Source organism: Rhinichthys klamathensis, unplaced genomic scaffold, assembly GCF_029890125.1.
Source record: "Rhinichthys klamathensis goyatoka isolate OS25496 unplaced genomic scaffold, OSU_Roscu_1.1 h1tg000306l_1, whole genome shotgun sequence".
Classification (NCBI taxonomy): domain Eukaryota; kingdom Metazoa; phylum Chordata; class Actinopteri; order Cypriniformes; family Leuciscidae; genus Rhinichthys; species Rhinichthys klamathensis.
This window is the reverse complement of record NW_026606825.1, coordinates 464708-595899: the sequence shown is the minus strand read 5'-3', so window position 1 is coordinate 595899 and position 131192 is coordinate 464708. Positions and strand designations below refer to the sequence as shown.

The window sequence follows — 131192 nt, the reverse complement described above, 5'->3', positions numbered from 1 at the left end:
GTTCCTACACCCTTCCCTTTGAGACAAACACTTGTATCAGTAGTTAGTAGTATCTCATATGGTCCTTCCCATCTAGGCTCTAAACCTTTCCTAGCAATTCGTTTGATCATAACAAAACTGCCTAACTCGGGAATGTGTGGAATGTCAGTAGTGGTGTGTTTTTCATCCCATTGCTGTTGAGCTTCTTGCACTTTCTTATTATTGTCTTTAGTAGCTTTGTCCAGCATTGCGAGATAGCGTCGTAACTTTTCTTGAAACAAAGTAGAGTCTCCTCCTGTTCCCGCAGGTGGCGGAGCATCAGGAGGTAGAACCATTGCTCTTCCAGTCATTAGTTCAAAAGGGGTTAGTCCTGTAACTCGGTTTGGAGTTGCTCTCAAGTTCCACAGAATAGCAGGTAATAACTTATGCCAACCTTGGCCAGTTTGCAGAATGGCTTTGGTCAAAGATGTTTTCAACGATCTGTTCATCCTCTCTACCATCCCTGATGCTTCCAGATGGTACGGAATGTGGAATTTTTGTTTAATCCCCATCAATTTCATTGCTTCCTTCATCAATTTTCCAGTGAAATGAGTTCCATTGTCAGAATCAAGTTCATATGGAAGACCCCAGCGAGGAAAAACTTCTTCCACCATTACTCGTGCTGCAGCTTCAGCAGTACAAGTTTTTGTAGGGAATGCTTCCACCCATCTAGTAAATCTGTCCATGATTACAAGTATGTATTGATACCCTCCACTGGGTGATAAAGGTCCTGTGAAATCAATTTGGAGGTGTGTCCATGGACCTGTTGGTCTGGGTGCATGTGACATTCGCACCTTTACAGATTTTCCCACATTTGCTTTGAGGCATATCAAGCATCTCCTACAGTAATCATCAATGTCTCTCATCATTCTTGGCCACCACCAAGTCTCACTGATTTGAGATTTCATTGCTTTTGCTCCAGCATGTACCTTTCCATGATACAGCTGCATTAGTTCTCTTCTTGTTCCGATAGGCATCACCACTTGTCCTGTTGGAATTCTCCAGATACCTTGATCATCCTCTTTCGCTCCCGCTTTTATCCATTGTTCTTTCTCTTCATCTGTCTCCAGTTGATATGACAGAAGATGGAGCTCAGGATTATCCTTGCTGTTTTCCTTTACCAAGGTAACAGGAGTAAGAGGAAGTAGAGCTGCTTCTCTAGCTGCTGCATCTGCTGCCGTGTTTCCTTGACTTTCTTTGGACTTGTCAGATTGATGTGATTTTACTTTGATCACGGCTGCTTCTCGGGGTAAGTAACATGCTGTAATCAAACGACGAATTATGGAAGCATGTTGTATTTCGCTCCCACTGCTAGTGATAAGTCCACGTCTTTTCCACAGAGCAAGGTAGTCATGGACCACGCCAAAAGCATAACGACTATCTGTATAGATGTTGACTCGATCTCCTTCTGATAGTTCAAAGGCTTCTGTAAGTGCTATAAGTTCAGCTACTTGTGCTGAAAATTTCCCAGAAAGGGCTCCTTTCTTTACAACAGTTCCCTCTCCTTTCACTACAGCCCATCCAGTATGTCGCTTTCCATCAACATAATAACTGTTTTGTTACTTTGTCTGGGTTTTCAAGAGGGATTGGATTAACTGGACCAAGACTATCTTCTTCTACTTGTTTTTCACACTCATGTGGTATTCCCTCATGTGGTTCCAGCATCATTGTTGCAGGGTTAAGAGACGTGTCCCTGATGATTTCCACTCTTAAATCCTTGTTCAACAAAGTTGCTTCCCATTTTGCTCTTCTTGCATCAGTTATGTGTTGATGTTCGTGTTATTCAACAGTGTCACTATACTGTGTGGAGTGTGCAATATGATAGTTTGTGCTCCTATCAGATTCTCAACAGCATCCACTGCCCATGTGGCACCATCGAGGGCTTGTATACATTGTGGTTGCCCAATCATAGTGACAGGAATCTTTGTGGAAAAGTATCCAACTGGTCTGTATCGATCACCTGGTTTTTGACACAGTACTGCTGAATACGTCTCATCTCCTACCCTGGTCCACAAATGAAAATGCAACCGTCCGTCAGGAAGTCCCAAAGCTGGGGCTGAAGTCAGTTTTTCTTTCATAGAAGTAAACGCTTCCTCAGCTTCCGGTGTCCAATTTATCTGTTCGACTCCAGGCTTTCCTCCCTTGTACAGGTCGATGAGGGGGCTGGTGATGCTAGCAAAATCAGGTATATACTGACGACAATAGTTAAAAAGTCCCATTACCTTCCGCATTCCTGTAACTGTTAGAGGTTTTGGAAGTTGTCGTAATGCCTCTACACGCTCTGTTGTCATTCTCCTTCCCTCCACAGATATTTCTTGGCCCAAATAGATAACCTTGGATTTGGCCAGCTGTGCTTTGTCGGGGTTAACTTTGAATCCCCCTTTCCTAAGGGCTTGTAGGACAACATTCAGAGCAAATACATGGCTGTTTTCATCTGGGCTTGCAATTAACAAGTCATCAACATATTGGAGGCAAACACTTCCTGATTTCTCAATTTCAGCTTTTTGCTCCGTTAAGAACTGGTCCAAAGCTCTATGAAATACAACAGGAGAAAGATTAAGACCTTGTGGGAGTCTGTTCCAAACATACTGTTTTGCGCCCACTGTGAAGGCTAATTTCTCTTGAGATCTTTTGTCTATAGGTATAGACCAGAAAGCCGACAGTACATCCAGTACCGTAAAAATTTTAGCATTTCCTGGAATATCATTCAGAATGGTGGCAGGATTGGCCACAATAGGATGCGGTTTTGGTGTTACACTGTTAAGTCTTGTGTAATCAATGGTTAATCGCCATGAGTTATCAGATTTCTTGACAGGCCAGACAGGACTATTAGTGGTAGATGAAGTTTGTCTGATGATTCCTTCAGCTTCCAAGTCTGCCACTATCTCCTCCACGGCTCGTCTTGCTTCAGGTCGGATGGGGTATTGTTTATGAGGGGAATGTATCGGTCCCTCAATAACAGCTGTCTGGAAGTCTGTCAAGAGTCTCAAATTCTTTAAAAACTGTAAGTAAGTCGTGTGCTAAAATATCCCAGAAAGTCAGATAAAACTCAAAGGGGAGTCCGTCCATGCCCGGGGACTTCCCCTTCTTAAAACCCTTTAAAGCTTTTTCCATTTCTAAAAGAGTAAAATCCTGGGATAAAAGCACATCTGGACTCTTAACTTTTTTATCTAAAAACCCTAAAACTTCCTCTAAGATGCCATTGTGTACCTCTTTAGTGCTGTATAAATTACTGTAAAAACTTCCAATTTCCCCTAAAATCAGATCAGTTGTATTTACTTCCCCCCCTCTAAAAGTTTTTAAAGTATTGATCGACCCTCCCCGAGCTATTGTCTTTTTTTAAAAATACCTGGTACACTTCTCTCCTTCTTCTAACTCCCTTTCTCTACATCTTAAAATAACACCTTTGCTCTTTGTTTCAGACAGGTCTGACATTTCTTTCTTTACTTCTTTTATTTCATTTGTAAAATCCAATCCATTGTTTAAAAGGTTAAAATATCTCTGCAGTCTTTTTTGCAACCCCATCATGCTACTTTTTTCTTTATTCTTTTTTTCCTTTCCAATTTGTTTAAAAAACCGTCCTGTCCTTTGTTTCACCATCTCCCACCACTGTGCTCGTGAGTCGTAAAAGTCCTGGAGGGTCTGCCATTGGCTGAACTGCTCCCTATACTCGATAACCACTTCCTCGTCCTCTAATAGGGAACAGTTCAGCTTCCACAGCCCTCCCCCTGCAGTCACACCCGTGGGAAGTGAAAGAGTGCAAGACAGCATCATGTGGTCGGAAAAAAAGAGGGGGGTCAATGTAGCATCGGTCGGCGGGAGGTCCCTTGTAAAAACATAGTCAATTCGAGAGGCTCTGGCACCGTCACCACTGAACCAGGTGAAGCCCTCCTCTCTTTGATGCATTATTTTAAAACAGTCAACTAACTTAAAATCTTTGACTATATTTTGTAATAAAACCGATGTCTTGTCGACCTTAAAATCCTCTCCTACCCTCCTTCTGTCCTTTTTTGATAATACACAATTAAAATCCCCTGCTACCACTAGGGGAGCCCTGCCTAGCATGTTGGGTTGCAGGTCTTCTAAAAGCTCATACCTGTTATTTTTTTCAGTAAAACCATACATATTTAAAATGTTAAGATCCTTACCTAAAAAAGTCAGATTTGCTAAAATTGCCCGCCCGTCCCTCACCACAGTGATGCCCTTCACCAAAAGGTTGGGATTTTTGATTAAAATAGCAACACCGTCATTTTTGTTAAAATTGGACCCACTCCAAACGGAAACTCCTGGGGTCCAAATCTCCTCCCACTTCCTGTAATTTGTTAAAAAAGGCAGACCACATTCTTGTAATGAAAACACATCTGACTTAAAAGTTTTTAAAAAGGATAGGACGCTCTGTGCTCGTATTTTGCTCCTCACACTTCTCACATTGATTGTGGAGATAGTGAGAGCCATGAGCAGTATGGTTAAAAGGGTATGAGACATTTAAAAGCAACAAAAGGACTACAGAGACATAATTAAAATCAGGTTATTTCTTGTTGCACTTGCCTTTCCTTTTCCCCAGAAAACCTGGGATCAAGGGGGCAAGTGCTCGACGCCTCAGGGCTCACAGAGAGAAACTCTTGCGAATCCTTTGGCGACGATGTTCTTAGCTTAAAATGCAGAAAGGATACTTCATTAGGAGATTCTGCGGGCCACATACGGTCTAGATCTTCCATGGGGGAACTATCTAGCCGATGCGCTACTCGCAGCTTTTTCTCCTCTGTTTGAACCAGAGGAGATCTCGCAGTTCTTTTCTGCACTTGAGCATTGGGAAGAGGAGAATCTGTCTCACTCCCACTAGTTGACCCACTAGCCTCAGACACGGTTACGAGGGAGGAAGCCGTTTCCTCCTCTTTATCTTCCACCTCTTCTTTTCCATTATCATTTTGAGGATTGGCTTCCTCCCCCTGACCAACTGCTCGAGTTGACTCCGCCCCTGTGGCCGCCCCACTTCCTTCTTCCTGTCCAATCCCTGAGGCTGGCTGGGGATTTGAATTTCCCGCCCAAATCTCAGGGCCCGCCTCCTTTGTCGTTTGTTCTTTGGGTGGGGCGGCCATTTTGTTGCTTTTTAGCTTGTTGGCAAAACTTTGGGGGCAGTCTCTGTAGAGATGGGATGATTCTCCACAGAGGTTGCACTTTCTGCCATTTTTGCACTCTTCAAAAGTGTGCCCAATTTCTCTGCACTTCCTACACACTACTTCTTGGCATGCCTCGGCGAGATGCCCAAGTTGACCACACTTGCGGCATAGCTTGGGCATCCCTTGATAATGGATGTAGCCTCTATTCTCTCCCAACACAATCATTGAAGGTATTTGACTCAGGCCATGGTAGCTGTTGGGATCTGCCCATTGTTTAATGGGCACTCTCCACGCACAGCTCCAGATACCGTCTTCATCTAAAACCTTGACTGGTTGTCCACGAATAGAGCAATATCTTGCCAACCATACAGAAATATCTTCTCCACTAACTGTTTCATTAAACATCCTGACAATCACAACTTTCAGTGAATTATCAGTCAGTTTTTCCACAGTGAACATGGAGAAATTGGCTTTACACATTTCAAACCGAGTCCAAAAAGTACTTAGCAAGGAAGCAGAAGCAAAACTCACATCAAAGCCATGATTCAGGGGCAGAGTCAACAGGCAGTTTATGTCCGCAACCTTAAAACCAAGAATCTGTTGGATGCACTTCCTAGAAAAGTCCAGCCTGGACATGACCTGGAGAGTGCCATCCTCTTTTGTTTTAAATTTAAAACGCACGCTGTGGTGCCTCCTCATGCCGGCACGAGCAGCCGACATGTTGGAGGCACCACTAGCCTGCTGCGGCTAAAACCCAACAATAAATATACAATAAATAAATTAAAACCTGCTTACCTTAAAACCAGAAGATTCCTCGTAGAACGAGTCGTCAATTAAAAGCAGCTTGTCAATGTACCTCCTGAAGGGTGTGCGTCCCGTGTGACAAGCAACACACGAGACCAAGTCCAACAAGAGGCGATCGCTGTCTCTACCTTAGGACCAGACACTTGATCTTAGCCAAAAGGCCGAGAAGCGATGACACAATGACGCAGAGGCGGGGGAGCGGGCAAAAGCCACGCCCACCTGGGCCGCGGCGAGAGGGTCTAAGGTCGCCAACAAACAAGCTCAGCTAAGATTGGTTGTCACACCGAAAATGGATCACAACAGAGTGCACAACACGACACTCTGGAGTGCAACCTGGGATTTTGGATCATCAACATTCTGCCCTAAAAGTGAGCGGGCAGACCAAAGCGTACGTCGTAGAGACTTGAAACTCTGACGGATGCTAGTACCCGCCCGGTCTACAACATCACCAAGGCTCGCCCCGATCGGCCCCAGGGTGGCGCTGCAGCGATCAAAAGTACGAAATGGCTCGTAACTCCTCGACCGTCCGTCGCAGACCCAAGTGTCTTACATGACCGGAATCCTTGGCTCGGGCCGAACAAGACGCACGCCTCGGATTGGATGGTCGCGCTGGCGAGATTTTCGGGTATTTTGGATTTTCTGGAAAACCTACTTTTGCACACTAGTCCTAGGTTTTTTGCCCGATCTGACCCAAACCGGTGCAGAAAGATTCTCTGGAGTCTGACTGCCAACAGTGATCGTGAAAAAAGTCGGAATTTCCATTCGCGTTGGCGACCGGACGCCAAAACGTTGGGAGTTGGCGAGGCGGGCTTTACTTAAATGGCTATAACTCGCCAACGGAATGAGACAATTACACCCAACTCGGTACACCTGTGTACGGGCTCAGCCTGTGGTCACGTGAAAAGGGATGCGGCGACTGGCCACTTGGTGGCGCTGTAAACAGAAAAAACAACAACATGAATACGGCCATAGACGGCTGTATATCACATGATGTTTCACACATGCACAAGGTATTCATACCACATGATAGACCTCCTCATTACGAACAACTTTGCCTCCAGGACAACTGCTGTGAATCAAATCGTTTGTTAAATATTGGAGATTATTTGAAGAAGAATAAAACAAATCCATTTAAACAAAAAACAAAAAACCTCCTTTCACAGACGTTGTTTTATATCTCCCGATCAACCACTGCAGTTAAAATTATCTGGACTTCCTAGGTCATCAACTATCAGAAGAAGAAGAAAAACATAAGTGGAACTTTAACAATCTCCTCTTTTAACCAGTGTGTCCAGGGGAGAGCGCGTACGCAGTCCCCCACTACCATAAATTATGCAGTCGAGATTCCCACATTTGGGGAATTCGCAGGGGTCAGCACAACCGGAGTGCAATGGCCGAGCCTCGCCCTGGGTGAACCACCTTCCTGATCATGGTGTCTCCCCTGCCAGGTAAGTATGAATTCCCAGGCCTTCAGTCAGAAGCACCCTGTCCCTCTTCGCAATCCTCACCAACGGTTTGACAATCAAACACACACACACCCCTGATTCAACTCATCAGCTCGTTAGTAAAGACTCCAAGAGATAAGAGAGACATCAAAAATGTGCAGTGGCGGGCTTTTTTGTTGTTTTTTCATGCTCCGGCTCCGTGAGCCAAAAATCTATTTAATACGCAGTCCCCGGATAGTGGACGAATCAGATATTAAACGGATAGGAACAGAGTTTTTTTTTTTTACACCACGATTCTACCTTTACTAGTATAGTATATGATCACCTACAACACGACAATACACACTACTTCCATTAACACCTGCTGCCACATAACACCAAAACATTTCTTTCATTGAACACTTTAGGGGGGTGCACCGTTCCCAGAAGTACTGCAATACCGGGTCGATGCGTGGAGTGGACAGAGCAAGCCCCTATTCCATCTCCCAGCTCCAAAAAGCAATTTAATATATGGTGCCCGGGTAGGGCACGTATCAGATATTAAACTGATAAGAACAGATTTTTTTATTTTTTTTAATTTTTAATTTTTATTAAACCGTATTCCTTTTTACACAGAAACCAGTCAAAAAATTAAATAAAAATAAAAATCAAATTTTACAAAAAAATTCCAGACAGAATCATTGAGCATTTGCTTGCATAAGGCCAAACCCTCCAACACATTCAAAAGAAACACAACAATCACAAACCCACGATTTCCTACCCCACTCCCACTCTTGGTAACCCTCCCCAAACCCTTCTGACTTCATCTTCTCCATAACATTCTTTATAAACACTAACCTCTTTTACAATTTTTCCCAGTAAATGACAAAATAGCCTTTCTGGTAATATACGAGGCAATTGCTTTTTCAAACATGCTGTTCTCCACTCCCAGAAAATGTATTTTCCTTCTGAGATTACCCCCCACACTACTCTCCTACGATCTTTTTCCAAAGCTTTCAATCCCTCCCCCCTCAGTACTAATTCCCTCTTAATGGATGGACCCCTCCATTCTTTCCACCACTTCGCTACTAATTGCCAGAACACTACTGCTCCAGGACAGGACCACAGGGCATGCTCAATAGTTTCCTCCTGCCCACAGCCCAATGGACACAAAGGTGACCTTCCCTGTCCGTGCCTGTACAACCGCTCTCTAACAGGCAGTCGGCCTAAAATTGCCAACCAGTTCAGGTCCTTGCAGGACCCCACCAAATATGAGGGTTGCAAGATAGACCATTCCACTCGACAGGGCAGTGTCGCCTTCTCTGTCCCTTCCACCAACTCATCCCTTAGTCTGCAGTACAGTTTCCTATGATCAAGAATCAGTGATTGATCTAAGCACCAGGGTTTTCTTGCCAGCAAATATGCTACCTTTTGGTAGTGTTCTGGCCTGTCCATTGACCAAGGCATTGTTCCTTTCCATTGGATCATGGACCTCATCGGAAAAGCCAACCAGAACTGGGCAAGAACCCTCGCCTTGTGTTCAAAAGTTAGGGCCACCAAACCTGCTGAAAAAGAGGAGAACAGAGCCTCCATTTTTAGGGGGATGCAAGGCACCCCTCTTCCCCCTTCCTTCAAATGGCGGTACATCTGTGCCCTGGCTACCATCTCAACACCATTCCTCCAGAGGAAAGAAAAAAACAACTTCTCCAGTTTCCTACCATACCAGAAAGGAACTGGAAAGATGTATGCAAGGTAGTTCAGACTTGGGAGGAGGTCCGCTCTCACCAGCTCCAACCTACCCCAAAGTGAGAGCCCCCTTGAATTCCATCTGGCTACCTTTGCCTGCACTACTTTCAGCCTTACCCCCCAATTCTCATGTGCACTATTTCTCCTGAAAAAACGAATGCCCAGAATCTTCATCCCATCCACACACAGACTATATCCACCTGGCACTGTTGTTCTCCCTGCCCACTGCCCTACAAACATTGTGGAAGATTTCCCCACATTAACCCTTGCTCCCGAGGCTTCACAAAATCCCTGAATGATCCTGTCTGCCACGACAAAATCTTGTTCAGAGGTCAGGAATAGTGTCATGTCGTCAGCGTACGCTGCCACCTTTGCACTTATTCCCCTACCACCAGGCAAATGCACTCCTGTCAAGGACGGGGCAGATCGTAACGCAGCCACCAGGGGCTCTAAAGACAAAATGTAGAGCAAGGGCGACAAGGGACATCCCTGCCTTACCCCTCTCTGCTGCTCTACCAGTTCTGAATAAAACCCATTCACCCCGATTCTACTCATCACTCTGGAGTATAATAATCTTACCCAGGCCCTAAAAACTGGGCCAAACCTAAGCTTCTCTAGTACTGACATTAAAAAGGCATGACTTACCCTATCAAATGCCTTCTCCTGATCTAAACTTAAAATCGCCAAAGGCAGTTGCCGTTGTTCAGCCCAGCTGATAATATCCCTAACCAAGGCCAGGTTCAAGCTACCTGACCTACCTGGCACCCCACAAGTCTGATCGGGTTGAACAACTGTACCCACCACACTTTTAAGCCTCTCTGTTACTACCTTTGCTAGAACTTTGTAGTCAGTCGTGAGCAGGGTTATTGGTCTCCAATTTGCTAGGTCCTCCTTCTTCCCTTTCTTATACAAGAGGGTCACAAGACCTGTTTTCATAGAAAAAGGCAATTCTCCTTTCTTCAGACTCTCTTGGTATACCTCTACCAGCTCTCTCCCTACCAATGGCCAAAATGCTCTATAAAACTCTGTTGGAAGACCATCATTTCCAGGGGCCGTACCCTTTTTGAGTTAGTATAAAGCTGACTCTACCTCCTGAAAAGTCAGTGCTTTCTCCAATTCTTCACTCTTCTCATTGTCTAAAACATCTGTCAGCCCCTCCAGGAAACTCCCCGCAGCTGGATTTAAAGGACCCCCACTGCTGAAAAGCTTCCTGTAAAAACCAGCCGCCACTTGCAACATTCCCTCCACTGAGGAAACCACTCCCTCCCCCTCCTGCAGACCCTCAATGCAATTACGCTGCTGATGTCTCCGTACAGTGGAAAAAAAATAACTAGTTGGTTTCTCATCCAACAGACGTTTCTGAGTCCCGGACCACAACAGAAAAGCTTTGGCCTCCCCCCAGTAAAAATCCTTCATTACTCCTTGAAGGAAACTGGCTCTGTTCCACCCCTGTGCCGTATTTAATGCTCCCTCGGACCACAAGGTCTGTAACTCCTCTGACCACTTGCGGATCTGAGCACATTTACGTTCTGCTTTTGCGATCCCCCAGCACCGGCAAAAGAAAGATACTCTCTCCTTTACCCCCTCCCACCAAGCCCCGTGTGAGTCAAACAGACCCCGCAAATTTTTCCAGCCAACCAACAATCTCTGAAGAGCAGTATAAAAGGTTTTATCTTTTAGGTAGGAGGTGTTGAATCTCCACACTCCCTTCCCTCTCTTCAAACTCTTTACCTCTACCCCCACTCCTACCAAACAGTGGTCTGTGCACCACATAGCCTGCTGAGTGTAGTTGCTCGCCTTCACCTGGTCTGATAAAAATAAATAATCCAGGCGTGACGCCTCCTGCCTATTATTTCGCCAAGTGTAGGCAGGTTCTGAACCACCTGCTAACGTGAACGAATCCCGGAGGGAAAAACCTGTCACCAGCTTTGCTAATTCATTTCCAGAAGCATTGTCAAGTGACACATTAAAATCCCCCCCCAACACTATCAATCGGTTAGTGTAAAGGACAGGGGCAAGATTCTCCAAAAACCTTTCCTTTTGCCCTAACTTGCTAGGTGCATACACATTCACAAATCGAAAAGCCACCCCCCTCCATCTGACATCTGCCATTATCACCCTCCCTGGCACGATCACATTAGTACTCTCAATCATAAATTCCCCAGAGTAAAACAAGATTCCCACCCCATCCGCCCTCACATTTCCAACTCCCCAAACCGAAGGCCCCCGCCCCCATCCAGCAGAAAAAAGTTGTACATCGTTGTACCCTTGTAAATGACATTCTTGCAAAAATAACACATCAAAAGGCAACTTTTTTAAAGAAATAAAAACTGCAGTCCTTCGCTGTAACATTTTGATTCCTCTTACGTTTAAAGTAGCCACTCTTATATACCCCATTAAATTGATCCCTAACTATTACAACACACAAAAAAAAAACTATCTTTTCCAATTCCTTCAAACCCCTAAATACTCCCTTTCCTCCCCGATAATCCCTTTCCCCTCCCCTTTCCCTTCCTTGTGAATACTTCAACCCAATCCCCCCCTCTTTTATCCTCCTGCCCTCCCTCCTCCTCCCTCCCTTCTATTCCACCCTTGCCCAGTTTTTCCTCAAACTCAACATTATCCGTGTCACCACTTGCCCCTTCTTTCACCCTTTCCCCTTCCATCTCGACCCCTTCCCCCCCAATGATTTTTTCTTCTCTGTCTACCTTCCCCCAGTCCTGTACAGGAGCTTGCCCCTGCGAAAAGTTTGAGAGTCCTACCCTACTGCACTTTCGCTCCCTTTCCTGGCCCTCAATGTCCTCAGTGAACCGTCGCCTTCGTTGTCCTTGTCCCACCTCCATTGCTTCGCTCGTCGGAACATCTTGCTGCAACTGATTTTCTCCCCCCTCGGAAAGGGACGGACTCCCCCTTGTGTCCAGGGGCCTAGTTGCTGGTTCTACAGACTCCTCGAAAATCCCAGAAAACACCTCCGCCACATCTATCTCCGACCATTCCTGAGATGGAGCCAGCTGTTGCCCACCGTCCTCACCTCTCACTTGCTCCTTGGAACTAACCAATCCCTTATCCATACAGCCTTTTGGTTCTCTCGCTCCTGGATCAACATTAGAAGGTCCTGCTTCTTGGCTCTCCATCTCTGCAGGTAAAATTGTGAGCAGGGCTTCGAGATCTGCCTGCAAATCCTGTCCTTCCTTAAAAAGGCTGGCAAAAGATTTTTTCCTAGTTGGGCAAGCTCGGAACAGATGGTCATCTCCACCACATAAGCTGCATCTTTTGGGTTCTGGACAGGCTGAGGCCATATGGTCTGCTGACTCACAAAAGCGACACCGCTGGCCAGTACAATCCGCCTTAACGTGACCACGAACTCCACACCGTCGGCAATACAACGGCTGCCCCGGATAGTGGAGAAACCCTCGGTTAGACCCGATGAAAAAAGATCCTGGGGGATGGATAAGACCCGCCGGAGACGCAGGATCAGCCCTCAGCTTTACCAGGTATCTCCTCTTGCCCGTCCAGATGCCATAATGATCCTTCAGCCGCTCCCCTCCTTTCACTGCCTCACAATATCTTGCCAGAAAAGTGAGGACATCTCCATCTTCCACAAAGGGGTTGTAGAGATGGATCACCAATGGCAAATAATCCTGTGCAAAGGCTGGATAAAGTTGAAGGCCTCTAAGTAATTGGTGATCTTTTTTCTTTTCCCACTCCTCAAAAAAGGCAACGCAATCTTTCAGTTGAAAAAAAGTCAAGTCCATAAATCCAGAGGATGAAAAATCCTGAAGACAAAAGATCAAGGAAGCAGAAACTCCAAAAATTCCTCTTAACAGTTCAACAACAACGAAGTCCCGTCCAAATCTCTTCTTAGTCTCAATCTCAGCTTCTTTCTTCACTTGAAGTCTGACGGTATTTTTCAGCCGCACCATCGTGGTCGGCAACGGTATCTCTTCTCTTGGTGTGCCCATCTGATAAGAACAGATTTTTCTTTCGAAAAAAGTTTATTGTCACAGTTTTTCCAATATTTCCATTTCCACATTTTTTTTTTCCTTTCTTAAAAATCACATATTTTAAAACAAAAAATTACACATTTAACATTTAAAAATCAGTTTTGTGTGGTGTGTAGTGTAAAAGTCCATGTATGTTGATGTTTGTTGTTTAAAAGAAAGTTAAATGGATGAAAATAAATGCAATTAAAACTGTAAAACAAATGAAACATGCCAAATAAAACATCTCTTGTACAGGATCGAGGGTGAGTCCCTATCAAGATTTTCCATTCACTCCAGGTCTCCAGAACAGGCTCCAGACTCCCCGCTTCCGGTGCCCAGCGGAGATCCCCTCTCCTCCGGCCCGCTGGCCCGCTGTTCCCGTAGCCGGTGTGGTGAGGGTGCATCTACGGGCGGCCAGGGTCGGTGGCGGCCGGGACCTTCCCCGTGTGGCCCGGCCCCCCTCATCCGAATGACGACGTCCGGCGCCTCCTGCAGCGTTGATTTTACCAGTTGCTCGCACGCGTGGAGGGGCACCGTAACGCGTTTCCCCACCAGCAGGTTTCTGGTGACCCAGATGGCATCCTTGATCACGTTTAGGGTGAGCCAGAGCGAGGAGAATTGGGGTGATGTAAGCTCCTTCAAGCCCTGACCCACCCCCAGGATGGCGAGCTTGTAGTCCACCTGGGCCCCACCCGCTGGCAGGCACGGGAAAAACAGGGGGCCGGTCTTGGCCCACAGGTCCCGCGCAGCGCCGCACTCCCAGAGCAGATGGTAGACGGTCTCCGGGGAACCACACCCGGACCGTGGGCAGATGGAATTTTTGGCCATGCCTCTGGAGTGCATAACCGCCCTGACCGGGAGGATCTCATGAGCCACCATCCACGACAAGTCCTTAAGCCTGTTCTGGAGAGCTGGGTGGGCTGCGTTCCTCCAAACGTCTTTGGCCTCACCTAGTGTGAGGCCTGGAACCGGACTCACCGATTCTCGATCCTGCACAAGAGAGATAAGGGACTTGTGGTTAGTTAAAATGGTGGCATCATTTGTCTCTAAAAGGTATTTCTTTAAAAATGTCTTGATAAAATGATGTTCTTTTGACAGGTTAAAAGACACTGGACATTTAAGATCAACCGGTAAAATTTTCAAAGTTCTCAGGTATGACCCCATCCAGAATCGAGTCATGGCTGCTGTCTTGTTTTCTCTGGATGGGGTCAGAGCATATTTGATGTGGAGGGCGGTGAAGCGGCTGCCTAAAAACAGGTGGGGGTCTGGGAGGCCTTTCCCGCCATTCTCTCTTTTTTTCTTCAAAACGTCTCTTTTGAGTCGCTCCCACTTGGACCCCCACAGGAAATAAAACACTGCCCTCTCAAGGTTGATCAGGAAACTTCGTGGGGGACTAAAAACAGAACAGACAAGTAAAATCAGCGGTAAAATCACGGATTTAAAAATTAAAATCTTGCCTTCATACGTCAGTTGTCTTAGTCCCCAAAAGCCAAGTCTTTGCCTAACTTTCCCTAACATGTCAGTCCAGTTTCCCTGTCCTCCCCCCTCTCTGTCAAATTTTACACCTAAAATTTTCAAATCATTGTCTTTAAAATCCAAATCTAGTCCACCTGTGTCAACGTTCCCCCACGGCCCGAAGAGCTGGGCCTCAGACTTGCTCCTATTGAGCTTGGCGCCCGAGGCCCGACCGTACCAGTCAGTCAAGTCCATTGCTCTTCGTACCGATAAAATGTCAGTAGCTAAAAGGGTCACGTCATCCATATATAAAACGCAGGTTGCCGTCAGTCCACCAGTCCCTGGAATGTTTAGTCCTTTAATCCATTTGTCCCTTCTCAAGATTTGTGCCAGTGGCTCAATGCAGGCCACATACAAGAGGGGAGATAAAGGACACCCCTGACGGACGCCGCTGTGGATATTTACAGCTTTGGTAAGATGCCCGTTAACTACAATTCTGCTGACCAGACTGTTGTACAGCAGTCCCACCCAGGCTATAAATCTCCCTGGAAACCCCATTTTTTCCAGTACCTTAAAAAGGAACTGGTGCGAGATGCGGTCGAATGCCTTTTCAAAGTCTAAATTTAGGACTACTAGCTGAATGTTTCTGTCTCTCGCGTAACAGATGGCATCTCGGATCAGCACCAGGCTGTCCGTGATCTTCCTTCCGGGCACGGCGCATGCTTGATCCGGGTGGATTACGTCCGCTAAAACTGTCGACATACGTGTGGCTAAAATTTTGCTAAAAAGTTTACAATCAACGTTTAAAAGAGTAATGGGTCGCCAATTCTTTAAGTCAGTCTTGTCGCCCTTCTTGTGTAGTAGTGTCACTATCCCTATTCTAAAGCTGTCTGGAAGTCTGTTCAGGGTGTCAAATTCTTTAAAAACGGTCAGTAAGTCATGTGCTAAAACGTCCCAAAAGGTCAAGTAAAATTCAATTGGTAGTCCGTCTAGTCCTGGGGACTTTCCCCGCTTAAAACCTTTGAGAGCTTTTTGTATTTCTAAAATTGTAAAATCCTGTCTTAAAAGTGCACATTGGCTCTGGAGTTTTTTGTCTAAAAAGTTTAAAACTTCCATCAAGCTGTCTTCGTGTACTTCTTTTTGGTCATATAAATCCCTGTAAAATTTTTACACCCCTCTTAAAATATCTACCGTTTCATTTACTACCTTACTATCTGATTTCAAATTTGTCATAGCCCCTCCCCTCGTTATGATCTTCTTAAAAAAATATCTTGTACACTTTTCACCTTCTTCAATCTCTTGTTCTCTACTCCTTAAAATGACACCTTTACTTTGAATTTGGGCTAAAACTGACATTTCTTGTTTTACTGCTTTTATTTCTTCACTAAAATCAAACCCAATATTTAAAAGATTAAAATACCTCTGCAGTCGTTTTTGCAACCCCATCATGCATCTATTTTCTTTTTTCTTTTTTTCTTTTCCAATTTTCTTAAAAAACAGTCTCGTCCTCTCCTTCACCATTTCCCACCACTGTGCCCGTGAGTCATATAAGTCTTGGAGGGTCTGCCATCGGTTGAACTGCTCTCTGTATTCTCTAACAACCTCCTCATCCTCCAACAGAGAGCAGTTCAACTTCCACAGCCCTCCTCCTACTGTCACACCCGAGGGCAGTGAAAGGGTGCAGGATAGCATCATGTGGTCAGAAAAGAAGAGGGGGGATAATGTAGCATCGGTTGGCGAGCAGTCCCTTGTAAAAATGTAGTCGATTCGAGAGGCCCTGGTGCCGTCACCACTGAACCAGGTGAAGCCCTCCTCTCTTTGATGCAATGTTTTAAAACAGTCGACTAAGTTAACCTCTTAACCTTCTCCAGAGCGTCGGCGCACTGAAGCGTTTTTTTATTTATTTAGTTCAAATATACTATCAGATTTAATGTTATACCTTGACAAACTATACATCATTAAAAAGATATAAGACTCAAGATTCAGTATTTGACCACTATTGTATTCTGAGAAACTTATAGTGACAGTTATGTCTTAATTTGTGTCAGGAGTTATGAAATTAAAAAAATGAGTCGATACCTTTAATATGAATTATGAGCGTCAGCCGGTCCATTCATAAAAAACACTCCGTGCTGTCGTCATGACAGCGATTCACAAAACAACGTCCCTGAGGGCTTTTAGCTCAACAATGTGCAGATGTGGAGAAATATTGATATATTCTCATAGATTCACATCATATTTCTATAGACAGGAATAATATTTATTGAATTTATACCCAAATGCGTCGATGTAATCATAATGATCGCTTCTTACTGAGATGTGCTGTGTTTTCCATTCATACCAATAGCATGGGGGCGCTATATGTGTCCAATAAAAGTCCATATATGGATCATGAAGAAGACCCATAGTCATGTGACATTCCAGGACGTCACTGAGTGATGCAGAAAGTACAGAGATCGCTGTAACATGCAGATAAAGATGTTTTGAAGACAATAAACATGATTGCAATGATATTTGAGTTACCTGTGTTCTTCAAGCCATGCCAGGTATTTCATAATAATAGATTATATTTATAATGTAATGCTAATCGATATAGATTTCATCATCGTTCAGAACACTAAATAATACATTTTCTGTCTGATTTTTTTTTATCTGAAGCCAAGTTAGATCACAGAAGATTATTTAAAACACTAGACTTGCGTTATATAGTGAGTTTGGAGCGCAAACATAGTTTTAATCTCATAAATGGTCGTGTATTGATGGTGTGCTAAGCTTACATGCTAGCGAGCCCAGGCGCACCTGCCACGAGCAGTTATTTGTTTTATGATTTTTTTTCTAAATAGGAATGCTTACTGAAATGTTTCAGTGCATTTGATACCAGTTTCAAATATTTAGTGAGAACTTTGATAAAAGAAATTAGGGTTTGAAACCCTATGAATAGCTTGTGAATAGCCAGTCGTTAGTAGCTATAATGCAGACAAAAGAAATGCATATTTAGAGCCATAATAACCAGTCTGGAGAGGTGTAAATGTGTGCAGGGGAGACTGAGACTGAATGGGGCACCACAAAACAATAGAGACAATAGACTGAATAGATGACTCAGAAGATGACTAAACATCAGTTTGCTAATAGAGTCTAATCAAAATAAAGTAATTTGACATGATCTTGAAAAACATTTAACTAAATACAGAGCTTTATACTTATCATTTTCAGATTTTAAATATAAAATGGTCAGACATGTGGCTTTAGCTGCTGTGCATTTCTAGATTGCTCCAGGGCCAACTTCAATTTTATTTTCATGAAGATGTTTCATAAAAATAAATTTCTAATAACTTTACAAAACTTTGAAGCTATTTAAAATTGTTTTTTTCATTATGACAATAATTAATTCTACATTTACAATAAACAACCAGGTGTCAGCTTTCAAATGAGATCATACTTGTTTAGTGCAAAGGGTTCATGAACTGTATCTGTTTCAGTTTGTGTATGTCATTTCTGGGGATTTTTCAAAAGTGGGCTTGAAGCTTAACAGGTTAAAATCTCTGACTAAATTTTGCAATAAAACCGATGTTTTGTCAATTTTAAAATCTTCTACCCTCTTCCTATCTCTCTGAGTTAAGACACAGTTAAAATCCCCTGCAACCACGAGGGGAACCCTACCCAGCATGTGGGGTTGCAAATCTTCTAAAAGCTCATATCTTTCATGTTTTTCCGTAAAACCATAAACATTAAGAACGTTAAAATCCTTATCTAAGAAAGTCAAGTTTGCTAAAATTGCCCGCCCGTCCCTCACCACAGTGCTGCCCTTCACCAAAACATGGGGATTTTTTATTAAAATAGCAACACCGTCGTTTTTGTTAAAATTGGACCCACTCCAGATGGAAAGTCCTGGGGTCCAAATCTCCTCCCACTTCCTGTAATTTGTTAAAAAAGGCAGACCACATTCTTGCAATAAAAACACATCTGACTTAAAAGATTTTAAAAGGGATAAAACGCTCTGTGCTCGTATATTGCTCTTCACACTTCTCACATTGATAGTGGAGATAGTGAGAGCCATGAGCAGTATGGTTAAAAGGGTATGAGACATTTAAAATCAACAAGGTGACTACAGAGATATAGTTAAAATCATGTTATTTCTTGTTGCACTTGCCTTTCCTTTTCCCCAGAAAACCTGGAATCAAGGGGGCAAGTGCTTGACGCTTCAGGGCTCGCAGAGAGAGCCTCTTGCGATTCCTTTGGCGACGATGTTCTTAGCTTAAAATGCAGAAAGGAGACTTCATTAGGAGATTCTGCGGGCCACATACGGTCTAGATCTTCCATGGGGGAACTATCTAGCCGATGCGCTACCCGCAGCTTTTTCTCCTCTGTTGGAACCAGAGGAGATCTCGCAGTTCTTTTCTGCACTTGAGCATTAGGGAGAGAACAAATTATTTCACTCCCACTAGTTGACACACTAGCCTCCGACACGGTTTCTAGGGAGGAAACCGTTTCCTCCACCCCATCCTCCATTTTGTTTTCACTTGTGTCTTGCTGGGGAGTGGTTTCCTCCCTCTGTTCTGTTATAATTGATGGCTCAAAAAATGAGGCCGCCCCACTTCCTCCTCCTTGTCCAATCCCTGAGGCTGGCTGGGAATTTGAAATTCCCGCCAAAACCTCAGGGCCCACCTCCTCCTCTCTTTGTTCTTTTGTGTGTTCCATATGTGGGGCGGCCATTTTGTTGCCTTTCAATTTGTTGGCAAAACTTTTAGGGCAATCTCTGTAGAGATGGTTGGTTTCACCACAAAGATTACACCTTCTGCCAGTGGTACATTCTTCAAAAATGTGACCAATTCCTCTGCACTTCCCACATGTTAATTCCTTGCATGCATCGGCTAAATGCCCCATTCTCCCACACTTCCTACACAGTTTAGGCATTCCTTGATAGTGAATGTAGCCTCTGTTCTCTCCCAACACAATCATTGAAGGCAGATGCTTCAGGCCCTGGTAGCCCCCGGCGTCTTCCCATTGTTTAATGGGAATACGCCAGGAGCAATTCCAGATACCATCTTCATCTAACACTTTGACTGGTTGCCCCCGAACAGTGCAAAATCTGCCCAACCAGACACAAATGTCCTCCCCATTCACAGTTTCATTAAACATCCTGACAATCACAGTTTTTAGTGAATTGTCAGAAAGTTTCTCCACAGTAAACATAGAGAATTGGGCCTTGCATGCATCAAGCCTTTGCCAGAATTCAATTAACAGGGAAGCGCTTTTGAAACTTAAATCAAAACCTTTGTTCAGGGGGAGAGTTACTAGGCAGTTCAAGTCGTCAGGTTTAAAATTGAGGGCTTTCTGGATCAGCTTCCTGGAGAAGTCAAGACGTGACAACCCCAGGAGCTTACCATCCACCTCTTTAAATAAAAAACGCACGCTGTGGTGCCTCCGCATGCCGGCACGAGCAGCCGACATGGTGGAGACACCAACAGCTATTTAAAATACAACCTTAAAACCAGTAATAAATAAATAAATAAATAACTTACCTTGGAACACCAAGTCGTCCGGATAAAACGCACTGTCAATGTACCTCTCAAAAGTTTGAGGCTCAAGCCACTGAACGACCCAAGCCGGTAAAACCTCCAAGAGGTGATCGCTGTCTCTACCCTCAGACCAGATACTTGATCTTAGCCAAAAGGCCGAGAAGCGATGACACAATGACGCAGAGGCGGGGGAGCCGGCAAAAGCCACGCCCACCTGGGCCGCGGCGAGAGGGTCTAAGGTCGCCAACAAACAAGCTCAGCTCAGATTGGTTGTCACACCGAAAATGGATCACAACAGAGTGCACAACACGACACTCTGGAGTGCAACCTGGGATTTTGGATCATCAACATTCTGCCCTAAAAGTGAGCGGGCAGACCAAAGCGTACGTCGTAGAGACTTGAAACTCTGACGGATGCTAGTACCCGCCCGGTCTACAACATCACCAAGGCTCGCCCCGATCGGCCCCAGGGTGGCGCTGCAGCGATCAAAAGTACGAAATGGCTCGTAACTCCTCGACCGTCCGTCGCAGACCCAAGTGTCTTACATGACCGGAATCCTTGGCTCGGGCCGAACAAGACGCACGCCTCGGATTGGATGGTCGCGCTGGCGAGATTTTGGGGTATTTTGGATTTTCTGAAAAACCTACTTTTGCACACTAGTCCTAGGTTTTTTGCCCGATCTGACCCAAACCGGTGCAGAAAGATTCTCTGGAGTCTGACTGCCAACAGTGATCGTGAAAAAAGTCGGAATTTCCATTCGCGTTGGCGACCGGACGCCAAAACGTTGGGAGTTGGCGAGGCGGGCTTTACTTAAATGGCTATAACTCGCCAACGGAATGAGACAATTACACCCAACTCGGTACACCTGTGTACGGGCTCAGCCTGTGGTCACGTGAAAAGGGATGCGGCGACTGGCCACTTGGTGGCGCTGTAAACAGAAAAAACAACAACATGAATACGGCCATAGACGGCTGTATATCACATGATGTTTCACACATGCACAAGGTATTCATACCACATGATAGACCTCCTCATTACGAACAACTTTGCCTCCAGGACAACTGCTGTGAATCAAATCGTTTGTTAAATATTGGAGATTATTTGAAGAAGAATAAAACAAATCCATTTAAACAAAAAAGAAAAAACCTCCTTTCACAGAGGTTGTTTTATATCTCCCGATCAACCACTGCAGTTAAAATTATCTGGACTTCCTAGGTCATCAACTATCAGAAGAAGAAGAAGAAAAACATAAGTGGAACTTTAACAATCTGCTCTTTTAACCAGTGTGTCCAGGGGAGAGCGCGTACGCAGTCCCCCACTACCATAAATTATGCAGTCGAGATTCCCACATTTGGGGAATTCGCAGGGGTCAGCACAACCGGAGTGCAATGGCCGAGCCTCGCCCTGGGTGAACCACCTTCCTGATCATGGTGTCTCCCCTGCCAGGTAAGTATGAATTCCCAGGCCTTCAGTCAGAAGCACCCTGTCCCTCTTCGCAATCCTCACCAACGGTTTGACAATCAAACACACACACACCCCTGATTCAACTCATCAGCTCGTTAGTAAAGACTCCAAGAGATAAGAGAGACATCAAAAATGTGCAGTGGCGGGCTTTTTTGTTGTTTTTTCATGCTCCGGCTCCGTGAGCCAAAAATCTATTTAATACGCAGTCCCCGGATAGTGGACGAATCAGATATTAAACGGATAGGAACAGAGTTTTTTTTTTTTACACCACGATTCTACCTTTACTAGTATAGTATATGATCACCTACAACACGACAATACACACTACTTCCATTAACACCTGCTGCCACATAACACCAAAACATTTCTTTCATTGAACACTTTAGGGGGGTGCACCGTTCCCAGAAGTACTGCAATACCGGGTCGATGCGTGGAGTGGACGGAGCAAGCCCCTATTCCATCTCCCAGCTCCAAAAAGCAATTTAATATATGGTGCCCGGGTAGGGCACGTATCAGATATTAAACTGATAAGAACAGATTTTTCTTTCGAAAAAAGTTTATTGTCACATTGTTTTCATTCCATTCTTTCACGTTCCTTTTTTTTTCTTTTTTTTTCCATAAAAAATCGTGTAAACATTTTTTACACATATCTTAAAACAACAAAAAGGACATAATTTACAATTAAAAATCAGTTATGTTGATGTGTTGTGTAAAAGTCCATGTATATTGACATGTGTGTTGTTTTAAAGGAAAGGTAAAATGGATTAAAATAAAATAGGAAAACAAATATAAAACAATAAAACAATAAAATATGCCAAATAAAACGTCTCTTGTACAGGATCGCGGGTGAGTCCCTATCAAGATTGTCCATTCACTCCAGGTCTCCAGAACAGGCCCCAGACTCCTCGCTTCCAGTGCCCAGCGGAGATCCCCTCTCCTCCGGCCCGCTGGCCCGCTGTTCCCGTAGCCGGTGTGGTGAGGGTGCATCTACGGGCGGCCAGGGTCGGTGGTGGCCGGGACCTCTTGGTGTGACCCCAGCCCCCCCATCCGAATGACGACGTCCGGCGCCTCCTGCAGCGTAGATCTAACTATTTGCTCGCACGCGTGGAGGGGCACCGTAACGCGTTTCCCCACCAGCAGGTTTCTGGTGGCCCAGATGGCATCCTTGATGTGGTTGAGGGTGAGCCAGAGCGAGGTGAATTGCTTTGATGTTAGCTCCTTCAAGCCCTGACCCACCCCCAGGATGGCGAGCCTGTATTCCATCTGGGCCCGACCCGCTGGCAGGCACGGGAAAACCAGGGGGCTGGTCTTGGCCCACAGGTCCCGCGCAGCACCACACTCCCAGAGCAGATGGTAGACGGTCTCCGGGGAACCACATCCGGACCGTGGGCAGATGGAGTTTTTGGCCATGCCTCTGGAGTGCATGACCGCCCTGACCGGGAGGATCTCATGGGCCACCATCCACGACAAGTCCTTAAGCCTGTTCTGGAGAGCTGGGTGGGCTGCGTTCCTCCAAACGTCTTTGGCCTCACCTAGTGTGAGGCCTGGAACCGGACTCACCGATTCTCGATCCTGCACAAGAGAGATGAGAGACTTATGGTTAGTTAAAATCGTGGCATCATTTGTCTCTAAGAGATATTTCTTTAAAAATTTCTTAATAAAACTATGCTCTTTTGACAAATTAAAAGACACTGGACTTTTAAGATCAATGGGTAAAATTTTCAAACTTCTTAGGTATGACCCCATCCAGAATCGGGTCATGGCTGCTGTTTTGTGTTCTCTGGATGGGGTCAGTGCGTACTGGATGTGGAGGGCGGCAAAGCGGCTGCCTAAAAACAGGTGGGGGTCTGGGAGGCCTTTCCCGCCATTCTCTTTTTTCTTTTTGACAACCTCCCTCTTAAGTCGTTCCCACTTGGACCCCCACAGGAAATAAAATACCGCCCTCTCCAACTTGGCCAGGAATCGTCTTGGGGGACTAAAAACAGAACAGACAAGTAAAGTTAGTGGTAAAATCACTGCTTTAAAAATTAAAATCTTGCCTTCTAGCGTCAGTTGTCTTAGTCCCCAAAAGCCCAGTCTTTGTCTGACTTTCCCTAACATGTCAGTCCAGTTTCCTTGTCCTCCACCCTACCTGTCAATTTTTACTCCTAAAATTTTCAAATCATTTTCTTTAAAGTCCAAATCTAGTCCTCCTGTGTCCACGTCGCCCCACGGCCCGAAGAGCAGGGCCTCGGACTTACTCCTGTTAAGCTTGGCGCCCGAGGCCCGACCGTACCAGTCAGTCAAGTCCATTGCTCTTCGTACTGATAAAAAGTCAGTCGTTAAAAGGGTCACGTCATCCATATATAAAACACAGGTCGCCGTCAGTCCACCAGTTCCTGGGATGTCTAGTCCTTTAATCCATTTATCCCTTCTCAAGATTTGTGCCAGTGGCTCAATACAAGCCACATACAGAAGGGGAGATAAAGGACAACCCTGACGGACGCCGCTGTGGAGTTTTACAGCTTTGGATAAATGCCCATTAACCAAAATTCTGCTAGACAGATCGTTGTACAGCAATCCCACCCAGGCTATTAACCTCCCAGGAAAGCCCATTTTTCCCAGTACCTGAAGCAGGTACTGGTGCGAGACGCGGTCAAAAGCTTTTTCAAAATCTAAATTTAGGACTACTAGCCGAATGTTTCTGTCTCTCGCAAAACAGATGGCGTCTCTGATCAGTACCAGGCTGTCCGTGAGCTTCCTGCCGGGCACCGCGCAAGCTTGATCCAGGTGGATTACGTCCTCTAAAACAGTCGACATGCGTGTAGCTAAAATCTTACTAAAAAGTTTACAATCATAATTTAAAAGAGTGATTGGTCGCCAGTTTCTCAAGTCAGTCTTGTCTCCTTTTTTGTACAGTAATGTAACTATCCCTACTCTAAAGCTGTCTGGAAGTCTGTCAAGAGTCTCAAATTCTTTAAAAACTGTAAGTAAGTCGTGTGCTAAAATATCCCAGAAAGTCAGATAAAACTCAAAGGGGAGTCCGTCCATGCCCGGGGACTTCCCCTTCTTAAAACCCTTTAAAGCTTTTTCCATTTCTAAAAGAGTAAAATCCTGGGATAAAAGCACATCTGGACTCTTAACTTTTTTATCTAAAAACCCTAAAACTTCCTCTAAGATGCCATTGTGTACCTCTTTAGTGCCGTATAAATTACTGTAAAAACTTTCAATTTCCCCTAAAATCAGATCAGTTGTATTTACTTCCCCCCCCTCTAAAAGTTTTTAAAGTATTGATCGACCCTCCCCGAGCTATTGTCTTTTAAAAAAAATACCTGGTACACTTCTCTCCTTCTTCTAACTCCCTTTCTCTACATCTTAAAATAACACCTTTGCTCTTTGTTTCAGACAGGTCTGACATTTCTTTCTTTACTTCTTTTATTTCATTTGTAAAATCCAATCCATTGTTTAAAAGGTTAAAATATCTCTGCAGTCTTTTTTGCAACCCCATCATGCGTCTTTTTTCTTTATTCTTTTTTTCCTTTCCAATTTGTTTAAAAAACCGTCCTGTCCTTTGTTTCACCATCTCCCACCACTGTGCTCGTGAGTCGTAAAAGTCCTGGAGGGTCTGCCATTGGCTGAACTGCTCCCTATACTCGATAACCACTTCCTCGTCCTCTAATAGGGAACAGTTCAGCTTCCACAGCCCTCCCCCTACAGTCACACCCGTGGGAAGTGAAAGAGTGCAAGACAGCATCATGTGGTCGGAAAAAAAGAGGGGGGTCAATGTAGCATCGGTCGGCGGGAGGTCCCTTGTAAAAACATAGTCAATTCGAGAGGCTCTGGCACCGTCACCACTGAACCAGGTGAAGCCCTCCTCTCTTTGATGCATTATTTTAAAACAGTCAACTAACTTAAAATCTTTGACTATATTTTGTAATAAAACCGATGTCTTGTCGACCTTAAAATCCTCTCCTACCCTCCTTCTGTCCTTTTTTGATAATACACAGTTAAAATCCCCTGCTACCACTAGGGGAGCCCTGCCTAGCATGTGGGGTTGCAGGTCTTCTAAAAGCTCATACCTGTTATTTTTTCCAGTAAAACCATACATATTTAAAATGTTAAGATCCTTACCTAAAAAAGTCAGATTTGCTAAAATTGCCCGCCCGTCCCTCACCACAGTGATGCCCTTCACCAAAAGGTTGGGATTTTTGATTAAAATAGCAACACCGTCATTTTTGTTAAAATTGGACCCACTCCAAATGGAAAATCCTGGGGTCCAAATCTCCTCCCACTTCCTGTAATTTGTTAAAAAAGGCAAACCACATTCTTGCAATAAAAACACATCTGACTTAAAAGATTTTAAAAGGGATAACACAATCTGTGCTTGCAACGTAGACTTCATACTTCTCACATTGATTGTAGAGATAGTGAGTGCCATGAGCAGTATGGTTAAAATTACAAGCATTAATAGAAGAATAAAACCAAAAGACTGCAGAAAGTTACATTAAAATCATGTTATGTCATGTAGCACTTACTTCTCCTTTTCCCCAGAAAAACTGGGATCAGGAGGGCAAATGCTCGCCGCCTCGGAGTCCACAGAGAGAGCCTCTTGTGGCTCCTTCGGTGACGATGTTCTTAGCTTAACGTGCAAAAAGGAGACTTCATTGGGAGATTCTGCGGGCCACATACGGTCTAGATCTACCGAAGAGGAACTATCTAGCCGATGCGATGCCCGCAGCCTTTTCTCCTCTGTTTGAAGCAGAGGAGATCTCGCAGACCTTTTCTGCACTTGAGCATTGGGGAGTGAACCCTCGGTTTCATCCCCACTATCCACCACACTAACCTCCGATACGGTGTAGAGGGAGGAAGCCGTTACATCCTCCTCCTCCTCCATTTTGTTTCCACTTTTCTCTTTTTCGGGAACGGCTTCCTCACTCTGTTCGCTGTTAAAACTTGACTCCGCCCCTGTGGCCGCCCCACTTCCTTCCTCCTGCCCACTCCCTGAGGCTGGCTGGGAAATAGAATTTCCCGCCAAAACCTCAGGGACCGCCTCCTCCTTCCTTTGTTCTTTTGTTTGTTCCACATGTGGGGCGGCCATTTTGTGTCCTTTAAGTTTGTTGGCAAAACTTTTTGGGCAATCTCTGTAGAGATGGGATGACTCCCCACAGAGGTTGCACCGCCTGCCATTGGTACACTCTTCAAAAGTATGACCAATTTCTCTGCATTTCCCACATATCATTTCCTGGCATGCTTCAGCTAAGTGCCCAAACTTTCCACATTTTCTACATAATTTGGGCATACCCTGGTAGTGTATGTAGCCTCTGTTCTCGCCCAACACTATCATAGAAGGCAGATGCTTCAGGCCCTGGTAGCCCCCAGCGTCTTCCCATTGTTTAATGGGAATTCGCCAGGAGCATGTCCAAATACCATCCTCATCTAAAACCTTGACTGGCTGGCTTTGAACTGTGCAAAATCTACCCAGCCAGACACAAATGTCCTCCCCAGTCACTGTCTCATTAAACATTCTAACAATCACAGTTTTAAGTGTGTTGTCAGAGTGCTTTTCAACAGTAAACATGGACAGCTGGGATTTAGCTACTTCAAATCTGTGCCAGAAATCATTCAGGTGGGAAACCGCTCTAAAACTAACATCAAATCCTTTGTTCAGGGGCAGAGTCACGATACAATTCAGATCCTCAGGTTTAAAATTTAGAGTTTTTTGGATCAGCTTCCTGGAGAAGTCAAGACGTGACATCCCCAGGAGCTTCCCCTCAACTTCTTTGAATAAAAAACGCACGCTGTGGTGCCTCCGCACGCCGGCACGGGCAGCCGACATGGTGGAGGCACCAACAGCCTAAAACTTTAAAAAACAATAAATAAATAAATAATAAATAAATAGATAAAAAGGTCTTACCTTAAAACTGAACCGGAATAAAAGCAGCTGAATCAATGTACCTCTCAAAAGTTTGGGGCTCAAGTCACTGAAGGACCCAAGCCGGAAAAACCTCCAAGAGGCGATCGCTGTCTCTACCTTAGGACCAGACACTTGATCTTAGCCAAAAGGCCGAGAAGCGATGACACAATGACGCAGAGGCGGGGGAGCCGGCAAAAGCCACGCCCACCTGGGCCGCGGCGAGAGGGTCTAAGGTCGCCAACAAACAAGCTCAGCTCAGATTGGTTGTCACACCGAAAATGGATCACAACAGAGTGCACAACACGACACTCTGGAGTGCAACCTGGGATTTTGGATCATCAACATTCTGCCCTAAAAGTGAGCGGGCAGACCAAAGCGTACGTCGTAGAGACTTGAAACTCTGACGGATGCTAGTACCCGCCCGGTCTACAACATCACCAAGGCTCGCCCCGATCGGCCCCAGGGTGGCGCTGCAGCGATCAAAAGTACGAAATGGCTCGTAACTCCTCGACCGTCCGTCGCAGACCCAAGTGTCTTACATGACCGGAATCCTTGGCTCGGGCCGAACAAGACGCACGCCTCGGATTGGATGGTCGCGCTGGCGAGATTTTCGGGTATTTTGGATTTTCTGAAAAACCTACTTTTGCACACTAGTCCTAGGTTTTTTGCCCGATCTGACCCAAACCGGTGCAGAAAGATTCTCTGGAGTCTGACTGCCAACAGTGATCGTGAAAAAAGTCGGAATTTCCATTCGCGTTGGCGACCGGACGCCAAAACGTTGGGAGTTGGCGAGGCGGGCTTTACTTAAATGGCTATAACTCGCCAACGGAATGAGACAATTACACCCAACTCGGTACACCTGTGTACGGGCTCAGCCTGTGGTCACGTGAAAAGGGATGCGGCGACTGGCCACTTGGTGGCGCTGTAAACAGAAAAAACAACAACATGAATACGGCCATAGACGGCTGGATATCACATGATGTTTCACACGTGCACAAGGTATTCATACCACATGATAGACCTCCTCATTACGAACAACTTTGCCTCCAGGACAACTGCTGTGAATCAAATCGTTTGTTAAATATTGGAGATTATTTGAAGAAGAATAAAACAAATCCATTTAAACAAAAAAGAAAAAACCTCCTTTCACAGAGGTTGTTTTATATCTCCCGATCAACCACTGCAGTTAAAATTATCTGGACTTCCTAGGTCATCAACTATCAGAAGAAGAAGAAGAAAAACATAAGTGGAACTTTAACAATCTGCTCTTTTAACCAGTGTGTCCAGGGGAGAGCGCGTACGCAGTCCCCCACTACCATAAACTATGCAGTCGAGATTCCCACATTTGGGGAATTCGCAGGGGTCAGCACAACCGGAGTGCAATGGCCGAGCCTCGCCCTGGGTGAACCACCTTCCTGATCATGGTGTCTCCCCTGCCAGGTAAGTATGAATTCCCAGGCCTTCAGTCAGAAGCACCCTGTCCCTCTTCGCAATCCTCACCAACGGTTTGACAATCAAACACACACACACCCCTGATTCAACTCATCAGCTCGTTAGTAAAGACTCCAAGAGATAAGAGAGACATCAAAAATGTGCAGTGGCGGGCTTTTTTGTTGTTTTTTCATGCTCCGGCTCCGTGAGCCAAAAATCTATTTAATACGCAGTCCCCGGATAGTGGACGAATCAGATATTAAACGGATAGGAACAGAGTTTTTTTTTTTTACACCACGATTCTACCTTTACTAGTATAGTATATGATCACCTACAACACGACAATACACACTACTTCCATTAACACCTGCTGCCACATAACACCAAAACATTTCTTTCATTGAACACTTTAGGGGGGGTGCACCGTTCCCAGAAGTACTGCAATACCGGGTCGATGCGTGGAGTGGACGGAGCAAGCCCCTATTCCATCTCCCAGCTCCAAAAAGCAATTTAATATATGGTGCCCGGGTAGGGCACGTATCAGATATTAAACTGATAAGAACAGATTTTTTCTTTCGAAAAAAGTTTATTGTCACATTGTTTTCATTCCATTCTTTCACGTTCCTTTTTTTTTCTTTTTTTTCCATAAAAAATCGTGTAAACATTTTTTACACATATCTTAAAACAACAAAAAGGACATAATTTACAATTAAAAATCAGTTATGTTGATGTGTTGTGTAAAAGTCCATGTATGTTGACATGTGTGTTGTTATAAAGGAAAGGTAAAATGGATTAAAATAAATAGGAAAACAAATATAAAACAATAAAACAATAAAATATGCCAAATAAAACGTCTCTTGTACAGGATCGCGGGTGAGTCCCTATCAAGATTGTCCATTCACTCCAGGTCTCCAGAACAGGCCCCAGACTCCTCGCTTCCAGTGCCCAGCGGAGATCCCCTCTCCTCCGGCCCGCTGGCCCGCTGTTCCCGTAGCCGGTGTGGTGAGGGTGCATCTACGGGCGGCCAGGGTCGGTGGTGGCCGGGACCTCTTGGTGTGACCCCAGCCCCCCCATCCGAATGACGACGTCCGGCGCCTCCTGCAGCGTAGATCTAACTATTTGCTCGCACGCGTGGAGGGGCACCGTAACGCGTTTCCCCACCAGCAGGTTTCTGGTGGCCCAGATGGCATCCTTGATGTGGTTGAGGGTGAGCCAGAGCGAGGTGAATTGCTTTGATGTTAGCTCCTTCAAGCCCTGACCCACCCCCAGGATGGCGAGCCTGTATTCCATCTGGGCCCGACCCGCTGGCAGGCACGGGAAAACCAGGGGGCTGGTCTTGGCCCACAGGTCCCGCGCAGCACCACACTCCCAGAGCAGATGGTAGACGGTCTCCGGGGAACCACATCCGGACCGTGGGCAGATGGAGTTTTTGGCCATGCCTCTGGAGTGCATGACCGCCCTGACCGGGAGGATCTCATGGGCCACCATCCACGACAAGTCCTTAAGCCTGTTCTGGAGAGCTGGGTGGGCTGCGTTCCTCCAAACGTCTTTGGCCTCACCTAGTGTGAGGCCTGGAACCGGACTCACCGATTCCCGATCCTGCACAAGAGAGATGAGAGACTTATGGTTAGTTAAAATCGTGGCATCATTTGTCTCTAAGAGATATTTCTTTAAAAATTTCTTAATAAAACTATGCTCTTTTGACAAATTAAAAGACACTGGACTTTTAAGATCAATGGGTAAAATTTTCAAACTTCTTAGGTATGACCCCATCCAGAATCGGGTCATGGCTGCTGTTTTGTGTTCTCTGGATGGGGTCAGTGCGTACTGGATGTGGAGGGCGGCAAAGCGGCTGCCTAAAAACAGGTGGGGGTCTGGGAGGCCTTTCCCGCCATTCTCTTTTTTCTTTTTGACGACCTCCCTCTTAAGTCGTTCCCACTTGGACCCCCACAGGAAATAAAATACCGCCCTCTCCAACTTGGCCAGGAATCGTCTTGGGGGACTAAAAACAGAACAGACAAGTAACATTAGTGGTAAAATCACTGCTTTAAAAATTAAAATCTTGCCTTCTAGCGTCAGTTGTCTTAGTCCCCAAAAGCCCAGTCTTTGTCTGACTTTCCCTAACATGTCAGTCCAGTTTCCTTGTCCTCCACCCTCCCTGTCAAATTTTACTCCTAAAATTTTCAAATCATTTTCTTTAAAGTCCAAATCTAGTCCTCCTGTGTCCACGTCGCCCCACGGCCCGAAGAGCAGGGCCTCGGACTTACTCCTGTTAAGCTTGGCGCCCGAGGCCCGACCGTACCAGTCAGTCAAGTCCATTGCTCTTCGTACTGATAAAAAGTCAGTCGTTAAAAGGGTCACGTCATCCATATATAAAACACAGGTCGCCGTCAGTCCACCAGTTCCTGGGATGTCTAGTCCTTTAATCCATTTATCCCTTCTCAAGATTTGTGCCAGTGGCTCAATACAAGCCACATACAGAAGGGGAGATAAAGGACACCCCTGACGGACGCCGCTGTGGAGTTTTACAGCTTTGGATAAATGCCCATTAACCAAAATTCTGCTAGACAGATCGTTGTACAGCAATCCCACCCAGGCTATTAACCTCCCAGGAAAGCCCATTTTTCCCAGTACCTGAAGCAGGTACTGGTGCGAGACGCGGTCAAAAGCTTTTTCAAAATCTAAATTTAGGACTACTAGCCGAATGTTTCTGTCTCTCGCAAAACAGATGGCGTCTCTGATCAGTACCAGGCTGTCCGTGATCTTCCTGCCGGGCACCGCGCAAGCTTGATCCAGGTGGATTACGTCCTCTAAAACAGTCGACATGCGTGTAGCTAAAATCTTACTAAAAAGTTTACAATCATAATTTAAAAGAGTGATTGGTCGCCAGTTTCTCAAGTCAGTCTTGTCTCCTTTTTTGTACAGTAATGTAACTATCCCTACTCTAAAGCTGTCTGGAAGTCTGTCAAGAGTCTCAAATTCTTTAAAAACTGTAAGTAAGTCGTGTGCTAAAATATCCCAGAAAGTCAGATAAAACTCAAAGGGGAGTCCGTCCATGCCCGGGGACTTCCCCTTCTTAAAACCCTTTAAAGCTTTTTCCATTTCTAAAAGAGTAAAATCCTGGGATAAAAGCACATCTGGACTCTTAACTTTTTTATCTAAAAACCCTAAAACTTCCTCTAAGATGCCATTGTGTACCTCTTTAGTGCCGTATAAATTACTGTAAAAACTTTCAATTTCCCCTAAAATCAGATCAGTTGTATTTACTTCCCCCCCTCTAAAAGTTTTTAAAGTATTGATCGACCCTCCCCGAGCTATTGTCTTTTTAAAAAAATACCTGGTACACTTCTCTCCTTCTTCTAACTCCCTTTCTCTACATCTTAAAATAACACCTTTGCTCTTTGTTTCAGACAGGTCTGACATTTCTTTCTTTACTTCTTTTATTTCATTTGTAAAATCCAATCCATTGTTTAAAAGGTTAAAATATCTCTGCAGTCTTTTTTGCAACCCCATCATGCGTCTTTTTTCTTTATTCTTCTTTTCCTTTCCAATTTGTTTAAAAAACCGTCCTGTCCTTTGTTTCACCATCTCCCACCACTGTGCTCGTGAGTCGTAAAAGTCCTGGAGGGTCTGCCATTGGCTGAACTGCTCCCTATACTCGATAACCACTTCCTCGTCCTCTAATAGGGAACAGTTCAGCTTCCACAGCCCTCCCCCTACAGTCACACCCGTGGGAAGTGAAAGAGTGCAAGACAGCATCATGTGGTCGGAAAAAAAGAGGGGGGTCAATGTAGCATCGGTCGGCGGGAGGTCCCTTGTAAAAACATAGTCAATTCGAGAGGCTCTGGCACCGTCACCACTGAACCAGGTGAAGCCCTCCTCTCTTTGATGCATTATTTTAAAACAGTCAACTAACTTAAAATCTTTGACTATATTTTGTAATAAAACCGATGTCTTGTCGACCTTAAAATCCTCTCCTACCCTCCTTCTGTCCTTTTTTGATAATACACAATTAAAATCCCCTGCTACCACTAGGGGAGCCCTGCCTAGCATGTGGGGTTGCAGGTCTTCTAAAAGCTCATACCTGTTATTTTTTTCAGTAAAACCATACATATTTAAAATGTTAAGATCCTTACCTAAAAAAGTCAGATTTGCTAAAATTGCCCGCCCGTCCCTCACCACAGTGATGCCCTTCACCAAAAGGTTGGGATTTTTGATTAAAATAGCAACACCGTCATTTTTGTTAAAATTGGACCCACTCCAAATGGAAAATCCTGGGGTCCAAATCTCCTCCCACTTCCTGTAATTTGTTAAAAAAGGCAAACCACATTCTTGCAATAAAAACACATCTGACTTAAAAGATTTTAAAAGGGATAACACACTCTGTGCTTGCAACGTAGACTTCATACTTCTCACATTGATTGTAGAGATAGTGAGTGCCATGAGCAGTATGCTTAAAATTACAAGCATTAATAGAAGAATAAAACCAAAAGACTGCAGAAAGTTACATTAAAATCATGTTATGTCATGTAGCACTTGCTTCTCCTTTTCCCCAGAAAAACTGGGATCAGGAGGGCAAATGCTTGCCGCCTCGGAGTCCACAGAGAGAGCCTCTTGTGGCTCCTTCGGTGACGATGTTCTTAGCTTAACGTGCAAAAAGGAGACTTCATTGGGAGATTCTGCGGGCCACATACGGTCTAGATCTACCGAAGAGGAACTATCTAGCCGATGCGATGCCCGCAGCCTTTTCTCCTCTGTTTGAAGCAGAGGAGATCTCGCAGACCTTTTCTGCACTTGAGCATTGGGGAGTGAACCCTCGGTTTCATCCCCACTATCCACCACACTAACCTCCGATACGGTGTAGAGGGAGGAAGCCGTTACATCCTCCTCCTCCTCCATTTTGTTTCCACTTTTCTCTTTTTCGGGAACGGCTTCCTCACTCTGTTCGCTGTTAAAACTTGACTCCGCCCCTGTGGCCGCCCCACTTCCTTCCTCCTGCCCACTCCCTGAGGCTGGCTGGGAAATAGAATTTCCCGCCAAAACCTCAGGGACCGCCTCCTCCTTCCTTTGTTCTTTTGTTTGTTCCACATGTGGGGCGGCCATTTTGTGTCCTTTAAGTTTGTTGGCAAAACTTTTTGGGCAATCTCTGTAGAGATGGGATGACTCCCCACAGAGGTTGCACCGCCTGCCATTGGTACACTCTTCAAAAGTATGACCAATTTCTCTGCATTTCCCACATATCATTTCCTGGCATGCTTCAGCTAAGTGCCCAAACTTTCCACATTTTCTACATAATTTGGGCATACCCTGGTAGTGTATGTAGCCTCTGTTCTCGCCCAACACTATCATAGAAGGCAGATGCTTCAGGCCCTGGTAGCCCCCAGCGTCTTCCCATTGTTTAATGGGAATTCGCCAGGAGCATGTCCAAATACCATCCTCATCTAAAACCTTGACTGGCTGGCTTCGAACTGTGCAAAATCTACCCAGCCAGACACAAATGTCCTCCCCAGTCACTGTCTCATTACTGAGAATCCTTGGCTCGGGCCGAACAAGACGCACGCCTCGGATTGGATGGTCGCGCTGGCGAGATTTTCGGGTATTTTGGATTTTCTGAAAAACCTACTTTTGCACACTAGTCCTAGGTTTTTTGCCCGATCTGACCCAAACCGGTGCAGAAAGATTCTCTGGAGTCTGACTGCCAACAGTGATCGTGAAAAAAGTCGGAATTTCCATTCGCGTTGGCGACCGGACGCCAAAACGTTGGGAGTTGGCGAGGCGGGCTTTACTTAAATGGCTATAACTCGCCAACGGAATGAGACAATTACTCCCAACTCGGTACACCTGTGTACGGGCTCAGCCTGTGGTCACGTGAAAAGGGATGCAGCGACTGGCCACTTGGTGGCGCTGTAAACAGAAAAAACAACAACATGAATACGGCCATAGACGGCTGGATATCACATGATGTTTCACACATGCACAAGGTATTCATACCACATGATAGACCTCCTCATTACGAACAACTTTGCCTCCAGGACAACTGCTGTGAATCAAATCGTTTGTTAAATATTGGAGATTATTTGAAGAAGAATAAAACAAATCCATTTAAACAAAAAAGAAAAAACCTCCTTTCACAGAGGTTGTTTTATATCTCCCGATCAACCACTGCAGTTAAAATTATCTGGACTTCCTAGGTCATCAACTATCAGAAGAAGAAGAAAAACATAAGTGGAACTTTAACAATCTGCTCTTTTAACCAGTGTGTCCAGGGGAGAGCGTGTACGCAGTCCCCCACTACCATAAATTATGCAGTCGAGATTCCCACATTTGGGGAATTCGCAGGGGTCAGCACAACCGGAGTGCAATGGCCGAGCCTCGCCCTGGGTGAACCACCTTCCTGATCATGGTGTCTCCCCTGCCAGGTAAGTATGAATTCCCAGGCCTTCAGTCAGAAGCACCCTGTCCCTCTTCGCAATCCTCACCAACGGTTTGACAATCAAACACACACCCCTGATTCAACTCATCAGCTCGTTAGTAAAGACTCCAAGAGATAAGAGAGACATCAAAAATGTGCAGTGGCTGGCTTTTTTGTTGTTTTTTCATGCTCCAGCTCCGTGAGCCAAAAATCTATTTAATACGCAGTCCCCGGATAGTGGACGAATCAGATATTAAACGGATAGGAACAGAGTTTTTTTTTTTTACACCACGATTCTACCTTTACTAGTATAGTATATGATCACCTACAACACGACAATACACACTACTTCCATTAACACCTGCTGCCACATAACACCAAAACATTTCTTTCATTGAACACTTTAGGGGGGTGCACCGTTCCCAGAAGTACTGCAATACCGGGTCGATGCGTGGAGTGGACGGAGCAAGCCCCTATTCCATCTCCCAGCTCCAAAAAGCAATTTAATATATGGTGCCCGGGTAGGGCACGTATCAGATATTAAACTGATAAGAACAGATTTTTCTTTCGAAAAAAGTTTATTGTCACAGATTATTTCCATTTCCACATTCTTTTCCTTTCTTAAAAATCACATATTTTTAAAACAAAAATTACGCGTTTAACATTTAAAAATCAGTTTTTTGTGGTGTGTAGTGTAAAAGTCCATGTATGTTGATATTTGTTGTTTAAAAGAAAGTTAAATGGATGAAAATAAATGCAATTAAAACAAATAAAACATGCCAAATAAAACATCTCTTGTACAGGATCGAGGGTGAGTCCCTATAAAGATTGTCCATTCACTCCAGGTCTCCAGAACAGGCCCCAGACTCCCCGCTTCCGGTGCCCAGCGGAGATCCCCTCTCCTCCGGCCCGCTGGCCCGCTGTTCCCGTAGCCGGTGTGGTGAGGGTGCATCTACGGGCGGCCAGGGTCGGTGGCGGCCGGGACCTTCCCCGTGTGGCCCGGGTCGGTGGCGGCTGGGACCTTCCCCGTGTGGCCCGGCCCCCCCATCCGAATGACGACGTCCGGCGCCTCCTGCAGCGTTGATTTTACCAGTCGCTCGCACGCGTGGAGGGGCACCGTAACGCGTTTACCCACCAGCAGGTTTCTGGTGACCCAGATGGCATCCTTGATCACGTTTAGGGTGAGCCAGAGCGAGGAGAATTGGGGTGGTGTAAGCTCCTTCAAGCCCTGACCCACCCCCAGGATGGCGAGCTTGTAGTCCACCTGGGCCCCACCCGCTGGCAGGCACGGGAAAAACAGGGGGCCGGTCTTGGCCCACAGGTCCCGCGCAGCGCCGCACTCCCAGAGCAGATGGTAGACGGTCTCCGGGGAACCACACCCGGACCGTGGGCAGATGGAATTTTTGGCCATGCCTCTGGAGTGCATAACCGCCCTGACCGGGAGGATCTCATGAGCCACCATCCACGACAAGTCCTTAAGCCTGTTCTGGAGAGCTGGGTGGGCTGCGTTCCTCCAAACGTCTTTGGCCTCACCTAGTGTGAGGCCTGGAACCGGACTCACCGATTCTCGATCCTGCACAAGAGAGATAAGGGACTTGTGGTTAGTTAAAATGGTGGCATCATTTGTCTCTAAAAGGTATTTCTTTAAGTTCTTTTGACAGGTTAAAAGACACTGGACATTTAAGATCCACCGGTAAAATTTTCAAAGTTCTTAGGTATGACCCCATCCAGAATCGAGTCATGGCTGCTGTCTTGTTTTCTCTGGATGGGGTCAGAGCATATTTGATGTGGAGGGCGGTGAAGCGGCTGCCTAAAAACAGGTGGGGGTCTGGGAGGCCTTTCCCGCCATTCTCTTTTTTTTTCTTCAAAACGTCTCTTTTGAGTCGCTCCCACTTGGACCCCCACAGGAAATAAAACACTGCCCTCTCCAGGTTGATCAGGAAACTTCGTGGGGGACTAAAAACAGAACAGACAAGTAAAATCAGCGGTAAAATCACGGATTTAAAAATTAAAATCTTGCCTTCATACGTCAGTTGTCTTAGTCCCCAAAAGCCAAGTCTTTGCCTAACTTTCCCTAACATGTCAGTCCAGTTTCCCTGTCCTCCCCCCTCTCTGTCAAATTTTACACCTAAAATTTTCAAATCATTGTCTTTAAAATCCAAATCTAGCCCACCTGTGTCAACGTTCCCCCACGGCCCGAAGAGCTGGGCCTCAGACTTGCTCCTATTGAGCTTGGCGCCCGAGGCCCGACCGTACCAGTCAGTCAAGTCCATTGCTCTTCGTACCGATAAAATGTCAGTAGCTAAAAGGGTCACGTCATCCATATATAAAACGCAGGTTGCCGTCAGTCCACCAGTCCCTGGAATGTTTAGTCCTTTAATCCATTTGTCCCTTCTCAAGATTTGTGCCAGTGGCTCAATGCAGGCCACATACAAGAGGGGAGATAAAGGACACCCCTGACGGACGCCGCTGTGGATATTTACAGCTTTGGTAAGATGCCCGTTAACTACAATTCTGCTGACCAGACTGTTGTACAGCAGTCCCACCCAGGCTATAAACCTCCCTGGAAACCCCATTTTTTCCAGTACCTTAAAAAGGAACTGGTGCGAGATGCGGTCGAATGCCTTTTCAAAGTCTAAATTTAGGACTACTAGCTGAATGTTTCTGTCTCTCGCGTAACAGATGGCATCTCGGATCAGCACCAGGCTGTCCGTGATCTTCCTTCCGGGCACGGCGCATGCTTGATCCGGGTGGATTACGTCCGCTAAAACTGTCGACATACGTGTGGCTAAAATTTTGCTAAAAAGTTTACAATCAACGTTTAAAAGAGTAATGGGTCGCCAATTCTTTAAGTCAGTCTTGTCGCCCTTCTTGTGTAGTAGTGTCACTATCCCTATTCTAAAGCTGTCTGGAAGTCTGTTCAGGGTGTCAAATTCTTTAAAAACGGTCAGTAAGTCATGTGCTAAAACGTCCCAAAAGGTCAAGTAAAATTCAAGTGGTAGTCCGTCTAGTCCTGGGGACTTTCCCCGCTTAAAACCTTTGAGAGCTTTTTGTATTTCTAAAATTGTAAAATCCTGTCTTAAAAGTGCACATTGGCTCTGGAGTTTTTTGTCTAAAAAGTTTAAAACTTCCATCAAGCTGTCTTCGTGTACTTCTTTTTGGTCATATAAATCCCTGTAAAATTTGTCCACCCCTCTTAAAATATCTTCCGTTTCATTTACTACCTTACCATCTGATTTCAAATTTGTCATAGCCCCTCCCCTCGTTATGATCTTCTTAAAAAAATATCTTGTACACTTTTCACCTTCTTCAATCTCTTGTTCTCTACTCCTTAAAATGACACCTTTACTTTGAATTTGGGCTAAAACTGACATTTCTTGTTTTACTGCTTTTATTTCTTCACTAAAATCAAACCCAATATTTAAAAGATTAAAATACCTCTGCAGTCGTTTTTGCAACCCCATCATGCATCTATTTTCTTTTTTCTTTTTTTCTTTTCCAATTTTCTTAAAAAACAGTCTCGTCCTCTCCTTCACCATTTCCCACCACTGTGCCCGTGAGTCATATAAGTCTTGGAGGGTCTGCCATCGGTTGAACTGCTCTCTGTATTCTCTAACAACCTCCTCATCCTCCAACAGAGAGCAGTTCAACTTCCACAGCCCTCCTCCTACTGTCACACCCGAGGGCAGTGAAAGGGTGCAGGATAGCATCATGTGGTCAGAAAAGAAGAGGGGGGATAATGTAGCATCGGTTGGCGAGCAGTCCCTTGTAAAAATGTAGTCGATTCGAGAGGCCCTGGTGCCGTCACCACTGAACCAGGTGAAGCCCTCCTCTCTTTGATGCAATGTTTTAAAACAGTCGACTAAGTTAAAATCTCTGACTAAATTTTGCAATAAAACCGATGTTTTGTCAATTTTAAAATCTTCTACCCTCTTCCTATCTCTCTGAGTTAAGACACAGTTAAAATCCCCTGCAACCACGAGGGGAACCCTACCCAGCATGTGGGGTTGCAAATCTTCTAAAAGCTCATATCTTTCATGTTTTTCCGTAAAACCATAAACATTAAGAACGTTAAAATCCTTATCTAAGAAAGTCAAGTTTGCTAAAATTGCCCGCCCGTCCCTCACCACAGTGCTGCCCTTCACCAAAACATGGGGATTTTTTATTAAAATAGCAACACCGTCGTTTTTGTTAAAATTGGACCCACTCCAGATGGAAAGTCCTGGGGTCCAAATCTCCTCCCACTTCCTGTAATTTGTTAAAAAAGGCAGACCACATTCTTGCAATAAAAACACATCTGACTTAAAAGATTTTAAAAGGGATAAAACGCTCTGTGCTCGTATATTGCTCTTCACACTTCTCACATTGATAGTGGAGATAGTGAGAGCCATGAGCAGTATGGTTAAAAGGGTATGAGACATTTAAAATCAACAAGGTGACTACAGAGATATAGTTAAAATCATGTTATTTCTTGTTGCACTTGCCTTTCCTTTTCCCCAGAAAACCTGGAATCAAGGGGGCAAGTGCTTGACGCTTCAGGGCTCGCAGAGAGAGCCGCTTGCGATTCCTTTGGCGACGATGTTCTTAGCTTAAAATTCAGAAAGGAGACTTCATTAGGAGATTCTGCGGGCCACATACGGTCTAGATCTTCAATGGGGGAACTATCTAGCCGATGCGCTACCCGCAGCTTTTTCTCCTCTGTTGGAACCAGAGGAGATCTCGCAGTTCTTTTCTGCACTTGAGCATTAGGGAGAGAACAAATTATTTCACTCCCACTAGTTGACACACTAGCCTCCGACACGGTTTCTAGGGAGGAAACCGTTTCCTCCACCCCATCCTCCATTTTGTTTTCACTTGTGTCTTGCTGGGGAGTGGTTTCCTCCCTCTGTTCTGTTATAATTGATGGCTCAAAAAATGAGGCCGCCCCACTTCCTCCTCCTTGTCCAATCCCTGAGGCTGGCTGGGAATTTGAAATTCCCGCCAAAACCTCAGGGCCCACCTCCTCCTCTCTTTGTTCTTTTGTGTGTTCCATATGTGGGGCGGCCATTTTGTTGCCTTTCAATTTGTTGGCAAAACTTTTAGGGCAATCTCTGTAGAGATGGTTGGTTTCACCACAAAGATTACACCTTCTGCCAATGGTACATTCTTCAAAAATGTGACCAATTCCTCTGCACTTCCCACATGTTAATTCCTTGCATGCATCGGCTAAATGCCCCATTCTCCCACACTTCCTACACAGTTTAGGCATTCCTTGATAGTGAATGTAGCCTCTGTTCTCTCCCAACACAATCATTGAAGGCAGATGCTTCAGGCCCTGGTAGCCCCCGGCGTCTTCCCATTGTTTAATGGGAATACGCCAGGAGCAATTCCAGATACCATCTTCATCTAACACTTTGACTGGTTGCCCCCGAACAGTGCAAAATCTGCCCAACCAGACACAAATGTCCTCCCCATTCACAGTTTCATTAAACATCCTGACAATCACACTACTTCCATTAACACCTGCTGCCACATAACACCAAAACATTTCTTTCATTAAACACTTTAGGGGGGTGCACCGTTCCCAGAAGTACTGCAATACCGGGTCGATGCGTGGAGTGGACGGAGCAAGCCCCTATTCCATCTCCCAGCTCCAAAAAGCAATTTAATATATGGTGCCCGGGTAGGGCACGTATCAGATATTAAACTGATAAGAACAGATTTCTTTCGAAAAAAGTTTATTGTCACAATTTTTTCCATTTTTCCCATTTCCACATTTTTTTCTTTTTCTTTCCTCTCTTAAAAATCACATATTTAAAACAAAACATGTCTTAAAACCAAAATGACAATTAACGGTTAAAAATCAGTTTTATGTTTTGGTCGTGTGTCGTGCAAAAGTCCATGTATGTTTGTGTGTGTTGTTTTAAAAGAAAGGTAAATGGATTGAAGTAAATAGGAATAAAATTATAAAACAATAAAACATGCCAAATAAAACATCTCCTCTTGTACAGGATCGGGGGTGAGTCCCTATCAAGATTGTCCATTCACTCCAGGTCTCCAGAACAGGCTCCAGACTCCCCGCTTCCGGTGCCCAGCGGAGATCCCCTCTCCTCCGGCCCGCTGGCCCGCTGTTCCCGTAGCCGGTGTGGTGAGGGTGCATCTACGGGCGGCCAGGGTCGGTGGCGGCCGGGACCTTCCCCGTGTGGCCCGGCCCCCCCATCCGAATGACAACGTCCGGCGCCTCCTGCAGCGTTGATTTTACCAGTTGCTTGCACGCGTGGAGGGAAACCGTAACGCGTTTCCCCACCAGCAGGTTTCTGGTGACCCAGATGGCATCCTTGATCACGTTTAGGGTGAGCCAGAGCGAGGAGAATTGGGGTGATGTAAGCTCCTTCAAGCCCTGACCCACCCCCAGGATGGCGAGCTTGTAGTCCACCTGGGCCCCACCCGCTGGCAGGCACGGGAAAAACAGGGGGCCGGTCTTGGCCCACAGGTCCCGCGCAGCGCCGCACTCCCAGAGCAGATGGTAGACGGTCTCCGGGGAACCACATCCGGACCGTGGGCAGGTGGAGTTTTTGGCCATGCCTCTGGAGTGCATGACCGCCCTGACCGGGAGGATCTCATGAGCCACCATCCACGACAAGTCCTTAAGCCTGTTCTGGAGAGCTGGGTGGGCTGCGTTCCTCCAAACGTCTTTGGCCTCACCTAGTGTGAGGCCTGGAACCGGACTCACCGATTCTCGATCCTGCACAAGAGAGATAAGAGACTTATGGTTAGTTAAAATGGTGGCATCATTTGTCTCTAAAATATATTTCTTTAAAAATTTCTTAATAAAAAGATGTTCTTTTGACAGATTAAAAGACACTGGACATTTAAGATCAACTGGTAAAATTTTCAAAGATCTTAGGTACGACCCCATCCAGAATCGGGTCATGGCTGCTGTCTTGTGTTCTCTGGATGGGGTCAGGGCGTATTTAATGTGGAGGGCAGTGAAGCGGCTGCCTAAAAACAGGTGGGGGTCTGGGAGCCCTTTTCCGCCATTCTCTCTTTTTTTCTTCACCACTTCTCTTTTTGTGTAAAAGTGAAACTATCCCTATTCTAAAACTGTCAGGAAGTCTTTCAAGAGTCTCGAATTCTTTGAAAACAGTCAGTAAGTCAAACGCTAAAATATCCCAAAAAGTTAAATAAAACTCCAGAGGAAGTCCGTCTGCACCAGGGGACTTTCCTCGTTTAAAACTTTTAAGAGCTTTGTGAATTTTTAAAATGGTAAAATCTTGAGATAAAATTGTACATTCACTGTCGACTTTCTTTTCTAAAAACTCTAAAACTTCCCTTAATGTGTCATTGTGAACTTCTTTGGTGTTGTATAGGTTTTCATAAAATACTTCAGTTTCCTTTAAAATTTCTTTTGTAGTGTAAACCTCCCTTCCTCCACTTTTCAAAACAGTAATTGCCCCACCCCGTGAAATAATCTTTTTTAAAAAATACCTGGTACACCTTTCACCTTCCTCTATCTCCCTCTCCCTGCTCCTTAAAATGACACCTTTGCTTTGGCTTTCGGATAAAACTGACATTTCTTGCTTTATTTCTTTAATTTCTTCACTAAAATCAAACCCATCATTTAAAAGATTAAAATACCTCTGTAATCGTTTTTGCAGCCCCATCATGCATCGATTTAATTTATTCTTTTTATTTTTTCCTATCTTTTTAAAAAACTGTCTTGTCCGTTCCTTCACCATCTCCCACCACTGTGCACGTGAGTCGTAAAAGTCTTGGAGGGTCTGCCATTGGCTGAACTGCTCCCTGTACTCACTAACTACTTCTTTATCTTCCAAAAGGGAGCAGTTTAGCTTCCACAGCCCTCCCCCTACTGTCACACCGGTGGGTAGTGAAAGGGTGCATGAAAACATTGTGTGATCTGAGAAAAAGAGGGGGGTTAATGTTGCATCGGTTGGCAGGCAGTCCCGTGTAAAAATGTAGTCAATGCGAGAGGCTCTGGTGCCGTCACCACTGAACCAGGTGAAGCCCTCCTCTCTCTGATGCATTGCTTTAAAACAGTCTACTAGTTTAAAATCTCTAACTAAATCCTGCAATAAAACCGATGTTTTGTCAACCTTAAAATCATCTCATACCCTCTTCCTGTCTTTCTTGTTTAAAACACAATTAAAATCCCCTGCTACCACTAGGGGGGCCCTACCTAACATGTGGGGCTGCAGGTCTTCTAAAAGCTCATACCTGTTATTTTTGTCCGTAAAACCATACACATTTAAAATGTTAAAATCCTTACCTAAAAAAGTCAGATTAGCTAAAATTGCCCGCCCATCCCTCACCACAGTGCTGCCCTTCACCAAAATGTTGGGATTGTTGATTAAAATAGCAACTCCGTCATTTTTGTTCAAATTGGACCCACTCCAGATGGAATGTCCTGGGGTCCAAGTCTCCTCCCACTTCCTGTAATTTGTTAAAAAAGGCAGGCCACATTCTTGCAATAAAAACACATCTGACTTAAAAGATTTTAAGAAAGATAAAAGATAAGAACAGATTTTTTTTTTGACATTTTTTTTATTGTGCCATTTCATTCATTTACACGTCATTTCATTATTATTATTTTTTCCAGGATGTTCACATGCTCATTTTGTTTTTCCAAGCAACAGTAAAAACAATTATGTGTTCATATATAAATATATACGTAAAAAATGAATAAATATGGTAGACAAGAAAAATAGAATAAATAAACAAATAAAATAATAAAAACAGACTTTAAAAGCTCTCTCTTCCGTTGTGCAGGGGCGGGTATGTCCTTATAACCGTTTTAAAACCTCCACTCAGCTCTTCGGAACCAGTCCCAGAGACCCAGCCCTTCTGGGCCCGGAGGAGATCCTCTTTAACCGTGGCACCGCTGCTCCGCCTAGGGTGTTGGGGGGCATCTGCGGGCAGTCAGGGCTCGTGGCTATGGGGACCTTTTCCTGTGAAGCTCTGACCCCCACCTCCGAATGGCGACATGCGGTGTAACCCTGCAGCCTTGATTTGGCCAGCTGGATAGTGGCGTGGAGGGGCACCTGCATGCGCTTCCCTACCAGTAGGTTTCTGGAGGTCCAAATGGCGTCTTTTATGCAGAGGATGGTGAGCCAGAGCTTAGGTGGTGTATTTGCTCGGATGTCCTCTTGGCTCACCCCTCCTCTCCCCATAGGGTAGTCTGGGACCCCCCCTACTGGCAGGTACGGGAATTGCAGGGGGCCAGCTGTCGCCCACAGGTCCCTCACAGCGCTGCACTCCCAGAGGGCGTGCCTCACGGTCTCGGGCGCGCCACACCCGGTCCGCGGGCAGATGGGATTCTTGGACATGCCTCGGGAGTGCATCACGGCCCTGACCGGGAGGATCTCATGGGCAACCATCCAAGCCAGGTCCCGGTGTCGGTTCTGAAGAGCTGAGTGGGACACATTTCGCCAAACCTTTTGGGCTTCACCTAGAGTGAGCCCGCGAACTGGACACACTTGTTCCCGTTCCTGCACAAGGGAGAGGATAGAGCGACAATTAGTCAAAACAGTCACACTTTCTTTTACCAAATTGAAATTTTTTAAAAACTTCTTTATGTGGGTGTATGCTGGGGGTTGGTCGAAGGCAACTGGCCTTGTCAAATCTGTCTTTAATAATTTGTGGGTTCTTAAAAAGGACCCCATCCAAAACCGGGCCATGGCTGCTGTTTTTTCTTGTTTGGATGGGGTCAGGGCATATTTTATATGTTGTGCAGTGTAAAAAGCTCCTAAAAACACATAGAGGTCCGGAACGCCTTTTCCTCCATTTCGTGGTGCTTTCTTCATAGTGGTTCTTTTCAGTCTCTCCCACTTAGACCCCCACAGAAAATAGAACATGGCACGGTCCAGGGATACAAGAAAGAATCTGGGGGGGAAGAAAACCGAGCACAACAGTAAAAACAATGGTAAAATAACAGCTTTAATGATTAAAACCTTTCCTTCAAAAGTCAACTGTCTCAATCCCCAAAAACCCAATTTTTTCTTTGCTTTACCCATCACGTCATGCCAATTTCCACTCCCTCCCCCGTCTCTGTCAAATTTAATGCCCAGTATTTTTAAGTCAGTCTTTTTGATAGTACAGTTGAGGCCGGCAAGCTCGTTGGGTTTCCAGGGGCCGTAAAACTGTGTCTGTGTTTTGTCTCTGTTAAGTCTTGCTCCCGACGCTTTCCCAAACCAGTCTGTCAAGTCCATAGTCCTCTGTATTGATAAAACGTCCGTGCATAAAAGATTGATATCATCCATGTATAAAACAGTCTTTGCAGTCAGTCCTCCAGTCCCAGGTATAGTCAGTCCATTGATCCATCTATCCCTTCTCAAAACCTGTGCTAGGGGTTCAATGCAAGCCACATACAGGAGAGGGGATAATGGACAGCCCTGACGGACACCACTGCGTATGTCTATCGCTTTTGAAAGATTCCCGTTAACTAGGATTTTGCTGGTTATGTCTTTATACAGCAGTCCCACCCAAGCTATGAATCTCCTAGGAAGCCCCATTTTTGCCAAAACTTGAAATAAGTAATGGTGCGAGACTCGGTCGAATGCTTTTTCAAAGTCTAAATTTAAGACTATCAGCCGAATGTTTCTGTCTCTCGCATAACAGATGGCGTCTCTTATCAGAATGAGGCTGTCCGTGATCTTCCTCCCAGGGACAGCACAGGCTTGATCCGGGTGGATCAGGTCTCCTAAAACGGTTGACAGGCGTGTTGTTAAAAGTTTGCTAAAAAGTTTACAATCAAAGTTTAAAAGAGTTATAGGACGCCAGTTTTTTATGTCAGTCTTGTCATCTTTTTTGTAAAGTAAAGTCATTAAACCCGTCCTAAAACTGTCAGGGAGTTGGTCAGTCTTGTCTAGGTCATTAAAAACAGTCAGCAGGTCTTGTCTTAAAATGTCCCAAAAGGTCAAATAAAATTCTAGAGGAAGTCCATCAACTCCAGGAGTTTTTCCTTTTTTGAATTTCTTAATACTTTTATCCATCTCAGAGAGATTAAAATCATTTGTCATGGCAATATCATCTTTAATTGTTTTCTCGATGCTTGTTAAAATTTCGCTTAAAACACTATCATCACTTACCTTTTCTTCATACAGTTCCTCATAAAAGCTTTCTACCACTGATATTATATCCTTTGTGTCTGTCATTGTTTCTCCTTCTTTATTTCTCAGTTTGACTATTGCTCCACCTCTGTCAATGATTTTCTTGAAAAAGTATCTAGTGCATTTTTCGCCTTCCTCGATTTCTCTCTCCTTGCTCCTAAAAATAATGCCTCTGCTTTTGACCTCAGCCAGTTCCGACATCTCTTTTTTAACCTCTTTGATTTCTTCATTAAAATCAAAGCCTATGTTTAAAAGGTTAAAATACCGTTGTAGCCTTTTCTGCAACCCCACCATCTTTTTATTTTCCTTAGTTTTCTTTCTATTTCCTGCCCATCTAAAAAAAGTCTTGGTCTTTTCCTTCACCATCTCCCACCACTGTGCTCTTGAATCAAAAAAGTCTTGAAGGGTCTGCCATTCCCTAAACTGCTCCCTATATTCATTTGTTACTTCTTTGTCTTGTAATAGGGAGCAGTTTAGCTTCCACAGACCCTTCCCTATCGTCACACCTGGGGGGAGTGTAAGAGTGCATGACAGCATAGCGTGGTCAGAAAAGAAAACAGGGGAGATTCTAGCATCTCTCGGAGGGCACTCTCTGGTAAAAACATAATCTATTCGAGAAGCTTTGGTGCCATCACTACTGAACCAAGTGTGACCCTCCGCTTTTGGATGCATCATCTTAAAACAGTCCGTTAATCTAAAATCTTTTAATATATCCTGTAGTAGATGTGTCGTTTTATCTGTTTTAAAATCTTCCCCCGCTCCTCTCCTATCTCCTTTTCCTAAAATGCAATTAAAATCCCCAGCTAAAACTACAGGGTTTCTCCCTAAAAGGTGGGGTTGCATATCTTCTAAAAGGCTGTATCTGTCATTCTTTTCTGTGTTCCCATAAAAGTTTAGTACGTTAAAATCTCTCCCTAAAAAGGTCATATTGGCTAAAAGGGCCCGTCCGTCTCTTAATATTGTGCTCCCCTTCACCAGTATCTGTGTGTTTTTTATCAGGATGGCTACTCCGTCTGACTTGTTTTGATTTGAGCCACTCCATATAGAGGGTCCTTGCAGCCATTTATCCTCCCACTTCTTGTAGTTTTTTAAAAAGGGTAGGGCACATTCCTGTAATAAAAACACATCAGAGGGTTGTGTACTTAAAAAGTTTAAAACTGTTTGTGCTCTTGTTAGTGACCTCACACTTCTCACGTTTAGGGTTGAGATGGTGATGGTCATGAGCATTAAAAGGAGTATAAAAGAAGACAGAAACAACATTTAAAAATTTTAAAACCATACTATCCATTAAAAAACATTTGTTCTTGTAAAACCAACTCTTCCTGCATTCCCATTGAAGGGGAGGCAGGGGAGTGAGTTGGTTTTCCTTCTGAATCACAGGGTGAGCTCCTGGGAGTGGATGATTTAAGCTCAATCGCTAGGAAAGAAATCTCATTTGCTGTATGACTTGGGAATAATCTATTTAAGTCGTCTGACGAGGAGGAGTCAGAGAATCGTCCTATTTTATCTTTGTCTATTTCTTTCCAGAGAGGGGAGTGTGCCACTCTCTTTTTATTCATTGATTGAGCACAGGGGAGATGCTCACTTGATTGACTTTTTGTTTGTATCTCATCTGTGTTCTCCCCTGCATTTTCGCTTACCTCTGTATTGTCTTCACCTGTTCCAATTTGAATTTCCTCGCTCTGTTGTACTTCACTCCTTAGCTCCGCCCCTTCATTACCTCTACCATCTGTTCTCTCTTCGGCACTCACCAGATTTGGCGGGAGATTTAAATTTGTTTGCTCCGCCCCCTCGTTATCTCTTTGTCTGCTTTCCTCGACCGCCATTTTGTGTGCTTTAACTTTGTTAGCAAAAGACTTTGGACAATCTCTGTAGAGATGAGAGGAGTCTCCACAGAGGTTGCAACTTCTGCCATTGGGACACTCTTCAAAAGTGTGCCCAATTTCTCTGCATTTCCTACAAAACACTTTCTCACAAGCCTCTACCAGGTGCCCAAACTCTCCACACTTGCGGCACAGCTTGGGCATGCCCTGGTAGTGGATGTAGCCTCTGTTTTCACCAAGAACTATCATTGATGGCAGATGTCTTAGGCCCTGGTACCCCTGGGGATCTTCCCACTGTTTGATTGGGATCCTCCAGGAACAGTTCCAGATGCCATCCTCATCCACCACCTTCATAGCCTGGCTCTTTACAGTGCAGAATCTACCCAGCCATACACAAATGTCTTCTCCAGTCACAGTCTCATTGAACATCCTAACAATCACCACCTTATGTGTGTTGTCAGTCAGCTTCTCAACTTTAAACATGGAGAATTGGGTTTTTACATTCTCAAATCGGTTCCAAAATTCTGCTAGCAATGCTGCATTTCTAAAACTAACGTCAAAGCCTTTATTAAAAGGCAGGGAAAAAATACAATTCAAGTCTCCGGGGCGGTAATTTAGCGCTTTCTGTACATACTTCCGTGAAAAATCTAGTCTGGACATTTCAACCGTCTTAACATTATCTAAAAGGCTAAAACGCACGCTGTGGTGCCTCCGCATGCCGGCACGAGCAGCCGACATGATGGAGGCACCGACAGCCAAGAGCTTTAAAACTATACAATAAATAAATGAATAAATAGAATAAATAGGTAGTAAAAGGATAAAAAAGGGCTTACCTTACAATCTGTATAATACAAAGCAGCAGCAAACAATATACCTCCTGAAAGTTTGGGGCCCGCGACACAAAAGTCTCGAGCCAAGAAAACCTCCAAAAGGCGATCGCAACTCCACCTGACGACCAGATACTTGATCTTAGCCAAAAGGCCGAGAAGCGATGACACAATGACGCAGAGGCGGGGGAGCCGGCAAAAGCCACGCCCACCTGGGCCGCGGCGAGAGGGTCTAAGGTCGCCAACAAACAAGCTCAGCTCAGATTGGTTGTCACACCGAAAATGGATCACAACAGAGTGCACAACACGACACTCTGGAGTGCAACCTGGGATTTTGGATCATCAACATTCTGCCCTAAAAGTGAGCGGGCAGACCAAAGCGTACGTCGTAGAGACTTGAAACTCTGACGGATGCTAGTACCCGCCCGGTCTACAACATCACCAAGGCTCGCCCCGATCGGCCCCAGGGTGGCGCTGCAGCGATCAAAAGTACGAAATGGCTCGTAACTCCTCGACCGTCCGTCGCAGACCCAAGTGTCTTACATGACCGGAATCCTTGGCTCGGGCCGAACAAGACGCACGCCTCGGATTGGATGGTCGCGCTGGCGAGATTTTCGGGTATTTTGGATTTTCTGAAAAACCTACTTTTGCACACTAGTCCTAGGTTTTTTGCCCGATCTGACCCAAACCGGTGCAGAAAGATTCTCTGGAGTCTGACTGCCAACAGTGATCGTGAAAAAAGTCGGAATTTCCATTCGCGTTGGCGACCGGACGCCAAAACGTTGGGAGTTGGCGAGGCGGGCTTTACTTAAATGGCTATAACTCGCCAACGGAATGAGACAATTACACCCAACTCGGTACACCTGTGTACGGGCTCAGCCTGTGGTCACGTGAAAAGGGATGCGGCGACTGGCCACTTGGTGGCGCTGTAAACAGAAAAAACAACAACATGAATACGGCCATAGACGGCTGTATATCACATGATGTTTCACACATGCACAAGGTATTCATACCACATGATAGACCTCCTCATTACGAACAACTTTGCCTCCAGGACAACTGCTGTGAATCAAATCGTTTGTTAAATATTGGAGATTATTTGAAGAAGAATAAAAAAAATCCATTTAAACAAAAAACCTCCTTTCACAGAGGTTGTTTTATATCTCCCGATCAACCACTGCAGTTAAAATTATCTGGACTTCCTAGGTCATCAACTATCAGAAGAAGAAGAAGAAAAACATAAGTGGAACTTTAACAATCTGCTCTTTTAACCAGTGTGTCCAGGGGAGAGCGCGTACGCAGTCCCCCACTACCATAAATTATGCAGTCGAGATTCCCACATTTGGGGAATTCGCAGGGGTCAGCACAACCGGAGTGCAATGGCCGAGCCTCGCCCTGGGTGAACCACCTTCCTGATCATGGTGTCTCCCCTGCCAGGTAAGTATGAATTCCCAGGCCTTCAGTCAGAAGCACCCTGTCCCTCTTCGCAATCCTCACCAACGGTTTGACAATCAAACACACACACACCCCTGATTCAACTCATCAGCTCGTTAGTAAAGACTCCAAGAGATAAGAGAGACATCAAAAATGTGCAGTGGCGGGCTTTTTTGTTGTTTTTTCATGCTCCGGCTCCGTGAGCCAAAAATCTATTTAATACGCAGTCCCCGGATAGTGGACGAATCAGATATTAAACGGATAGGAACAGAGTTTTTTTTTTTTACACCACGATTCTACCTTTACTAGTATAGTATATGATCACCTACAACACGACAATACACACTACTTCCATTAACACCTGCTGCCACATAACACCAAAACATTTCTTTCATTGAACACTTTAGGGGGGTGCACCGTTCCCAGAAGTACTGCAATACCGGGTCGATGCGTGGAGTGGACGGAGCAAGCCCCTATTCCATCTCCCAGCTCCAAAAAGCAATTTAATATATGGTGCCCGGGTAGGGCACGTATCAGATATTAAACTGATAAGAACAGATTTTTTTTTCTTTCGAAAAAAGTTTATTGTCACATTGTTTTCATTCCATTCTTTCACGTTCCTTTTTTTTTCTTTTTTTTCCATAAAAAATCGTGTAAACATTTTTTACACATATCTTAAAACAACAAAAAGGACATAATTTACAATTAAAAATCAGTTATGTTGATGTGTTGTGTAAAAGTCCATGTATGTTGACATGTGTGTTGTTTTAAAGGAAAGGTAAAATGGATTAAAATAAATAGGAAAACAAATATAAAACAATAAAACAATAAAATATGCCAAATAAAACGTCTCTTGTACAGGATCGCGGGTGAGTCCCTATCAAGATTGTCCATTCACTCCAGGTCTCCAGAACAGGCCCCAGACTCCTCGCTTCCAGTGCCCAGCGGAGATCCCCTCTCCTCCGGCCCGCTGGCCCGCTGTTCCCGTAGCCGGTGTGGTGAGGGTGCATCTACGGGCGGCCAGGGTCGGTGGTGGCCGGGACCTCTTGGTGTGACCCCAGCCCCCCCATCCGAATGACGACGTCCGGCGCCTCCTGCAGCGTAGATCTAACTATTTGCTTGCACGCGTGGAGGGGCACCGTAACGCGTTTCCCCACCAGCAGGTTTCTGGTGGCCCAGATGGCATCCTTGATGTGGTTGAGGGTGAGCCAGAGCGAGGTGAATTGCTTTGATGTTAGCTCCTTCAAGCCCTGACCCACCCCCAGGATGGCGAGCCTGTATTCCATCTGGGCCCGACCCGCTGGCAGGCACGGGAAAACCAGGGGGCTGGTCTTGGCCCACAGGTCCCGCGCAGCACCACACTCCCAGAGCAGATGGTAGACGGTCTCCGGGGAACCACATCCGGACCGTGGGCAGATGGAGTTTTTGGCCATGCCTCTGGAGTGCATGACCGCCCTGACCGGGAGGATCTCATGGGCCACCATCCACGACAAGTCCTTAAGCCTGTTCTGGAGAGCTGGGTGGGCTGCGTTCCTCCAAACGTCTTTGGCCTCACCTAGTGTGAGGCCTGGAACCGGACTCACCGATTCCCGATCCTGCACAAGAGAGATGAGAGACTTATGGTTAGTTAAAATCGTGGCATCATTTGTCTCTAAGAGATATTTCTTTAAAAATTTCTTAATAAAACTATGCTCTTTTGACAAATTAAAAGACACTGGACTTTTAAGATCAATGGGTAAAATTTTCAAACTTCTTAGGTATGACCCCATCCAGAATCGGGTCATGGCTGCTGTCTTGTGTTCTCTGGATGGGGTCAGTGCGTACTGGATGTGGAGGGCGGCAAAGCGGCTGCCTAAAAACAGGTGGGGGTCTGGGAGGCCTTTCCCGCCATTCTCTTTTTTCTTTTTGACGACCTCCCTCTTAAGTCGTTCCCACTTGGACCCCCACAGGAAATAAAATACCGCCCTCTCCAACTTGGCCAGGAATCGTCTTGGGGGACTAAAAACAGAACAGACAAGTAACATTAGTGGTAAAATCACTGCTTTAAAAATTAAAATCTTGCCTTCTAGCGTCAGTTGTCTTAGTCCCCAAAAGCCCAGTCTTTGTCTGACTTTCCCTAACATGTCAGTCCAGTTTCCTTGTCCTCCACCCTCCCTGTCAAATTTTACTCCTAAAATTTTCAAATCATTTTCTTTAAAGTCCAAATCTAGTCCTCCTGTGTCCACGTCGCCCCACGGCCCAAGGGCAGGGCCTCGGACTTACTCCTGTTAAGCTTGGCGCCCGAGGCCCGACCGTACCAGTCAGTCAAGTCCATTGCTCTTCGTACTGATAAAAAGTCAGTCGTTAAAAGGGTCACGTCATCCATATATAAAACACAGGTCGCCGTCAGTCCACCAGTTCCTGGGATGTCTAGTCCTTTAATCCATTTATCCCTTCTCAAGATTTGTGCCAGTGGCTCAATACAAGCCACACACAGAAGGGGAGATAAAGGACACCCCTGACGGACGCCGCTGTGGAGTTTTACAGCTTTGGATATGAAGGGTTGGTCAAAATCCCTTGCCTCTTCAAATACATATGTAATCATATATCATTTTGAATGGTTATATACTTCCTTTATAAAAATCAATAATCAAATATATTCATTATCACATAATAATTTTTATATTCTTGTGCTTGTGAAATTATATTTTCTTAAATGCATGGATGCAAGTAACCAGTTTCTTTTAGGTGCATTCCAATCTTACTTTGAGATTGCACTTAGTACACGCAGGACACGAAGGCCACGTAACCCACAAGGCCGTTTGTCTCTTTCTCTGGGATCAGTAGAAAGGTTAGAGGGTCCTAAAGGCAGCGTGGGCACATATGATTCTTCGCTGGACATATGGTCAAGCTATATTGAGCGTTACTATCAAACTTTAATTGTTGTATTAAAATGTATTCTTTCCAGTATATTTCCTTCCTTGGGAGTAAATGCCAGTGATCTGTTTTTCTCCCAAACGAGTGAATGTTTTAGCAGTATGTTTTGGTATACTTAACTGATAATAAGGAGCTCAGACTCTCTTCAGCCTTGATGGGAGCTGTTATTTGCTAGTGTCTGTTATTTGTGTGTGTGTGCGTATGACATTCTATGTAGGTTCTGGACGGTCGGACCAGACACCCCGGCGCCCTTCTCTAACCTGCGAGGCCACCACAGACCTAAATCTAATGAGTGGACGACAACTATCTTTACTAATGGCGATAGGCACCCCTATCTCCTCACATGTGTTAAATTGTTTAGGCTTTCATGTTTCTTAGCCAATGAGAATCATTCAACCTGTAAGCAATGACGTAGCTTAGACCTTGGAAATGGTATAACTGCTGTGATCTTTGTAACTGTAGGCGGGGCGGCCTACGAACTCCTGTGTGAGTCTTGAAGCTGACTTCTGCTGATGAAAATGCAAACTATCTTCAGTAAAACTTTTCTTTAATTTTTTATAATTCTGACTCCGGGTCTTCATCTTCATATCTGGTTCTGGGTCTTTAACTGTATACCCCTTACAGATAAATGCCCATTAACCAAAATTCTGCTAGACAGATCGTTGTACAGCAATCCCACCCAGGCTATTAACCTCCCAGGAAAGCCCATTTTTCCCAGTACCTGAAGCAGGTACTGGTGCGAGACGCGGTCAAAAGCTTTTTCAAAATCTAAATTTAGGACTACTAGCCGAATGTTTCTGTCTCTCGCAAAACAGATGGCGTCTCTGATCAGTACCAGGCTGTCCGTGATCTTCCTGCCGGGCACTGCGCAAGCTTGATCCAGGTGGATTACGTCCTCTAAAACAGTCGACATGCGTGTAGCTAAAATCTTACTAAAAAGTTTACAATCATAATTTAAAAGAGTGATTGGTCGCCAGTTTCTCAAGTCAGTCTTGTCTCCTTTTTTGTACAGTAATGTAACTATCCCTACTCTAAAGCTGTCTGGAAGTCTGTCAAGAGTCTCAAGTTCTTTAAAAAATGTCATTAAGTCGTGTGCTACAATGTCCCAGAAAGTCAGATAAAACTCAAAGGGGAGTCCATCCAAGCCTGGGGACTTCCCCTTTTTAAAACCTTTTAGCGCTTTGTGCATTTCTAAAGGAGTAAAATCTTGGGATAAAAGCACATCTGGACTCTTTACCTTTTTGTCTAAAAACCCTAAAACTTCCTCTAATATGCTATTGTGTACCTCTTTAGTGCTGTATAAATTATTGTAAAAACTTTCAATTTCCCCTAAAATCAGATCTGTTGTATTTGCCTCCCCACCTGTAAAAGTTTTTAAAGTATTAATTGACCCTCCCCGTGATATTGTCTTTTTAAAAAAATATCTAGTACACTTTTCCCCTTCTTCTATTTCTCTCTCCTTACATCTTAAAATGACACCTTTACTCTTTGTTTCGGACAAATCTGACATTTCTTTCTTTAATTCTTTAATTTCTTCTGTAAAATCCAATCCACTGTTTAAAAGGTTAAAATATCTCTGCAGTCGTTTTTGCAGCCCCATCATGCGTCTTTTTTCTTTATTCTTTTTTTCTTTTCCAATTTGTTTAAAAAACCGTCCTGTCCTTTGTTTCACCATCTCCCACCACTGTGCACGTGAGTCGAAAAAGTCTTGGAGGGTCTGCCATTGGCTGAACTGCTCCCTATATTCACTAATCACTTCCTCATCCTCTAATAGGGAACAGTTCAGCTTCCACAGCCCTCCCCCTACAGTCACACCCGTGGGTAGTGAAAGGGTGCAGGAGAGCATCATGTGATCAGAAAAGAAGAGGGGGCTCAATGTAGCATCGGTCGGCGGGCAGTCCCTTGTAAAAACATAGTCAATTCGAGAGGCTCTGGCGCCATCACCACTGAACCAGGTGAAGCCCTCCTCTCTTTGATGCATTGTTTTAAAGCAGTCAACTAACTTAAAATCTTTGACTATATTTTGTAATAAAACCGATGTCTTGTCGACCTTAAAATCCTCTCCTACCCTCTTTTTATCCTGTCTTGATAAAACACAATTAAAATCCCCTGCTACCACTAGGGGAGCTCTACCTAGCATGTGGGGCTGCAGGTCTTCTAAAAGCTTATACCTGTTGTTTTTACCTGTAAAACCATACACATTTAAAATGTTAACCCTCTGGGGTCCAAGGTGTTTTTGGGGTCCTTGAGATGTTTTGACATACTCTGACATTTGTGCTTTTTTCAGTTGCTTATAAAGATATTACTGGCAAAGGTGTAATTACACTCTATATAGCACACACAGGGCTACCATAATGTGTTATCAACATGTATGTACATTTTTGTATTTTTGAGAGAATATTGTTTATGCGTGGTTATTGAAAAAACTAAAACTTAAAGTTTCTGAAATAAGGCCACAAAACACATACTAAATATCTGTCCACAAGACTTTTGACTAATGGATGTTGTCGCCTAGAGTTTTTTCTTCAAAATGATCTGAAAATCATCCTGCCTTATCATTCACATAAAACAATAGATTGGTTTAAATTTAAAAATGACACTTTTTGTTTGGAAAGGCAATATGCGCAGGGGTGTGACCTGCTGTGATTCACACCTGAGAAGACAATGGGCCCGCATAATGAGCGCATAATGGGGCTGCATACTAATGACCCTTTCATTCAGGTGTGTCACTGAGCCACAAGAATGCAATGACAATATATATATATATATATATATATATATATATATGCCTATATAATACAAAATTGGTTCACAGTTCCAATTATTTATTTATTTTTCAAATTGTGCTTGCATTGTATAATATCAAATGTAAAAACTAGTAATTGTGCAGTTAATTATCATACTGTTTTTACAGAAAGTTTGGGAATGTATCCCAAATGTGTCACTTATAAAACACAATACAAATAATTTAAAGAGGAGGCTTATATTGAGCTTTTAAGATTTACCTAAGATTTATTTATATGTAGCCTACATATATTTTTGCTATTTTAATAAAAAGGTTACAATTACAACAACAATTAAAATTTTAACTATATTTCAAATGTAATATTTCTTTGTATTATATACTAAAGTATACATTTTATCATACATATTTCACAGTTGCGGATTAATTAGTTTGAATATAGCTTACAATCGAACAAACACTATAATAACATCTTACCAAACAAGCTTATTTGATGTGGCAGTATTTTACAGTAAAAACGACATCTTGTCTTTCATATGTAACATATCGTTTTTATGATTAGGACATATAAATGTTAATTTGCAGTTTAATACGTTGCTTAGGCCTATACAAAAATATTTTATTTCAACATATTTCAGTCGATTTTTACTCATCTCAGTATTGGAATATAGTAAGGTAAAAGCTGTTCATTCATTCACACACAAAAACGCGATTCAAACAGTCTTTTTGTTTACAGACACTATTCCATATCGCGATTAGCACAAAGCACTTAAAAATAAAGAATGTACCTATTTCCTCGGCTGGATCCGTTGCTCCTCCAAATGAAACTACCTGTAGCCTACTTCTGAGGTATTTTTTTCCAGGATTATTATTAAGATAGTACTATTATTCCTCACAGCGTCGTAAATATGAGTCTCTTTCGGTGGTTATCCAGCTGATGTGGGCGTGGATCGCCTCAGAGCATTTGTGTTTGAATAGAGCGCGCGCTCCGTGGGCGTGGTCAAATTAACTTTAATGAGCTGAGACGAGAACGACTATCATCTCTCTCTTTTCGTACAGATTACATAAAATGAGAAAAAAAATGTTTTATATAAATTACTTCATTTAAAAGAAGATAATTCAGGCTTCATGCCTGTGTGCCTGTATACCTGTTTGACTGAGTATTTGCAGAGTTACAGATGATTTTTCGGACGCGTTTCAGAATGGACTTCACTGACAGAGAGAACGCAGAACGCGCATCATGTTTATTTTTCTTTATTAGGCGAAAAGCACAACACTTTGTTTTTATTATGAGGTTCCACAAAAAAAATACAAACTTAACAGGATCGAATGATGTACAACACTTATATGTAAGATCAAAATTAACAGAGTAATTTGAGTCTCTTTTGCACTGATAAGGAAAAAAGTGAGCTGGTATCGCCGGCGAGACCGCCGACCCCAGAGAGTTAAAATCCTTACCTAAAAAAGTCAGACTAGCTAAAATTGCCCGCCCGTCCCTCACCACAGTGCTGCCCTTCACCAAAACATGGGGATTTTTTATTAAAATAGCAACACCGTCGTTTTTGTTAAAATTGGACCCACTCCAGATGGAAAGTCCTGGGGTCCAAATCTCCTCCCACTTCCTGTAATTTGTTAAAAAAGGCAGACCACATTCTTGCAATAAAAACACATCTGACTTAAAAGATTTTAAAAAGGATAACACACTCTGTGCTCGTGTATTGCTCTTCACACTTCTCACATTGATTGTGGAGATAGTGAGAGCCATGAGCAGTATGGTTAAAAGGGTGTGAGACATTTAAAAGCAACCAAGGGACTACAGAGATATAATTAAAATCATGTTATTTCTTGTTGCACTTGCCTTCCCTTTTCCCCAGATGAGCTGGGATCAGGGGGGCAAGTGCTTGACGCCTCAGGGCTCGCAGAGTAGGCCTCTTGCGAATCCTTTGGCGACGATGTTCTTAGCTTGAAATGCAGAAAGGAGACTTCATTAGGAGATTCTGCGGGCCACATACGGGCTAGATCTTCCAGGGGGGAACTATCTAGCCGATGCGCTACCCGCAGCTTTTTCTCCTCTGTTTGAACCAGAGGAGATCTCGCAGTTCTTTTCTGCACTTGAGCTTTGGGGAGCGAAACATCTGTTTCACTCCCACTCGTGGACACACTAACCTCAGACACGGTTACTAGGGAGGAAGCCATTTCCTCCTCTTCGTCCTCCATACTGTCTTCTTTTTCAATTTCATTTTGAGGATTGGCTTCCTCCCCCTCACCAACTACCAGAATTGACTCCGCCCCTGTGGCCGCCCCACTTCCTCCTTCCTGTCCAATCCCTGAGGCTGGCTGAGGGTTTGAATTTCCCGCCAAAACCTCGGGGCCCGCCTCCTCAATTGTTTGTTCTTTGGGTGGGGCGGCCATTTTGTTGCTTTTTAACTTGTTGGCAAAACTTTTAGGGCAGTCTCTGTAGAGATGGGATGATTCTCCACAGAGGTTGCACTTTCTGCCATTTTGGCACTCTTCAAAAATGTGCCCAATTTCTCTGCACTTCCTACACACTACTTCTTGGCATGCCTCGGCGAGATGTCCAAGTTTGCCGCACTTGCGGCATAGCTTGGGCATCCCTTGGTAATGGATGTAGCCTCTATTCTCTCCCAACACAATCATAGAAGGTATTTGACTCAGGCCATGGTAGCTGTTGGGATCTGCCCATTGTTTAATGGGCACTCTCCACGCACAGCTCCAGATACCGTCTTCATCTAAAACCTTGACTGGTTGTCCACGAATAGAGCAATATCTTGCCAACCACACAGAAATATCTTCTCCACTAACTGTTTCATTAAACATCCTGACAATCACAACTTTCAGTGAATTATTAGTCAGTTTTTCCACAGTGAACATGGAGAAATTGGCTTTACACATTTCAAATCGAGTCCAAAAAGTACTTAGCAAGGAAGCAGAAGCAAAACTCACATCAAAACCATGGTTCAGGGGCAGAGTCAACAGGCAGTTTATGTCCACAACCTTAAAACCGAGTAACTGTTGGATGCACTTCCTAGAAAAGTCCAGTCTGGACATGACCGGGAGAGTGCTATCCTCTTTTGGTTTAAATTTAAAACGCACGCTGTGGTGCCTCCTCGTGCCGGCACGAGCAGCCGACATATTGGAGGCACCACCAGCACGCTGCGGCTAAAACCCAACAATAAATATACAATAAATAAGTTAAAACCTGCTCGACCGTTTTAGAGGACGTAATCCACCCGGATCAAGCTTGCGCTGTGCCCAGAGGAAAGATAACAGACAGCCTAGTTCTGATTAGAGATGCCATCTGTTATGCGAGAGACAGAAACATTCGGCTTGTAGCCCTAAATTTAGATTTCGAAAAAGCTTTTGACCGGGTCTCGCACCATTACCTCTTTCAGGTACTGCAAAAAATGGGCTTTCCAGAGAGGTTTATAGCTTGGGTGGGACTGCTGTATGAGGGCTTAGGCAGCAAAATTCTTGTAAATGGGCATCTTTCCAAAGCTGTAAATATCCACAGCGGTGTCCGTCAGGGGTGTCCTTTATCTCCCCTTCTGTATGTGGCTTGCATTGAGCCACTGGCACAGATCTTGAGAAGGGATACATGGATAAAAGGACTAGACGTACCTGGGACCGGCGGACTGACAGCAACGTGTGTTTTATATATGGACGACATCACTCTTTTAGCCACGGACATTTTATCCATACGAAGAGCAATGGACTTGACTGACTGGTACGGTCGGGCCTCGGGCGCTAAACTTAACAGAAGCAAGTCCGAGGCCCTGCTCTTCGGACCATGGGACGAGACAGACACAGACAGACTTGATGTAGTTTTTAAGGACACTGATTTTAAGATTTTAGGAGTTAAATTTGACAAGGAAGGGGGTGGACGTGAAAACTGGACGGACTTGCTAGGGAAAGTTAGGAAAAGACTGGGGTTCTGGGGACTACGACAGATGACTTTGGAAGGTAAAGTTTTAATTTTTAAAGCCGTCATTTTACCTCTAATGTCACTTGTCTGTTCTGTTTTTATCCCACCTAGGAAATTCCTGAGGAACCTAGAGAGGGCGGTGTTTTACTTTCTGTGGGGGTCCAAGTGGGAAAGATTAAAGAGGGAGGTGGTCAAGAGGAGACCAGAAAACGGCGGAAAAGGCCTCCCAGACCCCTACCTGTTTTTAGGCAGCACTTTCACCGCCCTTCACATCAGATATGCCTTGACCCCATCCAAAGAAAACAAGACGGCAGCTTTCGTACGATTTTGGATGGGGTCCTACTTAAGATTTTTAAAAATTTTACCAGTTGACTTGACAACCCCTGTGTCTTTTAACCTGCCAAAATAATACAGTTTTATCAAGAAGTTTTTAAAGAAGCACTTTTTAGAGGATCTAGAGGTCAAAGTTCTAACTAACCACAAGGCTCTTGTCTCTCTTGTGCAGGACCGGGAATCAGTGAGTCCAATTCCAGGCCTCACCTTGGGTGAGGCCAAGCAAACTTGGAAGAACGCTGCCCACCCTGCTCTCCGGAACAGGCATAAGGACCTAGCGTGGATGGTGGCCCATGAGATCCTCCCGGTCAGGGCGGTCATGCACTCCAGAGGCATGGCCAAAGACTCAACCTGCCCACGGTCTGGGTGTAATTGCCCGGAGACCGTGCGGCATCTGCTCTGGGAGTGCCGTGCTGCGCGGGACCTGTGGGCCAGGGTGGGGTCCAGATGGACTACAAGCTCGCCATCCTGGGGGTGGGTCAGGGCTTGAAGGACATGACATCAACACAATACACCTCGCTCTGGCTCACCCTCAACCACATCAAGGATGCCATCTGGACCACCAGAAACCTGCTGGTGGGGAAACGCGTTACGGTGCCCCTCCACGCGTGCGAGCAATTAGTTAGATCTACGCTGCAGGAGGCGCCGGACGGCGTCATTCGGATGAGGGGGCTGCGGTCGCACGGAGAGGTCCCGGCCACCACCGTACCTGGCCGCCCGTAGATGCACCCTCACCAACGCCGGCTACGGGAACAGCGGGCCAGCGGGCCAGAGGGAGGGGACCTCCGCTGGGCACTAGAAGCGCTGGGCCGGTTGCCTGTTCTGGAGAGAGGAGTGATGGAATATCTTGTTAGGGACTCACCCCGGTCCTGCACAAGAGATGACTTCCTTTTTAGCATTTTATTTATTCTAAATATATTTATATATATTTATTTATGCTATGATTTAGTTTTATCCTCTAAAGATGTTTCTTAATACTTTTTAACAACAACACATCCACAAAGACTCTTGAAAAACACACATGGACTGAACAAACAAAACACAATCAAAAGGACTTTTAAAACAAAACAAACATGCATACACACATTTTGTTGTTTTTTTTGTTTTTTTTTAATGATTCCACTGTGTTTTTAATTTCTTTTTAATGTCTTTGTAAGTTGTATGTTGTGAAAACTGTGAAAACTGTGACAATAAAACTTTTCGAAAGAAAAAAAATCTGTTCTTATCAGTTTAATATCTGATACGTGCCCTACCCGGGCACCATATATTAAATTGCTTTTTGGAGCTGGGAGATGGAATAGGGGCTTGCTCCGTCCACTCCACGCATCGACCCGGTATTGCAGTACTTCTGGGAACGGTGCACCCCCCTAAAGTGTTCAATGAAAGAAATGTTTTGGTGTTATGTGGCAGCAGGTGTTAATGGAAGTAGTGTGTATTGTCGTGTTGTAGGTGATCATATACTATACTAGTAAAGGTAGAATCGTGGTGTAAAAAAAAAAAACTCTGTTCCTATCCGTTTAATATCTGATTCGTCCACTATCCGGGGACTGCGTATTAAATAGATTTTTGGCTCACGGAGCCGGAGCATGAAAAAACAACAAAAAAGCCCGCCACTGCACATTTTTGATGTCTCTCTTATCTCTTGGAGTCTTTACTAACGAGCTGATGAGTTGAATCAGGGGTGTGTGTGTGTTTGATTGTCAAACCGTTGGTGAGGACTGCGAAGAGGGACAGGGTGCTTCTGACTGAAGTCCTGGGAATTCATACTTACCTGGCAGGGGAGATACCATGATCAGGAAGGTGGTTCACCCAGGGCGAAGCTCGGCCATTGCACTCCGGTTGTGCTGACCCCTGCGAATGGGCTTCCGCCGTACAGGAGTGCAATTGATCGGAAACGTGATTGGATGGCATTCTACGATTGATCACATGTCTCGTTCTGTTTTCTTGCTAGGTCCTCATGCGAGATATAAAACAACCTCTGTGAAAGGAGGTTTTTTCTTTTTTGTTTAAATGGATTTGTTTTATTCTTCTTCAAATAATCTCCAATATTTAACAAACGATTTGATTCACAGCAGTTGTCCTGGAGGCAAAGTTGTTCGTAATGAGGAGGTCTATCATGTGGTATGAATACCGTGTGCATGTGTGAAACATCATGTGATATACAGCCGTCTATGGCCGTATTCATGTTGTTGTTTTTTCTGTTTACAGCGCCACCAAGTGGCCAGTCGCCGCATCCCTTTTCACGTGACCACAGGCTGAGCCCGTACACAGGTGTACCGAGTTGGGTGTAATTGTCTCATTCCGTTGGCGAGTTATAGCCATTTAAGTAAAGCCCGCCTCGCCAACTCCCAACGTTTTGGCGTCCGGTCGCCAACGCGAATGGAAATTCCGACTTTTTTCACGATCACTGTTGGCAGTCAGACTCCAGAGAATCTTTCTGCACCGGTTTGGGTCAGATCGGGCAAAAAACCTAGGACTAGTGTGCAAAAGTAGGTTTTTCAGAAAATCCAAAATACCCGAAAATCTCGCCAGCGCGACCATCCAATCCGAGGCGTGCGTCTTGTTCGGCCCGAGCCAAGGATTCCGGTCATGTAAGACACTTGGGTCTGCGACGGACGGTCGAGGAGTTACGAGCCATTTCGTACTTTTGATCGCTGCAGCGCCACCCTGGGGCCGATCGGGGCGAGCCTTGGTGATGTTGTAGACCGGGCGGGTACTAGCATCCGTCAGAGTTTCAAGTCTCTACGACGTACGCTTTGGTCTGCCCGCTCACTTTTAGGGCAGAATGTTGATGATCCAAAATCCCAGGTTGCACTCCAGAGTGTCGTGTTGTGCACTCTGTTGTGATCCATTTTCGGTGTGACAACCAATCTGAGCTGAGCTTGTTTGTTGGCGACCTTAGACCCTCTCGCCGCGGCCCAGGTGGGCGTGGCTTTTGCCGGCTCCCCCGCCTCTGCGTCATTGTGTCATCGCTTCTCGGCCTTTTGGCTAAGATCAAGTATCTGGTCAGACGGTTGAGACTGCGATCGCCTCTTGGAGGTTCTTGGCTCGAGATCTCCCGGTATCCCGAGCCGCACATCTCTTGAGAGGTAGATTGACCCAGCTGATTTTACTCCGTTTCAGTTTTAAGGTAAGACCTGTTTTATCTATTTATTTATTTATCTATTTATTTATTTAAACTTTTATTGGTATTTTAAAGTTTTAGGCTGTCGGTGCCTCCATCATGTCAGCTGCCCGTGCCGGCGTACGGAGGCACCACAGCGTGCGTTTTACATTCAGAGAGGTTGAGGGGAAGCTTCTGGGTATGTCCCGCATGGACTTTTCCAGGAAGCTGATCCAAAAGACCTTACATTTTAAGCCTGATGACTTAAACTGTTTGATGACTCTGCCCCTAAACAAGGGATTTGATTTGAGCTTTAAGGCTGCTTCCCTTCTTAATGATTTTTGGCAAAGGTTTGAAACTGTGAAGGCCCAGTTCTCCATGTTCACTGTGGAGAAACTTTCTGATAACACACTTAAAACTGTGATTGTCAGGATGTTCAATGAAACAGTGACTGGAGATGATATTTGTGTCTGGCTGGGTAGATTTTGCACTGTTAGAAGTCAGCCTGTCAAAGTGCTAGATGAGGATGGCATTTGGAATTGCTCCTGGCGGATTCCCATCAAACAATGGGAAGATGCTGGGGGCTACCAAGGCCTGAAACATCTGCCTTCCATGATTGTGCTGGGAGAAAACAGAGGCTACATACACTATCAAGGGATGCCCAAGTTGTGTAGGAAATGTGGAAGAGTTGGGCATCTTGCCGAGGCATGCCAAGAATTAGTATGTGGGAAGTGTAAAGAAATTGGTCACAGTTTTGAAAAATGTACCAATGGCAGGCGGTGCAATCTTTGTGGAGAATCAACCCATCTCTACAGAGATTGCCCTAAAAGTTTTGCCAACAAGCTCAAAATGGCCGCCCCACAAGCACACCAAACAAGGGAACAAAGGAAGGAGGAGGCGGTCCCTGAGGTTTTGGCGGGAATTTCAAACCCCCTGCCAGCATCAGGGATTGGGCTAGAGGGAGGAAGTGGGGCGGCCATAGGGGCAGAGTCAAATATTCAAACTGAAATAACCACTGAACTGAAAGTCACCACCAATGAGAAAGACAGGGAAAGAGAGGAGACAGATGAAGAAACAGTTTCCTCTTTAGAAACGGTTCCGGAAGTGTTTTTAGAAACCAGTGGGAGTGAAATTGACCTTTCATTCCCAAATGCTCAGGTGCAAAAAAGGCCTGCGGGATCTCCTCTGTTTGACACAGAGGAGAAAAAGGCTAGGGCAGCACATCGTTCGGATAGTTTCAACTTGGAAGATCCGGAACGTATGTGGCCCCTAGAATCCCCAAATGAGGTATCCTTTTTGCACATAAAGCTAAGAACATCATCGCCGAAAGAGCTACAAGAGGTTTCCTCTGTAGCCCCAGAGGTGGTAAGCATTAGCCTTCCTGACCCCAGTCCATCTGGGAGGAGGGAAAGGCAATTGCAACAAGAGATCACATGATTTTAATAATTTTTTTGTAGTCTTTTAATATCTTCTGTTTTAAATGTCTCATACCTTTTTAACCTTACTGCTCATGGCCCTCACTATCTCAACCATCAATGTAAGAAGTGTGAGGTCCACTATACGAGCACAGAGCATTTTATCCTTTTTAAATACTTGTAAATCAGATTTGTTTTTAATACAAGAGTGTGCTTTGCCCTTTTTAACCAGGTACACCAAGATGGAGGAGCTATGGGCATCTGGTCCCTCCATATGGAGTGGATCAAACCAAAATAAAAATGACGGTGTTGCTATTCTAATAAAAAATCCCCATATCTTGGTGAAGGGCAGCACAGTGGTGAGGGAAGGGCGGGCTCTTTTAGCAAATCTGAACTTTTTAGGTAGAGATTTAAATGTTCTTAATGTGTATGGTTTTACAGGAAAAAATGAAAGGTATGAGCTGTTAGAAGACTTGCAGCCCCATATGTTAGGTAGGGCTCCCCTAGTGGTGGCAGGGGATTTTAACTGTGTTTTATCCAAAAAAGATAGGAAGAGGGTAGGAGAGGATTTTAAAGTCGATAAGACAACGGTTTTATTGCAGGGCTTAGTGAGAGATTTTAAATTAGTCGACTGTTTTAAAAATGTGCATCAAAGAGAGGAGGGCTACACTTGGTTCAGTAGTGATGGCTCCAGAGCCTCTCGCATCGACTATATTTTGACAAGAGACTGCCCGCCAACCGATGCTACAGTGACCCCCCTCTTCTTTTCTGACCACTTAATGCTGTCTTCCACCCTTTCACTGCCCACAGGTGTGACGGTAGGGGGAGGGCTGTGGAAGCTGAACTGCTCCCTTTTAGAAGACGAGGATGTAGTAAAGGAATATAGGGAGCAGTTCAGCCAATGGCAGACCCTCCAAGACTTTTACGATACACGTGCACAGTGGTGGGAGATGGTAAAGGACCGGACAAGACAGTATTTCATGAAAGTAGGAAGGGACAAGAAGAACAGGGAAAAGAGACACATGATGGGGCTGCAAAAAAGACTACAAAGATATTTTAATCTTTTTAATAATGGTTTTGATTTTAACGATGAAATGAAAGAGGTCAAAAAAGAAATGTCAGTTTTATCCAGTTTCCAAAGTAAAGGGGTTATTTTAAGAAGTAAAGAGAGAGATATAGAAGAAGGTGAAAAATGTACTAGGTATTTTTTAAAAAAGATATTAACAAGGGGAGGGGCTATGACCAGTGTAAAAGTAGAAGGGAGGGATGTAAAAACAACAGAGGAAATTTTAAAAGGGGTTGAGCATTTTTACCAGGAGTTATATAGTCCAAAAGAAGTACATGAAACCGCTCTAAAGGAAGTTTTACATTTTTTAGTCAAGACAGTAAATAGTCCAAATGAGCTTTTAATCCAAGATTTTACCATTTTAGAAACACAAAAAGCACTTAAAGGTTTTAAGAGGGGTAAATCCCCAGGGGCAGATGGACTCCCCCTGGAGTTTTATCTTACCTTTTGGGACATTTTAGCTCACGAACTATTGAATATTTTTAAAGACTTTGAGACCCTTGACAGACTTCCGGACAGTTTTAGAACAGGGATAGTTTCCTTACTTTACAAAAAAGGTGACCGGACTGACTTAAAAAATTGGAGACCTATTACGCTTTTAAATTTTGATTGCAAACTTTTTAGTAAAGTTTTAGCTACACGTATGTCGACCGTTTTAGAGGACGTAATCCACCCGGATCAAGCTTGCGCTGTGCCCAGAAGAAAGATAACAGACAGCCTAGTTCTGATTAGAGATGCCATCTGTTATGCGAGAGACAGAAACATTCGGCTTGTAGCCCTAAATTTAGATTTCGAAAAAGCTTTTGACCGGGTCTCGCACCAGTACCTCTTTCAGGTACTGCAAAAAATGGGCTTTCCAGAGAGGTTTATAGCTTGGGTGGGACTGCTGTATGAGGGCTTAGGCAGCAAAATTCTTGTAAATGGGCATCTTTCCAAAGCTGTAAATATCCACAGCGGTGTCCGTCAGGGGTGTCCTTTATCTCCCCTTCTGTATGTGGCTTGCATTGAGCCACTGGCACAGATCTTGAGAAGGGATACATGGATAAAAGGACTAGACGTACCTGGGACCGGCGGACTGACAGCAACGTGTGTTTTATATATGGACGACATCACTCTTTTAGCCACGGACATTTTATCCATACGAAGAGCAATGGACTTGACTAACTGGTACGGTCGGGCCTCGGGCGCTAAACTTAACAGAAGCAAGTCCGAGGCCCTGCTCTTCGGACCGTGGGACGAGACAGACACAGACGGACTTGATGTAGTTTTTAAGGACACTGATTTTAAGATTTTAGGAGTTAAATTTGACAAGGAAGGGGGTGGACGTGAAAACTGGACGGACTTGCTAGGGAAAGTTAGGAAAAGACTGGGGTTCTGGGGACTACGACAGATGACTTTGGAAGGTAAAGTTTTAATTTTTAAAGCCGTCATTTTACCTCTAATGTCACTTGTCTGTTCTGTTTTTATCCCACATAGGAAATTCCTGAGGAACCTAGAGAGGGCGGTGTTTTACTTTCTGTGGGGGTCCAAGTGGGAAAGATTAAAGAGGGAGGTGGTCAAGAGGAGACCAGAAAACGGCGGAAAAGGCCTCCCAGACCCCCACCTGTTTTTAGGCAGCACTTTCACCGCCCTTCACATCAGATATGCCTTGACCCCATCCAAAGAAAACAAGACGGCAGCTTTCGTACGATTTTGGATGGGGTCCTACTTAAGATTTTTAAAAATTTTACCAGTTGACTTGACAACCCCTGTGTCTTTTAACCTGCCAAAAGAATACAGTTTTATCAAGAAGTTTTTAAAGAAGCACTTTTTAGAGGATCAAGAGGTCAAAGTTCTAACTAACCACAAGGCTCTTGTCTCTCTTGTGCAGGACCGGGAATCAGTGAGTCCAATTCCAGGCCTCACCTTGGGTGAGGCCAAGCAAACTTGGAAGAACGCTGCCCACCCTGCTCTCCGGAACAGGCATAAGGACCTAGCGTGGATGGTGGCCCATGAGATCCTCCCGGTCAGGGCGGTCATGCACTCCAGAGGCATGGCCAAAGACTCAACCTGCCCACGGTCCGGGTGTAATTGCCCGGAGACCGTGCGGCATCTGCTCTGGGAGTGCCGTGCTGCGCGGGACCTGTGGGCCAGGACCAGCCCCCTGGTTTTCCCGAGCCTGCCAGCGGGTGGGGTCCAGATGGACTACAAGCTCGCCATCCTGGGGGTGGGTCAGGGCTTGAAGGACATGACATCAACACAATACACCTCGCTCTGGCTCACCCTCAACCACATCAAGGATGCCATCTGGACCACCAGAAACCTGCTGGTGGGGAAACGCGTTACGGTGCCCCTCCACGCGTGCGAGCAATTAGTTAGATCTACGCTGCAGGAGGCGCCGGACGGCGTCATTCGGATGAGGGGGCTGCGGTCGCACGGAGAGGTCCCGGCCACCACCGTACCTGGCAGCCCGTAGATGCACCCTCACCAACGCCGGCTACGGGAACAGCGGGCCAGCGGGCCGGAGGGAGGGGACCTCCGCTGGGCACTAGAAGCGCTGGGCCGGTTGCCTGTTCCGGAGAGAGGAGTGATGGAATATCTTGATAGGGACTCCCCCCGGTCCTGCACAAGAGATGACTTCCTTTTTAGCATTTTATTTATTCTAAATATATTTATATATATTTATTTATGCTATGATTTAGTTTTATCCTCTAAAGATGTTTCTTAATACTTTTTAACAACAACACATCCACAAAGACTCTTGAAAAACACACATGGACTGAACAAACAAAACACAATCAAAAGGACTTTTAAAACAAAACAAACATGCATACACACATTTTTTTTTTTTTTTTTTTTTTTTTTTTAATGATTCCACTGTGTTTTAATTTCTTTTTAATGTCTTTGTAAGTTGTATGTTGTGAAAACTGTGAAAACTGTGAAAATAAAACTTTTCGAAAGAAAAAAAATCTGTTCTTATCAGTTTAATATCTGATACGTGCCCTACCCGGGCACCATATATTAAATTGCTTTTTGGAGCTGGGAGATGGAATAGGGGCTTGCTCCGTCCACTCCACGCATCGACCCGGTATTGCAGTACTTCTGGGAACGGTGCACCCCCCTAAAGTGTTCAATGAAAGAAATGTTTTGGTGTTATGTGGCAGCAGGTGTTAATGGAAGTAGTGTGTATTGTCGTGTTGTAGGTGATCATATACTATACTAGTAAAGGTAGAATCGTGGTGTAAAAAAAAAAAACTCTGTTCCTATCCGTTTAATATCTGATTCGTCCACTATCCGGGGACTGCGTATTAAATAGATTTTTGGCTCACGGAGCCGGAGCATGAAAAAACAACAAAAAAGCCCGCCACTGCACATTTTTGATGTCTCTCTTATCTCTTGGAGTCTTTACTAACGAGCTGATGAGTTGAATCAGGGGTGTGTGTGTGTTTGATTGTCAAACCGTTGGTGAGGATTGCGAAGAGGGACAGGGTGCTTCTGACTGAAGGCCTGGGAATTCATACTTACCTGGCAGGGGAGACACCATGATCAGGAAGGTGGTTCACCCAGGGCGAGGCTCGGCCATTGCACTCCGGTTGTGCTGACCCCTGCGAATTCCCCAAATGTGGGAATCTCGACTGCATAATTTATGGTAGTGGGGGACTGCGTACGCGCTCTCCCCTGGACACACTGGTTAAAAGAGCAGATTGTTAAAGTTCCACTTATGTTTTTCTTCTTCTTCTTCTGATAGTTGATGACCTAGGAAGTCCAGATAATTTTAACTGCAGTGGTTGATCGGGAGATATAAAACAACCTCTGTGAAAGGAGGTTTTTTGTTTAAATGGATTTGTTTTATTCTTCTTCAAATAATCTCCAATATTTAACAAACGATTTGATTCACAGCAGTTGTCCTGGAGGCAAAGTTGTTCGTAATCAGGAGGTCTATCATGTGGTATGAATACCTTGTGCATGTGTGAAACATCATGTGATATACAGCCGTCTATGGCCGTATTCATGTTGTTGTTTTTTCTGTTTACAGCGCCACCAAGTGGCCAGTCGCCGCATCCCTTTTCACGTGACCACAGGCTGAGCCCGTACACAGGTGTACCGAGTTGGGTGTAATTGTCTCATTCCGTTGGCGAGTTATAGCCATTTAAGTAAAGCCCGCCTCGCCAACTCCCAACGTTTTGGCGTCCGGTCGCCAACGCGAATGGAAATTCCGACTTTTTTCACGATCACTGTTGGCAGTCAGACTCCAGAGAATCTTTCTGCACCGGTTTGGGTCAGATCGGGCAAAAAACCTAGGACTAGTGTGCAAAACTAGGTTTTTCAGAAAATCCAAAATACCCGAAAATCTCGCCAGCGCGACCATCCAATCCGAGGCGTGCGTCTTGTTCGGCCCGAGCCAAGGATTCCGGTCATGTAAGACACTTGGGTCTGCGACGGACGGTCGAGGAGTTACGAGCCATTTCGTACTTTTGATCGCTGCAGCGCCACCCTGGGGCCGATCGGGGCGAGCCTTGGTGATGTTGTAGACCGGGCGGGTACTAGCATCCGTCAGAGTTTCAAGTCTCTACGACGTACGCTTTGGTCTGCCCGCTCACTTTTAGGGCAGAATGTTGATGATCCAAAATCCCAGGTTGCACTCCAGAGTGTCGTGTTGTGCACTCTGTTGTGATCCATTTTCGGTGTGACAACCAATCTGAGCTGAGCTTGTTTGTTGGCGACCTTAGACCCTCTCGCCGCGGCCCAGGTGGGCGTGGCTTTTGCCGGCTCCCCCGCCTCTGCGTCATTGTGTCATCGCTTCTCGGCCTTTTGGCTAAGATCAAGTGGTCTGGTCAGACGTCTGAGACAGCGGTCGCCTCTTGTGGGACCTTGGTCTCGTGTGTTGCTTGTCACACGGGACACACACCCTTCAGGAGGTACATTGACAAGCGGCTTTTAAGTGACGACTCGTTCTACGAGGAATCTTCTTGTTTTAAGGTAAGCGGGTTTTAACTTATTTATTGTATATTTATTGTTGGGTTTTAGCCGCAGCGTGCTGGTGGTGCCTCCAACATGTCGGCTGCTCGTGCCGGCACGAGGAGGCACCACAGCGTGCGTTTTAAATTTAAACCAAAAGAGGATAGCACTCTCCCGGTCATGTCCAGACTGGACTTTTCTAGGAAGTGCATCCAACAGTTACTCGGTTTTAAGGTTGTGGACATAAACTGCCTGTTGACTCTGCCCCTGAACCATGGTTTTGATGTGAGTTTTGCTTCTGCTTCCTTACTAAGTACTTTTTGGACTCGATTTGAAATGTGTAAAGCCAATTTCTCCATGTTCACTGTGGAAAAACTGACTGATAATTCACTGAAAGTTGTGATTGTCAGGTTGTTTAATGAAACAGTTAGTGGAGAAGATATTTCTGTGTGGTTGGCAAGATATTGCTCTATTCGTGGACAACCAGTCAAGGTTTTAGATGAAGACGGTATCTGGAGCTGTGCGTGGAGAGTGCCCATTAAACAATGGGCAGATCCCAACAGCTACCATGGCCTGAGTCAAATACCTTCTATGATTGTGTTGGGAGAGAATAGAGGCTACATCCATTACCAAGGGATGCCCAAGCTATGCCGCAAGTGTGGCAAACTTGGACATCTCGCCGAGGCATGCCAAGAAGTAGTGTGTAGGAAGTGCAGAGAAATTGGGCACATTTTTGAAGAGTGCCAAAATGGCAGAAAGTGCAACCTCTGTGGAGAATCATCCCATCTCTACAGAGACTGCCCTAAAAGTTTTGCCAACAAGTTAAAAAGCTACAAAATGGCCGCCCCACCCAAAGAACAAACAATTGAGGAGGCGGGCCCCGAGGTTTTGGCGGGAAATTCAAACCCTCAGCCAGCCTCAGGGATTGGACAGGAAGGAGGAAGTGGGGCGGCCACAGGGGCGGAGTCAATTCTGGCAGTTGGTGAGGGGGAGGAAGCCAATCCTCAAAATGAAATTGAAAAAGAAGACAGTATGGAGGATGAAGAGGAGGAAATGGCTTCCTCCCTAGTAACCGTGTCTGAGGTTAGTGTGTCCACGAGTGGGAGTGAAACAGATGTTTCGCTCCCCAATGCTCAAGTGCAGAAAAGAACTGCGAGATATCCTCTGGTTCAAACAGAGGAGAAAAAGCTGCGGGTAGCGCATCGGCTAGATAGTTCCCCCCTGGAAGATCTAGCCCGTATGTGGCCCGCAGAATCTCCTAATGAAGTCTCCTTTCTGCATTTCAAGCTAAGAACATCGTCACCAAAGGATTCGCAAGAGGCCCACTCTGCGAGCCCTGAGACGTCAAGCACTTGCCCCCCTGATCCCAGCTCATCTGGGGAAAAGGGAAGGCAAGTGCAACAAGAAATAACATGATTTTAATTATATCTCTGTAGTCCCTTGGTTGCTTTTAAATGTCTCACACCCTTTTAACCATACTGCTCATGGCTCTCACTATCTCCACAATCAATGTGAGAAGTGTGAAGAGCAATACACGAGCACAGAGTGTGTTATCCTTTTTAAAATCTTTTAAGTCAGATGTGTTTTTATTGCAAGAATGTGGTCTGCCTTTTTTAACAAATTACAGGAAGTGGGAGGAGATTTGGACCCCAGGACTTTCCATCTGGAGTGGGTCCAATTTTAACAAAAATGACGGTGTTGCTATTTTAATAAAAAATCCCCATGTTTTGGTGAAGGGCAGCACTGTGGTGAGGGACGGGCGGGCAATTTTAGCTAGTCTGACTTTTTTAGGTAAGGATTTTAACATTTTAAATGTGTATGGTTTTACAGGTAAAAACAACAGGTATGAGCTTTTAGAAGACCTGCAGCCCCACATGCTAGGTAGGGCTCCCCTAGTGGTAGCAGGGGATTTTAATTGTGTTTTATCAAGACAGGATAGAAAGAGGGTAGGAGAGGATTTAAAGGTCGACAAGACATCGGTTTTATTACAAAATATAGTCAAAGATTTTAAGTTAGTTGACTGCTTTAAAACAATGCATCAAAGAGAGGAGGGCTTCACCTGGTTCAGTGGTGATGGCGCCAGAGCCTCTCGAATTGACTATGTTTTTACAAGGGACTGCCCGCCGACCGATGCTACATTGAGCCCCCTCTTCTTTTCTGATCACATGATGCTCTCCTGCACCCTTTCACTACCCACGGGTGTGACTGTAGGGGGAGGGCTGTGGAAGCTGAACTGTTCCCTATTAGAGGATGAGGAAGTGATTAGTGAATATAGGGAGCAGTTCAGCCAATGGCAGACCCTCCAAGACTTTTTCGACTCACGTGCACAGTGGTGGGAGATGGTGAAACAAAGGACAGGACGGTTTTTTAAACAAATTGGAAAAGAAAAAAAGAATAAAGAAAAAAGACGCATGATGGGGCTGCAAAAACGACTGCAGAGATATTTTAACCTTTTAAACAGTGGATTGGATTTTACAGAAGAAATTAAAGAATTAAAGAAAGAAACGTCAGATTTGTCCGAAACAAAGAGTAAAGGTGTCATTTTAAGATGTAAGGAGAGAGAAATAGAAGAAGGGGAAAAGTGTACTAGATATTTTTTTAAAAAGACAATATCACGGGGAGGGTCAATTAATACTTTAAAAACTTTTACAGGTGGGGAGGCAAATACAACAGATCTGATTTTAGGGGAAATTGAAAGTTTTTACAATAATTTATACAGCACTAAAGAGGTACACAATAGCATCTTAGAGGAAGTTTTAGGGTTTTTAGACAAAAAGCTAAAGAGTCCAGATGTGCTTTTATCCCAAGATTTTACTCCTTTAGAAATGCACAAAGCGCTAAAAGGTTTTAAAAAGGGGAAGTCCCCAGGCTTGGATGGACTCCCCTTTGAGTTTTATCTGACTTTCTGGGACATTTTAGCACACGACTTAATGACAGTTTTTAAAGAACTTGAGACTCTTGACAGACTTCCAGACAGCTTTAGAGTAGGGATAGTTACATTACTATACAAAAAAGGGGACAAGACTGACTTGAGAAACTGGCGACCAATCACTCTTTTAAATTATGATTGTAAACTTTTTAGTAAGATTTTAGCTACACGTATGTCGACTGTTTTAGAGGACGTAATCCACCTGGATCAAGCATGCGCTGTGCCCGGCAGGAAGATCACGGACAGCCTGGTACTGATCAGAGACGCCATCTGTTTTGCGAGAGACAGAAACATTCGGCTAGTAGTCCTAAATTTAGATTTCGAAAAAGCCTTTGAGCGCGTCTCGCACCAGTTCCTTTTTAAGGTACTGGGTAAAATGGGGTTTCCAGGGAGGTTCATAGCCTGGGTGGGACTGCTGTACAACGATCTGTCTAGCAGAATTTTGGTTAACGGGCATTTATCCAAAGCTGTAAAACTCTACAGCGGCGTCCGTCAGGGGTGTCCTTTATCTCCCCTTCTGTATGTGGCTTGTATTGAGCCACTGGCACAAATCTTGAGAAGGGATAAATGGATTAAAGGACTAGACATCCCAGGGACTGGTGGACTGACGGCGACTTGTGTTTTATATATGGATGACGTGACCCTTTTAGCGACTGACCTTTTATCAGTACGAAGAGCAATGGACTTGACTGACTGGTACGGTCGGGCCTCGGGCGCCAAGCTCAATAGGAGTAAGTCCGAGGCCCAGCTCTTCGGGCCGTGGGGGAACGTAGACACAGTTGGACTAGATTTGGATTTTAAAGACAATGATTTGAAAATTTTAGGTGTAAAATTTGACAGAGAGGGTGGAGGACAAGGAAACTGGACTGACATGTTAGGGAAAGTCAGGCAAAGACTGGGCTTTTGGGGACTGAGACAATTGACGTTTGAAGGCAAGATTTTAATTTTTAAAGCAGTGATTTTACCACTAATTTTACTTGTCTGTTCTGTTTTTAGTCCCCCAAGACGATTCCTGGCCAAGCTGGAGAGGGCGGTATTTTATTTCCTGTGGGGGTCCAAGTGGGAACGACTAAAGAGGGAGGTCGTCAAAAAGAAAAAAGAAAATGGCGGGAAAGGCCTCCCAGACCCCCACCTGTTTTTAGGCAGCCGCTTTGCCGCCCTCCACATCCAATACGCCCTGACCCCATCCAGAGAACACAAGACAGCAGCCATGACCCGATTCTGGATGGGGTCATACCTAAGAACTTTGAGAATTTTACCCATTGATCTTAAAAGTCCAGTGTCTTTTAATTTGTCAAAAGAGCATAGTTTTATTAAGAAATTTTTAAAGAAATATCTTTTAGAGACAAATGATGCCACCATTTTAACTAACCATAAGTCTCTTATCTCTCTTGTGCAGGATCGGGAATCGGTGAGTCCGGTTCCAGGCCTCACACTAGGTGAGGCCAAAGACGTTTGGAGGAACGCAGCCCACCCAGCTCTCCAGAACAGGCTGAAAGACTTGTCGTGGATGGTGGCTCATGAGATCCTCCCGGTCAGGGCGGTCATGCACTCCAGAGGCATGGCCAAAAACTCCACCTGCCCACGGTCCGGATGTGGTTCCCCGGAGACCGTCTACCATCTGCTCTGGGAGTGCGGCGCTGCGCGGGACCTGTGGGCCAAGACCGGCCCCCTGTTTTTCCCGTGCCTGCCAGCGGGTGGGGCCCAGGTGGACTACAAGCTCGCCATCCTGGGGCTGGGTCAGGGCTTGAAGGAGCTAACATCAAAGCAATTCACCTCGCTCTGGCTCACCCTAAACATGATCAAGGATGCCATCTGGGTCACCAGAAACCTGCTGGTGGGGAAACGCGTTACGGTGCCCCTCCACGCGTGCGAGCAACTGATAAAATCAACGCTGCAGGAGGCGCCGGACGTCGTTATTCGGATGGGGGGGTCGGGCCACACGGGGAAGGTCCCGGCCGCCACCGACCCTGGCCGCCCGTAGATGCACCCTCACCACACCGGCTACGGGAACAGCGGGCCAGCGGGCCGGAGGAGAGGGGATCTCCGCTGGGCACCGGAAGCGGGGAGTCTGGAGCCTGTTCTGGAGACCTGGAGTGAATGGACAATCTTGATAGGGACTCACCCTCGATCCTGTACAAGAGATGTTTTATTTGGCATGTTTTATTTGTTTTACAGTTTTAATTGCATTTATTTTCATCCATTTAACTTTCTTTTAAACAACAAATATCAACATACATGGACTTTTAAACTACACACCACACAAAACTGATTTTTAAACGTTAAATATGTAATTTTTGTTTTAAAACATGTGATTTTTAAGAAAGGAAAAAAAAATGTGGAAATGGAAATAATGGAAAAACTGTGACAATAAACTTTTTTCGAAAGAAAAAAATCTGTTCTTATCAGTTTAATATCTGATACGTGCCCTACCCGGGCACCATATATTAAATTGCTTTTTGGAGCTGGGAGATGGAATAGGGGCTTGCTCCGTCCACTCCACGCATCGACCCGGTATTGCAGTACTTCTGGGAACGGTGCACCCCCCTAAAGTGTTCAATGAAAGAAATGTTTTGGTGTTATGTGGCAGCAGGTGTTAATGGAAGTAGTGTGTATTGTCGTGTTGTAGGTGATCATATACTATACTAGTAAAGGTAGAATCGTGGTGTAAAAAAAAAAAACTCTGTTCCTATCCGTTTAATATCTGATTCGTCCACTATCCGGGGACTGCGTATTAAATAGATTTTTGGCTCACGGAGCCGGAGCATGAAAAAACAACAAAAACAACAAAAAAATGGCTCGGCCATTGCACTCCGGTTGTGCTGACCCCTGCGAATTCCCCAAATGTGGGAATCTCGACTGCATAATTTATGGTAGTGGGGGACTGCGTACGCGCTCTCCCCTGGACACACTGGTTAAAAGAGCAGATTGTTAAAGTTCCACTTATGTTTTTCTTCTTCTTCTTCTGATAGTTGATGACCTAGGAAGTCCAGATAATTTTAACTGCAGTGGTTGATCGGGAGATATAAAACAACCTCTGTGAAAGGAGGTTTTTTCTTTTTTGTTTAAATGGATTTGTTTTATTCTTCTTCAAATAATCTCCAATATTTAACAAACGATTTGATTCACAGCAGTTGTCCTGGAGGCAAAGTTGTTCGTAATGAGGAGGTCTATCATGTGGTATGAATACCGTGTGCATGTGTGAAACATCATGTGATATACAGCCGTCTATGGCCGTATTCATGTTGTTGTTTTTTCTGTTTACAGCGCCACCAAGTGGCCAGTCGCCGCATCCCTTTTCACGTGACCACAGGCTGAGCCCGTACACAGGTGTACCGAGTTGGGTGTAATTGTCTCATTCCGTTGGCGAGTTATAGCCATTTAAGTAAAGCCCGCCTCGCCAACTCCCAACGTTTTGGCGTCCGGTCGCCAACGCGAATGGAAATTCCGACTTTTTTCACGATCACTGTTGGCAGTCAGACTCCAGAGAATCTTTCTGCACCGGTTTGGGTCAGATCGGGCAAAAAACCTAGGACTAGTGTGCAAAAGTAGGTTTTTCAGAAAATCCAAAATACCCGAAAATCTCGCCAGCGCGACCATCCAATCCGAGGCGTGCGTCTTGTTCGGCCCGAGCCAAGGATTCCGGTCATGTAAGACACTTGGGTCTGCGACGGACGGTCGAGGAGTTACGAGCCATTTCGTACTTTTGATCGCTGCAGCGCCACCCTGGGGCCGATCGGGGCGAGCCTTGGTGATGTTGTAGACCGGGCGGGTACTAGCATCCGTCAGAGTTTCAAGTCTCTACGACGTACGCTTTGGTCTGCCCGCTCACTTTTAGGGCAGAATGTTGATGATCCAAAATCCCAGGTTGCACTCCAGAGTGTCGTGTTGTGCACTCTGTTGTGATCCATTTTCGGTGTGACAACCAATCTGAGCTGAGCTTGTTTGTTGGCGACCTTAGACCCTCTCGCCGCGGCCCAGGTGGGCGTGGCTTTTGCAGGCTCCCCCGCCTCTGCGTCATTGTGTCATCGCTTCTCGGCCTTTTGGCTAAGATCAAGTGGTCTGGTCAGACGTCTGAGACAGCGGTCGCCTCTTGTGGGACCTTGGTCTCGTGTGTTGCTTGTCACACGGGACACACACCCTTCAGGAGGTACATTGACAAGCGGCTTTTAAGTGACGACTCGTTCTACGAGGAATCTTCTTGTTTTAAGGTAAGCAGGTTTTAACTTATTTATTGTATATTTATTGTTGGGTTTTAGCCGCAGCGTGCTGGTGGTGCCTCCAACATGTCGGCTGCTCGTGCCGGCACGAGGAGGCACCACAGCGTGCGTTTTAAATTTAAACCAAAAGAGGATAGCGCTCTCCCGGTCATGTCCAGACTGGACTTTTCTAGGAAGTGCATCCAACAGTTACTCGGTTTTAAGGTTGTGGACATAAACTGCCTGTTGACTCTGCCCCTGAACCATGGTTTTGATGTGAGTTTTGCTTCTGCTTCCTTACTAAGTACTTTTTGGACTCGATTTGAAATGTGTAAAGCCAATTTCTCCATGTTCACTGTGGAAAAACTGACTGATAATTCACTGAAAGTTGTGATTGTCAGGATGTTTAATGAAACAGTTAGTGGAGAAGATATTTCTGTGTGGTTGGCAAGATATTGCTCTATTCGTGGACAACCAGTCAAGGTTTTAGATGAAGACGGTATCTGGAGCTGTGCGTGGAGAGTGCCCATTAAACAATGGGCAGATCCCAACAGCTACCATGGCCTGAGTCAAATACCTTCTATGATTGTGTTGGGAGAGAATAGAGGCTACATCCATTACCAAGGGATGCCCAAGCTATGCCGCAAGTGTGGCAAACTTGGACATCTCGCCGAGGCATGCCAAGAAGTAGTGTGTAGGAAGTGCAGAGAAATTGGGCACATTTTTGAAGAGTGCCAAAATGGCAGAAAGTGCAACCTCTGTGGAGAATCATCCCATCTCTACAGAGACTGCCCTAAAAGTTTTGCCAACAAGTTAAAAAGCTACAAAATGGCCGCCCCACCCAAAGAACAAACAATTGAGGAGGCGGGCCCCGAGGTTTTGGCGGGAAATTCAAACCCTCAGCCAGCCTCAGGGATTGGACAGGAAGGAGGAAGTGGGGCGGCCACAGGGGCGGAGTCAATTCTGGCAGTTGGTGAGGGGGAGGAAGCCAATCCTCAAAATGAAATTGAAAAAGAAGACAGTATGGAGGATGAAGAGGAGGAAATGGCTTCCTCCCTAGTAACCGTGTCTGAGGTTAGTGTGTCCACGAGTGGGAGTGAAACAGATGTTTCGCTCCCCAATGCTCAAGTGCAGAAAAGAACTGCGAGATATCCTCTGGTTCAAACAGAGGAGAAAAAGCTGCGGGTAGCGCATCGGCTAGATAGTTCCCCCCTGGAAGATCTAGCCCGTATGTGGCCCGCAGAATCTCCTAATGAAGTCTCCTTTCTGCATTTCAAGCTAAGAACATCGTCGCCAAAGGATTCGCAAGAGGCCCACTCTGCGAGCCCTGAGGCGTCAAGCACTTGCCCCCCTGATCCCAGCTCATCTGGGGAAAAGGGAAGGCAAGTGCAACAAGAAATAACATGATTTTAATTTTATCTCTGTAGTCCCTTGGTTGCTTTTAAATGTCTCACACCCTTTTAACCATACTGCTCATGGCTCTCGCTATCTCCACAATCAATGTGAGAAGTGTGAAGAGCAATACACGAGCACAGAGTGTGTTATCCTTTTTAAAATCTTTTAAGTCAGATGTGTTTTTATTGCAAGAATGTGGTCTGCCTTTTTTAACAAATTACAGGAAGTGGGAGGAGATTTGGACCCCAGGACTTTCCATCTGGAGTGGGTCCAATTTTAACAAAAATGACGGTGTTGCTATTTTAATAAAAAATCCCCATGTTTTGGTGAAGGGCAGCACTGTGGTGAGGGACGGGCGGGCAATTTTAGCTAGTCTGACTTTTTTAGGTAAGGATTTTAACATTTTAAATGTGTATGGTTTTACAGGTAAAAACAACAGGTATGAGCTTTTAGAAGACCTGCAGCCCCACATGCTAGGTAGGGCTCCCCTAGTGGTAGCAGGGGATTTTAATTGTGTTTTATCAAGACAGGATAGAAAGAGGGTAGGAGAGGATTTAAAGGTCGACAAGACATCGGTTTTATTATAAAATATAGTCAAAGATTTTAAGTTAGTTGACTGCTTTAAAACAATGCATCAAAGAGAGGAGGGCTTCACCTGGTTCAGTGGTGATGGCGCCAGAGCCTCTCGAATTGACTATGTTTTTACAAGGGACTGCCCGCCGACCGATGCTACATTGAGCCCCCTCTTCTTTTCTGATCACATGATGCTCTCCTGCACCCTTTCACTACCCACGGGTGTGACTGTAGGGGGAGGGCTGTGGAAGCTGAACTGTTCCCTATTAGAGGATGAGGAAGTGATTAGTGAATATAGGGAGCAGTTCAGCCAATGGCAGACCCTCCAAGACTTTTTTCGACTCACGTGCACAGTGGTGGGAGATGGTGAAACAAAGGACAGGAAGGTTTTTTAAACAAATTGGAAAAGAAAAAAAGAATAAAGAAAAAAGACGCATGATGGGGCTGCAAAAACGACTGCAGAGATATTTTAACCTTTTAAACAGTGGATTGGATTTTACAGAAGAAATTAAAGAATTAAAGAAAGAAACGTCAGATTTGTCCGAAACAAAGAGTAAAGGTGTCATTTTAAGATGTAAGGAGAGAGAAATAGAAGAAGGGGAAAAGTGTACTAGATATTTTTTTAAAAAGACAATATCACGGGGAGGGTCAATTAATACTTTAAAAACTTTTACAGGTGGGGAGGCAAATACAACAGATCTGATTTTAGGGGAAATTGAAAGTTTTTACAATAATTTATACAGCACTAAAGAGGTACACAATAGCATCTTAGAGGAAGTTTTAGGGTTTTTAGACAAAAAGCTAAAGAGTCCAGATGTGCTTTTATCCCAAGATTTTACTCCTTTAGAAATGCACAAAGCGCTAAAAGGTTTTAAAAAGGGGAAGTCCCCAGGCTTGGATGGACTCCCCTTTGAGTTTTATCTGACTTTCTGGGACATTTTAGCACACGACTTAATGACAGTTTTTAAAGAACTTGAGACTCTTGACAGACTTCCAGACAGCTTTAGAGTAGGGATAGTTACATTACTATACAAAAAAGGGGACAAGACTGACTTGAGAAACTGGCGACCAATCACTCTTTTAAATTATGATTGTAAACTTTTTAGTAAGATTTTAGCTACACGTATGTCGACTGTTTTAGAGGACGTAATCCACCTGGATCAAGCATGCGCTGTGCCCGGCAGGAAGATCACGGACAGCCTGGTACTGATCAGAGACGCCATCTGTTTTGCGAGAGACAGAAACATTCGGCTAGTAGTCCTAAATTTAGATTTCGAAAAAGCCTTTGACCGCGTCTCGCACCAGTTCCTTTTTAAGGTACTGGGTAAAATGGGGTTTCCAGGGAGGTTCATAGCCTGGGTGGGACTGCTGTACAACGATCTGTCTAGCAGAATTTTGGTTAACGGGCATTTATCCAAAGCTGTAAAACTCTACAGCGGCGTCCGTCAGGGGTGTCCTTTATCTCCCCTTCTGTATGTGGCTTGTATTGAGCCACTGGCACAAATCTTGAGAAGGGATAAATGGATTAAAGGACTAGACATCCCAGGGACTGGTGGACTGACGGCGACTTGTGTTTTATATATGGATGACGTGACCCTTTTAGCGACTGACCTTTTATCAGTACGAAGAGCAATGGACTTGACTGACTGGTACGGTCGGGCCTCGGGCGCCAAGCTCAATAGGAGTAAGTCCGAGGCCCAGCTCTTCGGGCCGTGGGGGAACGTAGACACAGTTGGACTAGATTTGGATTTTAAAGACAATGATTTGAAAATTTTAGGTGTAAAATTTGACAGAGAGGGTGGAGGACAAGGAAACTGGACTGACATGTTAGGGAAAGTCAGGCAAAGACTGGGCTTTTGGGGACTGAGACAATTGACGTTTGAAGGCAAGATTTTAATTTTTAAAGCAGTGATTTTACCACTAATTTTACTTGTCTGTTCTGTTTTTAGTCCCCCAAGACGATTCCTGGCCAAGCTGGAGAGGGCGGTATTTTATTTCCTGTGGGGGTCCAAGTGGGAACGACTAAAGAGGGAGGTCGTCAAAAAGAAAAAAGAAAATGGCGGGAAAGGCCTCCCAGACCCCCACCTGTTTTTAGGCAGCCGCTTTGCCGCCCTCCACATCCAATACGCCCTGACCCCATCCAGAGAACACAAGACAGCAGCCATGACCCGATTCTGGATGGGGTCATACCTAAGAACTTTGAGAATTTTACCCATTGATCTTAAAAGTCCAGTGTCTTTTAATTTGTCAAAAGAGCATAGTTTTATTAAGAAATTTTTAAAGAAATATCTTTTAGAGACAAATGATGCCACCATTTTAACTAACCATAAGTCTCTTATCTCTCTTGTGCAGGATCGGGAATCGGTGAGTCCGGTTCCAGGCCTCACACTAGGTGAGGCCAAAGACGTTTGGAGGAACGCAGCCCACCCAGCTCTCCAGAACAGGCTGAAAGACTTGTCGTGGATGGTGGCTCATGAGATCCTCCCGGTCAGGGGGATCATGCACTCCAGAGGCATGGCCAAAAACTCCACCTGCCCACGGTCCGGATGTGGTTCCCCGGAGACCGTCTACCATCTGCTCTGGGAGTGCGGCGCTGCGCGGGACCTGTGGGCCAAGACCGGCCCCCTGTTTTTCCCGTGCCTGCCAGCGGGTGGGGCCCAGGTGGACTACAAGCTCGCCATCCTGGGGCTGGGTCAGGGCTTGAAGGAGCTAACATCAAAGCAATTCACCTCGCTCTGGCTCACCCTAAACATGATCAAGGATGCCATCTGGGTCACCAGAAACCTGCTGGTGGGGAAACGCGTTACGGTGCCCCTCCACGCGTGCGAGCAACTGATAAAATCAACGCTGCAGGAGGCGCCGGACGTCGTTATTCGGATGGGGGGGTCGGGCCACACGGGGAAGGTCCCGGCCGCCACCGACCCTGGCCGCCCGTAGATGCACCCTCACCACACCGGCTACGGGAACAGCGGGCCAGCGGGCCGGAGGAGAGGGGATCTCCGCTGGGCACCGGAAGCGGGGAGTCTGGAGCCTGTTCTGGAGACCTGGAGTGAATGGACAATCTTGATAGGGACTCACCCTCGATCCTGTACAAGAGATGTTTTATTTGGCATGTTTTATTTGTTTTACAGTTTTAATTGCATTTATTTTCATCCATTTAACTTTCTTTTAAACAACAAATATCAACATACATGGACTTTTAAACTACACACCACACAAAACTGATTTTTAAACGTTAAATATGTAATTTTTGTTTTAAAACATGTGATTTTTAAGAAAGGAAAAAAAAATGTGGAAATGGAAATAATGGAAAAACTGTGACAATAAACTTTTTTCGAAAGAAAAAAATCTGTTCTTATCAGTTTAATATCTGATACGTGCCCTACCCGGGCACCATATATTAAATTGCTTTTTGGAGCTGGGAGATGGAATAGGGGCTTGCTCCGTCCACTCCACGCATCGACCCGGTATTGCAGTACTTCTGGGAACGGTGCACCCCCCTAAAGTGTTCAATGAAAGAAATGTTTTGGTGTTATGTGGCAGCAGGTGTTAATGGAAGTAGTGTGTATTGTCGTGTTGTAGGTGATCATATACTATACTAGTAAAGGTAGAATCGTGGTGTAAAAAAAAAAAACTCTGTTCCTATCCGTTTAATATCTGATTCGTCCACTATCCGGGGACTGCGTATTAAATAGATTTTTGGCTCACGGAGCCGGAGCATGAAAAAACAACAAAAACAACAAAAAAATGGCTCGGCCATTGCACTCCGGTTGTGCTGACCCCTGCGAATTCCCCAAATGTGGGAATCTCGACTGCATAATTTATGGTAGTGGGGGACTGCGTACGCGCTCTCCCCTGGACACACTGGTTAAAAGAGCAGATTGTTAAAGTTCCACTTATGTTTTTCTTCTTCTTCTTCTGATAGTTGATGACCTAGGAAGTCCAGATAATTTTAACTGCAGTGGTTGATCGGGAGATATAAAACAACCTCTGTGAAAGGAGGTTTTTTCTTTTTTGTTTAAATGGATTTGTTTTATTCTTCTTCAAATAATCTCCAATATTTAACAAACGATTTGATTCACAGCAGTTGTCCTGGAGGCAAAGTTGTTCGTAATGAGGAGGTCTATCATGTGGTATGAATACCTTGTGCATGTGTGAAACATCATGTGATATACAGCCGTCTATGGCCGTATTCATGTTGTTGTTTTTTCTGTTTACAGCGCCACCAAGTGGCCAGTCGCCGCATCCCTTTTCACGTGACCACAGGCTGAGCCCGTACACAGGTGTACCGAGTTGGGTGTAATTGTCTCATTCCGTTGGCGAGTTATAGCCATTTAAGTAAAGCCCGCCTCGCCAACTCCCAACGTTTTGGCGTCCGGTCGCCAACGCGAATGGAAATTCCGACTTTTTTCACGATCACTGTTGGCAGTCAGACTCCAGAGAATCTTTCTGCACCGGTTTGGGTCAGATCGGGCAAAAAACCTAGGACTAGTGTGCAAAAGTAGGTTTTTCAGAAAATCCAAAATACCCGAAAATCTCGCCAGCGCGACCATCCAATCTGAGGCGTGCGTCTTGTTCGGCCCGAGCCAAGGATTCCGGTCATGTAAGACACTTGGGTCTGCGACGGACGGTCGAGGAGTTACGAGCCATTTCGTACTTTTGATCGCTGCAGCGCCACCCTGGGGCCGATCGGGGCGAGCCTTGGTGATGTTGTAGACCGGGCGGGTACTAGCATCCGTCAGAGTTTCAAGTCTCTACGACGTACGCTTTGGTCTGCCCGCTCACTTTTAGGGCAGAATGTTGATGATCCAAAATCCCAGGTTGCACTCCAGAGTGTCGTGTTGTGCACTCTGTTGTGATCCATTTTCGGTGTGACAACCAATCTGAGCTGAGCTTGTTTGTTGGCGACCTTAGACCCTCTCGCCGCGGCCCAGGTGGGCGTGGCTTTTGCCGGCTCCCCCGCCTCTGCGTCATTGTGTCATCGCTTCTCGGCCTTTTGGCTAAGATCAAGTGGTCTGGTCAGACGTCTGAGACAGCGGTCGCCTCTTGTGGGACCTTGGTCTCGTGTGTTGCTTGTCACACGGGACACACACCCTTCAGGAGGTACATTGACAAGCGGCTTTTAAGTGACGACTCGTTCTACGAGGAATCTTCTTGTTTTAAGGTAAGCGGGTTTTAACTTATTTATTGTATATTTATTGTTGGGTTTTAGCCGCAGCGTGCTGGTGGTGCCTCCAACATGTCGGCTGCTCGTGCCGGCACGAGGAGGCACCACAGCGTGCGTTTTAAATTTAAACCAAAAGAGGATAGCACTCTCCCGGTCATGTCCAGACTGGACTTTTCTAGGAAGTGCATCCAACAGTTACTCGGTTTTAAGGTTGTGGACATAAACTGCCTGTTGACTCTGCCCCTGAACCATGGTTTTGATGTGAGTTTTGCTTCTGCTTCCTTACTAAGTACTTTTTGGACTCGATTTGAAATGTGTAAAGCCAATTTCTCCATGTTCACTGTGGAAAAACTGACTGATAATTCACTGAAAGTTGTGATTGTCAGGATGTTTAATGAAACAGTTAGTGGAGAAGATATTTCTGTGTGGTTGGCAAGATATTGCTCTATTCGTGGACAACCAGTCAAGGTTTTAGATGAAGACGGTATCTGGAGCTGTGCGTGGAGAGTGCCCATTAAACAATGGGCAGATCCCAACAGCTACCATGGCCTGAGTCAAATACCTTCTATGATTGTGTTGGGAGAGAATAGAGGCTACATCCATTACCAAGGGATGCCCAAGCTATGCCGCAAGTGTGGCAAACTTGGACATCTCGCCGAGGCATGCCAAGAAGTAGTGTGTAGGAAGTGCAGAGAAATTGGGCACATTTTTGAAGAGTGCCAAAATGGCAGAAAGTGCAACCTCTGTGGAGAATCATCCCATCTCTACAGAGACTGCCCTAAAAGTTTTGCCAACAAGTTAAAAAGCTACAAAATGGCCGCCCCACCCAAAGAACAAACAATTGAGGAGGCGGGCCCCGAGGTTTTGGCGGGAAATTCAAACCCTCAGCCAGCCTCAGGGATTGGACAGGAAGGAGGAAGTGGGGCGGCCACAGGGGCGGAGTCAATTCTGGCAGTTGGTGAGGGGGAGGAAGCCAATCCTCAAAATGAAATTGAAAAAGAAGACAGTATGGAGGATGAAGAGGAGGAAATGGCTTCCTCCCTAGTAACCGTGTCTGAGGTTAGTGTGTCCACGAGTGGGAGTGAAACAGATGTTTCGCTCCCCAATGCTCAAGTGCAGAAAAGAACTGCGAGATATCCTCTGGTTCAAACAGAGGAGAAAAAGCTGCGGGTAGCGCATCGGCTAGATAGTTCCCCCCTGGAAGATCTAGCCCGTATGTGGCCCGCAGAATCTCCTAATGAAGTCTCCTTTCTGCATTTCAAGCTAAGAACATCGTCACCAAAGGATTCGCAAGAGGCCCACTCTGCGAGCCCTGAGGCGTCAAGCACTTGCCCCCCTGATCCCAGCTCATCTGGGGAAAAGGGAAGGCAAGTGCAACAAGAAATAACATGATTTTAATTATATCTCTGTAGTCCCTTGGTTGCTTTTAAATGTCTCACACCCTTTTAACCATACTGCTCATGGCTCTCACTATCTCCACAATCAATGTGAGAAGTGTGAAGAGCAATACACGAGCACAGAGTGTGTTATCCTTTTTAAAATCTTTTAAGTCAGATGTGTTTTTATTGCAAGAATGTGGTCTGCCTTTTTTAACAAATTACAGGAAGTGGGAGGAGATTTGGACCCCAGGACTTTCCATCTGGAGTGGGTCCAATTTTAACAAAAATGACGGTGTTGCTATTTTAATAAAAAATCCCCATGTTTTGGTGAAGGGCAGCACTGTGGTGAGGGACGGGCGGGCAATTTTAGCTAGTCTGACTTTTTTAGGTAAGGATTTTAACATTTTAAATGTGTATGGTTTTACAGGTAAAAACAACAGGTATGAGCTTTTAGAAGACCTGCAGCCCCACATGCTAGGTAGGGCTCCCCTAGTGGTAGCAGGGGATTTTAATTGTGTTTTATCAAGACAGGATAGAAAGAGGGTAGGAGAGGATTTAAAGGTCGACAAGACATCGGTTTTATTACAAAATATAGTCAAAGATTTTAAGTTAGTTGACTGCTTTAAAACAATGCATCAAAGAGAGGAGGGCTTCACCTGGTTCAGTGGTGATGGCGCCAGAGCCTCTCGAATTGACTATGTTTTTACAAGGGACTGCCCGCCAACCGATGCTACATTGAGCCCCCTCTTCTTTTCTGATCACATGATGCTCTCCTGCACCCTTTCACTACCCACGGGTGTGACTGTAGGGGGAGGGCTGTGGAAGCTGAACTGTTCCCTATTAGAGGATGAGGAAGTGATTAGTGAATATAGGGAGCAGTTCAGCCAATGGCAGACCCTCCAAGACTTTTTTCGACTCACGTGCACAGTGGTGGGAGATGGTGAAACAAAGGACAGGAAGGTTTTTTAAACAAATTGGAAAAGAAAAAAAGAATAAAGAAAAAAGACGCATGATGGGGCTGCAAAAACGACTGCAGAGATATTTTAACCTTTTAAACAGTGGATTGGATTTTACAGAAGAAATTAAAGAATTAAAGAAAGAAACGTCAGATTTGTCCGAAACAAAGAGTAAAGGTGTCATTTTAAGATGTAAGGAGAGAGAAATAGAAGAAGGGGAAAAGTGTACTAGATATTTTTTTAAAAAGACAATATCACGGGGAGGGTCAATTAATACTTTAAAAACTTTTACAGGTGGGGAGGCAAATACAACAGATCTGATTTTAGGGGAAATTGAAAGTTTTTACAATAATTTATACAGCACTAAAGAGGTACACAATAGCATCTTAGAGGAAGTTTTAGGGTTTTTAGACAAAAAGCTAAAGAGTCCAGATGTGCTTTTATCCCAAGATTTTACTCCTTTAGAAATGCACAAAGCGCTAAAAGGTTTTAAAAAGGGGAAGTCCCCAGGCTTGGATGGACTCCCCTTTGAGTTTTATCTGACTTTCTGGGACATTTTAGCACACGACTTAATGACAGTTTTTAAAGAACTTGAGACTCTTGACAGACTTCCAGACAGCTTTAGAGTAGGGATAGTTACATTACTATACAAAAAAGGGGACAAGACTGACTTGAGAAACTGGCGACCAATCACTCTTTTAAATTATGATTGTAAACTTTTTAGTAAGATTTTAGCTACACGTATGTCGACTGTTTTAGAGGACGTAATCCACCTGGATCAAGCATGCGCTGTGCCCGGCAGGAAGATCACGGACAGCCTGGTACTGATCAGAGACGCCATCTGTTTTGCGAGAGACAGAAACATTCGGCTAGTAGTCCTAAATTTAGATTTCGAAAAAGCCTTTGACCGCGTCTCGCACCAGTTCCTTTTTAAGGTACTGGGTAAAATGGGGTTTCCAGGGAGGTTCATAGCCTGGGTGGGACTGCTGTACAACGATCTGTCTAGCAGAATTTTGGTTAACGGGCATTTATCCAAAGCTGTAAAACTCTACAGCGGCGTCCGTCAGGGGTGTCCTTTATCTCCCCTTCTGTATGTGGCTTGTATTGAGCCACTGGCACAAATCTTGAGAAGGGATAAATGGATTAAAGGACTAGACATCCCAGGGACTGGTGGACTGACGGCGACTTGTGTTTTATATATGGATGACGTGACCCTTTTAGCGACTGACCTTTTATCAGTACGAAGAGCAATGGACTTGACTGACTGGTACGGTCGGGCCTCGGGCGCCAAGCTCAATAGGAGTAAGTCCGAGGCCCAGCTCTTCGGGCCGTGGGGGAACGTAGACACAGTTGGACTAGATTTGGATTTTAAAGACAATGATTTGAAAATTTTAGGTGTAAAATTTGACAGAGAGGGTGGAGGACAAGGAAACTGGACTGACATGTTAGGGAAAGTCAGGCAAAGACTGGGCTTTTGGGGACTGAGACAATTGACGTTTGAAGGCAAGATTTTAATTTTTAAAGCAGTGATTTTACCACTAATTTTACTTGTCTGTTCTGTTTTTAGTCCCCCAAGACGATTCCTGGCCAAGCTGGAGAGGGCGGTATTTTATTTCCTGTGGGGGTCCAAGTGGGAACGACTAAAGAGGGAGGTCGTCAAAAAGAAAAAAGAAAATGGCGGGAAAGGCCTCCCAGACCCCCACCTGTTTTTAGGCAGCCGCTTTGCCGCCCTCCACATCCAATACGCCCTGACCCCATCCAGAGAACACAAGACAGCAGCCATGACCCGATTCTGGATGGGGTCATACCTAAGAACTTTGAGAATTTTACCCATTGATCTTAAAAGTCCAGTGTCTTTTAATTTGTCAAAAGAGCATAGTTTTATTAAGAAATTTTTAAAGAAATATCTTTTAGAGACAAATGATGCCACCATTTTAACTAACCATAAGTCTCTTATCTCTCTTGTGCAGGATCGGGAATCGGTGAGTCCGGTTCCAGGCCTCACACTAGGTGAGGCCAAAGACGTTTGGAGGAACGCAGCCCACCCAGCTCTCCAGAACAGGCTGAAAGACTTGTCGTGGATGGTGGCTCATGAGATCCTCCCGGTCAGGGCGGTCATGCACTCCAGAGGCATGGCCAAAAACTCCACCTGCCCACGGTCCGGATGTGGTTCCCCGGAGACCGTCTACCATCTGCTCTGGGAGTGCGGCGCTGCGCGGGACCTGTGGGCCAAGACCGGCCCCCTGTTTTTCCCGTGCCTGCCAGCGGGTGGGGCCCAGGTGGACTACAAGCTCGCCATCCTGGGGGTGGGTCAGGGCTTGAAGGAGCTTACATCACCCCAATTCTCCTCGCTCTGGCTCACCCTAAACATGATCAAGGATGCCATCTGGGTCACCAGAAACCTGCTGGTGGGGAAACGCGTTACGGTGCCCCTCCACGCGTGCGAGCAACTGATAAAATCAACGCTGCAGGAGGCGCCGGACGTCGTTATTCGGATGGGGGGGCCGGGCCACACGGGGAAGGTCCCGGCCGCCACCGACCCTGGCCGCCCGTAGATGCACCCTCACCACACCGGCTACGGGAACAGCGGGCCAGCGGGCCGGAGGAGAGGGGATCTCCGCTGGGCACCGGAAGCGGGGAGTCTGGAGCCTGTTCTGGAGACCTGGAGTGAATGGACAATCTTGATAGGGACTCACCCTCGATCCTGTACAAGAGATGTTTTATTTGGCATGTTTTATTTGTTTTACAGTTTTAATTGCATTTATTTTCATCCATTTAACTTTCTTTTAAACAACAAATATCAACATACATGGACTTTTAAACTACACACCACACAAAACTGATTTTTAAACGTTAAATATGTAATTTTTGTTTTAAAACATGTGATTTTTAAGAAAGGAAAAAAAAATGTGGAAATGGAAATAATGGAAAAACTGTGACAATAAACTTTTTTCGAAAGAAAAAAATCTGTTCTTATCAGTTTAATATCTGATACGTGCCCTACCCGGGCACCATATATTAAATTGCTTTTTGGAGCTGGGAGATGGAATAGGGGCTTGCTCCGTCCACTCCACGCATCGACCCGGTATTGCAGTACTTCTGGGAACGGTGCACCCCCCTAAAGTGTTCAATGAAAGAAATGTTTTGGTGTTATGTGGCAGCAGGTGTTAATGGAAGTAGTGTGTATTGTCGTGTTGTAGGTGATCATATACTATACTAGTAAAGGTAGAATCGTGGTGTAAAAAAAAAAAACTCTGTTCCTATCCGTTTAATATCTGATTCGTCCACTATCCGGGGACTGCGTATTAAATAGATTTTTGGCTCACGGAGCCGGAGCATGAAAAAACAACAAAAACAACAAAAAAATGGCTCGGCCATTGCACTCCGGTTGTGCTGACCCCTGCGAATTCCCCAAATGTGGGAATCTCGACTGCATAATTTATGGTAGTGGGGGACTGCGTACGCGCTCTCCCCTGGACACACTGGTTAAAAGAGCAGATTGTTAAAGTTCCACTTATGTTTTTCTTCTTCTTCTTCTGATAGTTGATGACCTAGGAAGTCCAGATAATTTTAACTGCAGTGGTTGATCGGGAGATATAAAACAACCTCTGTGAAAGGAGGTTTTTTCTTTTTTGTTTAAATGGATTTGTTTTATTCTTCTTCAAATAATCTCCAATATTTAACAAACGATTTGATTCACAGCAGTTGTCCTGGAGGCAAAGTTGTTCGTAATGAGGAGGTCTATCATGTGGTATGAATACCTTGTGCATGTGTGAAACATCATGTGATATACAGCCGTCTATGGCCGTATTCATGTTGTTGTTTTTTCTGTTTACAGCGCCCTCAAGTGGCCAGTCGCCGCATCCCTTTTCACGTGACCACAGGCTGAGCCCGTACACAGGTGTACCGAGTTGGGTGTAATTGTCTCATTCCGTTGGCGAGTTATAGCCATTTAAGTAAAGCCCGCCTCGCCAACTCCCAACGTTTTGGCGTCCGGTCGCCAACGCGAATGGAAATTCCGACTTTTTTCACGATCACTGTTGGCAGTCAGACTCCAGAGAATCTTTCTGCACCGGTTTGGGTCAGATCGGGCAAAAAACCTAGGACTAGTGTGCAAAAGTAGGTTTTTCAGAAAATCCAAAATACCCGAAAATCTCGCCAGCGCGACCATCCAATCCGAGGCGTGCGTCTTGTTCGGCCCGAGCCAAGGATTCCGGTCATGTAAGACACTTGGGTCTGCGACGGACGGTCGAGGAGTTACGAGCCATTTCGTACTTTTGATCGCTGCAGCGCCACCCTGGGGCCGATCGGGGCGAGCCTTGGTGATGTTGTAGACCGGGCGGGTACTAGCATCCGTCAGAGTTTCAAGTCTCTACGACGTACGCTTTGGTCTGCCCGCTCACTTTTAGGGCAGAATGTTGATGATCCAAAATCCCAGGTTGCACTCCAGAGTGTCGTGTTGTGCACTCTGTTGTGATCCATTTTCGGTGTGACAACCAATCTGAGCTGAGCTTGTTTGTTGGCGACCTTAGACCCTCTCGCCGCGGCCCAGGTGGGCGTGGCTTTTGCCGGCTCCCCCGCCTCTGCGTCATTGTGTCATCGCTTCTCGGCCTTTTGGCTAAGATCAAGTGGTCTGGTCAGACGTCTGAGACAGCGGTCGCCTCTTGTGGGACCTTGGTCTCGTGTGTTGCTTGTCACACGGGACACACACCCTTCAGGAGGTACATTGACAAGCGGCTTTTAAGTGACGACTCGTTCTACGAGGAATCTTCTTGTTTTAAGGTAAGCAGGTTTTAACTTATTTATTGTATATTTATTGTTGGGTTTTAGCCGCAGCGTGCTGGTGGTGCCTCCAACATGTCGGCTGCTCGTGCCGGCACGAGGAGGCACCACAGCGTGCGTTTTAAATTTAAACCAAAAGAGGATAGCGCTCTCCCGGTCATGTCCAGACTGGACTTTTCTAGGAAGTGCATCCAACAGTTACTCGGTTTTAAGGTTGTGGACATAAACTGCCTGTTGACTCTGCCCCTGAACCATGGTTTTGATGTGAGTTTTGCTTCTGCTTCCTTACTAAGTACTTTTTGGACTCGATTTGAAATGTGTAAAGCCAATTTCTCCATGTTCACTGTGGAAAAACTGACTGATAATTCACTGAAAGTTGTGATTGTCAGGATGTTTAATGAAACAGTTAGTGGAGAAGATATTTCTGTGTGGTTGGCAAGATATTGCTCTATTCGTGGACAACCAGTCAAGGTTTTAGATGAAGACGGTATCTGGAGCTGTGCGTGGAGAGTGCCCATTAAACAATGGGCAGATCCCAACAGCTACCATGGCCTGAGTCAAATACCTTCTATGATTGTGTTGGGAGAGAATAGAGGCTACATCCATTACCAAGGGATGCCCAAGCTATGCCGCAAGTGTGGCAAACTTGGACATCTCGCCGAGGCATGCCAAGAAGTAGTGTGTAGGAAGTGCAGAGAAATTGGGCACATTTTTGAAGAGTGCCAAAATGGCAGAAAGTGCAACCTCTGTGGAGAATCATCCCATCTCTACAGAGACTGCCCTAAAAGTTTTGCCAACAAGTTAAAAAGCTACAAAATGGCCGCCCCACCCAAAGAACAAACAATTGAGGAGGCGGGCCCCGAGGTTTTGGCGGGAAATTCAAACCCTCAGCCAGCCTCAGGGATTGGACAGGAAGGAGGAAGTGGGGCGGCCACAGGGGCGGAGTCAATTCTGGCAGTTGGTGAGGGGGAGGAAGCCAATCCTCAAAATGAAATTGAAAAAGAAGACAGTATGGAGGATGAAGAGGAGGAAATGGCTTCCTCCCTAGTAACCGTGTCTGAGGTTAGTGTGTCCACGAGTGGGAGTGAAACAGATGTTTCGCTCCCCAATGCTCAAGTGCAGAAAAGAACTGCGAGATATCCTCTGGTTCAAACAGAGGAGAAAAAGCTGCGGGTAGCGCATCGGCTAGATAGTTCCCCCCTGGAAGATCTAGCCCGTATGTGGCCCGCAGAATCTCCTAATGAAGTCTCCTTTCTGCATTTCAAGCTAAGAACATCGTCGCCAAAGGATTCGCAAGAGGCCCACTCTGCGAGCCCTGAGGCGTCAAGCACTTGCCCCCCTGATCCCAGCTCATCTGGGGAAAAGGGAAGGCAAGTGCAACAAGAAATAACATGATTTTAATTATATCTCTGTAGTCCCTTGGTTGCTTTTAAATGTCTCACACCCTTTTAACCATACTGCTCATGGCTCTCACTATCTCCACAATCAATGTGAGAAGTGTGAAGAGCAATACACGAGCACAGAGTGTGTTATCCTTTTTAAAATCTTTTAAGTCAGATGTGTTTTTATTGCAAGAATGTGGTCTGCCTTTTTTAACAAATTACAGGAAGTGGGAGGAGATTTGGACCCCAGGACTTTCCATCTGGAGTGGTTCCAATTTTAACAAAAATGACGGTGTTGCTATTATAATTATTAAATTCCCATGTTTTGGTGAAGGGCAGCACTGTGGTGAGGGACGGGCGGGCAATTTTAGCTAGTCTGACTTTTTTAGGTAAGGATTTTAACATTTTAAATGTGTATGGTTTTACAGGTAAAAACAACAGGTATGAGCTTTTAGAAGACCTGCAGCCCCACATGCTAGGTAGGGCTCCCCTAGTGGTAGCAGGGGATTTTAATTGTGTTTTATCAAGACAGGATAGAAAGAGGGTAGGAGAGGATTTAAAGGTCGACAAGACATCGGTTTTATTACAAAATATAGTCAAAGATTTTAAGTTAGTTGACTGCTTTAAAACAATGCATCAAAGAGAGGAGGGCTTCACCTGGTTCAGTGGTGATGGCGCCAGAGCCTCTCGAATTGACTATGTTTTTACAAGGGACTGCCCGCCGACCGATGCTACATTGAGCCCCCTCTTCTTTTCTGATCACATGATGCTCTCCTGCACCCTTTCACTACCCACGGGTGTGACTGTAGGGGGAGGGCTGTGGAAGCTGAACTGTTCCCTATTAGAGGATGAGGAAGTGATTAGTGAATATAGGGAGCAGTTCAGCCAATGGCAGACCCTCCAAGACTTTTTTCGACTCACGTGCACAGTGGTGGGAGATGGTGAAACAAAGGACAGGAAGGTTTTTTAAACAAATTGGAAAAGAAAAAAAGAATAAAGAAAAAAGACGCATGATGGGGCTGCAAAAACGACTGCAGAGATATTTTAACCTTTTAAACAGTGGATTGGATTTTACAGAAGAAATTAAAGAATTAAAGAAAGAAACGTCAGATTTGTCCGAAACAAAGAGTAAAGGTGTCATTTTAAGATGTAAGGAGAGAGAAATAGAAGAAGGGGAAAAGTGTACTAGATATTTTTTTTAAAAGACAATATCACGGGGAGGGTCAATTAATACTTTAAAAACTTTTACAGGTGGGGAGGCAAATACAACAGATCTGATTTTAGGGGAAATTGAAAGTTTTTACAATAATTTATACAGCACTAAAGAGGTACACAATAGCATCTTAGAGGAAGTTTTAGGGTTTTTAGACAAAAAGCTAAAGAGTCCAGATGTGCTTTTATCCCAAGATTTTACTCCTTTAGAAATGCACAAAGCGCTAAAAGGTTTTAAAAAGGGGAAGTCCCCAGGCTTGGATGGACTCCCCTTTGAGTTTTATCTGACTTTCTGGGACATTTTAGCACACGACTTAATGACAGTTTTTAAAGAACTTGAGACTCTTGACAGACTTCCAGACAGCTTTAGAGTAGGGATAGTTACATTACTATACAAAAAAGGGGACAAGACTGACTTGAGAAACTGGCGACCAATCACTCTTTTAAATTATGATTGTAAACTTTTTAGTAAGATTTTAGCTACACGTATGTCGACTGTTTTAGAGGACGTAATCCACCTGGATCAAGCATGCGCTGTGCCCGGCAGGAAGATCACGGACAGCCTGGTACTGATCAGAGACGCCATCTGTTTTGCGAGAGACAGAAACATTCGGCTAGTAGTCCTAAATTTAGATTTCGAAAAAGCCTTTGACCGCGTCTCGCACCAGTTCCTTTTTAAGGTACTGGGTAAAATGGGGTTTCCAGGGAGGTTCATAGCCTGGGTGGGACTGCTGTACAACGATCTGTCTAGCAGAATTTTGGTTAACGGGCATTTATCCAAAGCTGTAAAACTCTACAGCGGCGTCCGTCAGGGGTGTCCTTTATCTCCCCTTCTGTATGTGGCTTGTATTGAGCCACTGGCACAAATCTTGAGAAGGGATAAATGGATTAAAGGACTAGACATCCCAGGGACTGGTGGACTGACGGCGACTTGTGTTTTATATATGGATGACGTGACCCTTTTAGCGACTGACCTTTTATCAGTACGAAGAGCAATGGACTTGACTGACTGGTACGGTCGGGCCTCGGGCGCCAAGCTCAATAGGAGTAAGTCCGAGGCCCAGCTCTTCGGGCCGTGGGGGAACGTAGACACAGTTGGACTAGATTTGGATTTTAAAGACAATGATTTGAAAATTTTAGGTGTAAAATTTGACAGAGAGGGTGGAGGACAAGGAAACTGGACTGACATGTTAGGGAAAGTCAGGCAAAGACTGGGCTTTTGGGGACTGAGACAATTGACGTTTGAAGGCAAGATTTTAATTTTTAAAGCAGTGATTTTACCACTAATTTTACTTGTCTGTTCTGTTTTTAGTCCCCCAAGACGATTCCTGGCCAAGCTGGAGAGGGCGGTATTTTATTTCCTGTGGGGGTCCAAGTGGGAACGACTAAAGAGGGAGGTCGTCAAAAAGAAAAAAGAAAATGGCGGGAAAGGCCTCCCAGACCCCCACCTGTTTTTAGGCAGCCGCTTTGCCGCCCTCCACATCCAATACGCCCTGACCCCATCCAGAGAACACAAGACAGCAGCCATGACCCGATTCTGGATGGGGTCATACCTAAGAACTTTGAGAATTTTACCCATTGATCTTAAAAGTCCAGTGTCTTTTAATTTGTCAAAAGAGCATAGTTTTATTAAGAAATTTTTAAAGAAATATCTTTTAGAGACAAATGATGCCACCATTTTAACTAACCATAAGTCTCTTATCTCTCTTGTGCAGGATCGGGAATCGGTGAGTCCGGTTCCAGGCCTCACACTAGGTGAGGCCAAAGACGTTTGGAGGAACGCAGCCCACCCAGCTCTCCAGAACAGGCTGAAAGACTTGTCGTGGATGGTGGCTCATGAGATCCTCCCGGTCAGGGCGGTCATGCACTCCAGAGGCATGGCCAAAAACTCCACCTGCCCACGGTCCGGATGTGGTTCCCCGGAGACCGTCTACCATCTGCTCTGGGAGTGCGGCGCTGCGCGGGACCTGTGGGCCAAGACCGGCCCCCTGTTTTTCCCGTGCCTGCCAGCGGGTGGGGCCCAGGTGGACTACAAGCTCGCCATCCTGGGGGTGGGTCAGGGCTTGAAGGAGCTTACATCACCCCAATTCTCCTCGCTCTGGCTCACCCTAAACATGATCAAGGATGCCATCTGGGTCACCAGAAACCTGCTGGTGGGGAAACGCGTTACGGTGCCCCTACACGCGTGCGAGCAACTGATAAAATCAACGCTGCAGGAGGCGCCGGACGTCGTTATTCGGATGGGGGGGCCGGGCCACACGGGGAAGGTCCCGGCCGCCACCGACCCTGGCCGCCCGTAGATGCACCCTCACCACACCGGCTACGGGAACAGCGGGCCAGCGGGCCGGAGGAGAGGGGATCTCCGCTGGGCACCGGAAGCGGGGAGTCTGGAGCCTGTTCTGGAGACCTGGAGTGAATGGACAATCTTGATAGGGACTCACCCTCGATCCTGTACAAGAGATGTTTTATTTGGCATGTTTTATTTGTTTTACAGTTTTAATTGCATTTATTTTCATCCATTTAACTTTCTTTTAAACAACAAATATCAACATACATGGACTTTTAAACTACACACCACACAAAACTGATTTTTAAACGTTAAATATGTAATTTTTGTTTTAAAACATGTGATTTTTAAGAAAGGAAAAAAAAATGTGGAAATGGAAATAATGGAAAAACTGTGACAATAAACTTTTTTCGAAAGAAAAAAATCTGTTCTTATCAGTTTAATATCTGATACGTGCCCTACCCGGGCACCATATATTAAATTGCTTTTTGGAGCTGGGAGATGGAATAGGGGCTTGCTCCGTCCACTCCACGCATCGACCCGGTATTGCAGTACTTCTGGGAACGGTGCACCCCCCTAAAGTGTTCAATGAAAGAAATGTTTTGGTGTTATGTGGCAGCAGGTGTTAATGGAAGTAGTGTGTATTGTCGTGTTGTAGGTGATCATATACTATACTAGTAAAGGTAGAATCGTGGTGTAAAAAAAAAAAACTCTGTTCCTATCCGTTTAATATCTGATTCGTCCACTATCCGGGGACTGCGTATTAAATAGATTTTTGGCTCACGGAGCCGGAGCATGAAAAAACAACAAAAACAACAAAAAAATGGCTCGGCCATTGCACTCCGGTTGTGCTGACCCCTGCGAATTCCCCAAATGTGGGAATCTCGACTGCATAATTTATGGTAGTGGGGGACTGCGTACGCGCTCTCCCCTGGACACACTGGTTAAAAGAGCAGATTGTTAAAGTTCCACTTATGTTTTTCTTCTTCTTCTTCTGATAGTTGATGACCTAGGAAGTCCAGATAATTTTAACTGCAGTGGTTGATCGGGAGATATAAAACAACCTCTGTGAAAGGAGGTTTTTTCTTTTTTGTTTAAATGGATTTGTTTTATTCTTCTTCAAATAATCTCCAATATTTAACAAACGATTTGATTCACAGCAGTTGTCCTGGAGGCAAAGTTGTTCGTAATGAGGAGGTCTATCATGTGGTATGAATACCTTGTGCATGTGTGAAACATCATGTGATATACAGCCGTCTATGGCCGTATTCATGTTGTTGTTTTTTCTGTTTACAGCGCCACCAAGTGGCCAGTCGCCGCATCCCTTTTCACGTGACCACAGGCTGAGCCCGTACACAGGTGTACCGAGTTGGGTGTAATTGTCTCATTCCGTTGGCGAGTTATAGCCATTTAAGTAAAGCCCCCCCGCCAACTCCCAACGTTTTGGCGTCCGGTCGCCAACGCGAATGGAAATTCCGACTTTTTTCACGATCACTGTTGGCAGTCAGACTCCAGAGAATCTTTCTGCACCGGTTTGGGTCAGATCGGGCAAAAAACCTAGGACTAGTGTGCAAAAGTAGGTTTTTCAGAAAATCCAAAATACCCGAAAATCTCGCCAGCGCGACCATCCAATCCGAGGTGTGCGTCTTGTTCGGCCCGAGCCAAGGATTCCGGTCATGTAAGACACTTGGGTCTGCGACGGACGGTCGAGGAGTTACGAGCCATTTCGTACTTTTGATCGCTGCAGCGCCACCCTGGGGCCGATCGGGGCGAGCCTTGGTGATGTTGTAGACCGGGCGGGTACTAGCATCCGTCAGAGTTTCAAGTCTCTACGACGTACGCTTTGGTCTGCCCGCTCACTTTTAGGGCAGAATGTTGATGATCCAAAATCCCAGGTTGCACTCCAGAGTGTCGTGTTGTGCACTCTGTTGTGATCCATTTTCGGTGTGACAACCAATCTGAGCTGAGCTTGTTTGTTGGCGACCTTAGACCCTCTCGCCGCGGCCCAGGTGGGCGTGGCTTTTGCCGGCTCCCCCGCCTCTGCGTCATTGTGTCATCGCTTCTCGGCCTTTTGGCTAAGATCAAGTGGTCTGGTCAGACGTCTGAGACAGCGGTCGCCTCTTGTGGGACCTTGGTCTCGTGTGTTGCTTGTCACACGGGACACACACCCTTCAGGAGGTACATTGACAAGCGGCTTTTAAGTGACGACTCGTTCTACGAGGAATCTTCTTGTTTTAAGGTAAGCGGGTTTTAACTTATTTATTGTATATTTATTGTTGGGTTTTAGCCGCAGCGTGCTGGTGGTGCCTCCAACATGTCGGCTGCTCGTGCCGGCACGAGGAGGCACCACAGCGTGCGTTTTAAATTTAAACCAAAAGAGGATAGCACTCTCCCGGTCATGTCCAGACTGGACTTTTCTAGGAAGTGCATCCAACAGTTACTCGGTTTTAAGGTTGTGGACATAAACTGCCTGTTGACTCTGCCCCTGAACCATGGTTTTGATGTGAGTTTTGCTTCTGCTTCCTTACTAAGTACTTTTTGGACTCGATTTGAAATGTGTAAAGCCAATTTCTCCATGTTCACTGTGGAAAAACTGACTGATAATTCACTGAAAGTTGTGATTGTCAGGATGTTTAATGAAACAGTTAGTGGAGAAGATATTTCTGTGTGGTTGGCAAGATATTGCTCTATTCGTGGACAACCAGTCAAGGTTTTAGATGAAGACGGTATCTGGAGCTGTGCGTGGAGAGTGCCCATTAAACAATGGGCAGATCCCAACAGCTACCATGGCCTGAGTCAAATACCTTCTATGATTGTGTTGGGAGAGAATAGAGGCTACATCCATTACCAAGGGATGCCCAAGCTATGCCGCAAGTGTGGCAAACTTGGACATCTCGCCGAGGCATGCCAAGAAGTAGTGTGTAGGAAGTGCAGAGAAATTGGGCACATTTTTGAAGAGTGCCAAAATGGCAGAAAGTGCAACCTCTGTGGAGAATCATCCCATCTCTACAGAGACTGCCCTAAAAGTTTTGCCAACAAGTTAAAAAGCTACAAAATGGCCGCCCCACCCAAAGAACAAACAATTGAGGAGGCGGGCCCCGAGGTTTTGGCGGGAAATTCAAACCCTCAGCCAGCCTCAGGGATTGGACAGGAAGGAGGAAGTGGGGCGGCCACAGGGGCGGAGTCAATTCTGGCAGTTGGTGAGGGGGAGGAAGCCAATCCTCAAAATGAAATTGAAAAAGAAGACAGTATGGAGGATGAAGAGGAGGAAATGGCTTCCTCCCTAGTAACCGTGTCTGAGGTTAGTGTGTCCACGAGTGGGAGTGAAACAGATGTTTCGCTCCCCAATGCTCAAGTGCAGAAAAGAACTGCGAGATCTCCTCTGGTTCAAACAGAGGAGAAAAAGCTGCGGGTAGCGCATCGGCTAGATAGTTCCCCCCTGGAAGATCTAGCCCGTATGTGGCCCGCAGAATCTCCTAATGAAGTCTCCTTTCTGCATTTCAAGCTAAGAACATCGTCGCCAAAGGATTCGCAAGAGGCCTACTCTGCGAGCCCTGAGGCGTCAAGCACTTGCCCCCCTGATCCCAGCTCATCTGGGGAAAAGGGAAGGCAAGTGCAACAAGAAATAACACGATTTTAATTATATCTCTGTAGTCCCTTGGTTGCTTTTAAATGTCTCACACCCTTTTAACCATACTGCTCATGGCTCTCACTATCTCCACAATCAATGTGAGAAGTGTGAAGAGCAATACACGAGCACAGAGTGTGTTATCCTTTTTAAAATCTTTTAAGTCAGATGTGTTTTTATTGCAAGAATGTGGTCTGCCTTTTTTAACAAATTACAGGAAGTGGGAGGAGATTTGGACCCCAGGACTTTCCATCTGGAGTGGGTCCAATTTTAACAAAAACGACGGTGTTGCTATTTTAATAAAAAATCCCCATGTTTTGGTGAAGGGCAGCACTGTGGTGAGGGACGGGCGGGCAATTTTAGCTAGTCTGACTTTTTTAGGTAAGGATTTTAACATTTTAAATGTGTATGGTTTTACAGGTAAAAACAACAGGTATGAGCTTTTAGAAGACCTGCAGCCCCACATGCTAGGTAGGGCTCCCCTAGTGGTAGCAGGGGATTTTAATTGTGTTTTATCAAGACAGGATAGAAAGAGGGTAGGAGAGGATTTTAAGGTCGACAAGACATCGGTTTTATTACAAAATATAGTCAAAGATTTTAAGTTAGTTGACTGCTTTAAAACAATGCATCAAAGAGAGGAGGGCTTCACCTGGTTCAGTGGTGATGGCGCCAGAGCCTCTCGAATTGACTATGTTTTTACAAGGGACTGCCCGCCGACCGATGCTACATTGAGCCCCCTCTTCTTTTCTGATCACATGATGCTCTCCTGCACCCTTTCACTACCCACGGGTGTGACTGTAGGGGGAGGGCTGTGGAAGCTGAACTGTTCCCTATTAGAGGATGAGGAAGTGATTAGTGAATATAGGGAGCAGTTCAGCCAATGGCAGACCCTCCAAGACTTTTTTCGACTCACGTGCACAGTGGTGGGAGATGGTGAAACAAAGGACAGGAAGGTTTTTTAAACAAATTGGAAAAGAAAAAAAGAATAAAGAAAAAAGACGCATGATGGGGCTGCAAAAACGACTGCAGAGATATTTTAACCTTTTAAACAGTGGATTGGATTTTACAGAAGAAATTAAAGAATTAAAGAAAGAAACGTCAGATTTGTCCGAAACAAAGAGTAAAGGTGTCATTTTAAGATGTAAGGAGAGAGAAATAGAAGAAGGGGAAAAGTGTACTAGATATTTTTTTAAAAAGACAATATCACGGGGAGGGTCAATTAATACTTTAAAAACTTTTACAGGTGGGGAGGCAAATACAACAGATCTGATTTTAGGGGAAATTGAAAGTTTTTACAATAATTTATACAGCACTGAAGAGGTACACAATAGCATCTTAGAGGAAGTTTTAGGGTTTTTAGACAAAAAGGTAAAGAGTCCAGATGTGCTTTTATCCCAAGATTTTACTCCTTTAGAAATGCACAAAGCGCTAAAAGGTTTTAAAAAGGGGAAGTCCCCAGGCTTGGATGGACTCCCCTTTGAGTTTTATCTGACTTTCTGGGACATTTTAGCACACGACTTAATGACAGTTTTTAAAGAACTTGAGACTCTTGACAGACTTCCAGACAGCTTTAGAGTAGGGATAGTTACATTACTATACAAAAAAGGGGACAAGACTGACTTGAGAAACTGGCGACCAATCACTCTTTTAAATTATGATTGTAAACTTTTTAGTAAGATTTTAGCTACACGTATGTCGACTGTTTTAGAGGACGTAATCCACCTGGATCAAGCATGCGCTGTGCCCGGCAGGAAGATCACGGACAGCCTGGTACTGATCAGAGACGCCATCTGTTTTGCGAGAGACAGAAACATTCGGCTAGTAGTCCTAAATTTAGATTTCGAAAAAGCCTTTGACCGCGTCTCGCACCAGTTCCTTTTTAAGGTACTGGGTAAAATGGGGTTTCCAGGGAGGTTCATAGCCTGGGTGGGACTGCTGTACAACGATCTGTCTAGCAGAATTTTGGTTAACGGGCATTTATCCAAAGCTGTAAAACTCTACAGCGGCGTCCGTCAGGGGTGTCCTTTATCTCCCCTTCTGTATGTGGCTTGTATTGAGCCACTGGCACAAATCTTGAGAAGGGATAAATGGATTAAAGGACTAGACATCCCAGGGACTGGTGGACTGACGGCGACTTGTGTTTTATATATGGATGACGTGACCCTTTTAGCGACTGACCTTTTATCAGTACGAAGAGCAATGGACTTGACTGACTGGTACGGTCGGGCCTCGGGCGCCAAGCTCAATAGGAGTAAGTCCGAGGCCCAGCTCTTCGGGCCGTGGGGGAACGTAGACACAGTTGGACTAGATTTGGATTTTAAAGACAATGATTTGAAAATTTTAGGTGTAAAATTTGACAGAGAGGGTGGAGGACAAGGAAACTGGACTGACATGTTAGGGAAAGTCAGGCAAAGACTGGGCTTTTGGGGACTGAGACAATTGACGTTTGAAGGCAAGATTTTAATTTTTAAAGCAGTGATTTTACCACTAATTTTACTTGTCTGTTCTGTTTTTAGTCCCCCAAGACGATTCCTGGCCAAGCTGGAGAGGGCGGTATTTTATTTCCTGTGGGGGTCCAAGTGGGAACGACTAAAGAGGGAGGTCGTCAAAAAGAAAAAAGAAAATGGCGGGAAAGGCCTCCCAGACCCCCACCTGTTTTTAGGCAGCCGCTTTGCCGCCCTCCACATCCAATACGCCCTGACCCCATCCAGAGAACACAAGACAGCAGCCATGACCCGATTCTGGATGGGGTCATACCTAAGAACTTTGAGAATTTTACCCATTGATCTTAAAAGTCCAGTGTCTTTTAATTTGTCAAAAGAGCATAGTTTTATTAAGAAATTTTTAAAGAAATATCTTTTAGAGACAAATGATGCCACCATTTTAACTAACCATAAGTCTCTTATCTCTCTTGTGCAGGATCGGGAATCGGTGAGTCCGGTTCCAGGCCTCACACTAGGTGAGGCCAAAGACGTTTGGAGGAACGCAGCCCACCCAGCTCTCCAGAACAGGCTGAAAGACTTGTCGTGGATGGTGGCTCATGAGATCCTCCCGGTCAGGGCGGTCATGCACTCCAGAGGCATGGCCAAAAACTCCACCTGCCCACGGTCCGGATGTGGTTCCCCGGAGACCGTCTACCATCTGCTCTGGGAGTGCGGCGCTGCGCGGGACCTGTGGGCCAAGACCGGCCCCCTGTTTTTCCCGTGCCTGCCAGCGGGTGGGGCCCAGGTGGACTACAAGCTCGCCATCCTGGGGGTGGGTCAGGGCTTGAAGGAGCTTACATCACCCCAATTCTCCTCGCTCTGGCTCACCCTAAACATGATCAAGGATGCCATCTGGGTCACCAGAAACCTGCTGGTGGGGAAACGCGTTACGGTGCCCCTCCACGCGTGCGAGCAACTGATAAAATCAACGCTGCAGGAGGCGCCGGACGTCGTTATTCGGATGGGGGGGCCGGGCCACACGGGGAAGGTCCCGGCCGCCACCGACCCTGGCCGCCCGTAGATGCACCCTCACCACACCGGCTACGGGAACAGCGGGCCAGCGGGCCGGAGGTGAGGGGATCTCCGCTGGGCACCGGAAGCGGGGAGTCTGGAGCCTGTTCTGGAGACCTGGAGTGAATGGAAAATCTTGATAGGGACTCACCCTCGATCCTGTACAAGAGATGTTTTATTTGGCATGTTTTATTTGTTTTACAGTTTTAATTGCATTTATTTTCATCCATTTAACTTTCTTTTAAACAACAAATATCAAAATACATGGACTTTTAAACTACACACCACACAAAACTGATTTTTAAACGTTAAATGTGTAATTTTTGTTTTAAAATGTGATTTTTAAGAAAGGAAAAAAAAAATGTGGAAATGGAAATAATGGAAAAACTGTGAAAATAAACTTTTTTCGAAAGAAAAAAATCTGTTCTTATCAGTTTAATATCTGATACGTGCCCTACCCGGGCACCATATATTAAATTGCTTTTTGGAGCTGGGAGATGGAATAGGGGCTTGCTCCGTCCACTCCACGCATCGACCCGGTATTGCAGTCCTTCTGGGAACGGTGCACCCCCCTAAAGTGTTCAATGAAAGAAATGTTTTGGTGTTATGTGGCAGCAGGTGTTAATGGAAGTAGTGTGTATTGTCGTGTTGTAGGTGATCATATACTATACTAGTAAAGGTAGAATCGTGGTGTAAAAAAAAAAAACTCTGTTCCTATCCGTTTAATATCTGATTCGTCCACTATCCGGGGACTGCGTATTAAATAGATTTTTGGCTCACGGAGCCGGAGCATGAAAAAACAACAAAAAAGCCCGCCACTGCACATTTTTGATGTCTCTCTTATCTCTTGGAGTCTTTACTAACGAGCTGATGAGTTGAATCAGGGGTGTGTGTGTGTTTGATTGTCAAACCGTTGGTGAGGATTGCGAAGAGGGACAGGGTGCTTCTGACTGAAGGCCTGGGAATTCATACTTACCTGGCAGGGGAGACACCATGATCAGGAAGGTGGTTCACCCAGGGCGAGGCTCGGCCATTGCACTCCGGTTGTGCTGACCCCTGCGAATTCCCCAAATGTGGGAATCTCGACTGCATAATTTATGGTAGTGGGGGACTGCGTACGCGCTCTCCCCTGGACACACTGGTTAAAAGAGCAGATTGTTAAAGTTCCACTTATGTTTTTCTTCTTCTTCTTCTGATAGTTGATGACCTAGGAAGTCCAGATAATTTTAACTGCAGTGGTTGATCGGGAGATATAAAACAACCTCTGTGAAAGGAGGTTTTTTCTTTTTTGTTTAAATGGATTTGTTTTATTCTTTAAATAATCTCCAATATTTAACAAACGATTTGATTCACAGCAGTTGTCCTGGAGGCAAAGTTGTTCGTAATGAGGAGGTCTATCATGTGGTATGAATACCTTGTGCATGTGTGAAACATCATGTGATATACAGCCGTCTATGGCCGTATTCATGTTGTTGTTTTTTCTGTTTACAGCGCCACCAAGTGGCCAGTCGCCGCATCCCTTTTCACGTGACCACAGGCTGAGCCCGTACACAGGTGTACCGAGTTGGGTGTAATTGTCTCATTCCGTTGGCGAGTTATAGCCATTTAAGTAAAGCCCGCCTCGCCAACTCCCAACGTTTTGGCGTCCGGTCGCAAACGCGAATGGAAATTCCGACTTTTTTCACGATCACTGTTGGCAGTCAGACTCCAGAGAATCTTTCTGCACCGGTTTGGGTCAGATCGGGCAAAAAACCTAGGACTAGTGTGCAAAAGTAGGTTTTTCAGAAAATCCAAAATACCCGAAAATCTCGCCAGCGCGACCATCCAATCCGAGGCGTGCGTCTTGTTCGGCCCGAGCCAAGGATTCCGGTCATGTAAGACACTTGGGTCTGCGACGGACGGTCGAGGAGTTATGAGCCATTTCGTACTTTTGATCGCTGCAGCGCCACCCTGGGGCTGATCGGGGCGAGCCTTGGTGATGTTGTAGACCGGGCGGGTACTAGCATCCGTCAGAGTTTCAAGTCTCTACGACGTACGCTTTGGTCTGCCCGCTCACTTTTAGGGCAGAATGTTGATGATCCAAAATCCCAGGTTGCACTCCAGAGTGTCGTGTTGTGCACTCTGTTGTGATCCATTTTCGGTGTGACAACCAATCTGAGCTGAGCTTGTTTGTTGGCGACCTTAGACCCTCTCGCCGCGGCCCAGGTGGGCGTGGCTTTTGCCGGCTCCCCCGCCTCTGCGTCATTGTGTCATCGCTTCTCGGCCTTTTGGCTAAGATCAAGTGGTCTGGTCAGACGTCTGAGACAGCGGTCGCCTCTTGTGGGACCTTGGTCTCGTGTGTTGCTTGTCACACGGGACACACACCCTTCAGGAGGTACATTGACAAGCGGCTTTTAAGTGACGACTCGTTCTACGAGGAATCTTCTTGTTTTAAGGTAAGCGGGTTTTAACTTATTTATTGTATATTTATTGTTGGGTTTTAGCCGCAGCGTGCTGGTGGTGCCTCCAACATGTCGGCTGCTCGTGCCGGCACAAGGAGGCACCACAGCGTGCGTTTTAAATTTAAACCAAAAGAGGATAGCACTCTCCCGGTCATGTCCAGACTGGACTTTTCTAGGAAGTGCATCCAACAGTTACTCGGTTTTAAGGTTGTGGACATAAACTGCCTGTTGACTCTGCCCCTGAACCATGGTTTTGATGTGAGTTTTGCTTCTGCTTCCTTACTAAGTACTTTTTGGACTCGATTTGAAATGTGTAAAGCCAATTTCTCCATGTTCACTGTGGAAAAACTGACTGATAATTCACTGAAAGTTGTGATTGTCAGGATGTTTAATGAAACAGTTAGTGGAGAAGATATTTCTGTGTGGTTGGCAAGATATTGCTCTATTCGTGGACAACCAGTCAAGGTTTTAGATGAAGACGGTATCTGGAGCTGTGCGTGGAGAGTGCCCATTAAACAATGGGCAGATCCCAACAGCTACCATGGCCTGAGTCAAATACCTTCTATGATTGTGTTGGGAGAGAATAGAGGCTACATCCATTACCAAGGGATGCCCAAGCTATGCCGCAAGTGTGGCAAACTTGGACATCTCGCCGAGGCATGCCAAGAAGTAGTGTGTAGGAAGTGCAGAGAAATTGGGCACATTTTTGAAGAGTGCCAAAATGGCAGAAAGTGCAACCTCTGTGGAGAATCATCCCATCTCTACAGAGACTGCCCTAAAAGTTTTGCCAACAAGTTAAAAAGCTACAAAATGGCCGCCCCACCCAAAGAACAAACAATTGAGGAGGCGGGCCCCGAGGTTTTGGCGGGAAATTCAAACCCTCAGCCAGCCTCAGGGATTGGACAGGAAGGAGGAAGTGGGGCGGCCACAGGGGCGGAGTCAATTCTGGCAGTTGGTGAGGGGGAGGAAGCCAATCCTCAAAATGAAATTGAAAAAGAAGACAGTATGGAGGATGAAGAGGAGGAAATGGCTTCCTCCCTAGTAACCGTGTCTGAGGTTAGTGTGTCCACGAGTGGGAGTGAAACAGATGTTTCGCTCCCCAATGCTCAAGTGCAGAAAAGAACTGCGAGATCTCCTCTGGTTCAAACAGAGGAGAAAAAGCTGCGGGTAGCGCATCGGCTAGATAGTTCCCCCCTGGAAGATCTAGCCCGTATGTGGCCCGCAGAATCTCCTAATGAAGTCTCCTTTCTGCATTTCAAGCTAAGAACATCGTCGCCAAAGGATTCGCAAGAGGCCTACTCTGCGAGCCCTGAGGCGTCAAGCACTTGCCCCCCTGATCCCAGCTCATCTGGGGAAAAGGGAAGGCAAGTGCAACAAGAAATAACACGATTTTAATTATATCTCTGTAGTCCCTTGGTTGCTTTTAAATGTCTCACACCCTTTTAACCATACTGCTCATGGCTCTCACTATCTCCACAATCAATGTGAGAAGTGTGAAGAGCAATACACGAGCACAGAGTGTGTTATCCTTTTTAAAATCTTTTAAGTCAGATGTGTTTTTATTGCAAGAATGTGGTCTGCCTTTTTTAACAAATTACAGGAAGTGGGAGGAGATTTGGACCCCAGGACTTTCCATCTGGAGTGGGTCCAATTTTAACAAAAACGACGGTGTTGCTATTTTAATAAAAAATCCCCATGTTTTGGTGAAGGGCAGCACTGTGGTGAGGGACGGGCGGGCAATTTTAGCTAGTCTGACTTTTTTAGGTAAGGATTTTAACATTTTAAATGTGTATGGTTTTACAGGTAAAAACAACAGGTATGAGCTTTTAGAAGACCTGCAGCCCCACATGCTAGGTAGGGCTCCCCTAGTGGTAGCAGGGGATTTTAATTGTGTTTTATCAAGACAGGATAGAAAGAGGGTAGGAGAGGATTTTAAGGTCGACAAGACATCGGTTTTATTACAAAATATAGTCAAAGATTTTAAGTTAGTTGACTGCTTTAAAACAATGCATCAAAGAGAGGAGGGCTTCACCTGGTTCAGTGGTGATGGCGCCAGAGCCTCTCGAATTGACTATGTTTTTACAAGGGACTGCCCGCCGACCGATGCTACATTGAGCCCCCTCTTCTTTTCTGATCACATGATGCTCTCCTGCACCCTTTCACTACCCACGGGTGTGACTGTAGGGGGAGGGCTGTGGAAGCTGAACTGTTCCCTATTAGAGGATGAGGAAGTGATTAGTGAATATAGGGAGCAGTTCAGCCAATGGCAGACCCTCCAAGACTTTTTTCGACTCACGTGCACAGTGGTGGGAGATGGTGAAACAAAGGACAGGAAGGTTTTTTAAACAAATTGGAAAAGAAAAAAAGAATAAAGAAAAAAGACGCATGATGGGGCTGCAAAAACGACTGCAGAGATATTTTAACCTTTTAAACAGTGGATTGGATTTTACAGAAGAAATTAAAGAATTAAAGAAAGAAACGTCAGATTTGTCCGAAACAAAGAGTAAAGGTGTCATTTTAAGATGTAAGGAGAGAGAAATAGAAGAAGGGGAAAAGTGTACTAGATATTTTTTTAAAAAGACAATATCACGGGGAGGGTCAATTAATACTTTAAAAACGTTTACAGGTGGGGAGGCAAATACAACAGATCTGATTTTAGGGGAAATTGAAAGTTTTTACAATAATTTATACAGCACTAAAGAGGTACACAATAGCATCTTAGAGGAAGTTTTAGGGTTTTTAGACAAAAAGCTAAAGAGTCCAGATGTGCTTTTATCCCAAGATTTTACTCCTTTAGAAATGCACAAAGCGCTAAAAGGTTTTAAAAAGGGGAAGTCCCCAGGCTTGGATGGACTCCCCTTTGAGTTTTATCTGACTTTCTGGGACATTTTAGCACACGACTTAATGACAGTTTTTAAAGAACTTGAGACTCTTGACAGACTTCCAGACAGCTTTAGAGTAGGGATAGTTACATTACTATACAAAAAAGGGGACAAGACTGACTTGAGAAACTGGCGACCAATCACTCTTTTAAATTATGATTGTAAACTTTTTAGTAAGATTTTAGCTACACGTATGTCGACTGTTTTAGAGGACGTAATCCACCTGGATCAAGCATGCGCTGTGCCCGGCAGGAAGATCACGGACAGCCTGGTACTGATCAGAGACGCCATCTGTTTTGCGAGAGACAGAAACATTCGGCTAGTAGTCCTAAATTTAGATTTCGAAAAAGCCTTTGACCGCGTCTCGCACCAGTTCCTTTTTAAGGTACTGGGTAAAATGGGGTTTCCAGGGAGGTTCATAGCCTGGGTGGGACTGCTGTACAACGATCTGTCTAGCAGAATTTTGGTTAACGGGCATTTATCCAAAGCTGTAAAACTCTACAGCGGCGTCCGTCAGGGGTGTCCTTTATCTCCCCTTCTGTATGTGGCTTGTATTGAGCCACTGGCACAAATCTTGAGAAGGGATAAATGGATTAAAGGACTAGACATCCCAGGGACTGGTGGACTGACGGCGACTTGTGTTTTATATATGGATGACGTGACCCTTTTAGCGACTGACCTTTTATCAGTACGAAGAGCAATGGACTTGACTGACTGGTACGGTCGGGCCTCGGGCGCCAAGCTCAATAGGAGTAAGTCCGAGGCCCAGCTCTTCGGGCCGTGGGGGAACGTAGACACAGTTGGACTAGATTTGGATTTTAAAGACAATGATTTGAAAATTTTAGGTGTAAAATTTGACAGAGAGGGTGGAGGACAAGGAAACTGGACTGACATGTTAGGGAAAGTCAGGCAAAGACTGGGCTTTTGGGGACTGAGACAATTGACGTTTGAAGGCAAGATTTTAATTTTTAAAGCATTGATTTTACCACTAATTTTACTTGTCTGTTCTGTTTTTAGTCCCCCAAGACGATTCCTGGCCAAGCTGGAGAGGGCGGTATTTTATTTCCTGTGGGGGTCCAAGTGGGAACGACTAAAGAGGGAGGTCGTCAAAAAGAAAAAAGAAAATGGCGGGAAAGGCCTCCCAGACCCCCACCTGTTTTTAGGCAGCCGCTTTGCCGCCCTCCACATCCAATACGCCCTGACCCCATCCAGAGAACACAAGACAGCAGCCATGACCCGATTCTGGATGGGGTCATACCTAAGAACTTTGAGAATTTTACCCATTGATCTTAAAAGTCCAGTGTCTTTTAATTTGTCAAAAGAGCATAGTTTTATTAAGAAATTTTTAAAGAAATATCTTTTAGAGACAAATGATGCCACCATTTTAACTAACCATAAGTCTCTTATCTCTCTTGTGCAGGATCGGGAATCGGTGAGTCCGGTTCCAGGCCTCACACTAGGTGAGGCCAAAGACGTTTGGAGGAACGCAGCCCACCCAGCTCTCCAGAACAGGCTGAAAGACTTGTCGTGGATGGTGGCTCATGAGATCCTCCCGGTCAGGGCGGTCATGCACTCCAGAGGCATGGCCAAAAACTCCACCTGCCCACGGTCCGGATGTGGTTCCCCGGAGACCGTCTACCATCTGCTCTGGGAGTGCGGCGCTGCGCGGGACCTGTGGGCCAAGACCGGCCCCCTGTTTTTCCCGTGCCTGCCAGCGGGTGGGGCCCAGGTGGACTACAAGCTCGCCATCCTGGGGGTGGGTCAGGGCTTGAAGGAGCTTACATCACCCCAATTCTCCTCGCTCTGGCTCACCCTAAACATGATCAAGGATGCCATCTGGGTCACCAGAAACCTGCTGGTGGGGAAACGCGTTACGGTGCCCCTCCACGCGTGCGAGCAACTGATAAAATCAACGCTGCAGGAGGCGCCGGACGTCGTTATTCGGATGGGGGGGCCGGGCCACACGGGGAAGGTCCCGGCCGCCACCGACCCTGGCCGCCCGTAGATGCACCCTCACCACACCGGCTACGGGAACAGCGGGCCAGCGGGCCGGAGGAGAGGGGATCTCCGCTGGGCACCGGAAGCGGGGAGTCTGGAGCCTGTTCTGGAGACCTGGAGTGAATGGACAATCTTGATAGGGACTCACCCTCGATCCTGTACAAGAGATGTTTTATTTGGCATGTTTTATTTGTTTTACAGTTTTAATTGCATTTATTTTCATCCATTTAACTTTCTTTTAAACAACAAATATCAACATACATGGACTTTTAAACTACACACCACACAAAACTGATTTTTAAACGTTAAATATGTAATTTTTGTTTTAAAACATGTGATTTTTAAGAAAGGAAAAAAAAATGTGGAAATGGAAATAATGGAAAAACTGTGACAATAAACTTTTTTCGAAAGAAAAAAATCTGTTCTTATCAGTTTAATATCTGATACGTGCCCTACCCGGGCACCATATATTAAATTGCTTTTTGGAGCTGGGAGATGGAATAGGGGCTTGCTCCGTCCACTCCACGCATCGACCCGGTATTGCAGTACTTCTGGGAACGGTGCACCCCCCTAAAGTGTTCAATGAAAGAAATGTTTTGGTGTTATGTGGCAGCAGGTGTTAATGGAAGTAGTGTGTATTGTCGTGTTGTAGGTGATCATATACTATACTAGTAAAGGTAGAATCGTGGTGTAAAAAAAAAAAACTCTGTTCCTATCCGTTTAATATCTGATTCGTCCACTATCCGGGGACTGCGTATTAAATAGATTTTTGGCTCACGGAGCCGGAGCATGAAAAAACAACAAAAACAACAAAAAAATGGCTCGGCCATTGCACTCCGGTTGTGCTGACCCCTGCGAATTCCCCAAATGTGGGAATCTCGACTGCATAATTTATGGTAGTGGGGGACTGCGTACGCGCTCTCCCCTGGACACACTGGTTAAAAGAGCAGATTGTTAAAGTTCCACTTATGTTTTTCTTCTTCTTCTTCTGATAGTTGATGACCTAGGAAGTCCAGATAATTTTAACTGCAGTGGTTGATCGGGAGATATAAAACAACCTCTGTGAAAGGAGGTTTTTTCTTTTTTGTTTAAATGGATTTGTTTTATTCTTCTTCAAATAATCTCCAATATTTAACAAACGATTTGATTCACAGCAGTTGTCCTGGAGGCAAAGTTGTTCGTAATGAGGAGGTCTATCATGTGGTATGAATACCTTGTGCATGTGTGAAACATCATGTGATATACAGCCGTCTATGGCCGTATTCATGTTGTTGTTTTTTCTGTTTACAGCGCCACCAAGTGGCCAGTCGCCGCATCCCTTTTCACGTGACCACAGGCTGAGCCCGTACACAGGTGTACCGAGTTGGGTGTAATTGTCTCATTCCGTTGGCGAGTTATAGCCATTTAAGTAAAGCCCGCCTCGCCAACTCCCAACGTTTTGGCGTCCGGTCGCCAACGCGAATGGAAATTCCGACTTTTTTCACGATCACTGTTGGCAGTCAGACTCCAGAGAATCTTTCTGCACCGGTTTGGGTCAGATCGGGCAAAAAACCTAGGACTAGTGTGCAAAAGTAGGTTTTTCAGAAAATCCAAAATACCCGAAAATCTCGCCAGCGCGACCATCCAATCCGAGGCGTGCGTCTTGTTCGGCCCGAGCCAAGGATTCCGGTCATGTAAGACACTTGGGTCTGCGACGGACGGTCGAGGAGTTACGAGCCATTTCGTACTTTTGATCGCTGCAGCGCCACCCTGGGGCCGATCGGGGCGAGCCTTGGTGATGTTGTAGACCGGGCGGGTACTAGCATCCGTCAGAGTTTCAAGTCTCTACGACGTACGCTTTGGTCTGCCCGCTCACTTTTAGGGCAGAATGTTGATGATCCAAAATCCCAGGTTGCACTCCAGAGTGTCGTGTTGTGCACTCTGTTGTGATCCATTTTCGGTGTGACAACCAATCTGAGCTGAGCTTGTTTGTTGGCGACCTTAGACCCTCTCGCCGCGGCCCAGGTGGGCGTGGCTTTTGCCGGCTCCCCCGCCTCTGCGTCATTGTGTCATCGCTTCTCGGCCTTTTGGCTAAGATCAAGTGGTCTGGTCAGACGTCTGAGACAGCGGTCGCCTCTTGTGGGACCTTGGTCTCGTGTGTTGCTTGTCACACGGGACACACACCCTTCAGGAGGTACATTGACAAGCGGCTTTTAAGTGACGACTCGTTCTACGAGGAATCTTCTTGTTTTAAGGTAAGCAGGTTTTAACTTATTTATTGTATATTTATTGTTGGGTTTTAGCCGCAGCGTGCTGGTGGTGCCTCCAACATGTCGGCTGCTCGTGCCGGCACGAGGAGGCACCACAGCGTGCGTTTTAAATTTAAACCAAAAGAGGATAGCGCTCTCCCGGTCATGTCCAGACTGGACTTTTCTAGGAAGTGCATCCAACAGTTACTCGGTTTTAAGGTTGTGGACATAAACTGCCTGTTGACTCTGCCCCTGAACCATGGTTTTGATGTGAGTTTTGCTTCTGCTTCCTTACTAAGTACTTTTTGGACTCGATTTGAAATGTGTAAAGCCAATTTCTCCATGTTCACTGTGGAAAAACTGACTGATAATTCACTGAAAGTTGTGATTGTCAGGATGTTTAATGAAACAGTTAGTGGAGAAGATATTTCTGTGTGGTTGGCAAGATATTGCTCTATTCGTGGACAACCAGTCAAGGTTTTAGATGAAGACGGTATCTGGAGCTGTGCGTGGAGAGTGCCCATTAAACAATGGGCAGATCCCAACAGCTACCATGGCCTGAGTCAAATACCTTCTATGATTGTGTTGGGAGAGAATAGAGGCTACATCCATTACCAAGGGATGCCCAAGCTATGCCGCAAGTGTGGCAAACTTGGACATCTCGCCGAGGCATGCCAAGAAGTAGTGTGTAGGAAGTGCAGAGAAATTGGGCACATTTTTGAAGAGTGCCAAAATGGCAGAAAGTGCAACCTCTGTGGAGAATCATCCCATCTCTACAGAGACTGCCCTAAAAGTTTTGCCAACAAGTTAAAAAGCTACAAAATGGCCGCCCCACCCAAAGAACAAACAATTGAGGAGGCGGGCCCCGAGGTTTTGGCGGGAAATTCAAACCCTCAGCCAGCCTCAGGGATTGGACAGGAAGTAGGAAGTGGGGCGGCCACAGGGGCGGAGTCAATTCTGGCAGTTGGTGAGGGGGAGGAAGCCAATCCTCAAAATGAAATTGAAAAAGAAGACAGTATGGAGGATGAAGAGGAGGAAATGGCTTCCTCCCTAGTAACCGTGTCTGAGGTTAGTGTGTCCACGAGTGGGAGTGAAACAGATGTTTCGCTCCCCAATGCTCAAGTGCAGAAAAGAACTGCGAGATCTCCTCTGGTTCAAACAGAGGAGAAAAAGCTGCGGGTAGCGCATCGGCTAGATAGTTCCCCCCTGGAAGATCTAGCCCGTATGTGGCCCGCAGAATCTCCTAATGAAGTCTCCTTTCTGCATTTCAAGCTAAGAACATCGTCGCCAAAGGATTCGCAAGAGGCCTACTCTGCGAGCCCTGAGGCGTCAAGCACTTGCCCCCCTGATCCCAGCTCATCTGGGGAAAAGGGAAGGCAAGTGCAACAAGAAATAACACGATTTTAATTATATCTCTGTAGTCCCTTGGTTGCTTTTAAATGTCTCACACCCTTTTAACCATACTGCTCATGGCTCTCACTATCTCCACAATCAATGTGAGAAGTGTGAAGAGCAATACACGAGCACAGAGTGTGTTATCCTTTTTAAAATCTTTTAAGTCAGATGTGTTTTTATTGCAAGAATGTGGTCTGCCTTTTTTAACAAATTACAGGAAGTGGGAGGAGATTTGGACCCCAGGACTTTCCATCTGGAGTGGGTCCAATTTTAACAAAAACGACGGTGTTGCTATTTTAATAAAAAATCCCCATGTTTTGGTGAAGGGCAGCACTGTGGTGAGGGACGGGCGGGCAATTTTAGCTAGTCTGACTTTTTTAGGTAAGGATTTTAACATTTTAAATGTGTATGGTTTTACAGGTAAAAACAACAGGTATGAGCTTTTAGAAGACCTGCAGCCCCACATGCTAGGTAGGGCTCCCCTAGTGGTAGCAGGGGATTTTAATTGTGTTTTATCAAGACAGGATAGAAAGAGGGTAGGAGAGGATTTTAAGGTCGACAAGACATCGGTTTTATTACAAAATATAGTCAAAGATTTTAAGTTAGTTGACTGCTTTAAAACAATGCATCAAAGAGAGGAGGGCTTCACCTGGTTCAGTGGTGATGGCGCCAGAGCCTCTCGAATTGACTATGTTTTTACAAGGGACTGCCCGCCGACCGATGCTACATTGAGCCCCCTCTTCTTTTCTGATCACATGATGCTCTCCTGCACCCTTTCACTACCCACGGGTGTGACTGTAGGGGGAGGGCTGTGGAAGCTGAACTGTTCCCTATTAGAGGATGAGGAAGTGATTAGTGAATATAGGGAGCAGTTCAGCCAATGGCAGACCCTCCAAGACTTTTTTCGACTCACGTGCACAGTGGTGGGAGATGGTGAAACAAAGTACAGGAAGGTTTTTTAAACAAATTGGAAAAGAAAAAAAGAATAAAGAAAAAAGACGCATGATGGGGCTGCAAAAACGACTGCAGAGATATTTTAACCTTTTAAACAGTGGATTGGATTTTACAGAAGAAATTAAAGAATTAAAGAAAGAAACGTCAGATTTGTCCGAAACAAAGAGTAAAGGTGTCATTTTAAGATGTAAGGAGAGAGAAATAGAAGAAGGGGAAAAGTGTACTAGATATTTTTTTAAAAAGACAATATCACGGGGAGGGTCAATTAATACTTTAAAAACTTTTACAGGTGGGGAGGCAAATACAACAGATCTGATTTTAGGGGAAATTGAAAGTTTTTACAATAATTTATACAGCACTGAAGAGGTACACAATAGCATCTTAGAGGAAGTTTTAGGGTTTTTAGACAAAAAGGTAAAGAGTCCAGATGTGCTTTTATCCCAAGATTTTACTCCTTTAGAAATGCACAAAGCGCTAAAAGGTTTTAAAAAGGGGAAGTCCCCAGGCTTGGATGGACTCCCCTTTGAGTTTTATCTGACTTTCTGGGACATTTTAGCACACGACTTAATGACAGTTTTTAAAGAACTTGAGACTCTTGACAGACTTCCAGACAGCTTTAGAGTAGGGATAGTTACATTACTATACAAAAAAGGGGACAAGACTGACTTGAGAAACTGGCGACCAATCACTCTTTTAAATTATGATTGTAAACTTTTTAGTAAGATTTTAGCTACACGTATGTCGACTGTTTTAGAGGACGTAATCCACCTGGATCAAGCATGCGCTGTGCCCGGCAGGAAGATCACGGACAGCCTGGTACTGATCAGAGACGCCATCTGTTTTGCGAGAGACAGAAACATTCGGCTAGTAGTCCTAAATTTAGATTTCGAAAAAGCCTTTGACCGCGTCTCGCACCAGTTCCTTTTTAAGGTACTGGGTAAAATGGGGTTTCCAGGGAGGTTCATAGCCTGGGTGGGACTGCTGTACAACGATCTGTCTAGCAGAATTTTGGTTAACGGGCATTTATCCAAAGCTGTAAAACTCTACAGCGGCGTCCGTCAGGGGTGTCCTTTATCTCCCCTTCTGTATGTGGCTTGTATTGAGCCACTGGCACAAATCTTGAGAAGGGATAAATGGATTAAAGGACTAGACATCCCAGGGACTGGTGGACTGACGGCGACTTGTGTTTTATATATGGATGACGTGACCCTTTTAGCGACTGACCTTTTATCAGTACGAAGAGCAATGGACTTGACTGACTGGTACGGTCGGGCCTCGGGCGCCAAGCTCAATAGGAGTAAGTCCGAGGCCCAGCTCTTCGGGCCGTGGGGGAACGTAGACACAGTTGGACTAGATTTGGATTTTAAAGACAATGATTTGAAAATTTTAGGTGTAAAATTTGACAGAGAGGGTGGAGGACAAGGAAACTGGACTGACATGTTAGGGAAAGTCAGGCAAAGACTGGGCTTTTGGGGACTGAGACAATTGACGTTTGAAGGCAAGATTTTAATTTTTAAAGCAGTGATTTTACCACTAATTTTACTTGTCTGTTCTGTTTTTAGTCCCCCAAGACGATTCCTGGCCAAGCTGGAGAGGGCGGTATTTTATTTCCTGTGGGGGTCCAAGTGGGAACGACTAAAGAGGGAGGTCGTCAAAAAGAAAAAAGAAAATGGCGGGAAAGGCCTCCCAGACCCCCACCTGTTTTTAGGCAGCCGCTTTGCCGCCCTCCACATCCAATACGCCCTGACCCCATCCAGAGAACACAAGACAGCAGCCATGACCCGATTCTGGATGGGGTCATACCTAAGAACTTTGAGAATTTTACCCATTGATCTTAAAAGTCCAGTGTCTTTTAATTTGTCAAAAGAGCATAGTTTTATTAAGAAATTTTTAAAGAAATATCTTTTAGAGACAAATGATGCCACCATTTTAACTAACCATAAGTCTCTTATCTCTCTTGTGCAGGATCGGGAATCGGTGAGTCCGGTTCCAGGCCTCACACTAGGTGAGGCCAAAGACGTTTGGAGGAACGCAGCCCACCCAGCTCTCCAGAACAGGCTGAAAGACTTGTCGTGGATGGTGGCTCATGAGATCCTCCCGGTCAGGGCGGTCATGCACTCCAGAGGCATGGCCAAAAACTCCACCTGCCCACGGTCCGGATGTGGTTCCCCGGAGACCGTCTACCATCTGCTCTGGGAGTGCGGCGCTGCGCGGGACCTGTGGGCCAAGACCGGCCCCCTGTTTTTCCCGTGCCTGCCAGCGGGTGGGGCCCAGGTGGACTACAAGCTCGCCATCCTGGGGGTGGGTCAGGGCTTGAAGGAGCTTACATCACCCCAATTCTCCTCGCTCTGGCTCACCCTAAACATGATCAAGGATGCCATCTGGGTCACCAGAAACCTGCTGGTGGGGAAACGCGTTACGGTGCCCCTCCACGCGTGCGAGCAACTGATAAAATCAACGCTGCAGGAGGCGCCGGACGTCGTTATTCGGATGGGGGGGCCGGGCCACACGGGGAAGGTCCCGGCCGCCACCGACCCTGGCCGCCCGTAGATGCACCCTCACCACACCGGCTACGGGAACAGCGGGCCAGCGGGCCGGAGGAGAGGGGATCTCCGCTGGGCACCGGAAGCGGGGAGTCTGGAGCCTGTTCTGGAGACCTGGAGTGAATGGACAATCTTGATAGGGACTCACCCTCGATCCTGTACAAGAGATGTTTTATTTGGCATGTTTTATTTGTTTTACAGTTTTAATTGCATTTATTTTCATCCATTTAACTTTCTTTTAAACAACAAATATCAACATACATGGACTTTTAAACTACACACCACACAAAACTGATTTTTAAACGTTAAATATGTAATTTTTGTTTTAAAACATGTGATTTTTAAGAAAGGAAAAAAAAATGTGGAAATGGAAATAATGGAAAAACTGTGACAATAAACTTTTTTCGAAAGAAAAAAATCTGTTCTTATCAGTTTAATATCTGATACGTGCCCTACCCGGGCACCATATATTAAATTGCTTTTTGGAGCTGGGAGATGGAATAGGGGCTTGCTCCGTCCACTCCACGCATCGACCCGGTATTGCAGTACTTCTGGGAACGGTGCACCCCCCTAAAGTGTTCAATGAAAGAAATGTTTTGGTGTTATGTGGCAGCAGGTGTTAATGGAAGTAGTGTGTATTGTCGTGTTGTAGGTGATCATATACTATACTAGTAAAGGTAGAATCGTGGTGTAAAAAAAAAAAACTCTGTTCCTATCCGTTTAATATCTGATTCGTCCACTATCCGGGGACTGCGTATTAAATAGATTTTTGGCTCACGGAGCCGGAGCATGAAAAAACAACAAAAACAACAAAAAAATGGCTCGGCCATTGCACTCCGGTTGTGCTGACCCCTGCGAATTCCCCAAATGTGGGAATCTCGACTGCATAATTTATGGTAGTGGGGGACTGCGTACGCGCTCTCCCCTGGACACACTGGTTAAAAGAGCAGATTGTTAAAGTTCCACTTATGTTTTTCTTCTTCTTCTTCTGATAGTTGATGACCTAGGAAGTCCAGATAATTTTAACTGCAGTGGTTGATCGGGAGATATAAAACAACCTCTGTGAAAGGAGGTTTTTTCTTTTTTGTTTAAATGGATTTGTTTTATTCTTCTTCAAATAATCTCCAATATTTAACAAACGATTTGATTCACAGCAGTTGTCCTGGAGGCAAAGTTGTTCGTAATGAGGAGGTCTATCATGTGGTATGAATACCTTGTGCATGTGTGAAACATCATGTGATATACAGCCGTCTATGGCCGTATTCATGTTGTTGTTTTTTCTGTTTACAGCGCCACCAAGTGGCCAGTCGCCGCATCCCTTTTCACGTGACCACAGGCTGAGCCCGTACACAGGTGTACCGAGTTGGGTGTAATTGTCTCATTCCGTTGGCGAGTTATAGCCATTTAAGTAAAGCCCGCCTCGCCAACTCCCAACGTTTTGGCGTCCGGTCGCCAACGCGAATGGAAATTCCGACTTTTTTCACGATCACTGTTGGCAGTCAGACTCCAGAGAATCTTTCTGCGCCGGTTTGGGTCAGATCGGGCAAAAAACCTAGGACTAGTGTGCAAAAGTAGGTTTTTCAGAAAATCCAAAATACCCGAAAATCTCGCCAGCGCGACCATCCAATCCGAGGCGTGCGTCTTGTTCGGCCCGAGCCAAGGATTCCGGTCATGTAAGACACTTGGGTCTGCGACGGACGGTCGAGGAGTTACGAGCCATTTCGTACTTTTGATCGCTGCAGCGCCACCCTGGGGCCGATCGGGGCGAGCCTTGGTGATGTTGTAGACCGGGCGGGTACTAGCATCCGTCAGAGTTTCAAGTCTCTACGACGTACGCTTTGGTCTGCCCGCTCACTTTTAGGGCAGAATGTTGATGATCCAAAATCCCAGGTTGCACTCCAGAGTGTCGTGTTGTGCACTCTGTTATGATCCATTTTCGGTGTGACAACCAATCTGAGCTGAGCTTGTTTGTTGGCGACCTTAGACCCTCTCGCCGCGGCCCAGGTGGGCGTGGCTTTTGCCGGCTCCCCCGCCTCTGCGTCATTGCGTCATTGTGTCATCGCTTCTCGGCCTTTTGGCTAAGATCAAGTGTAGTATCTGTTCTTATCGCTTCTCGGCCTTTTGGCTAAGATCAAGTGTCTGGTCACAGGTTGAGACAGCGATCGCCTCTTGGAGGTTTCTTGGCTCAAGATTACCCTGTATCCTGAGCCATACAACATTTAGGAGGTACATTGATCCAGTTGCTTTTATTTCTGTACTGTATTAAGGTAAGATTTTTTATCTATTTATTTATTTATTGTTATTTGAATTATTACTTATTTGTATTTTATTTTATTGTTTATTTTTAGGCTGTTGGTGCCTCCAACATGTCGGCTGCCCGTGCCGGCGTGCGGAGGCACCACAGCGTGCGTTTTAGTTTTTTAGAAAAAGATGGAAAGAAGTTGGAAATGTCCAGACTAGATTTTTCTAGGAAACTGATGCAGAAATGTTTAGGGTTTACCCCCGTGGATTTGAATTGCATTCTGACCCTGCCTTTTAACAAAGGCTTTGATGTGAGTTTTGACCTCTTTGACACACATAAGACCCAGTTCTCCATGTTTAAAGTTGAGAAACTAACTGATAACACACAAAAAGTGGTTATTGTTAGGATGTTCAATGAGACTGTAAATGGAGAAGATGTTTGTACATGGTTGGGAAGATTTTGCACTGTGAGGGGCCAGGCTATGAAGGTTTATGATGAAGACGGTATTTGGAATTGTGCCTGGAGGGTCCCCATTAAGCAATGGGAAGACCCCCAGGGCTTCCAAGGTCTGAGGCATTTGCCACAAATGATAGTTCTGGGAGAAAACAGGGGCTACATCCACTATCAGGGGATGCCCAAACTCTGCCGGCGATGTGGGGAGTTGGGGCACCTTGTTGAAGCATGCCAGAAAGTCTTTTGTAACAAGTGTAGAGAAATTGGACACTCTTTTGACGAATGTCCCAATGGCAGAAGGTGTAATCTTTGTGGAGACTTTTCCCATCTCTACAGAGATTGCCCCAAATCGTTTGCCAACAAAGTTAAAGCACACAAAATGGCGGTTGAGGAGAGAGTGCAACAGGATAACGAGGAGGCGGAGCCAGATTCAAATCTCCCGCCAAACCCTGTGATTGGTGGAGAGAAAGCAGATGACAGAGGTAACGAAGGGGTGGAGCAAAGGAGTGAAGTAAAACAAGGTGAGGAAGATCAAATGGAAGGGACAGATGAAGTCAACACAGAGGTAAGTGAAAATGCAGGGGAGGATACAGACGAGTTACAAACAAAAAGTCAATTAAGTGAGCAACTCCCCTGTGCTCAATCGATAAATAAAAAGAGAGCGGCACATTCCCCTCTCTTGAAAGAAACCGATAAAGATAAAATAGGAAGATTCTCTGACTCCTCCTCGTCAGAGGACCTGAATAGATTATTCCCAAGTCATACAGCAAATGAGATTTCTTTCTTATCGATTGAGCTGAAATCATCCACACCCAGGAGCTCACCCTGTGATTCAGAAGGGAAAGAAACTCATTCCCCTGCCTCCCCTTTGGTGGGAACGCAGGAAGAGTTTGTTTTACAAGGAAATCTGTTTTTTAATGGATAGTTGTTTTTAAATTTTTAAAATGTTGTATCTGTCTTCTTTTATACTCATTTTAATGCTCACGACCATCACTATCTCCACCTTAAACTGTTATTGTCATAACATAATATGGACAAATGGAGCCAATGTGAATACTTTAATTTTCAGTCATGAATTTAATTAATGTATAAATTAATGAAAGAATTATATTTAACTGACTACAATAAGAAACATGAACAACGAGCAAATAAATTGATAAAACTAAAACGAACTAATACAATAAACAAATGCAAGTCAACAACCCATGAAATAAAGCTTTATTCAAATTTCTTGTTTTAACAACTTATCACATTTACAGGCGGTGAACCCCACATCCTACTGCCATCTCAACAGAGCTGTTCCCATTCTGCGGCTTTATCTTGATGAAGCAGCTGACCACCATGCCCACCTTCGCCTGTCTCTGCCGTGCATCAGGTCCCTGATTGCTGCAGTCAGACTGGGATCTGACCATGGATGGGACAGGGACATCGAGGTGCTTGTGTTCCTGCACCGTTTCTTTCCAAATTACAATTACAAGCTTTTTTGTTAGTTTCTTTTACTATTTTATGCAATCCAAAACACTCTAACCTGCCGCGCTTCGTATCTCTCTGTTCAAATCCTTCCTTCCCGCTCTGCCAGAAAGCTGCTGTCATTTGCTGACGGAATTACCGTAATAAGCCGTATATTGCCGAAAAGCGCATGTTGTCTACTGTCAGGGGCAATTTGAATGGTTTTGATAGTGCGAACGGTTGAAGAGTTACGGTACAATGAATACAGCTTGCTGGTGCCGGTTCTAAAGGGTTAACGAGATCTTGCTATAAAGTACCTACTCTTTCAGCCCTTGTTAAGTAAGTACTTATTAAATTTAACTAGTTTGTTTGCCCATAAAATCTTTAAGATATTAGGTTAAACTTATTTGGCTTGCTGTCCACTGGAGAGGGGCTCGATGAAGCAGTTCAACTCGAGCTCTAATACTCGGCAAACCACCATCACTCCATTGGAAAAGCCAATCTCATTTACCCCACCAGATGCAGCAACAACCAAGACGACTACACTACACAATCTGACCGCAGAATTAGAAGGTGTAGTAATTAACCTACTAAAGCTTTGCCCAAAATGCCACACCCCACAAAAAGACTTCACCTTATAAAATCTATTCCACAGATGCCGCGGCGGCAAAATCCTGCGCAAAACGGAAAGCTACCTCACTAAATGCAACGGCACACTCACTTTCCGTATTGATGATCAAGAAATTGGACTGTCAATAAGCAATTCCGTACTCAACAAAGTCATAAAACAGCAACGTGACTTGACAAATATGCATTCACAAGACATTGAAGAATTCCTGATAACGGCAGGCCCTGTGACGGTACAGTACACTAATGAAAACCAAATAACAGCACTTTACAAAACCATCTCTATCCAAACCCAAGACGGAAAAGAAAGTCTTGGTTGCGTATGCAACCCCTGTTCCCTGAGGGAGATGCCATCTCCGGAGATGACTGGCTCCATAAGCGTGATCCCATTCAGTCGACGTCGACTACATCGAACACGAACGACTAAAAGGGAACATCACACCAGTGATGAAGAGCTGTGTGAATCTACATCTGAAGGCATGCCTGTTTTTACAACAACCGTTTAACAAGACACTCAGCAGACACTGAGGCTACGTCCTCTCTAACACAGATGATCAACTACCAGAAACAGCACAAACTACATCCACTGCCCAAACCACAACTACTGAAGACACCATAAAAGACAGAAATCATCCAGTGCCTTGCCTGCCCTCAAAAAATAATGACAAGCCAAAAAAGTCAACCCCCAAAAATGAGCTTCAGGCTCTTAAAACAACAAACCTGACAACAAACTGAACCTCACCTAGACCACTAAAATTCAACACCCTTTCAATGATGAACAAAGACAACACACAATTTCCACCATAAACATAACTCTTAAGAGGTATGTTCCACAACACACAAACACTCACAGATACAGACATTGACTCACATATTTATACTTGCTTACACTTGGAGTTAATCTTCACTGCTGAAAATGCCCAAGACCACAAAATAAATCACTTACCTTATCTATCTCCAGTACAATGCACACAACCTTGTTTATATATGATATATAATCATGTCACTTTGATCTATTAAAAGTGGCCATCAGTACATACTTGTTAGAGCTTTTATATGTCATCAGTCTATGCTAATAAAGTCCTCTCATGCTTTTCAGACTAAACATTGATGTTCAAGAGTTCCACTGTTCAATTACTACACAGTTAAAAAGTTTATTTAAATACATAATTATGAATGCATCTCTTCTTATGTTAAAGACATAAATGTAATTGATAGTATATTCTATATAAAATACAGTGAGGAAAATAAGTATTTGAACACCCTGCTATTTTGCAAGTTCTCCCACTTAGAAATCATGGAGGGGTCTGAAATTGTCATCGTAGGTGCATGTCCACTGTGAGAGACATAATCTAAAAAAAATATCCAGAAATCACAATGTACGATTTTTTAACTATTTATTTGTATGATACAGCTGCAAATAAGTATTTGAACACCTGAGAAAATCAATGTTAATATGTGGTACAGTAGCCTTTGTTTGCAATTAAACGTTTCCTGTAGTTTTTCACACACTGCAGGAGGGATTTTGGCTCACTCCTCCACACAGATCTTCTCTAGATCAGTCAGGTTTCTGGGCTGTCGCTGAGAAACACGGAGTTTGAGCTCGCTCCAAAGATTCTCTATTGGGTTTAGGTCTGGAGACTGGCTAGGCCACGCCAGAACCTTGATATGCTTCTTACAGAGCCACTCCTTGGTTATCCTGGCTGTGTGCTTCGGGTCAATGTCATGTTGGAAGACCCAGCCTCGACCCATCTTCAATGCTCTAACTGAGGGAAGGAGGTTGTTCCCAAAATCTCGCAATACATGGCCCCGGTCATCCTCTCCTTAATACAGTGCAGTCGCCCTGTCCCATGTGCAGAAAAACAGTCACAGTCAATTTCTTGTTCACAGTAGGGATGGTGTTCTTGGGATGGTACTCATAATTCTTCTTCCTCCAAACACTGCGAGTGGAAGTAGGGATGGTGTTCTTGGGATGGTACTCATAATTCTTCTTCCTCCAAACACTGCGAGTGGAATTATGACCAAAAAGTTCTATTTTGGTCTCATCTGACCACATGACTTTCTCCCATGACTCCTCTGGATCATCCAAATGGTCATTGGCAAACTTAAGACGGGACTTGACATGTGCTGGTTTAAGCAGGGGAACCTTCCGTGCCATGCATGGTTTCAAACCATGACGTCTTAGTGTATTACCAACAGTAACCTTGGAAACGGTGGTCCCAGCTCTTTTCAGGTCATTGACCAGCTCCTCCCGTGTAGTTCTGGGCTGATTTCTCACCTTTCTTAGGATCATTGAGACCCCACGAGGTGAGATCTTGCATGGAGCCCCAGTCCGAGGGAGATTGACAGTCATGTTTAGCTTCTTCCATTTTCTAATGATTGCTCCAACAGTGGACCTTTTTTCACCAGGCTGCTTGGCAATTTCCCCGTAGCCCTTCCCAGCCTTGTAGAGGTGTACAATTTTGTCTCTAGTGTCTTTGGACAGCTCTTTGGTCTTGGCCATGTTAGTAGTTGGATTCTTATTGATTATATGGGGTGGACAGGTGTCTTTATGCAGCTAACGACCTCAAACAGGTCCATCTAATTTAGGATAATAAATGGAGTGGAGGTGGACATTTTAAAGGCAGACTAACAGGTCTTTGAGGGTCAGAATCAAATTACAATTCAGTTCATTATGTAAGAGAAAATAGATCTGGGGGTGGAGTATCTTTATTTTTTTTTAGACAACTATGAATTTAAAGTTAGGGATGATCTATCACTGAATTCAGCTAGTCCGGGGGTATAATCTGTTTTTGTGGAGCTCTCTAGTGTTTTTGGTGAAAAAAAAAAAATGGTGTCATTTATCGTTCACCAGATTCTGTTGTCAGAGATTTTAATGAATGTCTATCCTTGATCTGATTAACAAGGAGGATAAACTTTGTTACATTTTAGGTGATTTTAATATAAACCTTTTAAAAAATAATTCAGATACAGTAACTGCAGATTTTCTCAATATACTTTATTCTAGTTATTTTTTCCCTATCATTCATAAACCTACTCAAGTAAAAGGGAATTCAGCAACTTTGATTGATAACATTTTAAAAAATAATTTGAGTGAAGGAGTGGAATCTGAAAAGGAATGAAAACACATAGTTGCTCGTTGGAAAGCGGTATATCAGAAAGGTTAATCACCGAGGATACCAAAGAGGTATATCAGAAAGGTTATTCACCGAGGCATCTGAGTCTGATAATTTTTTGGAGGACGATTGGCCGCGACTCCAGACCAATCATCGCGTTCCAAGAAAACACGTCGTGGCCGCCGAGGTAGAGGAACGTCCTCGTCCATCAACACTGAGATCGTTACCGAGGAAGAAATATCCTCGGTGATTAACCTTTCTGATATACCTCTTACCAACGACCAACTATGTGTACTGTCTAAGGGTATATCTTTTGCACCTACTCATACCACTGATCTATTTAGTATTAGAGTGGATTTATTTCGGTTCTATCATAATTTACACTTAAAAGCGTTTTATCATAAGTCTGGATTCAATTATGGTTGTTCCTCGATGACTGTTAATTCTGACATTACTCCTTACAGCACACTTGACAATATACCTGTTTCTGAAAGTATTTCCAACATTGACTCATATCCTTTGTTTAGACCTAAATCCCTATTTTCTCCCATGATATCGAATCCTTCTCTTGTCGCCTTTTGTAAGAAAGTTGACTTTGATGTGCAAACATTTTTTGATACTCGGTCTAGACCCGCACAAAAATCGAATTTGACGATTAGTGAACGCAAGGCTCTTAAGGAGCTTTCTATGATTGACGATATTATTATTCGTCCTGCTGATAAGGGTGGGGCTGTAGTGGTCCTGCCTAAAGACATGTATATTCTAGAGGCGACAAGACAATTGGAAACCAAGCACTATGAAAAACTTACTAGTAATCCGCTGCGTGAACTAAGTGCTATTTTTAATAACATCTTAACTCATGCCAAAAATTCTGAATGGATCACTGAGAGTGAAATGAAATATATGACAGTTGAACACCCGTCCTTAGCTACATTTTATTTACTTCCTAAAGTACATAAACCCCCTGCTGATAATCCTCCGGGACGACCCATTATCTCAGGTAATGGTAAACTCACTGAACCAGCGTCCAAATTTGTTGATTTTTTTATTAAGCCTTTTGTTAAGACTCTTCCTTCTTTCATTGAAGATACGGTGGATGTTTTAAACTGATTATCCTGTTTAGGTTATGTAGGATCCCAATATTTAATTAGCATGGATGTTGAGTCCTTATATACCAACATTGACCATGACGAGGGTTTACATGCCTTGAAACAATTTATTTCTGATAGAGTTGACACCAGACCTCCTTCTCATTTTATTGTACAACTCACTGAGTTTATTATTCATAACAACATCTTTGTATTTATTGATAAATTGTACAAACAGAAGATTGGAGTTCCAATGGGTTGTTGTTTCTCACCCAATTATGCTTGTCTGTATTTGGGGTTATGGGAGAAGTTGCATGTCCTCAATTCGGCTAATCCGTTCTTTCATTGTATAACATGGTATGGCCCGCTATATTGACGATTTACTATTTATTTTTAAGGGTACTGTCACTCAGGTTTTGGAGTTTTCACCAATACCTTAATTCCATTAATAGGAACATTAAATTATCTTTAGAATACTCCAAGACCACCATTGATTTTTTAGACTTAACTATTTCTATTGATCCAGAAGGAAAGTTACATACCACGGTTTTTAGAAAAAAGACCTCCAGAAACACCATCCTTAGGGCTGATTCCTTTCATCCTCCTTATCTCATTGATAATGTACCTTTCGGCCAATTTCAGCAGTTACGTCGTATATGTGATGATGATGTTGATTTTGAAAAACAGGCAGACATTATGTCAGAACGTTTTATTAAAAGAGCCTCTAAACCAGGCATTGTTGCTCTTGCTCGTTCCAGAGCTAAATCCCTAGACCTCTGACACCTTGATTAAGAAGGGACGTAAGACAGTTGCTCGATCCCACCCCTTCTTTGTCACACAATATAGTAGAGAGGCGAGACAGATTAAAAGGATAATTCAGGAGAATTGGGCCATTATCAACTCTGACCCTACTCTCCAACAGGTTTTTCCTCAACCACCTCTGTTTTCTTACAGAAGGGCTCCAACTCTTCGTGATGAATTGGTACATAGTTATCTTCCCCCTGAGAAGGAAAGTTGGCTTAAAAGACCTATCGGCTTATATCGTTGCATGAATTGTCCCCATTTTAGCAATATTATTCCCTCGAAAACCTTAGTGGATTTTAAATCCAATAGAACATTCAAGATAAAAGATTTTATAAATTGTAACACTACATTTATTATTTATCGTTTGTCTTGTCCATGTAAGAATGTGTTTTATGTAGGTCGTACAAAAAGACGTCTACGTGATCGGTTAGCGGAGCATAAATATGCCATTCGTACCAGTAGCCCTGATTATCAGATGGCCCAACACTTCCTACATATGCACAATAGTAATGATTCTCCACTAAAGATAGAGGTTTTGGAGCATGTGAAACCTTTAGATAGAGGTGGTGATAGCTGAGGCGTAATTCTATGGGGGGACAGGGGGACACGTCCCCCCCAATATTCAACGAAGGGCAATTTGTCCCCCCCAATATTTGATCATATTTGGGGCGCGTTTCCGATACAGATTTGCGCAAAACTTTTGCGATATTTTCTAAATGTCGATAAAAAACTATTGCGAAATGACGGCGTTCCATTAACCGATGTTATGCGACTAAAACGTCTTTTTTTCCTCTCGCGATAAGTCATTCCAAAAATCATGGCAACGGACGTTGGTAGGTTTATAGCCTATATCACAGCCACCGCATAGACATTATTATTATTAATGGAAGGAGACGTGTCGTGTTATCCAAGCGTTAATGGCAGGGAAAGACACGGAGTTCCTGGGTGTTTCTCCCTCCTTTCTGCTCCGATGTCTTGATTTTGGCATTTCTTTGAGGTTTAGACACTGATCAATATAGAATGACTTTATTAATGTCATTATAGATCAGTGGGCTTAGAGTCCAGTAGACTATTCCTGTAATTATTGTTTCTTTTATGAATTCAATAAAGAACTCTGTCTCGTATTATGTCCAAACGGTCAGTGTACTTGCATTCATGTTTCTTATTTAACCCGTAATTGCAAAACGAAAAATGAACGGTTGTTGTATTTTTAAAACGCAAAGGTGAACACCAACATTTTAGTTTGACCTGTAGGCCTACACCAAATGCTGCACAAAAAAATAAAAAAATAAATTATATATATATATATATATATATATATATATGAGAGAGAGAGAGAGAGAGAGAGATAGATAGACGAATTTTCAGATATTTGTTTATGACTTTTTGCCCCTTTATTAAACATTTAAAATATTCACAAATTAATATGGAGAAAAAAAAATGTAGATTTTACTGGTTTTCTAAGGCCAAATTAGAACCTGGAAATTATATTTTTCCCGCAGTGCTGAATGAGAAGAGCCATAACCACAGCCTACAGAAAGGGGATGTATAGGTGAGTTAGGCTATAATAAATGTGTCTGAAAAAATAACGAGGCATTTTAATTGTTTATTATTAAACTATTGTTTTCCTAAATCAGTGTCGGCTAAAAACATATCTCCATCTCCGGATGCACCTTTAGAGAGAAATGCACCTTTCATACGGATTACATAATCAGAAGGTATTAGCTTTCGATTCAAATTTGTTCCTTTTAAAGTGGACATTTAAAGCTTCAGTCTACAAAGGCTATATATCAGTTCTGGCGCTTCAGTTCACGGAGACCATGAAGCGCGCCTGATTGTTTTATTTTATTTTACAAAAGCACATCGTTTTCTTGTTATTGTGAGATTACGCAAATAAAAGTAGTTGCGAATCATGTATTATTATATTCTGTATGACCAGAAATGAGAGAGTATTTTAAGTTGTTTCGACTGTTGATAGGAAAATGCAAGTGTTCGCGCCCGCGCCACCGTGCCATCCAGTGCGCGCTCCACACCCAGTCCGCACACACACTTGGATATGCGTCAAAATCTTGTGTTTATTTGTGATAATCTTAGCCCTATTATTGTCCAACCTGTATTATGAATGAAATGTGACGAATTGCTTTGTTCCTTTTTTGGATAAAAGCGTCTTCTACATATAATAAATGTTATAATAATGATGATAATTATTATTATAATTTGCGGACACGGACCCAAAACACACCGCGTATTCTAAGTCAGGTGACTGTAAATGCGCAAAAAACCCGTTTCCATTGCAGTTTCAAATTGCCTGAAAAACCTCCTCATGCGAGCGTAAAAACTTTATTGGGATAAACGGGAGTTTTTGCGAAATGGACGTGTTTCCATTGTGCGCATTTTCATTACGCAATTTCAATTTGCGCAATTTGAAGGGTAATGGAAACGCGGCTTGTATGATTATGCGGGCAGGGCCATATCGATGTGATTGCAAATAGCCTACGTCTTTCTTCCCAGCTCCGAAAATATAAAATCCCGGCCGGTCCATTTCCCAAATCCATTCGACTTGCCTTACACTATACTTTTGGCAAAACCTATTTCTCCTGAAATCCATGTCATGTTTTCCTATCCCTTTAGTAGCTCGTGCATCGTCAGTGAGTTAGGAAAAACCAAACAGAAG

General features: G+C 44.9%; 13 non-coding genes and 17 pseudogenes across 13 annotated transcripts; 19 read left to right on the top strand and 11 right to left on the bottom strand.

The window, feature by feature from the left end:
- Nucleotides 1–7234: 7234 nt before the first annotated feature.
- Nucleotides 7235–7398, bottom strand: LOC130104247 (U1 spliceosomal RNA). The gene has a single exon (XR_008809458.1). It is a non-coding gene; the product is annotated as a U1 spliceosomal RNA (small nuclear RNA).
- Nucleotides 7399–7793: 395 nt separating this feature from the next.
- LOC130104291 (U2 spliceosomal RNA) lies at nt 7794–8021 on the bottom strand (annotated as a pseudogene).
- Nucleotides 8022–21359: 13338 nt separating this feature from the next.
- LOC130104246 (U1 spliceosomal RNA) lies at nt 21360–21523 on the bottom strand. The gene has a single exon (XR_008809457.1). It is a non-coding gene; the product is annotated as a U1 spliceosomal RNA (small nuclear RNA).
- A 395-nt stretch (nt 21524–21918) lies between these two features.
- On the bottom strand, nt 21919–22094 carry LOC130104266 (U2 spliceosomal RNA; annotated as a pseudogene).
- Nucleotides 22095–28710: 6616 nt separating this feature from the next.
- On the bottom strand, nt 28711–28874 carry LOC130104249 (U1 spliceosomal RNA). Its single transcript, XR_008809460.1, has one exon. It is a non-coding gene; the product is annotated as a U1 spliceosomal RNA (small nuclear RNA).
- Nucleotides 28875–29270: 396 nt separating this feature from the next.
- LOC130104285 (U2 spliceosomal RNA) lies at nt 29271–29447 on the bottom strand (annotated as a pseudogene).
- A 5673-nt stretch (nt 29448–35120) lies between these two features.
- Nucleotides 35121–35284, bottom strand: LOC130104250 (U1 spliceosomal RNA). Its single transcript, XR_008809461.1, has one exon. It is a non-coding gene; the product is annotated as a U1 spliceosomal RNA (small nuclear RNA).
- A 391-nt stretch (nt 35285–35675) lies between these two features.
- On the bottom strand, nt 35676–35851 carry LOC130104269 (U2 spliceosomal RNA; annotated as a pseudogene).
- A 4965-nt stretch (nt 35852–40816) lies between these two features.
- On the bottom strand, nt 40817–40990 carry LOC130104288 (U2 spliceosomal RNA; annotated as a pseudogene).
- A 9315-nt stretch (nt 40991–50305) lies between these two features.
- LOC130104245 (U1 spliceosomal RNA) lies at nt 50306–50469 on the bottom strand. The gene has a single exon (XR_008809455.1). It is a non-coding gene; the product is annotated as a U1 spliceosomal RNA (small nuclear RNA).
- A 395-nt stretch (nt 50470–50864) lies between these two features.
- Nucleotides 50865–51042, bottom strand: LOC130104273 (U2 spliceosomal RNA; annotated as a pseudogene).
- A 10543-nt stretch (nt 51043–61585) lies between these two features.
- LOC130104270 (U2 spliceosomal RNA) lies at nt 61586–61761 on the top strand (annotated as a pseudogene).
- A 395-nt stretch (nt 61762–62156) lies between these two features.
- On the top strand, nt 62157–62279 carry LOC130104264 (U1 spliceosomal RNA; annotated as a pseudogene).
- Nucleotides 62280–68902: 6623 nt separating this feature from the next.
- LOC130104271 (U2 spliceosomal RNA) lies at nt 68903–69078 on the top strand (annotated as a pseudogene).
- A 395-nt stretch (nt 69079–69473) lies between these two features.
- Nucleotides 69474–69637, top strand: LOC130104292 (U1 spliceosomal RNA). The gene has a single exon (XR_008809478.1). It is a non-coding gene; the product is annotated as a U1 spliceosomal RNA (small nuclear RNA).
- Nucleotides 69638–76214: 6577 nt separating this feature from the next.
- LOC130104282 (U2 spliceosomal RNA) lies at nt 76215–76392 on the top strand (annotated as a pseudogene).
- A 199-nt stretch (nt 76393–76591) lies between these two features.
- LOC130104263 (U1 spliceosomal RNA) lies at nt 76592–76749 on the top strand. The gene has a single exon (XR_008809472.1). It is a non-coding gene; the product is annotated as a U1 spliceosomal RNA (small nuclear RNA).
- Nucleotides 76750–83334: 6585 nt separating this feature from the next.
- LOC130104281 (U2 spliceosomal RNA) lies at nt 83335–83512 on the top strand (annotated as a pseudogene).
- A 199-nt stretch (nt 83513–83711) lies between these two features.
- On the top strand, nt 83712–83869 carry LOC130104262 (U1 spliceosomal RNA). The gene has a single exon (XR_008809471.1). It is a non-coding gene; the product is annotated as a U1 spliceosomal RNA (small nuclear RNA).
- Nucleotides 83870–90454: 6585 nt separating this feature from the next.
- LOC130104279 (U2 spliceosomal RNA) lies at nt 90455–90632 on the top strand (annotated as a pseudogene).
- Nucleotides 90633–90831: 199 nt separating this feature from the next.
- Nucleotides 90832–90989, top strand: LOC130104261 (U1 spliceosomal RNA). Its single transcript, XR_008809470.1, has one exon. It is a non-coding gene; the product is annotated as a U1 spliceosomal RNA (small nuclear RNA).
- Nucleotides 90990–97575: 6586 nt separating this feature from the next.
- LOC130104277 (U2 spliceosomal RNA) lies at nt 97576–97753 on the top strand (annotated as a pseudogene).
- A 199-nt stretch (nt 97754–97952) lies between these two features.
- On the top strand, nt 97953–98110 carry LOC130104260 (U1 spliceosomal RNA). Its single transcript, XR_008809469.1, has one exon. It is a non-coding gene; the product is annotated as a U1 spliceosomal RNA (small nuclear RNA).
- Nucleotides 98111–104693: 6583 nt separating this feature from the next.
- LOC130104289 (U2 spliceosomal RNA) lies at nt 104694–104871 on the top strand (annotated as a pseudogene).
- A 395-nt stretch (nt 104872–105266) lies between these two features.
- On the top strand, nt 105267–105430 carry LOC130104280 (U1 spliceosomal RNA). The gene has a single exon (XR_008809474.1). It is a non-coding gene; the product is annotated as a U1 spliceosomal RNA (small nuclear RNA).
- A 6582-nt stretch (nt 105431–112012) lies between these two features.
- On the top strand, nt 112013–112190 carry LOC130104276 (U2 spliceosomal RNA; annotated as a pseudogene).
- Nucleotides 112191–112389: 199 nt separating this feature from the next.
- Nucleotides 112390–112547, top strand: LOC130104259 (U1 spliceosomal RNA). Its single transcript, XR_008809468.1, has one exon. It is a non-coding gene; the product is annotated as a U1 spliceosomal RNA (small nuclear RNA).
- Nucleotides 112548–119132: 6585 nt separating this feature from the next.
- LOC130104275 (U2 spliceosomal RNA) lies at nt 119133–119310 on the top strand (annotated as a pseudogene).
- Nucleotides 119311–119509: 199 nt separating this feature from the next.
- On the top strand, nt 119510–119667 carry LOC130104258 (U1 spliceosomal RNA). Its single transcript, XR_008809467.1, has one exon. It is a non-coding gene; the product is annotated as a U1 spliceosomal RNA (small nuclear RNA).
- Nucleotides 119668–120797: 1130 nt separating this feature from the next.
- LOC130104297 (U2 spliceosomal RNA) lies at nt 120798–120956 on the top strand (annotated as a pseudogene).
- Nucleotides 120957–131192: the final 10236 nt, after the last annotated feature.